At 32.7% G+C, this 125443-nt stretch overlaps 2 protein-coding genes across 2 annotated transcripts in view; both read right to left on the minus strand.

Annotated features, from left to right (window-relative positions):
- LOC139487531 (uncharacterized) overlaps nucleotides 1-9267 on the minus strand; it is a 17661-nt gene extending 8394 nt beyond the window's left edge. The window contains exon 1 of the mRNA XM_071272398.1: nucleotides 9148-9267. The gene's annotated coding sequence lies outside the window, so the exon portion shown is untranslated. The remainder of the gene's footprint in view (nucleotides 1-9147) is intronic.
- Nucleotides 9268-54813: 45546 nt separating this feature from the next.
- Nucleotides 54814-121679, minus strand: LOC139489398 (uncharacterized). The gene is made up of 25 exons (XM_071275714.1): nucleotides 121661-121679; nucleotides 112043-112228; nucleotides 110426-110590; nucleotides 105214-105387; nucleotides 102887-104519; nucleotides 101799-101980; nucleotides 95734-95907; nucleotides 94401-94544; nucleotides 90613-90737; nucleotides 87904-88053; nucleotides 87423-87587; nucleotides 85803-85940; nucleotides 82397-82499; nucleotides 81115-81335; nucleotides 74929-75159; nucleotides 73672-74128; nucleotides 72805-72944; nucleotides 70996-71229; nucleotides 69867-70055; nucleotides 68398-68558; nucleotides 61729-62431; nucleotides 59766-59895; nucleotides 57939-58192; nucleotides 57231-57405; nucleotides 54814-56467 (listed from the first exon to the last, which is right to left on the minus strand). Exons 1-25 carry the CDS (start codon nucleotides 121677-121679, stop codon nucleotides 55092-55094), a joined length of 7629 nt encoding a protein of 2542 aa, XP_071131815.1. The 3' UTR covers nucleotides 54814-55091.
- Between the last annotated feature and the right edge of the window lie 3764 nt (nucleotides 121680-125443).

Consider the following 125443-nt stretch of genomic DNA (forward strand, 5'->3'; position numbering starts at 1 on the left):
CATATACTTTTTACATTTCCATAATTGACTGTTGTTTTGCCAGTGGGTTTCTCCTTGACAAAAAAAAACAACCTAGACACGCACAAGAAACTTTCACAATGCTTAACACATTTTATACCTGTTCATAAATAACATTCAAAGATACTTATAATTTTTAGTAAAATAGTCCAAATGAATGCAACTGTTTTTTTTTGTATGACTTCATCATTCTTCAACAATAGCAAAAACAGACCGTGCATGAAAAAAACAACCTCCGCCAGTCAATTTTCTAATAAAATCAAATTAAGCAAAAAAATTCTTAAAACTAGATTGGACACTTATCATGCTTACCTCACTAAACCTCATTACTATACTAACAAAAAAACTGATAATTATTTCAAAATACGATAGTATGAATGTTCTTCCTGGTTTTGAAAGAACGATTCTTTTTATAGACATGAACGCGGCTGTCAAAGAGAGCACCCCTTTTCCATTATTATCGTAAGTCTACGTTACGTTTACGTTACGTTTGCGATCACCTTTGTGAAACACTCGCAGGTAAAATCTTACACTAAACGTAAGTTTAATCGTAAACGTAAGTCGTACGAATCTTTGTGAAACGATTCTTTAAATTTGAGCTTTTTGTTTTTATGTCCCAACTACGATAGTAGAGGGGCATTATGTCTTCTTGTCTGTGCGTCTGTTCGTACGTTCGTCCCGCTTCAGGTTTAAAGTTTTTGGTAAAGGTAGTTTTTGATGAAGTTGAAGTCCAATCAACTTTAAACTTTCTACACATGTTCCCCATGATATGATCTTTCTAGTTTTAATGCTAAATTAAAGTTTTGACCCCAATTTCACGGTCCACTGAACATAGAACATGTTAGTGCGAAGTTCAGGTTTAGGTTTTTGGTCAAGGTAGTTATTGATAAAATTGAAGTTCAATCAACTTGAAACTTAGTACACATGTTCCCTATGATATGATCTTTCTAATTTAAATGCCAAATTGATGTTTTGACTCCAATTTTACGGTCCACTGAACAAGGAAAATGGTACTGCGAGTTGGGCATTCGTGTACTATGGACACATTCTTGTTTCAAATAACTCATATTTATAAAATATTCATAAATGTAGAAACAACATAATTTTTTGCTGTATTATATCAAATTTAAAAAAAAAATGTATGATCATAGGTTTTTTTTTGGCCTATGTACTTTCGTAGACCACTTAAAAGAGGGACGAACGATACCAAAGGGACAGTCAAACTCATAAATCTAAAACAAACTGACAACGCAGTGGCTAAAAATGAAAAAGACAATCAAACAACAGCACACACGACACAACATAGAAAACTAAAGAATTAAATTGCATTGAAGTCTTTAATATAGATGATATATAACGTTTCTCTCTTCTGTGACCACTAATAATTTCAAAGTAATTCAAAAACAAAGTGCCCACATTTTCAAGATCTTTTTATAACACAAATCTTGGATCAAGTCAGGAGTCTGTAGTACAGCGGTTGTGGTTGGTTTATTTCGGCCATATTTGTTTTCTGTAAATTGTGTTGTTATAAATTAGGCAGTTAGTTTTTTCGTATGATTTGTTTCATAGTTTTCATGTTTAAATGTACGGCCTTTTATAGACGACTCGACGGTATGGGTTTTACTCATTTTCTCAAGGCCGTATATTTGCCTGTATATTCACTTATATGAACTTCTTTAATAGATGGTTGTCTCATTGGCAATTATAACATACCCTTGTATCCTGGGACTGTCCCAGGTTAGGCGTAGGGTTGGGATCCTGCTAATATGTTTAACCCCGCCATATTATGTATGTATGTGCCTGTCCCAAGTCAGTAGCCTGTAATTCAGTGGTTGTCGTTTGTTAAATGTGTTACATATTTGTTTTTCGTTCATTTTTTTTTAAATAAATAAGGCCGTTAGTTTTCTCGTTTGAATTGTTTTACATTTTCATTTCGGGGCCTTTTATAGCTGACTATGCGGTATGGGTTTTGCTCATTGTTGAAGGACGTACGGTGACCTATAGTTGTTAAGTACTGTGTCATGTTGGTCTCTAGTGGAGAGCTGTCTCATTGGCAATCATACCACATCTTTTTTATAAGTATGTCAACAGGTTGTGATATCAATCTATGCACGAGAGTTCAAATGAAGTAGATGTGCACAATTATAGGCAGCCGTACCGCTTTTAACAATGATAAAAACCCATACCGCAAAGGCAATAAAAGGCCACAACATGAATTATGAAAACAATTAAAATTGGAAGATTAAGTCCAATTATATAAAAAAATATATAAAAAATCCGAAAAACAAATATCACAGACACAAACCATCGAAAACCAATTCACTATAGGCCCATAAAGAATATGTCGGGGTTAAACATGTGTTAAGCACTTAACCTAGAACAGTAATGTAACCGCACAAAATAAAAACATAATGCCATTTTTTTTGGCGTATACGTTTCACTCCAGGTGTAAAACTCAGAAATTTGTTGAAAAATATCTTACAGAGTCCGAATTATAATACTCTCATAACAGTTGGCTCATGGTTCTTCTATATTTTGTCTATAATTGTTGCAGACTGAATAATACTCCTATATGTCGTTTGGTGGTTTTTTTCGTCAGTGAGTTGCTTGTTCATTATTAATATGAATAGGAATTGCACCCTATTATTTAAATCGATGGGATTATCTTTTTATTAAGATAAACATTAAAATATTTGTTACTTATTTCAGGCTGAAAATAAGATATGGGAATAAAATTGAGAATGGAAATGGGGAATGTGTCAAAGAGACAACAACCCGACCATAGAACAGACAACAGCAGATAGTCACCAACAGGTCTTCAATGCAGCGCAAAATTCCCGCACCCGGAGGCGTCTTTCAGCTGTCAACTTATCAAATGTATATACTAGTTCAGTGATAATGAACGCCATACTAAACTCCCAATTGTACACAAGAAACTAAAATCAAAGTAATACAAGACTAACAAAGGTCAGAGACTCCTGACGTGGGACAGGCGCAAAAATGCGGCGGGATTAAACATTTTTATGAGATCTCAACCCTCCCCCTATGTAGAAAAGTAAACGCATAACAATACGCACATTAAAATTCAGTTCAAGAGAAGTCCGAGTCTGATGTCAGAAGATGTAACCAAAGAAAATAAACAAAATGACAATAATACATAAATAACAACAGACTACTAGAAGTTAACTGACCAGCTCCAGACTTCAATCAAACTGATTGAAAGATTATGTCTTCATTATGAATATCAGGCAAAAAACTTCCAGTTAGGGTTTAGTATCATACCATCATATGTATAAATGTTGGAAAATTTAGTTGTTATAAGAACTCTACAAAACATGTATATGTATAAGTGTAAATTAAGTCCAGTAATTTATTATTTATTGATATTGGACGTCGATGAAAGACGACTACTGTACAATGAATCGGACGTCGATTAGAGGATTAAAATATTGGACGTCGATTTGAGAATGAGAAGTCAGATTTGGACGTCAATTAGTGAAACGGACGTCGATTTGATGAACGGACGTCGATTAGAGGCCGGACGTCGATCTGAGTCTCACATATATTAAAGTTATATCAACGAAAGATCGTTTTCAATATATAAAACGAATTTATATTACTTATGTTAACAGTTTGAAAATACTGGGTTAGACTTCCCAAGCAATGGTTTAAAAAATCAATTATTTATTCATGTATTCATTCATTCATATAATGCGCATTCAATATAAAAAGCTGAGTGTCCTGTTTAATACATATACTATTGTTGTCTAAACTTGTATTTCAATAAAGTTTAGGTGCAAATGTAAATTGTAGACATAAATTGGTTACCAAGGAGATTCATAGGCGGATCCAAGGGGGCTCTGAAGCATGCCTGGAGCGGCCCTTATGTCTGTCTGTGCCCCCCCCCCCTCCTTAGGAAAAGTTCTGTATCCGCCACTGAGATCTACGTATTTGGTGATAATTCTTATAAATTTTTAAACTTGTAAAGCTTGTTTAGGTCATACCGGTTGCTTCTATTCATTAGACCTTGAAATTCAAAAAATATTTTGTCTGTTTACAAAAAGATTCTTTAATAGCGTTGGTCTACTTTCGTCTATTTCCGAACAGGAATATGACAGTTGTTATCCATTCGTTTGATGTGTTTGTACATTGCCTTGTGCCATTTGATTAGGGATTTTCCGTTTTTAATTTTCTAACTCGGAGTTCAGTATTTTTGTGATTCTACTTTTTTCTTAGACATAATGAAACTCGTCGCCAATATAACCGGAATTACTCAGAGTACAAATACGATTTTCTTTATGAATATTTCCGCGGAATGTTTAACGTTCTAAATCTACAAAAAGAAGCAATATATTTTGCATCTTAATTATCAAAGAAGGTTTCGAAATTTATACTATTTTGAAATAATTATGCCCCACCTACGATAGTAGAGGGGCATTATGTTTTCTGGTCTGTGGCTCCGTTCGTGTGTTTGTCCGTTCGTCTGTGCGTCCGTTCAGGTTAAAGTGTTTGGTCAAGGTAGTTTTTGATGAAGCTGAAGTCTAATCAACTTGAAACTTAGTACACTTGTTGCTTATGATATGATCTTTCTAATTTTAGCGCCAAATTAGACTTTTGCCCCCAATTTCACGGTCCACTGAACATAGAAAATGAAAGTGGGAGTTTTAGGTTAAAGTTTTTGGTCAAGGTAGTTTTTGATGAAGCTGAAGTCCAATCAACTTGAAACTTAGTACACTTGTTGCTTATTGTATGATCTTTCTAATTTTTAAGCCAAATTAGACTTTTGATCCAAATTTCACGGTTCACTAAACATAGAAAATGAAAGTGGGAGTTTCAGGTTACAGTTTTTGGTCAAGGTAGTTTTTGATGAAATTGAAGTCCAATCAACTTGAAACTTAGTACATATGTTCCCTATAGTATAATCTTTCTAATTTTAATTAGATTAGATTAGATTATTACCCAATATTTACAGTCCATGGAACATGGAAAAGGATAGTGCAAGTGGGGCAGCCGTGTACTTTGGACACATTCTTGTTGAGATTAAAACATACCACAATATTCTGCTGCATACATTAAACTGTTATGATTTTGTATCTTAGGTTAGATCGTTTACATTAGTTACAGTGCGACGGAAGCTTCATTATAAATAGTTATACAAACTTGAGTAAGCATAGAAAAGAATAACCTTGTCCTTTGTTGCATTACAATCATGAATTCAATTCTATATTATAGAGTATTAAAAGAGGGACGAAAGATACCAGAGGGACAGTCAAACTCATAAATCGAAAATAAACTGACAACGCCATGGCTAAAAATGAAATAGACAAACAGACAAACAATAGTACACATGACATAAAATAAAAAACTGAAGATTAAGCAACACGAACCCCATCAAAACACTGGCGGTTATCTCAAGTGCTCCGGAAGGGTAAGCAGATCCTGCTCCACGTGTAGCACTCGTCGTGTTGCTTATGTGATAACAAATCCGGTAAATAATTCTATTAACAGGCACAAGCCTGTTTTTTATTACACTTAGTAGTAATACAAGCTTAAATCCTGTTCTGTGTACTTGTACAACTCTTTGTTTGTCAAGTAAGAAGTTTATACCGTACAAGACAAGTGTGTTCACTTGTAGGGTACCACAATGTACCATTAAGACAAGTCGTAGCTTGAAGGATACCAACATGTAAAGAACAAGTATGAGTCTCTGTGACCAACTTGTAAAGTACATAATTGTACCAAGATATCAATTTGACGTATTGGTTATTTCTTAGGGTACATTAGAAGGACAAGTTTGTTCCTGACCCAGGACAAATGTGTACCAGTTGTATGTAGAAATAATTACATTAGATGTATGTTTCATTATAATACTTTATTCTGATTGGTTAACTGCACATCACATGTTATTCCGTAAGCAATTGCAAAACTCAATAAAACTTTTCATTCATGTTAACACGTGGTCCCACAATAAAGTGCACAGGTGAATAAAATAAAAAAAATATAAAATTCGTGTTTTCATGATCATAGCTAAAAAATGTAATTATAAGTATTGAATGCTTCTTTTTGTAACTTCATAGGGTTGTAAAAGCGTTGACCGTGCGCACATCTTTAGAATGAAGCGCTCCCGCGCTTCATACAAAATGTACTTCAGTCAACGCTTTTACACCCCAATGAATTTACAAAAAGAAGCATTCAATTCTTAAGTAGAATAGGTATAGATAGTTTATTAGAGACCGCAAAGAGCAGTTGTACATATTTTGGTTCATTGACGTTAAGGATGTACTTAGGTGAGGTTAGGTGAAAATTAATAAATTAAGAAGTTAACATTGTTACTATAAGCTGGTAGAGCACTTTTTAAAGATAGAAATAAGCTAAAAATACCGATAGGTCATGGACCTCCTTTTCGAGATAAGTGCGATTTAAAATATGGCGGGAAAAGGCTGACTCGGACTTTTACCTTTATTTGCATTGATATTATTTTGGTCTCATAAAAAGAAAGAAAATCAAGAATCTTCTAAAATTTTGGTAAATGACCTTTCATGAGCTTATAAATATTATGTGAAAAAATTAATGGGTGGTATGGGGCAAAATATTTTACATTTGACACAAATTCCAAAACCTCACCTAAGTACATCCTTAAGTTATGAATAAAGATGATTTGTTAAATATTTGTAAGTAGAACATTTTGGATCCAGTATCAAACTGGTAACGGACTCATTCTAAAAGAGGTATAGACCCTGTGTACACGTTGCAAAACGAACCAAACCCTTTTCAATCAGAATTGTACAATTTATATTTCTAATAAATTAACGGACGGACTTTATCAAACATTTCGTGTAAACCGACTAAAGGGTCGTATTTGGTTTTGATTCTTATAAATATTAAGTCGAGACATAAAAATAATATATCTAGAATTTCCAAGTTTCTATCAGAGGACCAGTATGTTTATAAAGAGAAAAATGTCTCCTTGATAAAACTTTCCGATTTCAATTTTCCATGAGGCTCGGTATTTTGTCAATATGTCTTTTTGCTTTACAATAGACGTGACAACATTTGGTATAAATGTAAAATATCATTTCAAAGTAAAAAAAAAAAAGGGGGGGGGAAACCAAACGTACTTTAGACATTTTTCATGGCGGTCTACGGAGGTCGACAATAGATAATGCTTGCATGATATATTTGGAATGTATCAAGCCCAGTAGTCAGCACTTCAGTGTTGACATGAATATCAGTTACATGGTTATTTTATAAATTTCATGCTTACAAAACTATGAATTTTTCAAAATACTGAGGATTTTGTTTACTCCAGGCAAAGATTACCGTAGCCGTATTTTACACAACGGTTCATTCAACCTATGCCAACATTTTGTAATTTAAGTATAAAATTGTATGAAAAAATGTTGGCATAGGTTGAGTAATTTGTAATAGATTAAGTGTTATAAAAACATAAATTAATTAGGGGCTAATCAATTTACAACCAGTTTAAACCTACCGTTAAAGTGTACTCAGTATACAAAATCTTTTACAAGTACGTCAAGTGAAAATGTAGGTAAAATTGTGTGTGTTGATGATCTCTATTTCATATAGGAATTAGTTTAAAATTAATATAATGAAATACTGAGGGAGAAAAAATATTTTTTTGGATTTTTATTAAAAGAACAATCATCTAGTCATATTAAATATCTATCAGTGTCATTCTCATGAATGATCAAAATATTTAAATTTTATATAAAATAGTTATCTTCAAATACAATGACATATTACACTATTGAAACTCGTGTATTTAATAAATACTGAGTGACTCGTGTAAAATATCTATTATAAATGGTAACTATTACAAATGTAATTCCAACACATACATAGAAGTAGACAAATTTCACTAATATGATTGTCTCAAAAGTCATACTATATAATATGATATGATTCTGCATCTGCACAATCAACTGGTGTCATGTTATCCTTTGGTCTCTTGGGAAAGTTTTACAAAGATATCTCAGGAGTAAGACATGTCTTAGGATGGTTTACGGTAAATTCTAGTCCTTAGTGGGTTTCACAAAGTGGTCCTTTTTTACATTTTCTAAAGTTGGTCACAAAGTAAGGACTTTTTTTAGTAATTTTTAAATTATCTTATTAATATCTAAATTATCAATTCGGATGATTGAAGTTCCAAATAAGAGATACAAAATGTAACCATAAATCACACAACACAATATAATAAACAAAACCAAACACAGAGTACTTTAATATTGAAACAAAAAAAAAGTAAATTAAGGATGAACTGTCCAACTGGAAAGTCGCTGCCTTTAAATGAACCAAAAAATCATTCTATTTGATATTTATTTTAAATCTTATATTGCAAAATTTATTTGATTATAAAAAAAATCTGTTGAAGTATCATGGTATATTTGTATATTTTGTTGCTTGTTGAAGTATGTTACATCAGAGACATATAATACTGAATTGTATTATATGTCTCTGGTTACATATTGAATACAACAAAATAATGAACAAAAATTATCATAAAAATTTGCACCAATGAAATAGCTTTTTAACTCTTGTTTTCTTAAGTATTGTTATATTTTAAAAGTATTTAATTTCAGAAATTTAGTCTATTTTTTATTATGAATTTTATATTTTTTCAACAAAATTTTGCTTGTATCAAGGGTTCTATTTAACCGTTTTTGTCCTTTTAGAAATTTTTTAATTATTCATTTTTTACTGCAACACAATTTTGCAAATACTTTATTTTAGTTTCTGAATTTTCAAAGAGTAAAATTTTAATGCTTAAATATACTGACTGTATTTTACCTTTTATTAATTAATAATTGCTATAACAACACCTATTGTGTTCTGTTTGTAGGCATATGATAGGTTGAATATATTTTTATCAAATGTTGGCATAGGTTGAAGACACCGACACAACTTTTTGGAATTTTGGGTCCTCAATGCTGTTCAACTTTGTACTTGCTAGGCTTCATAACTAGTTTGATCTAAGCGTTACTGATGCGTCTTATGTAGACGAAATACGCGTCTGGCGTATAAAATTATGAACCTCTTACATTTGATAAACATTTACCTCATTGTTAAAAGGTTGGAGAAATTGTATATAAAATGAAAGAAAAAACTTACTTATTTTTTTTTTTACAGTTTTCGAAAAGTAATATCCATATTAAATAAATGACTAGGTAGTGTATTACTTTCTCTCCATCTCTTGTCACATTTGAATTTGATAAATTATGCTGATCTCACGAATCGATATAGATTTACCGAGATGATGATTTGATCTGTGAAGTTTTTGACGTTAAAACCAACTCACCGTATCAAATGAATACGATTTGATGTGTTATTTTGTATACTAATTTTAAAATAATATGTTTCCATTTTATATAGTATCCAAGTTACAGATTCATAGTCAAACGTGATGAAATAATCTTAAAGTTCAGTGTAATAAGCCGTTAAGGAATTCGTGTTAAAAAGGGATTAAAATCAGGAAATAAGAATTCTTCCTTCTGAATATTGGATTTTAATTTTAATTTTTTTTATTTATAAATGTGTAAAATTAGTATAATAACAGTTTTGAAGTTAAAGGTTTTTTATTAGAAGAAAAAATACAGTTTTGAAAAGATTATAATCATGATCAGTTACAAGTTAATGTAACACTGATTTTACCTTTAAGTTATCAGTCCAAATGACCTCTATCATACACATCTAAGCGAGCTGTACGTAGCAACTTTACCTGACCATATCGGAAAATCGGTATTTGGTCGGATCTTAACACGTACTTGTGATTTGGTTAAAACCCGTTTTGATCAAAATATATGAAGAAATGTCGAAATGCTCAGGACTTAATTAAATCCGTATTTCGGTAGGATGGTGCAAGCATACGATTTTTATTGCGTCTTACACTTTGAGAAGCGAATAATCTTCAACTACTTTATTCAAATATTGTGTAAAAACGTTAATTTTGAGCTATGAAAGTCAAGTGGCTCCAGCATTTTTCTGAGGAAGTTTTAGAAAATTGCAAAGAAATATTTTTACAGTGGGTTAGCTTTCATTAGTCTTAACTATCTATAGATTAACAACTTTTGGTTATGTTTATAATTTAGAATCATCATTGAAGGTGGGGGACGATTTCGCAGATAATTAATTATATTGATGTGGCATTTGTATGCAAGAGTGACATTCCGTTGTATTATGTGCCAATTCGAAAAAGTTATGCGAGTATTCTCTCCCCTTAACAGGTTCATTATTTTATAATTAAGTTTAGGTTTCTGATATAATTTGGAATAAATACAAAATGTATCAATTCAATATATTTCAGTTTTTGTTATTGGTGTATTAAAAACATTGATGTACGAATATAATTTCATAAATTTGAAACGTTGAAAATGATTACATACCAATATAAAGAACCGTTCATCATTTTTGAAAAAGACTATGAACGAGAATCAACTTTTTTTTATCTTCCCTTGGTGATAGATTGATTGGGAAATGAACCAGCGTAACATAATGGTAATCACAGAGAGGGACCAGCAAGCAATTTTTAATTGTAGCTTATTCAACGTTAAAACAATTTTCCACTATAAACGAATGTTACTTTATACAAATATAAGGATTTTGTTAGCTAAATCTACAAATTTTATTAGATATTATGATTTTTTATTGCAATAGATTAATATGCTACTGTACGTGATCTTTTATTATAACTATCCTAAACTGAGCGTTACCATCTGAAAGCCAAGTTCTGGAATATTACAGGTTCTAAATTCCATCCTATTTATTATAACTATCCTAAACTGAGCGTTACCATCTGAAGCCAAGTTCTGGAATATTACAGGTTCTAGATTCCGTCCTATTTATTATAACTATCCTAAACTGAGCGTTACCATCTGAAGCCAAGTTCTGGAATATTACAGGTTCTAGATTCCGTCCTATTTATTATAAATATCCTAAACTGAGCGATACCATCTGAAGCCAAGCTCTGGAGTATTACAGGTTCTAGATTCCATCCTATTTATTATAACTATCCTAAACTGAGCGTTACCATCTGAAGCCAAGATCTGGAATAATACAGGTTCTAGATTCCGTCCTATTTATTATAACTATCCTAAACTGAGCGTTACCATCTGAAGCCAAGTTTTGGAATATTACAGGTTCTAGATTCCATCCTATTTATTATAATTATCCTAAACTGAGCGTTACCATCTGAAGCCAAGTCTTGAAATATTACAGGTTCTAGATTCCATCCTATTTATTATAACTATCCTTAACTGAGCGTTACCATCTGAAACCAAGTTCTGGAGTATTACAGGTTCTAGATTCCATCCTATTTATTATAATTATCCTAAACTGAGCGTTACCATCTGAAGCCAAGTTCTGGAGTATTACAGGTTCTTGATTCCATCCTATTTATTATAACTATCCTAAACTGAGCGTTACCATCTGAAGCCAAGTTCTGGAATATTACAGGTTCTAGATTCCATCCTATTTATTATAACTATCCTTAACTGAGCGTTACCATCTGAAGCCAAGTTCTGAGATATTACAGGTTCTAGATTCCATCCTATTTATTATAACTATCCTTAACTGAGCGTTACCATCTAGAAGCAAGGTTCTGAGATATTACAGGTTCTAGATTCCATCCTATTTATTATAACTATCCTTAACTGAGCGTTACCATCTGAAGCCAAGTTCTGGAGTACTACAGGTTCTAGATTCCATCCTATTTATTATAACTATCCTAAACTGAGCGTTACCATCTGAAGCAAAGTTCTGGAATATTACAGGTTCTAGATTCCATCCTATTTATTATAACTATCCTTAACTGAGCGTTACCATCTGAAGCCAGGTTCTGGAATATTACAGGTTCTAGATTCCATCCTATTTATTATAATTATCCTAAACTGAGCGTTACCATCTGGAGCCAAGTTCTGGAATATTACAGGTTCTAGATTCCATCCTTTTTATTATAACTATCCTAAACTGAGCGTTACCATCTGAAGCCAAATTCTGAGATATTACAGGTTCTAGATTCCATCCTATTTATTATAATTGTCCTAAACTGAGCGTTATCATCTGAATCCAAGTTCTGGAGTATTACAGGTTCTAGATTCCATCCTATTTATTATAACTATCCTAAACTGAGCGTTACCATCTGAGGCCAAGTTCTGGAATATTACAGGTTCTAGATTCCATCCTATTTATTATAACTATCCTTAACTGAGCGTTACCATCTGAAGCCAAGTTCTGGAGTATTACAGGTTCTAGATTCCATCCTATTTATTATAACTATCCTAAACTGAGCGTTACCATCTGAAGCCAAGTTCTGGAATATTACAGGTTCTAGATTCCATCCTATTTATTATAACTATCCTTAACTGAGCGTTACCATCTGAAGCCAGGTTCTGGAATATTACAGGTTCTAGATTTCATCCTATTTATTATAATTATCCTAAACTGAGCGTTACCATCTGGAGCCAAGTTCTGGAATATTACAGGTTCTAGATTCCATCCTTTTTATTATAACTATCCTAAACTGAGCGTTACCATCTGAAGCCAAAGTCTGAGATATTACAGGTTCTAGATTCCATCCTATTTATTATAATTGTCCTAAACTGAGCGTTATCATCTGAATCCAAGTTCTGGAGTATTACAGGTTCTAGATTCCATCCTATTTATTATAATTATCCTAAACTGAGCGTTACCATCTGAAGCCAAGTTCTGGAATATTACAGGTTCTAGATTCCATTCTATTTATTATAACTATCCTTAACTGAGCGTTACCATCTGAAGCCAAGTTCTGGAATATTACAGGTTCTAGATTCCATCCTATTTATTATAACTATCCTAAACTGAGCGTTACCATCTGAAGCAAAGTTCTGGAATATTACAGGTTCTAGATTCCATCCTATTTATTATAATTATCCTAAACTGAGCGTTACCATCTGAAGCCAAGTTCTGGAATATTACAGGTTCTAGATTCCATCCTATTTATTATAACTATCCTAAACTGAGCGTTACCATCTGAAGCCAAGTTCTGGAGTATTACAGGTTCTAGATTCCATCCTACATTGTATTTCATTATTTGGCTCCAGGTTCAACATGAGTTCAACATGACTTGCTACGAGTTCCCGTGAACATTTTTGAAGGAACGGTGTCATTTTAACTGATAGATATGCGGATTTCAACAATAAGATGCCCACCTGCATTAATATGGCTCCGATCAGATGGTTCGTGGTTTCCCGGTAAACGGGTACGTGGTTTCCAGACTCTAGTTAAGATTTAAACCAGTGTTATGTACGCACCTATCCAAAGTCAGGAGTCTGTTGTTCAGTGATTTTCGTTTCTTAATGAGGTTAATAATTATTCGCGTTTCTTGATTTTTTATATAGATTAGACCATTGACATTCCTGTTTGAATTGTTTTACACTAATCATTTTGCAGCCTTTTATACTTCTTGTTCAGTGTTAGCCAAGACTCCGTTTTGAAGGCAATACTTTGACCTATGATAGATTACTCTTTAGCTCACCTGGCCCCAAAAGGCCAAATGAGCTTCTCTCAACACTCGACCTCCGTCGTCCGTTAAATTTTACAACAATTTTCTCCTCTGAAACTACTGGGCCAAATAAAAACAAAAACAAATTTGGCCTTAATCATCCTTCGGGTATCTAGTTAGAAAAATATATCCGCTGACCGAAAAACAAATTTGTAACACATAAACAAACAACAACCACTGAATTACAGGCTCCCTACTTAGGACAGGCACATACACACATAATATGGCGGGGTTTAACATGTCAGCGGGATCTCAACTCTTCCACTAACCCCAACAGTATAACATCAGAACGAACTATAAAAATCTGTTGAATAAGGTTTAACTCATCAGATGGATACACATACACATAAAGTCAATTTTCCCCCCAATTTTTGTAATCTTTTACAAAAATCTTTACCTATGAAACTACTGAGACAAATGTTTTCTAACTTGTCCAGAGTCATCGTGATTGTATCTTGTTTTAAAAATGTTCCCTTTGACTCTGCCTTTCAAGCAACATGGACGACAAGGCTAAAAATAGAACAACGGGATAAAATGCAATTTTTGCCTATTAGTTTTGAACCGTTAAAAAATAGAGAAAATCTGAATAGAGCAAATATGTTCAGATTAAAGAGCTAAATGTAAATTGGTCCCAGTAATATACAAGATCACCAAAATAGAGATTTTTGTCATGAAGGCTATTCTCATCTACAATGTTGGAGAGAGTCTTTTTTTATATGCACATAGACCAAGGTGAACACCACATGCTCTTTAGAGCCTTTAGTTATACATTGTGAATTGGATTGAGAGTTGTCTCATTGGCATTCATACCACATTTTCTTATTGTTCTTTATTTATGGGGATACAGGGAACATTTGTATATATGAAAATCAAATTTGAAAAAATATTAATACATGCATGACATGTATTACAAAAAGGAAAACATATGGCCATAATATTATATGATATCTCTATTGATATTTTTATCAACACAATTAGCCTGTGCAAAACACAAAAACATACATGATCACGGCCGACACTCGGCTAACCGAGAGATTGGTCGGTTAATCTATATTGAGTATGCGGCTATATCGGCGGTTGGTCTGTTAATCGGGTTGGCTAAAGTCTGTTAATCAGGTGTTATCGAGAAAATCATTGAAAGTTCAGCATATTTTCATCATAAAAAGTATTCATGTCTAACAAAACAATTCAATGTACTGAATTCAGTGGTGTAATTATTATTTTTCTAGCTTCGATGTACGATCTATAAAATGAAAAGGCGGGTTACTCATCAATAAATTTATACACATTTTACGCACATAAGATGTACACAAAATGACACATTGGTTAAATTTACTTGCATTCAATATTTTAAACATCGAAAAAAGAAAGGCATTATGTTTGTTCACCCTATTGATATCATTGTGTGAAAAATCTACACGAAAATCTGTATTTTAGTGACATAAATCAATCTTTATTTAAAACCTGGTCTGTTAATGGGTCGGATGTATAAAACCCGGTCTGTTAATTGGTCTGTTAAGAGTTATGAATGGCAATAAAAGTATAATTTTATTGCTATATGGGGTGTTATCGGATCAAATGAGTAGGCTCAAGACGAGCGGCTAAAATATACAAAAACAACACATGAGCAATGAAACATAACATATACGGAAACAACACATGTAATTGAAAATTGATAAAAATGGTTTTAAAAAAGTGTAATATTAAAGTAACATTAATTTCATCGAAGAATGATCGCATATATCATGTTGATTTTGTTTAATTGTATAATGGTATACACGAGAATCTGGATGGAAACGCAGAATATAGAATAATATAAAGACAGCAGAGAGTGATACATTGCTAAAAACGAGAGAAAAATAATACTTGTTTAAGAATACACACATGAAACACCGATGGCTGTTGAAACAGTAACGGATTGCGATGTACTTATATTGGTGACAAATTCTAGAAGTTTACATGCGGACAACTATGGTGGCAGGTTAATGCCATTTTGCGTTTTAGCACTTCAGCGTTTTCGCCTTACATATTCTATAGGGCGAAAACGCGAAATTGCGAAGTCGAAAACGCAAAAACACGAAACCGATTTCTCGTTTTCGACTTCGCGATTTCGCGTGCGCCCAATAGAATATGAAAGGCGAAATCGCGAAAACACGAAATGGACTTCACCGGCCACCATAGACAACTGTAGTTCTCCTCTGCACTTATGTAGAAAGGAACTAAACGGAACAAAATGAATTGAAACTTAAAATAACCAAATGTAGCTGCATTCGCTCCTTTCCGTTTACTTCTTTAGAGTGATTTGTAAACAACATATGATTAAGTAATAGAAGAAAAGAACAAATTGGATGATACTGACGAATTAGCTAAGGGTTTAACGTCCAGTGAAAAATATCATGTTCATATGTGAACAAGGAACACGTTATATGTATCCTGTGTTGTATTAGAAAGACACTTTCATTCGGAATTGATAACGTGATACTTCGAACACATAAAAATTATTGCTGATTGAAAACGTCAATAAAAAATTCATGCATATTCCAGAGACCAATCCATATCACGCTATATTGAAGTGACACACCCTTCAATAAAATGCAAAGAAATTCAAAATAAAAATGCTCTTTCTAGGATACTGTGGCACCGTATTGTCATTTTTGTTTACTTAGGAACATCTCATTCTTAAATTTTTCAAGGGGAAAATATAAAGGTAGCAAATTATTGTCGTGGCTAAATAACTCTTAACTGACACAATTTCAATTGTCCAACCCATTAACAGACTTTATTCCCATAATTTTCACTAAAAGTGGTATTATTCACGTTATTTTACAATTACGAAATATTTACTAATGTCAATTTATCTTTTAGAAACACAGTACTATTTTTTGTCCTTTAAATGATAGCTAAATTTGTTTGTTTCGCCTTTTATTAAAAAAAATTGCTATGCGTATAAGCATAAATACTACATACTTGCGCGACGCTTTTTAGTTTTACTGAAAACTGCGCAGATTAAGAAATGTTTTTACAAGTGCAAAAAGTACTATGATAGATATCATTTTGTCAGACACTTTTCTTTTTTTGATTTGGTTCTTATAACATGCCAAAAATCTGTATATTTAATAGAGTTTAACATTAAATTAAGCGTTTTACTCTTAACAGACGTATAACCAACCCGATTAACAGACCAATCGCCCATATAGCCGCATACTCAATATAGATTAACCGACCAATCTCTCGGTTAGCCGAGTGTTGGCCGTGATGATATAGGAAAGAAATAACAATTCTAGAAGAAATGAACACAAGGGAAAACATGTATAGCTATTAATAGATCTTGTGGCAACATCTCTGAGTTATCCTTTACAAATGGTCGAACTTCTTTATCAAAAACATTACTAGAAATTTCTATTGGGAGATTTACCAGTGAAACTACAAAAGATGACTTTTCTTGCTTTTTTGCTAGGTCTTCCAAACTAGAAATAAGTTTATCATTACTCTTTAAAGGAGTTCCTAGGAATCTGTTTTCTAATACATTCTTGTCGAGATTGCAACTTTTGTCGCAAAAGCAAGACATACTGATCCTAAATTCCGTCGTCGTCGGCCGCGGCATCGGCGTCCATAAATATTCACTCTGTGGTAAAAGTTTTTTGAAATTTTAATTACTTTCTTAAGCTGTCCTGGATGTTTTTTCTAAACTTGGACAGAAGCTTTTTTATGATCATAAAATAGAATCCAGAGGTAAATTTTGTAAAAATAAACTCAATGTTTATCCGTATTTTACTTAAAATTTGTTTTAGCTTTTCTGCCAGTGAACATAACATTCACTCTGTGGTTCAAGTTTTTTAAACTTTTAACAGCTTTCTTTGTTTATGATCATAAGATAGGCTCCAGAAGTAAAAGAAAATAACAAAAAAATCCTGTTTATCGATGTAAAAGATCCATACTGATGAAGGATATCTGTTATCCGAAATATTTATAGTTACATTTGTTCAATTCATTGTTATTTTGGTATTGTACCCTTTTCAATTTAAGACAGTGCAGTTGTTATTTTACAGTGTGTCTTTTTTATGTTGTAATAATACACTACTGTCTCTGGTTTATATGGTGAAGGCTGCAGATTAGACTGGTTGGTTTCCTGTGTGAGTTGCTTTACACTTTCGGGGGCCTGTATAGCATGCTGTTTGATGTGAGCCAAGGTTCTATGTTGAAGGTCGTATTTTTACCTATAAATGTTCAATTTTTAAAAATTGTGACACGGATGGAGAGTTTTCTTAATAGCACTCATACAACATCTTATTTATATTTATTTAAATTTCTTTATGGAACCTAATATGAATTAACCGTTGGTTCCTTGAACAAACAGAATACACAACCCTCCCACCATTTGTGATTAAAAGGTATAATTAGAAATGTTTCCTTCTTTTCAAAATTCCAATAGGCCGAAACGGCTCAAAAATTGGTTTATTGTTACAATAATAGAAATGTTTCCATAAATTAAAACTAATATAAAAGTAATGAAATGTGGTATAATGATTGTCAATGATACAACTATACAGCACCAAAGTTCAAATGAATGCGGATTTATAACTAGACTTACTGCATTTCCCTGATATTGATATCAAACACGCTTTTTCGAAAACATTGAAGGCTTAAGTACGAACAAACACAACATCCAATGCCATACCGTCTCTATTTTCACCATCTTCATTATTTAACTGAGAATGTTCCACATAACCTCCAATATTTTCAAAAAAATCTCGTAAATTCTTTAATTTCTGGAATGACTTGTTTATAATATTTTGTTTTCCATCCCATGTCCTATATTCAATAGACCAAATATTAACCACTATTTTTCCGGATATGAGTTCGTTTCTTATTGAATCCAAAACAATCAGTTCTGATCCTTCAACGTCCAAAGAAAAATAATCAATATGTTGCACGCCTATCTCATCCATGACTTCTATCATATTAAAACAAGGAACTGAAATTGTTTGATTAGTTTCTACCGTCTTCATCTGGTCATTATCTAATTCGGACGCCATGCCGCCTATTGCTCCGCTCTGGATGAATTCAGTTTGTTTAAATTTATTTGAAATACAAGCACACAGACGCCAAGCTTGCCGTTTTAGCAAATCTATTTGACGACAAAGATCAGGGTTAGCTTCTATTAACAGCCCAGTCCAGTTATGTTTTCGTTCTAACCACAAAGTGTTAGAAAACTCTTCGCCATTGTATGCTCCCATTTCAACAAAAAATCCATTTTTCTTTCGGGAGATTTGATACACCGTTTCATCCTGATGTGCTTGCGAGTAGTGTTTATCAATGTTGTCTGAAGGAAAATACGGATGTGGTTCTTTCAACCTGTAACGGTCAAGATGCCTTGTAAAATTTACATCGATTTTTGTAAAAGCATGCACGCGGTGTTCTCCATAGCCTCGATAATGCTGTTTCCAATTTGTTGTTAGATATGGATACCTTATCTTTCCATACCATCTACCGGCATTAAATTTGATATAATCCATTTCATAACTATATGGAACGCCAATGGTTAAAGACCCTCCTTTCTTAGTTACACACCATCCCCTGGCAATGGCAATGATATCTCCCCAGGGATTTAGTCCGTCACCATACCTCCCTAAACCGGAATGTTCTATTGAACTAAAAGTAACAACAGCATCAAAACTCCCTAAAGTTTTGTTTAAGTAACTTTTCCGATATTGATCGGGAATCATTGTCTTTATTTTAGGGTGTTTTGAAACAATTTTACCATATTCTAACGTAACAACCTCGCGTGCTCCTGCTTCCAAAGCGCATGCTTCTACCCAGGGCAGTTCTGAACCTATAACTAAAACTCTACCATTCATAATGCCAGGTGCATGCTTTAAACCATCTCGTAAAGCATTTGTTTCTGATACTCCATACGTTCCTTTTAACTTGTTGTCTTTTGCCAAAGAAATGTAGTCCTCGATTAGTTGTTCTGTCCACACTGCCAGTTTTGCAGTCTTACCCAAATATTCTTCATCATTAAAATACCATGATGACACCTTTAGTCTGTTGTTCATTGTAAAGTCCATATGTAGATCTTTAGGTATTGTTTTGGGGGCATGAGATAAGCCATGGCCGCGATCTATGTATTCATTTTTAAAGAGCGCTTGACAATCTATTGGAACAGTTATATGATCAAAGTAAGGTCCGGGTATTCCTTTAACATTTGTTTCACAAAGTTTTCCACAATCCATTCCGATAAAAGCTACAGCATCTAATGTTTCCTGTAGGGGCTGTGTCTTTGTTTTGGTATCAGCTTTTTCATATATGGATGCTTTCAAAGTGTCATATTCCCGCGCATTTTTACCTTGCATCCATGATGAGTTTTCATAGATGACTTTATAAATGCACACAAACAGAATGACAAGAAAAACTGGCACCATTTTTGTGAATTTTCTGTAGCACAACATTTCTGACAGGTCTTCTTCTGAAATGGACAACAAAATAAAGATGAAGTTTACAAGAAAAGGCCGTTGTATCAGTAAAATCATAGCAGTTATATGTTTGCGCATCTGGCCAGAAAGGTCTGTGTGACTAATTATTACCACCACATGACGTCCGTCCGCAATAATGCTAAAATCTACGAATTCAACCAAACTACCATCCTAAAAGAAGGGTGAGCAACCTGAGACATCCAAACTACTTAAGGTTAATGCATTGCCTGTCATTTGGGTCTCAAAGAAAGAATGTATTACTTGTCATGTGTGTCTCTTACACAGAAATGTATTACTTGTCATTTGTGTCCCTTACACAGAGAATGTATTACTTGTCATGTGTATCTCTTACATAGAGAACGTATAACTTGTCATTTGTATCTCTTACACAGAGAATGTATTACTTGTCATTTGTATCACTAGTAGCCAGATTAAAGTCTGAAACGGTCATTTTGGTCTGATCAAGTCTTGATCGACTTAATTTACCGCTAGAGAAAAACGTTAAGACTTTTTAGATTTTAAGACACTGTTCAGATATGTTGTGTTTAGTCCGTTCAGTCATGTCAAGTTAATTAAGATGGAAGGCTCTAGCGTTAAATCAAGTCTGTTAAGACTGTTTTGGACAAATTTAGACCAGTCATAAAAAGGAACATTCAAAACTTTCAGATCGGGTTAAGATCCGTTTAGTGTGTCAGAATGATATTAGGAGTTACGCCCCTTCATGTGAAAAATACATCGTATTATAAATGCTAGAATAAAAAAACGTATATCATTTTTAATTATTAAACATAAAATCATTCGTTTACCTTTTATTTCTGTTGGTCTTTTTTTAAGGGATTAGAGAATTAATAATATATACATACAGTTTTGTCAGTTTGTTTTGTTGGGGAAATAAATTATTCGCCAATTACTGTTTCTGATTTTATTTATTTTTTTTATTTTCTGGTGTTAATATATGTATTTATCTACTAATTCTTTGAAAAAAGTAATTGCAAATTTCAAACGTATCACTAACAAAAGAGTGATAACAACATCTTATAAATTTCATACGTCCAAATCACGTTTCTGGATTTTACTTCATCAGGAACGATCAACGCAAAATACAAATATTTTATATGTAAGATCATCTATATCGTTAATTTTGTTATCATCTTAATGCCGCATCAGGGACCCATGTCTCCGTTTGAACTTAGCTTCTGAAACTGCTCTTAGGCCGTGAAGTGAGAGTGTTAAAACTATAAATAACATATCATCGGAAAGAGAAGGATGTCGATGGGGTTTTACAGAGAATGATCGGTTATAAATATGAATAATAGAGAAAATGGAACAAAAAAATGAAGAATAGAGAATAATAAGGTGCCTGCATATAAAGAATTGATAATAATAGACAAAAAATAGAAAGAATAGAAAAAACGGCCTAAACATTAAAGAATACAGAAATGAAGGACCCCCCTCCAGATCCTCATAGATTAAAACAATATAACCTAATTTTAAGTTCAGCATCGAGTATATGTCTTAGTACATCTCTTTGTAAATGCGCTTATTCTTTCTTTCATTTGAATAAAAAAACTTATTTAATATAAAATATATATTTATTTGTTTGTTCAGATTGAACTATGATAAATAATTCTTCTTCGTCTTCTTCCTCTAAACTATAAAAGTAACGTATGTATGCGTTAATATTCGGTCTATAAAGATTAAGTTCGATGATACGTGCCAATAGCAATTACAATGGCTATTTCACAGTTATATCATACGTTCACCCGTCATGGTATCATACATGTACTTCCGTATGTGTAGTATAAGGTTCTAAATCATTTGTTGATAGCTTCTTTCTAACACTATCACCGTGTAGAACACCACTTGCGGGGTGTCGGCTATGTTTGACATGGGGTGGCAATTTTGAAGCGACGAAAAAGTAAGAAGGTAACTTCAAGCATCAAAATTTCTTATTTCTAGAACTCTCAGTACCATATAATGTATTGCACGGAAGGAACCGCAACATAATCTTTTTCCTGAAAGCAGAAGCAGTCGTTTTCAGTGCTCAGTTTTCTCAAACACCTCGCCCTAGTTTTCCGTGTTGCAGATTTTGAGGCTTTATATGCAAATTTCTGAATGGACCGTTTTCGATTTTGTATAATAGAAGTAGGTGAACTATACAACAGACACATATATGAAGAAGAAAAAAAAGAGGAGGTACACGTATGAGTGCCAAATACGATATATTTCCACGCAAGGCACAATCTTTTAAGTAAGAAGTCATAATTTAAAAGCTGAAAAGTAAGCTATAAAGGGACCACAATTTCCTAGAGTAAACAATTCAAACCAAATCAGAAGAAAAATATCTAATAAATAAAAGAAATATAATAGATTTAGATCCAACGCTGCAATTTTCGCTAAACATATTAGAGTTCACGTCCTTGTCGCGCATACAGATATTAACATCTGTATGATTTTATGGGGGTTGACAATTGTCCGAGTCCTTTAAATTTTATAAAAAAAAATTCAATATCTCCATCAGAACGAAAAACAAAACGAACTCTTCAAAGACGAAAACAAAATGAAACTACAACTGCTTGCTTCATGACCTTCAGAACAAAGTGAACAGTTTAAAAAAAAAAGTCCAATATACTAAAATATGCTTAAATCAATACTTATAGATTTTGTTAACATTGTCAGAAAAGAATTAAAAAAAAGCCTAGAGCAGTTTTGATGGAATATGATGGATGATATAGCTTCATGCATGTTCTGTACCGGTCAAATAGTTAAAATGAAAATATTACTCAGTATTCTACAGTTAATATCTTATTAAGAAAAACGATCTTTCAGAAAGATGTTTGTATACAAAATAAGGAGATGTGGTATGATTGCCAATTGTACAACTTTCAACTCAAGTTCAAATGAAATAAATTATACGTTGTTGTTTCCTATAGAGAAATAAATAATCGATTTAAATTATATTTTACATCATAAAAAAGGTACAATATCATAAAATCAATTTTGTGAAAAACGATGAAATTTTAGTGACCCCAATATAAGTTTGAACCACTCTAAATCTTTCCCGTTTTTACGAGCACAAAATTCAAGGATCCCTATTTTTTTTTAACTGTCAGTTGCTGCCCTCGTAAATATTAGCACCGACGGTTAGCTTTTCACTAGTAAGTTTGTCTTAAATGTAATTGACTTTGTGTTAAAACTGTCGTTTCGTTGCTGTCTTGCGGACGAATACCCGAAATCTCCGTGTCATCATCAATCATATACTTCATATCACAAACTATAAAGATGGATACACAAAGAAAATGAAAATCTTAAGCCTCGGTCACACCTTACCGGATAGCACGAACGGACGACTAACGGATGAACATAAAAGTTGTCCGTTGACAAAATTGTTATCCGTTGGGAGTCCGTTGATGTACTGACCGAATAAAACGGACGTGTAACGAATGACTAACGGACAAACACCGGATATGCAACGTACGAGAAACGGAAACGTACCGGACAGAACGGATGTCGAACGTACACCCAACGGACGAGAACCGCATAAAACGGACACCTAATGGAAGCGTACAGTATAAAACGGATGAACAAGATATACGGAAAATTTAAAGACGACAATAATGATACATGTTAATCGCATATATATTCAAAATGTTTCTGTGTACATGTAAATGGTTTTGGTTTGTTCTTCAAAATGCCACCAAAGGGCAGTGTCTGGCCTGAATAAGAGCTGCTTGATTGTGAGGACGTGCCCTTACTCTAAGACCCGATTATGAATAATAAGAATTCATGAACCTTAAGACGTCTGACATACCAATAACTGTCATTTCTGACGCGAAATTTTCAATCGGCATTTATCCGTTTCAGATCCGTTCATCATCCGTTTTAAAAAAATGGAAACGAAACGGACGAGTACCGTACAAAACGGACGCCTAACGGACGTTCAACGGACATTTCATCCGTTGGACGTCCGTTTAAAGTTTTGAACATGCTCAAAATTGTCAACCGGACGAGAACGGACGTCTAACGGACATAAACGGATTGAAAAAAAGATATCCGTAAGACGTCCGTTCGAGCTACCCGGTAAGGTGTGACCAAGGCTTAAGCGATATTGATAATACCGCAAAGCATGACAAAATGTGTTGTATTTCAGTAAATAATACGTGTTTTCGTTTGATTGTAAACATGTTGTATCCCATCATGCATTGTTTCTTGTTAAGTGGATTGATAAAAAAAAGAGGCCAAATAAATTACGTCACACGTAAAATTTAATACACTATAACAAATGCGCGGACATACGTATGCTAATTCATGCCTATCCCTAAAAGGTAGTGTTCTCGACCTGTTCAACTATTTTATTACTTCAAATAACAAACGTGTGCATAAATATGAGCAAGAGACAAAATTCATATTATACCGATGCAAATCTACACATTCACATGAAGATAGAGTAAACATTATACTTTCATTTTAGCCCTGTCGTAGAGTTTTCCCACGGTGCAGTTTTTTGTAAAATCGTGTAAAAGTGAGATTTTCTGATTTTTTTGATTTTGATTTTCAAACACGAGAACGCTTATAATTAATTCCCGATTGAAGATATCATAAACAAATTTGGTATCATATGAAAGAGTGATGTATCAGCTTTTATTTGACATCAAACTTTAATATCATATGAACATATAAATTGAGTGAATTGGACGATTTTCAAATGTATGTAACATTTTTGTCAATCTTACCGTCTATCAAAGTCTATTACATTTCTTATGTATATTACCAATAGTAAATTTTCACAAAATATAGTGAAACAACCAATACTTTTAAAAAGTTTTGAAAAGTTTGATAGAAATTAAAAATAAACTTTTACAAGCATTTTTATAAAACTCATCACATTGCATTATTACTACTCAATTTTCACCTCAATGATTCATGTACACAACGTTCCCCTTTCCTATTTATCCCTATCATATGAAATGCAATGACTTTAATATGCATTTTCATAAGTTTTATAAAAAAGAATATAACTTTGTATCAATAGTTGTGTCGATGTGCTTGAATAGGTACAGATGCTAAGGTTTAATAACTTTTGAGGTGCTTTTATTCTTGTTTTTCGAAAATACTAATTTTAAACCACATTGAAACACATCCGAACAATTCCGGAAAATTATTGTCGGTGTTAATTCCATTCAATAGTGGGTCTCATTCGGGTCTAAGCGCGACACGGGATTGCGTATTTTAAGTAAGCGTGAAACGTGAAAGTCAAATTGTTGTGCCGTGAAAACGGGAAAATCTATCGGGACACGGGAATTTACAAACAAAAAGAGAATTGCTTAGAATACGTATATAGTGTAATTAAGCGGGATACAGGAATCTGACACACCAGTAAGTGGGATCCGGGATCAGAACCCCCCAATGAGACCCCCTTAATAAGAACAAATAGAGTAGCTTAGACCATGTTATTAAGCCTTTACATGTCCAAGAAGAAAACATGATCATGCAGTTGAATTAGTGAGAGGGAAAAACCATGCGTGTAACGATGAATCAACTTTCGTTAAAACACGCTTCATGGCATTACAATGACTGGTATAAAATGTCTATTCTGGAGACAAAAGTTGTACAACAAGCTAAGCAATTAAGGTATGTTGAGTTATTTGAGTGTGCCAATATTGTTTTAAATCAGTGACGCAAATTATCAGGCAGGCCATCTTGTGGTGATTTTACTCGTAATAAATAACTTCAAGGACAAGCCGCTTAAACATTCAGCTTGCACTTATTTGCAACTATTTGATGAAATAAAAAATCATTTGCTTCTGATGTTTAAATTAATCGGGACATGATGTTGCTTTTCAAATACTACAGTGCAGCATGTCTTCATTCATAAAGTCTACAGGATGATATGTTAGCAAAAGAAAGATAAAAACATTTTCGTTGTCGTATAGTTTGTGCCATTTACATTTGTTTACAGATATTGCATTTTGTGAAAAAAAAATGTAAAAAGATGTTTATGATCGTTCGAGATTTCAAATCATTTCTATCTTTACAATGAATTCCAACCTCTCTGGTAAATATTTTGCCTGGTTAGCAGATGACATTATTTTTTCAAATGGATAATAATTACAATGCACTCTTATTTGATACTGAACGGAAATGTATGCTCAGGCTGAGTGTGTGATATTCCTTTATGAAGAACCAGTACACCTCTGATCAAAAATATGGTATTGGTACTGTCCAAAGTCTTTATGTAAAATGGTACAGCAGAAACTGATATTGAGATTTGGCCAATGACTGCTTTAAAACCATAAAAAAAAATGATTGTGGTATAATTACCAATTCGAAAAATTGCCACAAAAGACAAAAAATTACACATACATTTACTACTATAGGTCACCGGAAGGCCTTCAACAATAAACAAAGCCCTTACCGCATAGTCGGCAATAAAGGGCCCGAATTGACAAAAATAAAACAATTCAAACGAGAATGTGGCGATGTTGTACATGTCAGCGGGAGCCCACCCCTTTCTTTACATCGGACATTGGTGTATATAAAAAGAAGATGTGGTATGATTGTCAATGGAATAACTCTTCACAAGAGATTAAAATGACACAAATATTAACAACTATAGGTTACCGCACGACCTTCAACAATGAGCATATCCCATACCACATAGCCAGCTATTAAATAAGACAATAAGGTTTATTTCAAATAGTGGTAGGATGTCTGGCTCATCAACAGAAACTCGCGGCGCTCTTACAGAATTTAATACGTCTTCTACAATCGAAATTGGCAAAAGAAGACAATAACAAGGGTGGGGAAAAACATGCATGTATCAAAATTTGGCATTCTAGCTGTTTCATATATTGACACATATTTTGCAGTGAAAATCACTTCACCGCGGATCAAATGATCCCAGAAGCAATGGTCAATCAGTACATGGTGATCTGAATAAACTCATGAGTATTGTCGACGCCATACAAAGACATCCTCTTTTTTCTCTCTAGTATAACGTTACCTTTTCAAATTGATGTGCATATTGATGTCTAGTGATAGTGTATTATAATTATACATTGACAGCAACTTCTGAAGAGTAATATCCATGTGAATCTTTATTTACATATATATCGGGCTTTCAAGTATACATTCCATTGTTTATAGATATAAGAAGATATGGTATGAGTTCCAATGAGACATCAAGGTCATTTAACCATTAAAGGTCAAAGTACCGTCTTCAAAACGTACATGTAGCCTTGGCTCGCACCGAACAGTAAGCTCTCCAAAAATTGACTAGTGTTAATCCAATGCAATGGTATAATCTATATGAAAACTAGAAACGAGAAACATTTATGAACCACATCAACAAACGACAACCTTGTCTGTTGTTGTTTTATATAAAATTAAAAAAAAGGGGTGACACATCTTCTCAATGTGCAATTGGTCTAGTACCGATTTATTATTTAAAATAAAAACAAACTTCATGTACTATAGTTTCATGAACATGAGGACTCATTTTTATAGTTCTTACATCCTTTTAAGTTTAAATAATAAGAAAAGAATTTCATCATTTTTTTCCCATAACACCATGGACAGAGTGTAAACTTTACAGTTCTTATTTCTCCTCTGTTCTTTATGGCATTTTAACAAAACTTTCTCAAAAATATCTTTATATGTGGCCATATATTATTGCATAGCTAAATCTTAATTATGAATATTTTTTGTCGATAATTTCCATATATAAAGATATTTATTTCATTTTCGTACATGTTGCAAGCGAGGGTACGTATCACTTATATCTGGTAATCAGACATAAATATGACTAGCTGTATTTGTGGAGCATGCGTACCGCATGCTTCCATCGAAAAAAATCTCAGTTAACATGAGAGACTACCGAGAAATTGTCCAAAATGTCTAAAATTTGCAATTTTTTAAAATCCCCCCTTTTGACCTTTGAACGCAGTTTTCAAAAATCTGCACCACTTTGGCACTCTACGACATGCCTTAATCAAAGGATATTATATTTATGTACAAAATAAGACCAAAATCAGCCATGAGGTATTTCGGTCCATTAAATTTTCTAATTTACCTTATTTGTCACCGTACTATGGGTGACGTGGAAAAGTGTAAAACTTTGCTTTTTGGAAAATTGTCATATGTTGCAACCAATAACATACAAATTATCTGTCAGAAATATTAAAGAATTGAATAACTCAAGGATTTGTATAGTAAATCCTTGATGTACCCTATAATCTGTATTGCTTTTGGAAGACGTTTTATATTATTGAAGTTTTATTTTTTTGGCGCAAATAAACGATTGGATTTTTTTCAAAATTAGTGCATATGCAATGCATCCCCTCTTTGAAGTCCTCAAAAATATAAAATTCACCTGTATTGGTATGTCTGGTGTATGTATATCACACGTTCCATCTACAATAAACGGAAATGACACAGCCGGTAGCCTGGCATCCGGCCCAATCTAGCTGCGCGTCGCAACTGACAAGATTAGCCAGGACCCCAGGCTACACAGCCGGGTATTGTAAAGCTTTTGAGGAACTTTTAATGTCAAATTCATATCCCTGGGCGACGAAATTATCGGTTTGTAAAAAACACCGTGTGTAAACCGGTACGTCTAAACACCGCTCAGGACCTCCTGAATGCACTCAGGACATACAAAGTGCACTCAGGACATACAAAGTGCACTCAGGACATACAAAGTGCACTCAGGACATGAAATATATGTTTAAGTGAGTGGTGAAGGTATGCATTTGATAGATGATTAAATTCTTCATCTAATAATATTTGTTTTGATAAAAATTTAATCATCTCAATATTTTAAGGAGTTATTGCAGTTTTCATCGGCACGCGCCGTTTTTGTGAAATATGTCAGGCATGTGTGACAACGATGTTGTTACTGGAATGTTTGATACCGTGCAACAGGTTCTGTTGCTGAAACTGGCGAAGATGCCGAAACGAATGACAGTGACCGAAGACTGGTCCCCTGCCTATTGAACATAAATCCACTGGCGGAACTAACTCACTTTAATGAACGGATGATGTCAGTTCAAAAGGCTGACTCCGACTGAAGAATTAACTTCAGTCGAAACATTATAAAGATAGACAATGTTTACAGGTTGCCAAAGAATTAAGATTACATAATAATACAGTTGACAAATTTTACTTAGCACATACTTACAACTTCTCGTCCAATCAAATTGCTTGAATTTGCCTTCTAATTTTCATAGTACATACTTTTTCCATGTACTAAGTAACTACGCGTGAATGACCACAAGGGTAAGATTTCATTGTATTGTAATCAAGATATTAGAACAAAAATTGCTACTGGCTATTTTGAAATAAATGATGTGTTCCAAATTTAACTAAATAGTTTGTAATTAGTTTTCAAACAGATTTTTAACATCCTACTAATCAATCTTTTGATCTAAATTTTGTTTTGACAATTAAAAAGGTTTCTTTCATTTAAATAAAGAGTAATAATGGTGCTTTATACCTTGATTAAAGTACAACTCAATCTAAAATGTGTAATCCTTTATCTTCCATGCAATTACTTTGTACACAAAAAGAGTCAACCATGAATCTTTTGAAGGGAAATTATTAATAAAGCAATTAGATATATTTAGTCATAAATTGGTCGATAATTGGTTGCCTAATGTCCAGTGACAAATATTTCATGCATATAAACTATCTACTAGACTACCTTTGGGTACATACCAGGGGCAGATCCAGCCATTTTTAAAAGGTGTTTCAACCAAAGATGTGGGAGGGGGATCCAACTGTTTGTACTCATTCAAAAGCTAGTTTTAGGTTTTATGTGAAATTAAAAAAAAAATCAAGAATGTAAAGCTTTCACTGCAATTTAAGAAATGTCTGCTCTTGGTCAATTCATTTTGTCATCTTACCGTAAATAAGTACATGTATAGTAAAACAACGCTTCGTTCATATCAATAAACATACTTACACCAGCAGCTACCTTCTTTACATTCTAAAGTCAAGGGCCTTTTGAAATCCCATTTTTACAATGATATTATAGTGAGTAGATTTACAAAACTACGTAAATGAGCTACATCCAGTCAGCCAAAACATATCAATAGACTAATTACAGGATTACTCAAGTTGTAAATATGTGCTAAATTGGATATTGTAAAGAAAGGTATATACTATGAAAATAAGAGCTTGGGGCAATGAATACATTACTGTAGGCTATTGTGTAGACTTCTTCGCACCGAACAAACTAGAACATCATATAAAATATTGAAATGGACATCTAGGAAGAAAAAGGGCTGGGCTTTTGAAGTTGACAAAATTGTAAATAGTTTAAACATTAGAGATATTGTGTATGACTTGTCTTATTCCATAAAAACTGTTATGAAAACTGTTATTGAAAAATTGGTAGAACTCGACAATACAGAGTGGCACAGAGAACTTTTCAATGATAGGCGCAATATACAAAATGGTAATAAATTACGCACATATAGACTGTTTAAAAACAATGTAAAAACTGAACCGTATGTTTGCCTAAATATGGCCAGGCCGGAAAGACGAACTATGGCTCTGTTTCGGTCCAGTGCACTACCCCTTGACTATGAGATCGGCAGGTACTCCAGGCCGCCTATTCCGATAGAAGAAAGACTCTGTGTGTTTTGTAACCTTGGTTATGTAGAAAATGAAAAACACTTCCTTCTTGAATGTGAACTTTATAGTGACTTACGGTATAATTTATTTTCCGAATGCTCCAAATATATTGATCACTATAGCAATCTTGATATGGACGATAAATTTATACAAATCATGAACTGTTCAAGTATCCAACACTATTTGTGTAAAATGTTACATAAGTTTTTTATTCGAAGAAAATTATTTTCATAACAAATTTATTTTAATCAGAATTTACAACTGTTCCTTAACGTAAATATTTTTACCAGTAGAAAATTTTAATACAGGCAATAATTTTTAAGCTTTATATTACATTGTTTACGTCAATTTTAATCATAGTCAAGAAATTATTATATATTCAGATTTTTAATTTGTTTTTAAAAACTTTGATATAAGAAAATTTTACAAGTATAAGAACTACGATATAGGAAAATTTTATAAGTATAAGAAACAATTTTAATAAGTAATGTTTAGTTGTTTTAACTATTGATCAGTAATTGTATAAAGTTTTATAATGTTAGTGTCTCATAAGTCAGTATTTATGGCTGGATATTGATTGTTTTATGTGTAAATATTATAATTGTTGTATATGTTTTATGGCAATCAATATGTGACACTTTAATAAACAAATTTATATATATACCTTTCTATACAATAACCGAGACAAACATAAGATTAACACTTTAAAGTAACAATGGACCGTAATTGAAAAACGGATTAATGTCATTGTTATCATAGAATAGAATAAAATTGTTTATTATAGTGTCACATATTGATTGAAACAAGACATTCACACAATATTCATATACATACATACTACAATCAATATCCAGCCAAAAAATGACTTATGAGACACTGATCCTTAAAACCAAAATATATACAAAAATATACTATTTAAACTTGTAAGTAATCACATAAAAGTTTTATCTAAATGGAACAAGTAGCTTAAAATATAAATAATTCTTAGTTTAAAAAAAAAAAAAGAAGATATGTATTAACTATGAAATATGAAATACTATAAAATTGGGTAAAAATCTTATAAATAAATGCATTAAAAATTGATTAATGAAAAATATTACTGTAAAAATAGTTTTCTACGTAAATAAAATTTATGTAAACATTTGCAAAAATAATACTGGATATTGGTACAATTCATAATTTCAATAAATTTTCTGTTTGTATTAAAATCTTGAAAGTTTTCAATAAGTTTTGAGCATTCATTAAACAAATTGTATCGAAGATCGTCATATAATGAGCATTCCGTTAGAAAATGTTTTTCTGTTTCTATGCTGTTGGTTTCGCAAAGCACACATATTCGGTCTTCAATGGGTGTAGGCGGCCTGGAGTATCTTCCCGTCTCACACGCAAGTGGAAGTGAACCGGAGCGAAACAGAGCCATTGTACGTCGCTCAGTTTTGAAAATGTTCAAACGGACATATTGTTCGGTTTTCACACTTTGTTTGTATTGCCTATAAGTTCGTAATTTGTTTCCGTTCTGTGAGTTATGTCGATCATTAAAGACTTCCTCGTTCCATTCCGTGTTATCTAATACAGTTATTTTTTCGCTAATTGTACGCATTACAGTTTTTGTAGATACAGATAAATCGTACACAAGATCTCTCACATTTAGCAAATCAACAGTTTTGTGCACTTGGAAAGCCCAACCCTTTCTATACCTTGAAGTCCATTTAAGTATTTTAGTACAGTTTCTATGTTGATCGGAGCGTAAAAGTCTACACAAAAGCCTACAGAAGTTAATTCGCTGTTTTGTAAAGCACGACGTCCAGCCCATATCGCCGCGTGATGCTAAATTAGACGTTCGTTTTCCTACGGACAAAAAGAATTTACAGGCCCGGTTCTGAATTGTCGATATGGCACTAAACGCTTTAGTGCCCCAAATACCACTACCATAGAGAAGAACAGGCTCTACATGTCCTGGACAAGAACTGGTAAAACAAATATTGAAAAGAATTATCAATGTACGACATTAACGGATTAAAATAATTATGAAAAGAAATAGTTGTGTAACATAAATTAACACAAATTGAATCCCTTGTATAGTTTTTCTCACAGTTTTAGATTAGAAAGTGACACACATGAAAGATCTTAAAGAATGCAAATCAAAGTACATCGTCTGTTGAATTAGAATGAAATTGTCCGAAAGATTAAACAGAAACTATAAATAATATAAGAAACAAGTCCAAATGTCCGAAATAAGAAATACATTAATTAGTCCGACTTTTTCCACGTTCACACATGACCGAGGATTATATTGAATACCAATTATCATGTTGATTATGGCGTTTGATCTTTAATAATTAGAAGTGATTAGTGATTGTACTAACATCACACAAGTAAGCTTGGCAAACAAACAAAATCAAGATGTCTTTTGAAAAATAAAGAAAAATGAAGATATATTGTTTTAGAAAAAAAGAGTTAAATAAACGTTTTTCTTTTTATTTGTAATAATTGAGGCCAGTCGAGAAATATGAGAAATCTAAATATATAGTTGGTTAATTTTCATTCAATTCATTTCATGTCATTAACTTAATCAGGGATTTGACGTATAGTTAGTCTTACTATACAAATCCTTGACTTAATATATTATTTTCTTTGTATAGATTTTCGTATTTTATTAAAATTTATTCTTAGTTCAAAAAATAAGAAGATTAATTATTTCGTGTTTTCCTATCACTTGATATATTACAATAGACCTTTTAAAATTGCATTGTTCCATAGTAAAAAATAGAATCGGTGAAACACCATCTATAATTTATTATCAAGCTAACAGTTAATCTAATCACTCACTAAAAATAGCGTTGAATTAAAACAAAAATATTGGTATCATTGCGTTCTAATTCTTATTTTTATAATCGTGTGTGTGTGTATTTTGTTCTATTTCCTTGTCTTTGAGATTCATTCAAATAATTAACACTTTTTGACCAATAAGAGGCTGTGTATGTTTAATCAAGGAGGTTATATCAATCAAAAATTCAATTAGGTAGATTTATTCCCCTATTGAAATTTGTTCTTGTCCAGTAATAAAGGAGTAGGTCCGGTAAAACCCTTTTTGGCTCCAAAATATAACAGTTTTACAAAATTGTTAAAATGTAAACTTTTAGATATTTATTGGACAGTTGAATGCTTCTGCTACATAAATATGGGCTGTTTTTGACAATACAATGCACATATTTCGGGTTGTAGCACCATTAAGTCATGCTAAATTACTGAAATCTTCAAAATTCTATCATTTTAGTTAAATTTTAGACGGTTTCCTTGTAAAACGAAAGTGGCCGCATTCGTGTTCATCCTTAATATTGAAATGTAAGTTGTATTTTATGATAATACATAACATAGAATGAAATTCATAACGGTGTAGCTATGGCCATTCATTGACTGGGGAAAATTAGGTGAACGTTCGTCTGTAATGCCCACTGCTCACGACGTACTTATCATAGAAATTTAAACTGTGAGGTCACCAAAGGTTCTAAACGCCTAAATAAAATAATTAAAAATTCTTATCAGGAATAACCTTTGTAATTTGAAAATAAATAAAAATGGCCTTCAACACGGAGTCTTGGCTCACACCGAACAGCAAGCTATAAAGGTTGAAACTTAAAATTCTTTACTTGATTTTTTGTTATGGTTTGACCATCAATTTTCCTAATATGATATCGCACGTTCTTTCAGATTATTTTTTTTACTTAATTGGCTTTAAAAGTTACAATGCATGATGTCGTCTGTTTATGTAGTTCATATGTGTTTTTCGTTTCTCGTTGGTTTTCCCGTTTAAATGGTTTTACACTAGTAGTTTTGGGGCCCTCTATAACTTGCTGTTCGGTTTGAGCCAAGGCTCCGTGTTGCAGGTCGTACCTTGACCTATAATGGTTTACTTTTATGAATTATTACTTGGGAGGAGAGTTGTCTCATTGGCACTCATACCACATCTTCCTATATCTATCTATATCTATACATTTTTTTTTCAACAAAAGAATACATCACAAGAATATAAGTTTTGTTACTAGAAACGTGAGAAATTGTGTTGGACTTGAAGATAAAGCAAAGTGACAAATATCTGAAAGAATGAATCGTTTTATGGTATTAAACAAAGAAATCAAATGATTTTTTAATTATCAAGAGCTCTTCTCAAACAAAACCCACATGTATACGCATTGAATAAATAGTAGGCCATTCTTAAATGATCACACCGTAGTTGTAGAAGTAGAAGTAGTTGTGCTCTTAATTAATGAGATATTTTGTGAATTAACCCCATCAACTTAATAGTTTTTTTTACAATGGATAAACCTTTTTTTTTATTCTTATTAAATAATATCATCTCTGAACATTATTATTCTTATAAATGACACGGTTGTATGTGATGATTATAATAAATATTTAAAACAAATTCCTTTCAAGCTTTGTAAAAAGAAAGTTTCATTTTATGTATCGGAATGTGTAACAAGTGAATATTTCAATCCCCACTGGAAGGCCTCTGACAGACTGGGTGAGCATAAAATCATAGCCGTTGACAAACAAGTTACAACCTACAAACGTTTTACTGTCGACCACACTGTTATGCAATTAATTCTATATAAAGGTTGTGGATGAACACGGATGCGGCCACTTTCATATTTGACAAAAATCATCTGAAAAGTGACGTTTTTTTGGCATATTTGAGAGATTTTTCATATTTGAGCTTGAATCGGATCGTTTTTAATGACTAAATCAGTTAAAATCTTTCACTTATACTTATTAAATCAAGTAAAATAGACACTTAAGTCTTTTAAAAGTGGTCAAAATCTTTCGTCAGATGAAACTGAAATTTGAGGCAATACTCCTTTGTCATACTTTTCATGATTTAAGATTTAGTTTTGTAAATGGAACCCATTCTTAACTGTAGAAGCCGTACTTACCAAAATATGCTTTTCAAATAATTAAATCTCACATAGTTAGGGACGACATCAAACGTTCAATGTATAATAAAAACTTAATTCGCATGGATTAAAATGATTGACCAATACGGATATATGTAAAATCGATTTTGGATAAACAAAACTTTAACCCCACCCCAAAACTATTTGATTTAAGTGTTTTATTCTACATCGATCTTTTGATGTCGTATCTTAGTGTTCTTTCTTATTTTTATCGTTCTTCTCTAGTAATTTCATTCTTGAGTAATACGAATGTTTTAACAAATCTGCGTTTAGTAAGATTTATTTTCTCATTAAAGTTGTTCTTGTTTAGTTGAAATACAAGCCTTGAACGAATTCCTATATGAAAAAAAAAATCTAAAAAAATAATTTGTCTCCGTTTTCTGAAAATTATCATATTTGGGTATTATTTCTAAATAATTTGCGTTCAAACTACTACTAAGTCTTCGCGCACAGAGTTTGAAGTGCCAAAACCCCAGAAACTTGCTCGTAAATCAAACCAAAGGAAAAGACAAAGAACAGCACGTACGCAGCCAAGAAATCATATAAATAAATACTGATCTGTCTTATTAAGTTTAAATTTTAAATATTGTCATTGAAAATATAGGATCAGTTCATAATTTTAATAAGTTTGTTATTTATATCAATCCTGTGAAAATCTTGAATAAATTGGACTCTGAAGTTGACGGAATTTTATGATTTAAAATGAGATCTAAAACAGATTTTTTAAGTTTATGCATTGCGATATGTTACCTACCCCCAGCCGAGTCGTGCAGAGCACTGGACCATCATGTATTTTTTCAAACTTTATTAGAACAAGTGTATACATACCAAAACATGGGAAGAATTGTTATTTGTTGTGACTTCAACTCTCGAGTAGGACGAAATTTAGATTATATCGAAGGTGTTGATAACATTAAACCCCGAAGTGTGGTAGACTTTACAGAAAATCATCAAGGTGATGCTTTTATAAATTTTCTTAGTGACGCTAATTTTGCGATGTTAAATGGTCGCTTCGGTGACAATGATTTTACTTATATTTCACCAACTGGACGTTCAGTGGTCGATTATGTCTGCGTTCCATATGAAGATATGGAATGTATTTTAGATTTTAAAATAATGCCGATGTAACGAACTAAATGTCATGCCTGACAGGATCCCAGATCATTCTTTAATGTATTGTGACATTTTATTGCCGAAGGCAGTTAGCAAGGCGAGTTATGGTGATCGTAATACAATAGGATTAAAACGAAAATTTAAAGTGTCTGCATTACCGAATGATTTAAATTTCTTAACAATGAGGAGATAACTCAATTGATCAACGATACTATTAGCAATATAGAAAATTCAATTCAAATAAACGAAAACATTCAAATGGACTTTGACCAGTTCCAATCTTTGATAAAAAGCGAAATGGAAAATAAATTACCTGTGTATGAAACAGATTATAACAGAAGTAATAAGCGTAAAAAGTCCATGTTTAAACCGTATTGGAACGATATTCTTCGTGACCAATGGAATAAAGTATGTATGTCTGAAAGAAAATGGCTAAAACATTCCGGTTCAAACAGTGAAAAGCGCAAATTAAAAGATTGGTATTGTACAGAACGAAAACAATTTGATCGGATGAACCGTAAATTTAAAAGACGATACCAGAATAACGAACGACAAAAACTAGAAGATAAACTCTACTCAATTAACCAACGTGATTTCTGTCGATCAATCGGGAAAGTAGAGCTTTCTTACAAATTGACGAAAGTTACGTACGCCTGACGAATCATACGTAAGACTCGTTTTAGGGATCCTTTATTTTGACATATTTAAATAAAAGTCATGGAACCTTGAACCTTTAGTCTACATGCAACGACACTTATTAAAATTTTTTTTTGATGTATAGGATTTCGGGACGTTCGATAGATTAAATTATTATACAACGAGGTGGAAGTAGATAAGTCTACAAGGTATCTTAAATATAGTTTAGTCAGAAGAAAAAAAAATGTCCCTAAAAATTGAAAAAAAGTGCTCCAACCTCCCTCCCCACTCTTCAAAATTACAATGTTGCATTTAACCTCAGAAAATATCAAAGCAAATACATAGCCTTCTTCCCTTTAAACCGAAAAATAAGAAAAAAAAAAAAATAAATAAAAAAATACTTCCTTGATTCAATATTTGCAAATGTCAAAATAATAGAATGAAGAAAAAAAGATGATCTTAATGTTATGCCATATGCTGCTATATGATACACCGGAGTTAGGTTCTCCTATGGAACCGTTTTTTAGCGTAAAATTGCGTTTTGCTTACAGTACTGAACATTCATGAAATATATGCCACTGGACGTTGAGTGACAACTTAGCGTCTATCTTTCAAGCATGTGTACTGTTAAATCGTCATTATAAAATCCACAATACATATGATGCAAATTTGTAGATTTATTTTCTTGATATACATTTAGGTGTTTAAATGTGTATGTAAATGAACCAAACAATCAACATGTATATAATTAGCTGACCTATAAATAAAGCTCAAGTGCAGATGTAGGAGGGATTCGCACACGAGTACCTCTACTCAACCGACACATTCCTAGCCTCCAATTCTAAATCTTTGTCTAAATTTATTATATACAATTAAGTCACAGAGAGAGAGAGAGAGAGACGGTTTAATTTTCCAAACACCAAAGTTTTTCGTTTTTGCTTTGAGTGTAAGTGAACAATTCACTTCCGAAGAGTGTTATAATTGTTTCCTTTAAAAATATTCTGATTCCCTTTTTGACCAAATAAAATATTGTGGTCATGCAGATTACAAACAAAAATTCTGAATCCAGATTTTCTCTTTATCCTAAAATGTTAAAATGTTGAAGAAAACAAAATTGATTAATAGCGTCGAAAAACAAAGAAAAGATCAAAAACATAACCCCTCCTCTTTTGAAGTTCAATGGTTGCTCCCATAACTTGTTTGTTTTTATTCTTTTTTCGTTTTTATTCTTTTTTCCCACCCATTTTATACTTGTTTAACAGTGTGAACTTTGTAACGTTCATATTAAACTAAATTTGCAATTAAAGTTATAGTTTCACATTTGTTACATTAACTTTTCTAACTGACATAAAATTAATAGAAAAAAGGTTGATCTTTTTTTTCTAGATTATTTGATCATGGACTTTTCCACAGTGTAGATACTATTCTGTACGCTTTCCGGAAGTCGCGATTTTCGAAGCGAGAACCTTTAGGATCACATTTTAAATTTATCAGATATACTATATCAAACGGTAAGATGTTCATCTGTACATTGCTTAATGATTAATTCAGCTGACATCGATATTCACAAATGGTTTATAATTAAATTTAGCACATTCATTATTCGTATCTTTGCCTTTATCAAGAGATTTTCAAGTGCATCACTAAGGAAAATCAGTCGGTGAACCTAAAAACAATCTTTTTGCACCCTTACTGTACAAATTAACGTAAAATCCAGACTTAATTTACTAAATAAAGTATATTTAAAGTGGTGGTAAAAGTTTCAGCAAGATCTTGGAAGCCAGAAATAAGAAAATTACACTTGTTCGAATTTCGCACTGTACGATCAGTCTCGCTTGTATATTTTGAAACTGTATGATCAGTCTTTATTTCACTGTATTCTAGTAGTGATTTCAGATTATTTACGATACATTAGAAGATGGCATTTTTCTAAATAACACAAATGTATTTTAATAAATTCACATCCTGTAAACTTTTCAAACATGTTTTAGCTTGATAGGGTGTACTCGACTTACTACATTAAGTATAAGGATGTTTGAATGTGGCTGAAATAAGAAGAAGGTTTGTTTGTTTATATAAGTTTCAGAAATGTCCTCCGTTATACTTAAAATTGTACAAACACACAGATTTAATTGTTATATAAAAATGCATGTATTTACAAACATTCGAGGCCGTACTGTAGCCTATAATTGATCACAGTTCCTTCACTTTGTTTTGGATGTAGATCTGTCTCTTTCACACTCAATTGTACACCACTTTGTAAAGCGATGGTTTATATTGATAATGAAGTCCGTCTTTCCGTTCGTCCGTTGGACCGGTACAACATGTTTCGCCGGTTTTGCAAGCGCATCTCCTCATAAACCACTTAATATACATTGGGGTTTCCAGACATTTTTAAATGGAGAGGGGGTCCAATCCAGGAGAAAAGAGGATTCTAAATATATGTTCCCATACAAATGCATTGAAAGTTAAAAAAGAGTTTCAAACCGCCGGATCCCAATTTTCTTGAATCCTTCACTGGTACAACTGTTAATTTATTTTTTTCTCGGATTCCGTATCATAAATTATAATATAAAAAAGAAGATGCGGTATGATTGCCAATAAGACAACCGTCCACAAGAAATAAAAATGACACAGACATTAACAAATATAGGTCACCGCATGGCCTTCAACAATAAGCAAAGCCAATACCACAAAGTCAGCTATAAAAGCCCCCGAAATGACAATGTAAAACAATTCAAACGAGAAAATTAACGGCCTTATTTATTAAAAAAAAGGAATTTTATTAAAAATCTTTTATGGGGTTTCTTTATATAAGATACGGACTTGAACATTGCATTATATGGGGGCACCCATCAGGTATTTCCAACCGTGACCCTCAAAACCAATTGTTAAACTTTTCTAAAATTGCTCCATTTTTAATCAATTAATGTATTATGGAGCTTCTATTTCGAATTTTTGGTAATTTTTTTTTGATGTTTCTATATCTTAAATACGGACTTTGTCATAACCTTAAATTGGGCGTACCTATTTTATATTCACAACTTCCTTCAGACAAGTGTCATAACTTAATGAATCTTTTTCAGATTCCTTATCATTTAATTCAATTGTGTACCTCTTATTTGGTTTTTCGAAAAATCATCAGTTTTTTATTTCCATGATAAGGACTTTTCCACTACCTTATTGGGTGGTACCCGTTTACTATACGCAACTTTCAAAAACTTACCATATACTAGTATTAATAAAACTTCCTCGTATTCGTTATTAAATGATGCCCCTGTGCACCTATAATTTAGTTTTTCTGGTGGTTTATTTTATTCCAAAACATGGACTATAGAAGTGGCGGGGTATAATTTCGTGAATTCTTTCCTCAATACCTAAAGTTTTTAAACAAAGTTTTCTCTATCTATTTTTTGTCATTTTAAAAGAGACAGGCTTGATGTATGTTATCACCAATTGGTCAACGGCAGACGGTGTAAATAGTCTTTAAAAATGTAATAGTTAAACAATAGTTGTATTGTATTGTAAACAGATAACTGCAACGACACACTAGTACAAAGTCCACAAGCAAATCATGTATTGCTTTTTAGGCATTTGATTATAAGTAAGACTGATGGAACAAAAATATGATTATTTTGCCGTCTACAAAAATCATCAGAAATATATTTGTATTGTCTGATGAAAGAAATTACACGTTATAGTTCCAGGGACACAATCATAATTTCACATAGACACGTATACACCTTCAAATTGCCGTTGTTTGTCAGTCAATGTCGTTAAAAACTTCCATTTGTTGTTGTTTTTTTCTTCAAAATCACGACTGGTCATACAGACAAAAAATCTGAAATCGCTACTAGAATACAGTCAGTTTTAGACTGATCGTACAGTAATTTATTTTGGGATCCTCAAGGAAAGCATATTTTTTATTTGAAATACGAACATTCTACTTTAATACGATAGGAATATTGAAACAGTATATATTTAACTGTAAACTGGTGTAAATATTTGCAATAAAAGATAATTTGCTTTGTACTACGAGAGCAAAATTGTCAATCGATTTCACTTTTTTCTATGAAGTTGGTGTGATGCACACGTATATTTTATATTCTACTGCATGTTTTTGTTACAGTTACTCATATTTATGATGCTATACATACATTTAAGATGTGCAAAGCACTTTATAGATATAGGAGTAAACAAATGATGAGAAAAAGCACCAAAACAAAACCGTTCTGTTAGCCAGTTTGAAATCCTCGCTTCGAAAATCGCGACTTCCGGATAGCGTACAGAATAGTATCTACACTGTGTTTTCGAATTGATTTTCGTTTAAGTTCAGTATTTTTGTGATTTTACTTTTCACATTACCTTTTTCAAAATAATGTAGCATCATTGTTCAAGTTGAAAATCTCGATATTCCACGTTGACAATTTGCTGATAGTGCAATATAAAAAAAAATGTGAATATTGTCTTAAATAGAGACTAACGTGCGTACTTCAATAACAATGAATAATGCATTTTAAAATTTAAAACGTGAAACTCGTGCTTAAACTATTTCCGCGGAAATGAGTGTACGTAAGTAATGTATCGGACGTAAGTGTATTTGACACTAGTATTCTTTGTTTTCTTATATTAAAGGCTTGTATTATTTGCGATATGATTATTCATGAAAGATAAATTTGATCTAGAAAAGAACGCTGTTTTACCGGATAAAACAAAGACTTTAAATTGTTATTGTGGAAATGTAATACGTGCTCCACTTACGTTCGTTCGTATCTTTCGTCAATTTGTAAGAAAGCTCTATTAATAGGAATATGCAACGAACGGAAATCTTGTATACCTAGCGCTGTCGTAAATGAAGATGGAACTATAGAAACGGACAAAGTTAATGTTTTAGATCGTTGGAAGAAAGACTTTAGACAACTATTTAACTCCGATAAAAACAACGAAGAAACGATTCCACAATCAACGGAAAGTCAAAATGTCAATCGGGATATAACGGAATTAAATGAACCGATCACTAGAGAGGAAGTGATAACGGCCGTAACCAGAGCAAATGTCAGAAAAGCTACAGGTATCGTTGATATTCCCGCGGAAGTACTTAAAAATGACACAGCAATAGAACTTCTGTACCAAATAATAAGTGGATGTTTTCAGCTCGGAAAAGTCCCATTAGAATGGACAAGAGGAATAATCAACCCAATATGGAAACCGAACGCAGACGATGAACGTATACCACTTAACTACCGAGAAATAACATTGATATCAGTGCCATGTAAAATATACTGTATTATTCTCAATCAACGTCTTAGTAAGTGGTTAGAAGATAACGATCATTTATGCGAAGAACAAAATGGCTTCCGCAAGGGTAGAAGTTGTGAAGAACACATCCAAACTTTATACCTGACTTTGAACGATAGAAAAATATCTCGACTGTCCACACATGTATGCTTTATCGATATGCAAAAAGCGTTTGATACCGTTAATAGAACACTACTATGGCATAAACTACGAGCCTTGGGAATACATGGAAGCTTTCTTAATGCGATACAGTCACTTTACACTGACGTCAAATGCACTGTCCGATTAAATGATGACTTAACCCCTTGGTTTAACGTAGCGAACAGAGTAAAACAAGGATGTATTCTGTCACCAACTCTTTTTTCCGTTTATATAAACGACTTAGCAGAACATATCAACGCGCTGAACTGTGGTGTACGTATAGACGATACTATGTTGAGCATTTTACTATATGCTGATGATATAGCATTGATAGCACCGGATGAAAACAGTCTACAGCAAATGCTAAACGTTGTTACGGAATGGTGTGAAACATGGAAACTCTCCGTTAATGCAGATAAAACAAAAGTTGTTCATTTTCGTCCTCAATCAATAGCGATCTCCGAGTATAGTTTTGAATGTAGTGGACACAAAATAATGAAAATAGATTCATACAAGTATCTTGGAATATGGTTAGACGAGCATCTAACATTTCGGAAGAACGCGAGAGAATTGTCAAAATCAGCCAGTAGAGCATTAGGTGCATTGTGCGGTAAAGTTGTGGCTGCTGGTGGAATGACACATGGCGTTTATACGAAGCTTTATTCAACAGTTGTTTAGCCGATACTTTTGTATGGAAGTGGAATATGGGGAACAAAGACTTTCAGTGAAATAACATCTGTACAGAACCGTGCGTGTAAATATTTTCTATCCGTCGGTAAAAACACTTCAAATTTATCCTCTCGAGGGGATATGGGTTGGACATCTTGTGAAACCAAAACAGAGGAAGTCCTGCACACGTCTATTGTGCAAATTATATAGATTGGACGAAACGAGAATGTTGAGCAAAATTTGGAAATATTCGGCCCGTCGACGCAAAGGATGGACATTCATGGTAAACAAACTGATAGACAAGATTGATATGGACTTATTGGTACAAGACACTACGCTATCTACTAAATTAGTGATGAAAATTGCAAATGAAAAAACTCTTAGAATTGGACAATCAGGAGTGGAAAAAAGATTTATTCAAAGACAAAGCCAATGAGATAAACGGCAATAAACTGCGCACATACAGACTCTAAAAATCCCTAGAGGGGTATACGACCTCAATAGTAATATGGCTTCAAAATTACCATAATGATGGTTAAAAGGGTCGGCAAAGATAATTTTTATTATCTTTCAAATCGAATGTCTGTCTGGCCTAGCTAGTAACCAAAACAAAAGTCAGATTGCAAAAGTGGAAGGTCGCAGACCTCGGAACACCGCTAATTTGAACCTCCGAATATTATTTTCAATAGAATTTGACATCGTCTGTCATTCCCATGTGCTTTTCATTAAGGGGAAGTGACTCTTGCACTTCCGGGACTGGTACCATAGGTAGATTCCTACTGCTGCATAAGTCGCGGGAACAGTTATGTTTTTCAAAATATCACAATAGGAGCAGGAGACAAAAACAATTGGTTATATAAGTCCTTGCTAAAACAAATAATAATAACGAAAAATAACACAATGAAATCGACAGTCAAGAAAAAAGAAGACCAACAACCAACAATACTTATTTTCCCTAAACACTAAGGGCCACTGGCCATAAACACCAACGGGATTTTTATAATTGCCGTCCGACCCTGGTACATTCATCGTCGCTTGCCAAGGGTTACGATCAACTACCATTCTCTCCACACTTGGCGGATTGAGCCAATATTTGTGAAAATTTAAACAATGTTGCGCCATCTATTGCAAGATTACAGTCACGCCCATTCCGAATACATTATTCTTGACCAATGGTAGCACTTGAACTCTTCAATTTGGAGGTAAAAACATGGCAGTGTCTAGATTCTACACACTTGGTAAAGCGAAAATATACGTCAACATTGATGCATTTGTGCATGAAACATACACAGAAACTTCTTTTACTTGATTAAAAACATTCAAGTTGTCACTTAATATAGTCGTATGTTAAGGGATGTAAAGACTTGTTGCATAAATCCAGGATAGTTTAAGAAAGTTATCAAAATTTAAAAACTTTAAACCACAGAGTAATGTAATGTTTCCTGGCAGAAAAACTATGTCCATTTTATAAGTAAAATACAGAAAAATCGGAATTCTATTTTTACAAAATTTACTTCTGGATACTATCTTATGATCATAAACAAGCTTTTGTCCAGGTTTGGTACAAATCCAGGATAGTTTAAAAAGTTGTTAAAATTTTAAAAACGTTAACCACAGAGTGAATGTAATGTTTCCTGGCAGAAACACTAAGTCCATTTATAAGTCAAATACGGAAAAAATGGAATTTTATTTTTACAACTTCTGGATGCTATCTTATGAAAATAAACAAGCTTCTGTCCAAGTTTGGCATAAATCCAAGAAAGTTCAAGAAGGTTATTAACATTTCAAAAACTTTAACCACAGGGTGAATATTTGTGGACGCCGCCAACGCCGACGGAATGTAGGATCGCTGGCTCGCTTTTTTTGGATCTTTAAATTGTGTCAATTGTAGAAATTATGTATACTTAGATAAGCTGTAAGATTTGTTGTTCCATTGTACAAAACTATTGGGTTTTTTTTCAGAATATACTATTTTCACATAGATTAGACAGTTGGTTTCTCGTGTGAATGGTTTTACACTAGTAATTTTTGGGGCCCTTTATAGCTTGCTGTTCAGTGTGAGTCAATGCTCCATGTTGAAGGCCGTACATTGACCTATAATGGTTTACTTTTATAAATTGTTACTTGGATGGAGAGTTGTCTCATTAGCACTCATACCACATCTTCCAATACCTATGAATAATATATTATTCTGAAAATACTGTCATCATTCTGCTTAGGTCACATACATTTTAAATGTCATGTTTATTTTTTTTTTTTTTTTTTTTTTTTAATATTAAACATATTTTATTAACAATCACCTGTTACATCATGTTTATTTAATTAAAGGATTTGACAAATATCTATGTGTGGTTCTATGTTATGACAAATATCTATGTGTGGTTCTATGTTATAACAAATATCTATGTGTGGTTCTATGTTATGACAAATATCTATGTGTGGTTCTATGTTATGACAAATATCTATGTGTGGTTCTATGTTATGACAAATATCTATGTGTGGTTCTATGTTATGAGAAATATCTATGTGTGGTTCTATGTTATGACAAATATCTATGTGTGGTTCTATGTTATGACAAATATCTATGTGTGGTTCTATGTTATGACAAATATCTATGTGTGGTTCTATGTTATGACAAAAAAATGTGTAGGAGAAACCGGACGATATTTCTCTAAACGCACTCAAGAACATCTGTATCGTTTTAAAAGACCCAATAAATTCAAAAGTATCAATTACCAACACCTTAAGAAGCACAATCATCCTTTTAAATATTTAGCAGTTCAACCTTTAGAAGTAGTAAATAAGCAGCCTGGTGAATCTCATTCAAAGTTTGTACGATCACGGAAAATAATTGAATTAAATTGGATTAAAAAATTACAGACAGTCTACCCTCTCGGTCTTCATGATAATATCATGGGAATTGGTAATATATCTAGAACCGATTCCGTAAACATTTTGGATATAGTTTCTAAAACTGTTCGTAAAAACCGTTCTCACGGTCGTAGGACAAATCGCAATCAAAGAAAATTTCGGACCAATCATACCAATATTTCGGACTAATTTCTATTTCAAAAAACAACGGCAGACATTATCTGTTAACAAAACTCTGTTCATTACCGGTTAATAAGTTAAATAAAAATTTGAAGGATTGCAACACAATTTCATATAGCAGTCCTAAGTATGAAATTGTTCAAATTATTATGGCATATTGTTATTCTAAACTATTTCCCAAAATTGATCGCCCTGAAGATCATAAAAAAACATTTTATTAAAATAAAGTATGTCAATAAAGGTTTTGATTTTGTAAATATTGCCGGTATATTTAACGACCATTCTGTTGAAGAACAAATTCCTGGATATTTTGACAATACTGAGATTCCTCTTATTTGTTATATTTACAAGAAATCTACCCGGAAATTTGTGTTTAATTATAGTCAACTGTGTAAAGATGTTAATATCAGTGAAAATACACCTACTTCATGTAATTGTAGTACCTCCGAATATATTTATGGACCCATTTCCCATGTTATAACAGGAGATCTTAACATCGTTCAAGACCGAGAGTTAAAATCATTCCTCAGTAAAGGAGATAAATATCGTCCCCCGTCAATAATTAATTGGAATGAGTATCGTAATATCATCCACGACTCACTCCATACTTACTGTATGAAATGGATAAAACGGGAAAAAGCTGACAAAAAATCTTTGGACTCTTTTTTAAATTCAGTAATGAAGATAGTTGATATACGTATTCAACATTTTAAAGAACATTTTACTATTAACAATAACCACAAAAAACCTATTTCTCGTATCAAACATAAACTAAAAGACCTAGCCAAGAAATTTGCTTTTGTCCCGGCCGATAAAGCTGCTAATAATATTATTATTGTTTGACGTAAATTTTACATTTAGGTTCTATAAAAAGAAATCACCAATTCACCAACATTCCAACTGACTCCATTTTCAGAAAACGACATCTGTAACAAACATAAACTTTTAGCTACCGCTTTACAAGCAAAGCCAAATACAATGAAAGTCCCAACTATGTACTGGCTTCCGAAGCTACACAAAACACCTTACAAATATAGATTTATTTCGTCTTCAAGCCATTGTTCCACTACTAAATTGTCTCTTTTTCTTACCAGCACACTTGGTACAATTAAAAACCTTATAATAAATTGTTCAAATAAGGCCTTCGAAAATAGTGGAATTAATTACTTTTGGAGTGTCAAGAACTCGTTGGAAGTACTTGATAAATTGCATGCTTATATTGGTGATTTTAAATCTGTTCAAAGATTTGATTTTTCTACCCTGTATACCACATAGCCTCACATTCTCATTAAGAAAAAATTCACACACCTAATTAAATGGGCATTTAAAAAGTCAGACTGTGAATATATATGTTCAAACTCTTTTAGGTCATTTTTTAGTAGCAATAAACAAAAAAACTATGTCAATTGGACATGCTTTGAAACTATATATGCCCTTGAGGTTTTACTAGATAACATTTTTGTTCGCTTTGGGGATTCCGTATATCGTCAGATTATCGGAATTCCAATGGGGACTAACTGTGCACCACTTATTGCGGACCTGTTTTTGTATTGCTATGAGTTACAATTTATGACAAAAATAAGCAAAGACCCATCGAAACAACATCTGATAAACAAATTTAATAATACTTTTAGATATTTGGATGATATTTTGGCTCTCAATAATGACGACTTCAGTATGTATATTAAAGAAATTTATCCTGTTGAACTTACTTTAAATAAAACTAATACTAACAATGACCACTGCCCTTTCCTCGATCTTGATATCTTCATTTGTATATCACTAACGGAAAGCTGAATACTAAAATTTATGATAAAAGAGATGACTTTTCATTTCCTATCGTTAATTATCCATTTTTAGATGGTGACGTACCCTTGTCACCATCTTACGGTGTTTACATATCTCAACTTGCACGATTCGCTCGTGTATGTAACAATGTTTTAGATTTTAACGAGAGAACTTTATGTATTACTGAAAAATTATTACACCAGGGTTTTCGATATCACAAACTAGTTCAAACATTTACTAAATTTTATCATCGGTATAAGGACATCATTCGTAAATATAGCTCAACATTCAGACTTCTTATACGTTCAGGTGTTTCACATCCATTTTTTTATGGAAATATTCTTTATAAAGAACAAAGGTGTCAGTATTCACCCCAAAAACTAACAAAACCTTTGAATAGACTTATTAAGAAGGGATATAGTTACGATACTGTTGTCAGGTCATTAAAGATTGCATATTTTGGCGTTAATATTGATTCACTTATAGGGTCTTTGCATCGGAACTAAACACATTTATTCAAAAACCAGTTGTTGGCATGACACAGGTTATATTCTTCTCATATATGTTATGATGGTATGATACTAAACCCCTAACGGGAAGGTTGTGCCTGATGTTCATATGATTAAATCATAATCTTTGAGTCAGTTTAATTGAAGTCTGGAGCTGGCATGTCAGTTAACTGCTAGTAGTCTGTTGTTATTTATGTATTATTGTCATTTTGTTTATTTTCATTGGTTACATCTTCTGATATCAGACTCGGACTTCTCTTGAACTGAATTTTAATGTGCGTATTGTTATGCGTTTACTTTTCTACATTGGCTAGAGGTATATGGGGAGGGTTGAGATCTCACAAACATGTTTAACCCCGCCGCATTTTTGCGCCTGTCCCAAGTCAGGAACCTCTGGCCTTTGTTAGTCTTGTATTATTTTAATATTAGTTTCTTGTGTACAATTTGGAAATTAGTATGGCGTTCATTATCACTGAACTAGTATATATTTGTTTAGGGGCCAGTTGAAGGACGCCTCCGGGTGCGGGAATTTCTCGCTACATTGAAGACCTGTTGGTGACCTTCTGCTGTTGTTTTTTTCTATGGTCGGGTTGTTGTCTCTTTGGCACATTCCCCATTTCCATTCTCAATTTTATATTCAAAAAGGAATTTAGAAAGTTGAACATTGAAAATATTCAATCCAACATATACACAATTTATTTAATACTGAAAACAATATAACGAAGGAAAAAACAAAGGCAGATTTGGTATTGTATGTCTCAGATAACTTTAAGCGAAGTTATCTAGCGCGCATTGAAATAAGATTATTCAATTTAATGACATGTTTAAAGAAAAAAAAACAATCATAACCTTTTATTTATTAAACATTTCTCAGACAAAACGAGATTATGAAACGAATTGTGCACTAGTTTATTGTTGCACAGAAAAAAAGTGATTGCAGAAAACGATTTCAATGTACCATTTAATGTTCGATAGCATCATCTGTTTAATTTTTCGTGTAAATTATTGTCCCGTTTTAGTCAAAGTCAAACGTAATTTTCGCATTCGTTATGTTAAAAAGTAACTTTAAGATCAACTATTTACCATGAACAATATATATTCTACTGATAAATACGTCTTGGACGTATTTTCTTCTTCGTTAAATCGACTGTCGGTTTTACCATTTCGATTTGTTTTGCAGCTTCTTGTCGTATGATTTCTATTTGTTTTGGAACTTCCTTGCTTAATATGTAGTCTGGTGACAACTTCATCTTGTCTTTTGTTGTGGTATTATTTTTAGATGGTGACGTACCCTTGTCACCATCTTACGGTGTTTACATATCTCAACTTGCACGATTCGCTCGTGTATGTAACAATGTTTTAGATTTTAACGAGAGAACTTTATGTATTACTGAAAAATTATTACACCAGGGTTTTCGATATCACAAACTAGTTCAAACATTTACTAAATTTTATCATCGGTATAAGGACATCATTCGTAAATATAGCTCAACATTCAGACTTCTTATACGTTCAGGTGTTTCACATCCATTTTTTTATGGAAATATTCTTTATAAAAGAACAAAGGTGTCAGTATTCACCTCAAAAACTAACAAAACCTTTGAATAGACTCATTAAGAAGGGATATAGTTACGATACTGTTGTCAGGTCATTAAAGATTGCATATTTTGGCGTTAATATTGATTCACTTATAGGGTCTTTGCATCGGAACTAAACACATTTATTCAAAAACCAGTTGTTGGCATGACACAGGTTATATTCTTCTCATATATGTTATGATGGTATGATACTAAACCCCTAACGGGAAGGTTGTGCCTGATGTTCATATGATTAAATCATAATCTTTGAGTCAGTTTAATTGAAGTCTGGAGCTGGCATGTCAGTTAACTGCTAGTAGTCTGTTGTTATTTATGTATTATTGTCATTTTGTTTATTTTCATTGGTTACATCTTCTGATATCAGACTCGGACTTCTCTTGAACTGAATTTTAATGTGCGTATTGTTATGCGTTTACTTTTCTACATTGGCTAGAGGTATATGGGGAGGGTTGAGATCTCACAAACATGTTTAACCCCGCCGCATTTTTGCGCCTGTCCCAAGTCAGGAACCTCTGGCCTTTGTTAGTCTTGTATTATTTTAATATTAGTTTCTTGTGTACAATTTGGAAATTAGTATGGCGTTCATTATCACTGAACTAGTATATATTTGTTTAGGGGCCAGTTGAAGGACGCCTCCGGGTGCGGGAATTTCTCGCTACATTGAAGACCTGTTGGTGACCTTCTGCTGTTGTTTTTTTCTATGGTCGGGTTGTTGTCTCTTTGGCACATTCCCCATTTCCATTCTCAATTTTATATTCAAAAAGGAATTTAGAAAGTTGAACATTGAAAATATTCAATCCAACATATACACAATTTATTTAATACTGAAAACAATATAACGAAGGAAAAAACAAAGGCAGATTTGGTATTGTATGTCTCAGATAACTTTAAGCGAAGTTATCTAGCGCGCATTGAAATAAGATTATTCAATTTAATGACATGTTTAAAGAAAAAAAAACAATCATAACCTTTTATTTATTAAACATTTCTCAGACAAAACGAGATTATGAAACGAATTGTGCACTAGTTTATTGTTGCACAGAAAAAAAGTGATTGCAGAAAACGATTTCAATGTACCATTTAATGTTCGATAGCATCATCTGTTTAATTTTTCGTGTAAATTATTGTCCCGTTTTAGTCAAAGTCAAACGTAATTTTCGCATTCGTTATGTTAAAAAGTAACTTTAAGATCAACTATTTACCATGAACAATATATATTCTACTGATAAATACGTCTTGGACGTATTTTCTTCTTCGTTAAATCGACTGTCGGTTTTACCATTTCGATTTGTTTTGCAGCTTCTTGTCGTATGATTTCTATTTGTTTTGGAACTTCCTTGCTTAATATGTAGTCTGGTGACAACTTCATCTTGTCTTTTGTTGTGGTATTATTTTTAGATGGTGACGTACCCTTGTCACCATCTTACGGTGTTTACATATCTCAACTTGCACGATTCGCTCGTGTATGTAACAATGTTTTAGATTTTAACGAGAGAACTTTATGTATTACTGAAAAATTATTACACCAGGGTTTTCGATATCACAAACTAGTTCAAACATTTACTAAATTTTATCATCGGTATAAGGACATCATTCGTAAATATAGCTCAACATTCAGACTTCTTATACGTTCAGGTGTTTCACATCCATTTTTTTATGGAAATATTCTTTATAAAGAACAAAGGTGTCAGTATTCACCTCAAAAACTAACAAAACCTTTGAATAGACTCATTAAGAAGGGATATAGTTACGATACTGTTGTCAGGTCATTAAAGATTGCATATTTTGGCGTTAATATTGATTCACTTATAGGGTCTTTGCATCGGAACTAAACACATTTATTCAAAAACCAGTTGTTGGCATGACACAGGTTATATTCTTCTCATATATGTTATGATGGTATGATACTAAACCCCTAACGGGAAGGTTGTGCCTGATGTTCATATGATTAAATCATAATCTTTGAGTCAGTTTAATTGAAGTCTGGAGCTGGCATGTCAGTTAACTGCTAGTAGTCTGTTGTTATTTATGTATTATTGTCATTTTGTTTATTTTCATTGGTTACATCTTCTGATATCAGACTCGGACTTCTCTTGAACTGAATTTTAATGTGCGTATTGTTATGCGTTTACTTTTCTACATTGGCTAGAGGTATATGGGGAGGGTTGAGATCTCACAAACATGTTTAACCCCGCCGCATTTTTGCGCCTGTCCCAAGTCAGGAACCTCTGGCCTTTGTTAGTCTTGTATTATTTTAATATTAGTTTCTTGTGTACAATTTGGAAATTAGTATGGCGTTCATTATCACTGAACTAGTATATATTTGTTTAGGGGCCAGTTGAAGGACGCCTCCGGGTGCGGGAATTTCTCGCTACATTGAAGACCTGTTGGTGACCTTCTGCTGTTGTTTTTTTCTATGGTCGGGTTGTTGTCTCTTTGGCACATTCCCCATTTCCATTCTCAATTTTATATTCAAAAAGGAATTTAGAAAGTTGAACATTGAAAATATTCAATCCAACATATACACAATTTATTTAATACTGAAAACAATATAACGAAGGAAAAAACAAAGGCAGATTTGGTATTGTATGTCTCAGATAACTTTAAGCGAAGTTATCTAGCGCGCATTGAAATAAGATTATTCAATTTAATGACATGTTTAAAGAAAAAAAAACAATCATAACCTTTTATTTATTAAACATTTCTCAGACAAAACGAGATTATGAAACGAATTGTGCACTAGTTTATTGTTGCACAGAAAAAAAGTGATTGCAGAAAACGATTTCAATGTACCATTTAATGTTCGATAGCATCATCTGTTTAATTTTTCGTGTAAATTATTGTCCCGTTTTAGTCAAAGTCAAACGTAATTTTCGCATTCGTTATGTTAAAAAGTAACTTTAAGATCAACTATTTACCATGAACAATATATATTCTACTGATAAATACGTCTTGGACGTATTTTCTTCTTCGTTAAATCGACTGTCGGTTTTACCATTTCGATTTGTTTTGCAGCTTCTTGTCGTATGATTTCTATTTGTTTTGGAACTTCCTTGCTTAATATGTAGTCTGGTGACAACTTCATCTTGTCTTTTGTTGTGGTATTATTTTTAGATGGTGACGTACCCTTGTCACCATCTTACGGTGTTTACATATCTCAACTTGCACGATTCGCTCGTGTATGTAACAATGTTTTAGATTTTAACGAGAGAACTTTATGTATTACTGAAAAATTATTACACCAGGGTTTTCGATATCACAAACTAGTTCAAACATTTACTAAATTTTATCATCGGTATAAGGACATCATTCGTAAATATAGCTCAACATTCAGACTTCTTATACGTTCAGGTGTTTCACATCCATTTTTTTATGGAAATATTCTTTATAAAGAACAAAGGTGTCAGTATTCACCTCAAAAACTAACAAAACCTTTGAATAGACTCATTAAGAAGGGATATAGTTACGATACTGTTGTCAGGTCATTAAAGATTGCATATTTTGGCGTTAATATTGATTCACTTATAGGGTCTTTGCATCGGAACTAAACACATTTATTCAAAAACCAGTTGTTGGCATGACACAGGTTATATTCTTCTCATATATGTTATGATGGTATGATACTAAACCCCTAACGGGAAGGTTGTGCCTGATGTTCATATGATTAAATCATAATCTTTGAGTCAGTTTAATTGAAGTCTGGAGCTGGCATGTCAGTTAACTGCTAGTAGTCTGTTGTTATTTATGTATTATTGTCATTTTGTTTATTTTCATTGGTTACATCTTCTGATATCAGACTCGGACTTCTCTTGAACTGAATTTTAATGTGCGTATTGTTATGCGTTTACTTTTCTACATTGGCTAGAGGTATATGGGGAGGGTTGAGATCTCACAAACATGTTTAACCCCGCCGCATTTTTGCGCCTGTCCCAAGTCAGGAACCTCTGGCCTTTGTTAGTCTTGTATTATTTTAATATTAGTTTCTTGTGTACAATTTGGAAATTAGTATGGCGTTCATTATCACTGAACTAGTATATATTTGTTTAGGGGCCAGTTGAAGGACGCCTCCGGGTGCGGGAATTTCTCGCTACATTGAAGACCTGTTGGTGACCTTCTGCTGTTGTTTTTTTCTATGGTCGGGTTGTTGTCTCTTTGGCACATTCCCCATTTCCATTCTCAATTTTATATTCAAAAAGGAATTTAGAAAGTTGAACATTGAAAATATTCAATCCAACATATACACAATTTATTTAATACTGAAAACAATATAACGAAGGAAAAAACAAAGGCAGATTTGGTATTGTATGTCTCAGATAACTTTAAGCGAAGTTATCTAGCGCGCATTGAAATAAGATTATTCAATATAATGACATGTTTAAAGAAAAAAAAACCAATCATAACCTTTTATTTATTAAACATTTCTCAGACAAAACGAGATTATGAAACGAATTGTGCACTAGTTTATTGTTGCACAGAAAAAAAGTGATTGCAGAAAACGATTTCAATGTACCATTTAATGTTCGATAGCATCATCTGTTTAATTTTTCGTGTAAATTATTGTCCCGTTTTAGTCAAAGTCAAACGTAATTTTCGCATTCGTTATGTTAAAAAGTAACTTTAAGATCAACTATTTACCATGAACAATATATATTCTACTGATAAATACGTCTTGGACGTATTTTCTTCTTCGTTAAATCGACTGTCGGTTTTACCATTTCGATTTGTTTTGCAGCTTCTTGTCGTATGATTTCTATTTGTTTTGGAACTTCCTTGCTTAATATGTAGTCTGGTGACAACTTCATCTTGTCTTTTGTTGTGGTATTATTTGATGCAATTATCAGACCGATAGCCGCTTTCCAGAAACCTGCTACAATGTTTGTGATGCCGAATGAAGACCTAACAGGTTTGTTCCTGACAGTTGTAATACCTACATTTAATGTTGCATTCATCATTGTCATTAAAATCCACAACAAAAACAAAACAAAGAAGAAGTAATAGGCTCTTCCCAGAACTGGCTCCACAGAAAACAGATCTTTGATGTTATTTTTACCGATAATAGCATTGACCAATGTCGTTGAAGATACGAATAAATTTTTGTATGTTTCTAAATACCTGCCAAATATCAAATGTCCAAAAGTAAAAAACGCTACATATACGATAAAAAACATTACAAAACATCCACAAAGATCACGGCTCACGTGACCTAGTATCTTTCCGAATTGATTTATCCTTTCATTGTAGCTGAGAACTCGCATGATTCGGAATGTGGTCAGAAATATAATGAATGCCAAGAAAATGTTAAACAGCTCGTCCCATGACGCAATATGACTGAAGTTGACGAATTTATCCTTATGATTTTCCCATTCTTTCATTGCCATATTAATCATTATCCATCTTCCAATATACATTACGGTACAAATAAAGAATAAAATTATGATAAACATGTCAAGAATATGCCATAATTCCTTAAACAACTTCTTTCCGTTTCTCCGAATCAAAATACATTTATTAACAGAAAATATAAGTATTCCAATTAGTACAATAGTTTCACAAATTAAGATGAACATACCAAGGCTTCCGACATGTTGATAAGGCCGAAACGGTTTAATCAATGTACTTGTTATGACCCCACCTGATTCCGGAAACTCGGTCAAAAAGGAAATGAAAACAAAAACATTGTCATCTACGTTATACAAAGTGAATTCTGTAAATATGGCTCTCGTTTTACGATCTATCCATGTGTATTTATACAAATCATTGAGAACTAGACGTGATATGTTGTAGTTGACAACAAATTCTGCTATGTATCCACCACCGCCATAGGTAGAATGTAGTCCTGTGGCCGGAAGTCCCCAAATATCAACAGACGACACAAAATTCCAGGCAGCATATGTCATATTATAAACAGCTTGACCTCTAACACAAGGGCGAGACTCCCAGGCTACACAATAATTTCCATCCTCCTCTCCGTAAATAGAGTATTCATCATAACATATAAAATGACCCCACAAATCTGTTCTACATGGCTCTGAAAAAGTTAATACCTACATTTATATCAAGTGACTTTTAATAATAAATTTCACCTTGATGTGAAAAAGACAACGACCAATTGAGTTGTAGAATTTCAGTTAAACTCCTTTGATGGCTTGCTTATTATACAAGTTTTGTCCTCTCGGATTCAAGTTGCGTTTTACTTTTAGTTGTAATCAGATATTTACTTTTATATGTTAATACTGTCAATCTGAATGTTCATGACTTGTTTTTTTCATATTCTTGAGAATATGTTTATGTATGTACTTGTTATGGCTTTCGAATATCCAGGTTAAAGCATTCCTGATAAAGGTATATCTAGAAAAAGACTTTAGATGTAACCAACTTATGTCATTAGTTTCATTAATCAGTTTGCCAATACGAATATTGTTTGATTGAAATTAGCCAAAACAATAAGGAACAGAAAAAAAGTAAAAACACAAAAATACTGAACTCCGAGCAAAATTCATAAAGGAAAGACCCAAATCAAATGGCAAAATCAAAAGTTCAAACACATCAAACGAATGGATAACAATTGTCATATTCCTGACTTGGTACAGTTATCAAAGGTATCAGGATTATAATTTAGTACGCCAGACGCGCGTGTCGTCGCATTTTCTTATGTAGAAAATGGTGGATTTCCACTACTAACTGAAAATAATCGTTGCCAGACTAAGCTGCAAACTTCAATTTCATAAGTTTGAACGGGTAGTTAAATTCATCACAGTAGTAATATAAATAAAGATGCTTCTATTATTTACCTTGAACTGCTCTTAGTTGTCTCAGTCTCATTGGACCAACACGAAAATTGACTTGGTCGTGTACATATAATCTTCTATTGGCTTGCAGTTGATCTCCATTGGAATGGTATTGTGGAAACAGAAACGTAATAAGCGTCTCATCGATCCATGTATATAAATTAGATGCAGTTGTAACCTGTAAAACATTCTGATAGTTCAAGACATATGACAACAGAAGTTATCAGATGATTTTCATATTTTGTGTCTAAGTTACACATACTGAATTATTGATAAATAACATAACCTACCGATGTATTTGGTTATAAACTAAAACATTGACTATTCTTAATTAAATTCTGGATAAAACAAAGATTATAAGATGACTATCCCTCTTGTATATTTCGTCCCTCTTTTAGCAAATGGCAAGATAAGATCCTAAAATTTGTTTTCAATTCTGACATATTTTGTACAACATTTGAGAAGCTTTCAATTTATCAACAAACAAAGTCCTATAACTCTGGCATTATTAAATTCAAATTTGTAAAATTGAGAATTATGAGACCAGGAAAAACATGTTTTGAGTTAAAATATAGTCTTTTTGTTTATTCCTTACATTTATTTGGAAATATACCCGAAGTGATATATGGCTGTTTCTATCTCGTATCATTTTCTTCACATTTTCAACATTTAAATAAAACATCGGTATATAAATCAGTAAAGACAACTAACCTGATCATATTTCAACGTTGAACCTCCAACTGAGATGCTATTCGATGTAACAAGCTGCTGTTCTAGATGATTTTTGACGTTATACCATCTCGGATCCCTGTTACTAAAACTGACACAATACAAAACAGCAAGGAATATCATATATAAAACTAGCTCTATGAATATCTCTTGCATTTTAAGGCGCTGCTGTCTTTTTTCTTTCAATCTAGCAAGTTTCTTTGGTTTCAATGGAGCTTGCTTCTTTTGGTACACATCTATAGAAAATTAAGATAAACAGAACTTAGGAAAGTTATGAATAGCAATAAAAAGGTCACTACACGCAATAACCTCTTTATGGACTGTAAATTATAGCCATATTGACATACTTACAGATTCCCTCTTGCTGAAGGTTTTGCTTGATGATGTTTCGGTCCATTTACTATATTCTACCTAATAATGTCATGTTGACAAATAAGAAACTATGGTCCCAACTTCGCGAGGCACAGTGTTCTTAGATGAGTTTATATTTAGCAAATATTTCAAAGTTTAAGGGTCCTTAATTTTGCCTTCAATCTGTGCCAATTTTACTATGACGTGTCGTACACAATCATTCTCTACATCGGAAAAAATACACGCACTCCGTTTTTTGTAAAGGTCAAACATAAACGGTAGTGTGGCATATGAACCTATATGCCTCGGACTCTTTAGAGTTTAAACTTATAATAAAGTGCTGTACTACCAACAGATTGTTTAATTGATCAGTCAGACATAATTATTACAATAAAATCACGTGACAAAATGACGATAAGATCAATAATAAGAACATCGTACCAAAAGAGAGGTGAAAGATATCAAAAGCGACATTCAAAATCAAAAATCGGGAATGAACTGAATACCCGGTGAAAACTTTTTATTCGTTAAGTTATATTCTCGAAAAAAGGGTTGGATTGTAGATACCACAATTGACATTTCCGTGGTCTTAATAGAAAAACAGATATTCCATAAGTTTCAATAAACTCATCATAAATACCAGGATTAAATTTAGTATATACGCCAGACGCGCGTTTCGTCTACAAAAGACTCATCAGTGACGCTCGAATCCCAAAAAGTTAAAAAGGCCAAATAAAGTACGAAGTTAAAGAGCATTGAGAACCAAAATTCCTAAAAGTTTTGCCAAATACAGCTAAGGTAATCTATGCCTGAGGTAGAAAAGCCTTAGTATTTCAAAAAATTCAAATATTTTGTAAACAGTAATTTATAAATATAACCATATCAATGACAATTCATGTCAGCTCAAAAAGTGCTGACTACTGGGCTTGTGATACCCTCGGGGAAATAAATCTCCACCAGCAGTGGCATCGACCCAGTGGTTGTAAATAAACTCATCATACATACCAGGACTAAAATTTGTATATACGCCAGACGCGCGTTTCGTCTACAAAAGACTCATCAGTGACGCTCGAATCCAAAAAAGTTAAAAAGGCCAAATAAAGTACGAAGTTGAAGAGCATTGAGAACCAAAATTCCTAAAAGTTTTGCCAAATACAGCTAAGATAATCTATGCCTGAGGTAGAAAAGCCTTAGTATTTCAATGATGATCAATTTTATATTTTTTTTTATTGATGACCGGAATGATTACTAGTTTTCAACCAAAAGCTGAACAATCAAATCAAATTTTTAAAAATGTAATTCTATGGGATTTTTTTTATTGAATATATGATCTTCTATAATGATGTCATACAAGCGTATTACTTCATAAGTTTAAATGAAAACGGGAAAAGGGGAAATAATGAGGTTGCACAATAAATAAGACTATGGAATTTATAGTTCAATTTAGACAAACTTTACCTAAAAGATATAAAAATGGACTTGTTGTACGTCTTTTCGTCTCCATAAGAAGTTTCTCTCTGTCGTATTTTCCAGTTTTTTCTTTATAACTTTTTACCATCCAGGAGAATACAAGCGACAGCAGTATGATCTAAAACCAAAGTGAAGTTTCAAAATAAAGGTAACTACATTTACTTTTTATCATGAGTTATATTTGTCCTTTAGTTCATATAAAATAATAGAAGTACTATACCCCATATCCTTATTTTATATATAACATGATAAATTAACATGTACACATTGAGTAAAATTTTTATTTCTGTTTAACTAAAAAGAAATATTAGATTAACTTTATAATGAAAAGATCCCAAATATTGTCAATTTACCAATTACATAGCGCTAACAATTCTCGTCCATAGTAAGACGTTTATATATCACAATTTATGCATTACGCTCGTTCATGTTCAACTGTACGGACTTTATTTGCACGATTGTGATCCTTACATTAAAACTACCCCACCAAAGTAACAAGGAAGAACGAATAAAAACGACGCTATATGAGTAGTTACGGGCACCAGCAGGAATTGGTTGACTTATACGAAATGTCTATGTCTAACACACTAGCGACATGTTTACGACGTCTTAGATCGATTGTCAACAATTTCTTGTCTGATCTATAATTTTATCGATTTTGAAATTCTGATTAAGTATGAATTACAATGATGTGTGATACACAGAGAGCAGTAGACTTTTAATCTCTCTGGGGAACCCAATAAATAAAGGCAACAGTAGTATACAGCTGTTCAAAACTCATAAATCCACGGACAAAAAACAAAATCGGGGTAACAAACTAAAACCGAGGGAAACGCATCAAATACAAGAGGAGAACAACGACACAACACCAAAATGTAACACACATAGTCAAAATCCCACGAGAATAACAAACATAACATATATATATATATAACATCAAAACCAAATACATGAATTTGGGATAGACAAGTACCGTGACACGTCTTATCGCAATGTGAATTTACACTAAAAAATGAGAGAAAACAAACGAAACTACGTTATAATGCAATACACACAGAAACGAACTATTATATAACAATGGCCATATTCCTGACTTGGTACAGGGCATTTTTAAAGGGAAAAAATGGTGGATTGAACCTGGTTTTGTGGCATGCCAAACCTCGCACTTTTATGGCCATGTGAAATATAACATCAAAATGACAACACAGGACTACAATATAAATAAATTGGAGAACACAATTGACAAAGAATCACACGAACAACAGCCAACAAAAGGCAACAAGTTCAAGTAAAACTCTTTTTATTTATATGATATGTTTCTCTGCTTCTTTGTTTGATCTTGAACTGTCTTATTCATCAGTTGATAAAAATCTGAAGATTGATAAAGATCGGTAAACAGCTGATGTCTTTATTATAATTTGCGCCATGCATGATGTGCCGATCTCAAGGCAAGGGTTTATTATTCAGTAGTAGTTACTGATTTGCGCCTGTCACATATTTTGCAATTTGAAGTTTCATAATGAATCTGATTATACATTTTGTCCCCTTCTGTGGCCTTTTTGAGCTAGATTAGAGTGTTTTCGAATTTGTAAATAGTGCTATAAAATTAGATTCAAGCTCAGAAGCGCAGTGCCATAAATATTTGACTGAGACATTAAAAGTTTAATATTTAGGTACGAATGTCAAATAGGGTTTTTAATGGACTTGAAACTTCGATATATTTTCGCAATCAATTTTCGTAAGATGTAACACTACAAACGCTAATATTTTAGAAACTATAATCTGTGTCAGATGGATATGTTATATATCTAAAATATATATCAATGTTGATTATTGTATTCAATATATGTTGATTTTAATTTGTGTTTCTGGAATCACTACGCATATATCATTTAATAGCTAAACACTGATGTACGATTCTACGTGTACAGCGAAACCTGGAATATTTTACCTTAAGTGGATCAACGAGAAGCATCGATTCGATGAATGACACAAAGAAACATAGCAGCCATTCCTCTGACTTCGTCTTTCCCCATTCCATGCTATACAGAATTAGAAAAAATCCGGATACAAAGACGGTTAATGTAACTATTCCCCATGCTACATATCTACACCAAAACGGAAGTGAAAATTGAGTGTCGTCTGTAAAATCTGCTTTAGGATGGGTTTCCGCATCGGTCTTGTCAGAGGTTTGAAGTGTCATGTCCTGGACTACGTCAGTATTTGGTAGAGGCTTCTTCTCGCTTGTTTTACGATGTCTCGAACTTCTAAACATATATGATACTAAGAATATTGGAGGTGCCGCAATTATGGCACTTATAAGTGAAATGTATATCCCAGAAAGTGATAATTTGATCGGTCCAATTGAAAAGTAACTGCTGGTATTTTGTCCATAAAACATTGCGTTTGAGATCATAGTAAGAAACAACAATGACAAACAACAAGCCAATCTTTCTATCCTTGTAAAGTTACTTTCTTCGGGTCGAATAGCAACCGATAGCCATAAGTGATTGTCTGTAGTGTTTTGTCTGGTTTCTTCGTGAAATAAAAATGAGAATTTATGTTTATCCAACTTATCTGAAACAGGAATAGCACAATCAATGCAGCCATCATCGTGGTCCAAAGACAACCATTGATCACATATAAACAGATACCTGTCAAATAAACGAAAATATGTATTTATTGATATTACGGAAGCAGATGTATTTGAATTGTTTTTGGTAAAACATTTGTGTCTGTTTAAATCAACACGTGTTTAAGATTACCTTAAATGTGTATAAAGGTTTTTATTGGATGTTATTTGTCGTATTGTTGGTATAATCTCCGAACATGTTCTTTAGGTACCGAAAGACTTATCTATAAAGGAATTTTTTGTTCTTGTATAAAAAGAAAAGGCTATTTATAATTCTTAAATACACATAATATTTTCTGTTTTGTAGATCGATGTATGTTCATGTTGACTACATGGTTGTGTTTGACCCTGTATATGAATGATTGTTTTATATAATGTCTGAGAATAAGTCGTAATGTGTTTAAGCAGATCATGGAGAAATTTGAACCGATTTTTTCAGAGTTTTACACGTTTGGTTTTTAGGGTATATTTCTCTCAAAAAGAGCTCATTTCTGGTATATGTATAGAGTTTTGTAGAAATATTTCATGCTCAGTAAAGCCTGACGAATTAGCACACGAAGAGGAAGAATGATAAGGTAAATTGTAAGCACCTTTAATTTAATAAATTTAATAATTTACTTTTAATAAAAAGTATTATCAATCTACCAAAATCCGTCAGATTTACACAAGGCATTAATCTGTGTATTACCACTGGGTCGATGCCACTGCTGGTGGAGATTTATTTCCCCGAGGGTATCACCAGCCCAGTAGTCAGCACTTTTGTGCTGACATGAATTATCATTGATATGGTATATTTATAAATTTACTGTTCACAAAATTTTGAATTTGTGAAACACTAAGGCTTTTCTAACTCAGGCATAGATTAACTTAGCTGTATTTAGCAAAACTTTTAGGAATTTTGGTCCTCAATGCTCTTCAACTTCGTACTTTATTTGGCCCTTTTAAACTTTTTTGGATTCGAGCGTCACTGATGAGTCTTTTGTAGACGAAACGCGCGTCTGGCGTATATACAACATTTAGTCTTGGTATCTATGATGAGTTTATTTTCAAAATCCATAGTTGGTCTGAAATATGCGGTTGGCGTATAAAATTATAATCCTGGTACTTTTGATAACTATTTACACCACTGGGTCGATGCGACTGCTGGTGGACGTTTCGTCTCCGAGGGTATCACCAGCCCAGTAGTCAGCACTTCGGTGTTGACATGAATATCAATTATATGGTCATTTTTATAAATTTTCTGTTTACAAAACTTTTGAATTTTTCGAAAAAAAAACCAAGGATTTTCTTACCCCAGGAGTAGATTACCTTAGCCGTATTTGGCACAACTTTTGGAAATTTTGGGTCCTCAATGCTCTTCAACTTTGTATTTGTTTGGCTCTTTAACTATTTTGATCTGAGCGTCACTGATGAGTCTTATGTAGACGAAACGCGCGTCTGGCGTATAAAATTATAATCCTGGTACTTTTGATAACTATTTATACCACTGGGTCGATGCCACTGCTGGTGGACGTTTTGTCCCCGAGGGTATCACCAGCCCAGTAGTCAGCACTTCGGTGTTGACATGAATATCAATTATATGGTCATTTTTATAAATTTTCTGTTTACAAAACTTTTGAATTTTTCGAAAAACTAAGGATTTTCTTACCCCAGGAGTTAATTACCTTAGCCGTATTTGGCACAACGTTTTGGAATTTTTGGTCCTCAATGCTCTTCAACTTTGTATTTGTTTGGCTTTTTAACTATTTTGATCTGAGCGTCACTGATGAGTCTTATGTAGACGAAACGCGCGTCTGGCGTATAAAACTATAATCCTGGTACTTTTGATAACTATTTACACCACTGGGTCGATGCCACTGCTGGTGGACGTTTCGTCCCCGAGGGTATCACCAGCCCAGTAGTCAGCACTTCGGTGTTGACATGAATATCAATTATATGGTCATTTTTATAAATTTTCTGTTTACAAAACTTTTGAATTTTTCGAAAAACTAAGGATTTTCTTACCCCAGGAGTAAATTACCTTAGCCGTATTTGGCACAACTTTTTGGAATTATGGGTCCTCAGTGCTCTTCAACTTTGTATTTGTTTGGCTTTTTAACTATTTTGATCTGAGCGTCACTGATCAGTCTTATGTAGACGAAACGCGCGTCTGGCGTATAAAATTATAATTCTGGTACTTTTGATAACTATTTACACCACTGGGTCGATGCCACTGGTGGTGGACGTTTCGTCCCCGAGGGTATCACAACCCCAGTAGTCAGCACTTCGGTGTTGACATGAATATCAATTATATGGTCATTTTAATAAATTTTCTGTTTACAAAACTTTTGAATTTTATCGAAAAACTAAGGATTTTCTTACCCCAGGAGTAGATTACCTTAGCCGTATTTGGCACCACTTTTTGGAATTTTGCGTCCTCAATGCTCTTTAACTTTATTTTTTGTTTGGCTTTTTAACTATTTTGATCTGAGCGTCACTGATGAGTTTTATGTAGACGAAACGTTCGTCTGGCGTATAAAATTATAATCCTGGTACTTTTGATAACTATTTACACCACTGGGTCGATGCGACTGCTGGTGGACGTTTCGTCTCCGAGGGTATCACCAGCCCAGTAGTCAGCACTTCGGTGTTGACATGAGTATCAATTATATGGTCATTTTTATAAATTTTCTGTTTACAAAACTTTTGAATTTTTCGAAAAAAAACCAAGGATTTTCTTACCCCAGGAGTAGATTACCTTAGCCGTATTTGGCACAACTTTTGGAAATTTTGGGTCCTCAATGCTCTTCAACTTTGTATTTGTTTGGCTCTTTAACTATTTTGATCTGAGCGTCACTGATGAGTCTTATGTAGACGAAACGCGCGTCTGGCGTATAAAATTATAATCCTGGTACTTTTGATAGCTATTTATACCACTGGGTCGATGCCACTGCTGGTGGACGTTTTGTCCCCGAGGGTATCACCAGCCCAGTAGTCAGCACTTCGGTGTTGACATGAATATCAATTATATGGTCATTTTTATAAATTTTCTGTTTATAAAACTTTTGAATTTTTCGAAAAACTAAGGATTTTCTTACCCCAGGAGTAAATTACCTTAGCCGTATTTGGCACAACTTTTTGGAATTTTTGGTCCTCAATGCTCTTCAATTTGTATTTGTTTGGCTTTTTAACTATTTTGATCTGAGCGTCACTGATGAGTCTTATGTAGACGAAACGCGCGTCTGGCGTATAAAACTATAATCCTGGTACTTTTGATAACTATTTACACCACTGGGTCGATGCCACTGCTGGTGGACGTTTCGTCCCCGAGGGTATCACCAGCCCAGTAGTCAGCACTTCGGTGTTGACATGAATATCAATTATATGGTCATTTTTATAAATTTTCTGTTTACAAAACTTTTGAATTTTTCGAAAAACTAAGGATTTTCTTACCCCAGGAGTAAATTACCTTAGCCGTATTTGGCACAACTTTTTGGAATTTTGGGTCCTCAATGCTCTTAAACTTTGTATTTGTTTGGCTTTTTAACTATTTTGATCTGAGCGTCACTGATGAGTCTTATGTAGACGAAACGCGCGTCTGGCGTATAAAATTATAATCCTGGTACTTTTGATAACTATTTACACCACTGGGTCGATGCCACTGCTGGTGGACGTTTCGTCCCCGAGGGTATCACCAGCCCAGTAGTCAGCACTTCGGTGTTGACATGAATATCAATTATATGGTCATTTTAATAAATTTTCTGTTTACAAAACTTTTGAATTTTATCGAAAAACTAAGGATTTTCTTACCCCAGGAGTAGATTACCATAGCCGTATTTGGCACCACTTTTTGGAATTTTGCGTCCTCAATGCTCTTTAACTTTGTTTTTTGTTTGGCTTTTTAACTATTTTGATCTGAGCGTCACTGATGAGTCTTATGTAGACGAAACGTTCGTCTGGCGTATAAAATTATAATCCTGGTACTTTTGATAACTATTTACACCACTGGGTCGATGCCACTGCTGGTGGACGTTTCGTCCCCGAGGGTATCACCAGCCCAGTAGTCAGCACTTCGGTGTTGACATGAATATCAAATATATGGTCATTTTTATAAATATTCTGTTTATAAAACTTTTGAATTTTTCGAAAAACTAAGGATTTTCTTACCCCAGGAGTACATTACCTTAGCCGTATTTGGCACAACTTTTGGGAATTTTGCGTCCTCAATGCTCTTTAACTTTGTTTTTTGTTTGGCTTTTTAACTATTTTGATCTGAGCGTCACTGATGAGTCTTATGTAGACGAAACGCGCGTCTGGCGTATAAAATTATGATCCTGGTACTTTTGATAACTATTTACACCACTGGGTCGATGCGACTGCTGGTGGACGTTTCGTCTCCGAGGGTATCACCAGCCCAGTAGTCAGCACTTCGGTGTTGACATGAATATCAATTATATGGTCATTTTTATAAATTTTCTGTTTACAAAACTTTTGAATTTTTCGAAAAACTAAGGATTTTCTCACCCCAGGAGTAGATAACCTTAGCCGTATTTGGCACAACTTTTGGGAATTTTGGGTCCTCAGTGCTCTTCAACTTTGTATTTGTTTGGCTTTTTAACTATTTTGATCTGAGCGTCACTGATGAGTCTTATGTAGACGAAACGCGCGTCTGGCGTATAAAACTATAATCCTGGTACTTTTGATAACTATTTACACCACTGGGTCGATGCCACTGCTGGTGGACGTTTCGTCCCCGAGGGTATCACCAGCCCAGTAGTCAGCACTTCGGTGTTGACATGAATATCAATTATATGGTCATTTTTATAAATTTTCTGTTTACAAAACTTTTGAATTTTTCGAAAAACTAAGGATTTTCTTACCCCAGGGGTAAATGACCTTAGCCGTATTTGGCACAACTTTTTGGAATTTTGGGTCCTCAATGCTCTTCAACTTTGTATTTGTTTGACTTTTTAACTATTTTGATCTGAGTGTCACTGATGAGTCTTATGTAGACGAAACCCGCGTCTGGCGTATAAAATTATAATCCTGGTACTTTTGATAACTATTTACACCACTGGGTCGATGCCACTGCTGGTGAACATTTAGTCCCCGAGGGTATCACCAGCCCAATAGTCAGCACTTCGGTGTTGACATGAATATCAATTATATGGTCATTTTTATAAATTTTCTGTTTACAAAACTTTTGAATTTTTAAAAAACTAAGGATTTGTTTTTAACCAAGGAGTAGATAACCTTAGCCGTATTTGGCACAACCTTTGGGAATTTTGGGTCCTCAGTGCTCTTAAACTTTGTATTTGTTTGGCTTTTTAACTATTTTGATCTGAGCGTCACTGATGAGTCTTATGTAGACGAAACGCGCGTCTGGTGTATAAAATTATAATCCTGGTACTTTTGATAACTATTTACACCACTGGGTCGATGCCACTGCTGGTGGACGTTTCGTCCCCGAGGGTATCACCAGCCCAGGAGTCAGCACTTCGGTGTTGACATGAATATCAATTATATGGTCATTTTTATAAATTTTCTGTTTACAAAACTTTTGAGTTTTTCGAAAAACTAAGGATTTTTTTTACCCCAGGAGTAGATTACCTTAGCCGTATTTGGCACAACTTTTTTGAATTTTGGGTCCTCAATTCTCTTCAACTTTGTATTTGTTTGACTTTTTAACTATTTTGATCTGAGCGTCACTGATGAGTCCTATGTAGACGAAACGCGCGTCTGGCGTATCAAATTATAATCCTGGTACTTAAATTAACAAAAGTTTGTAAGGTTTAAATAAGTTGACCATTTTGGAATGTTCATGAACTACATATTGTCTCTTGTCATTCCTGCTGAAAAAAAGCAGTACAAAATTAAAACAAAAATTCATTTTATTTACTCTTATCAATATACGGTTGAAAACTCTCATTGATACATACATAGATGTATAGTTCTGTATAGGATCTTATTCATTAAAGGTAAACAATTAATTAGGTTTGTTAGCTTTACCTTTCACTAGTTTGTACATCCTCCAGTATTATCTTATTAAGATACCATGATGCCGAATTTCCTTGTCCACTATTATCATGCCAAATTTTTAACACCGACGGATCATTTATTGGTCCAGATACACTCATGACAAATTTCCGGATACTACCAACACCAAAACCCTATATCATAAATAAAACAACTTTGTTATGCCCGCTAAATAGTCATTTTCCTGTCCGATTTCAGTTGTCTTTTATTATATCTAATTTTATCTGTCATTTGAAGAATTTGTGGTGGGCAGATATATTGCTCCCTTTTAATTTTTAAATTGTTTTATTTTATTTTATAGACTATGGACGGCTAAAGTCTAGCTACATTTTATAGACATCTGCCCATTGTTCATAATTGTTTGATGCCCTTTAGATTTATTATTTTATTGTGGTTGGGTTTGAAATATAACCAGCATTTAATATTCATAACAAAAAAGAGGAGGAATGTACCAAGGTCCATTAAACATCAAAGTTGATGTATTTAAAACAAACAACGCCGTTGCAACCCTCCCCAAATAATGAACACACATCAGTCTAAAGCTTACGACCGAGAAACACAAACAAAATTTGTGAGTGATCACAGGTGTTCCGATTTGGTTAGCAGACCCTGCTCGCAAAATGAATTATTTAACTACAGGTTGACCCGATCTTTGGTGGTCATAAACAAATCACATCTGCATGATCATTGTTGTGAGGACTAAAAGGGAATGTCATACGTGAAATTGTCTTGCAACAACACGGTCACTGTTTCCTGTCTGTAACATTCTTATTGCATATAATTCAGATGTTCATTGCTAAGTCTAGACAATATTGAAACGCAACAATGTTTTTAAATGATTTTTGATTTACATCCTATGTCGTTTTCATATTCCAGTCAATACATTTCACTTATGAATGTTCACTATACAGAATTCCTTTACAGGCGTTACATGAATAAAATCGGCGCGACACACGTTTTTATGGTCACCATCACGAATTGGTGACCGATACGATGTGTTTTTGTTTGTTGTATGTTTGTCGTATATTTGAACATAGGTTTTTAATCTGTTTTACCAAAGTCAGGAGCCTTTAATTCAGTGGTTGTCGTTTGTTCATGTGTTACATATTTGTTTTTCGTTCATATTTTTACATAAATAAGGCCGTTAGTTTTCTCGTTTGAATTGTTTTACATTGTCTTATCGGGGCCTATTATAGCTGATTATGCGGTATGGGCTTTGCTCATTGTTGAAGGCCGTACGGTGACCTATAGTTGCTAATGTCTGTGTCATTGTGGTCTTTTGTGGATAGTTGTCTCATTGGCAATCATACCACATCTTCTTTTTTATATTACCACACAAATGTATGTAACTACAATTTTCCACATGCAAAGTTCACGTGTTTTATCATAAATTTAAATCATAAACGATTTTATTTCACTACATTTATAAACAGAAAACTCACTCGATGTGTTTCGTCATCTAATAGTCGTATATCTGGTTCATAAAAATGGCTTTTCGTTGGTTTGCCATCAATTATCATGAAACCTATTCTTGATTTTGTTCCAGCATGTCTGTGTAGTCCTGTGAACACCGTTAGAATGTACAAGTAATCGTCGTAAGGTCCGTTGTCACTTAGGTATGATAAGGCCCACTGTAATAGTTACATTAAAACGTCAGTCATAATAAGAGAAATGTTTAATTGTTTTTCAGTTTTAATACAGAAGTCTCCTTTCATTGACAATGTTAAAATCGAAGCCCATCGTTTATTTCTTTTCAATAAAAGGATAGCTATTGATGTCTGTTTGGATCTATTTATTTCTCAGTAAATGTCTCTGACGTATTAGCTACAGATGTTTTATGTATTCATATGTATGTATAAAGAAAATACTTATGCTCAAGTGTTCTCATTTGTACTTCCAATTTTTCCCTTTGGTTAGAATGAATGTTGTTTTTTGTATGCATGCTATCATAATCGAATGTACTACCTTAAACACTATACCTTAATGTATATCATGATGTATGTACATGGGATATGCATTGGGTTGATGGTATAGCTTGTTATTGTATACACATCCGACTTTATTATACTTTTCCAGAAGGAATCAGAACTTACGTTGTTACTTTTGTTGTACTTGTGTTGTAATTAATAAAAGACAATATTGATACACATCAGTTATAATTGTTTCTAGTAATTTAAAGTTAAGCTTTTTTATCTAGGGTTATATGTTTTGCTATCCGCTGACTTTATTTCGTTGAAACCATGGGTGTTATTCAACTTGTCATGAACTCCATATGCTATCATTTATTATATATCTTTAGTACTGCCGGTTACATAATTATAACGTTCAGTTTTGGGGAAAATATACATACCGTGTAATTTTTTTATAAATCAGCCATCAACATAACCCTTGTTGATCCTGTTTGTTCTGTCTAAATAGCAACATACTTAAATAAATATACATTATGTGTCAAGTATAATTAGTCAATTACATTATCCTTGTTTGATCCGTTCTGTCCCGTCTAAATGTCCATATACATAACAAAGTATAAATTATATGTTAAATGTTTTGTAAATTATCCAAAAACATTACCCTTGTATGATCCTGTCTGTCTTGTCTAAATGCCCATACACATAACAAAATAAACAACAGTACCAGTGATACAACTGTTGCAAACACCGCTGCATTGTTTTTTAAATCAAACTTTTCAAAGACACTTCCAAAATCGATCGTGTTTGGAGGCACGTAGAAAGTTGTGGCAAAACTGTTTCCGGGTGGACTGGAACATTCACAAACAGTCTCAGTGATTGTTGATGAGACAGAAAGCTAAATAATAGAAAAATGGGTGTAGAAAGCATCATTTATATACAATACAATTATAGGCTAGTCAAGAGCAACTGGTATCACACCTGGCTTTTTATGGGGTTGATACTGCTCTTTCATTTTCTATGTACTGTTGTGAAGACTTTTGCTCGCCTTTTCATCGATTTACGTTGTTTGTCTTTTTTATTGGTTTGATCTCGACCTCTGAAGTTTGTTTATACCTTTTGTTTTCTTTTACTTCTTTTTACATTACATTAAATAAAAAAGCTACTTTATAAATTTGCATGATGCCTCTTAGCATTTTTGTATTAACCTCCATCTGGAACGCTGAAAACCATAAAATTTAAAGCAGTGCTTTCGGTATAATCCAGGAACTATATAACCAAAAAGGGACCTAAGTAGATACATATTACCAAAACTATCATGACGTCAACTTTGCCTAAAGGAGGAAAATCCTTAGATTCATAATCATTCTTAATTCATCAACGTATATTCGTCAGTGGCGAATATATGACTAATTATTCCACAAACAATGGTTTTCTGTGCTGGATAATGAATATAACACTAATAAATCTGCTTCGTCCGAAAGGTTGGATGTTTCTATAATTCTTGGGTGCGAACTTTAGGAATACTATTAAAAGAACATGCCATTATTCTGCAACAAGAAATAATTGCAATTGTTTTCTTGTCAATATTTGAAAGTGATGATGCAATGATATACGTGAACGTTAAAGGAAATAATATAAAATGATATTACGTTATCTGTCTGAATTTAGGACAAAGAATATTAATACATTTTTTTGTATATAAAACAGTTATGAAATGGGCTGAAAGAAAGGGTATATTAGTAAAGATATGTAGGTATTATTGAATTATATGATGTGTTAGTAATATGAACTGTGTGAATTAATCGATTCGTTATTTAATATTGCGTATATACTAAACAAGGATATAATCTATATATCTTTTCAGTTACACTATGACTATCAATCTTTCAAATTATAAGTGACCTAAAAAATAAGAAGATGTGGTATAATTGCTACATGAAAATTATTCTAGATATGGTATTGCTCATGTACAATCTATTTCAAAATCGGTTAATTGGAAACATGGAAATTAAAAATAGGTTATAAACAAGGAGCCAAATCTCGGATGAGTTATGAAATTCCGATTGTCTTTTGCTTTTTATCGTCAGATAATATAAATACATTGACCTTATGACAGAATTGAAACAGGGACTAGTATCACTGAAATAGCCGTATCAGAGGAGTAATTGTTATCAACGTGTTCAATATTGTTTTTGAATAAACAACAAAAAACTTAAATATTATTACTCGAAAGAGACGACATGCGTGCTAAAGTTAGAGTTCCTTCTCTGTCATAGAATATTACGTTTAGATTAAAAACGAACATGTTCCTTCGATGCACATTTTTCAATGGGCTCTACAAGGAGCGGCAAGGTTATAAGGTTGTTGGTGCAACGTTACCCATAGGGAGTATTTGTATGATGGTCTTGAATACCAAATTGAAATAGGACTACATTAATCATAAAAGACAAAATGTTAACCAGAATCATACCTGACATGACGTTTTGTTCCATTTCTGCTTTACAGTATCCCATACTCTACAACCAACCGTAGCACCAATAATTTCATATTCAACAATGGTAGTACTTAATGACCTTCTTCTTCTTGGTAATGTTGGTGCGGAAGCTTTTTCTGTTATTTTATAAACAACACAACGAAAAACAAACCGTATAATGGATATGAATTTGATAACACATAAAAAGTAAAATCACAAAAATACTGAACTTAGAGGAAAATCAATTCGGAAAGTCCATAATCACATGGCAAAATCAAATAACAAAACGTCTGAAAAACGAATGGATAAGAATTGTCATATTACTGACTTGGTACAGGCATTTTCAAATGCAGTTTACTAAACTCATATTTTCAAAACGCAGTTTACTAAACTCATATTTTTACTTATACTAAAAAGACACGGTCTTGTACATATTATGTTATTTTCGAGTTTTTAAATACAGTATTAGTTTTTAAATACAGTTATTACTTAAAACATAATAAGATATGGTATGATTGCCGAGGAGAAAACTATACATCAAAGACAACGTGACGTAGACGAGCATAGTTAAATAGCCACAAAACACATACCGTATGGAAAGCTATAAAAATTGTATTAATTTTTGTAATTTATTTTACGGTAGAAGTTTTGTTACATTATTGTTTTGAAGCACTTTTAATTTTAATAGATGTATTCGTTGATTTGTTTATTTTTGTGTTTTTCACTTTTTTTTAATTGGAATGACAAATGCTGTAATAACGTTCATAGTAGTCTTAGGAACACCTCAATGATAATCAATAAATGAAAACTTTCCGTTTGTGTATTAGTTTATATTTATTTGTTAACGTTTTAAAATTAATATACCGTTTTGAATAAGGATTCCAATATACACGTTTGTTGGGTCGGCGTATATTCCCCGGTCCAGTATCACTGTTATTTCGCTGCTGCTCAACCAGTCGCTGGAATCTGTGATTTTCTTCAAGTCATACTCGTCTTCCGTTGGCGGTTCTTTCTTCCGAATGTAAATAGTGTGATTAAGGTGGTCCATGGCGTTATTTATACTGATTATCAAACTGTCTGCAGGAGTCTTCCAGTACATTTTATACATCAGCATCTGTGAAGTGGTTTCATTTTTATCTACTGGAATGGCTACATTGATAGTTTTTCTTGGTGGTACTAAATCAGTATTTTGTAGTTTAATTTTAGATGGTATTGCTGAGTTTGTTGTATTGCCTTCTCCCACTGACACAGTTACCGTCTTAGATGATATGAACTTAGACTCTTCATCCCAAGAAAATGGTGTGTGATCATATAATGTTACCTTTAAAGAAAAATTACCATCATTAATTATATCGAAAAGTAGGTAAGACACTTAAATATTAATTCTACGTATACATAAAAAGGAAATAACTTTATCTACTGCAATTCAATTGGTACCGTTATTAATACAAACACCGAATAACAGTAAAAGATCACTCAACAATGTTTCATACATAAGACATATATCTTTACCAAGCATTAATATTTATATCTATTCCAGTTTAGACAAGTTGTAAACGTCTTTAAGGATGTTTGCTCCTCCATTTTTTATATTTTTTGCCAGATGTTCAATATCCTCTGGTTTTATCCATGTATTGTCATTACAAAAATTTGCCCACTAACCCCTACTTTTCTTTTCATAATTTTATTACATAAAGTTTAAAAAGCCATATTTCAAAATTGTATAAAATTCTTGTTTTTTTTCGTAGTTTTTGAAACAAATAAGGTGCCAATGTTAAATATATGAAAAATCTAGAGAGAATTATTTCCCGCCATATTTTCAATGGCTTATATCTCGAAAATGAGCACACGGACCCTCCATTTTTTTTCTACTTTTTGAGTCTCTTTATTAATATACTATCAATTCATAATAGGCTTTTAAAAAGCTTAAAAGTTATTTTTTAACAGAGTAGCGAACATCCTTAACAGAATTAACAGATCATTAGAAGAACAAAAATTTAAACACAATACAAATGAATATTTTCAACACGTTTTCTTTTCCTTTGTTTTAAGTTTTGATCTTTAGTATATATTGACTTATGATAACAATCCATGTTTAGAATCTGTTATCATTGCATGTACCTGTACGGCTTGCTCTTGTAGCGACTGGGAATCAGATTCTACAAAACTCAAATCTACTTCATTGTTCTGAAACCCATTCTGAATCAGCTCCCCTATCAGTTTCTGGTCTTCTGTGGAATTAATGTGTCCATTCTGAACGTAGACAGGCATCTGTTTACGATAGTTCAACCTCTGAAGCACGTGGCCTATATTTGAAATACTGTCCAATAGTACTTGGACTTCATTTTTAACCTACATGTAGAAATTGTTCAGAAAATATTAATAAAATAAAACGAAATTTAAAAAGTTAATTTGTGAAAGATCCTGCGAATAAACTTTCCAGACATTTGTAAATATTCCTATAGAGATAAAAAAAAAGAAAGAAAAAAAAGAAAAAAAAAGAAGAAACAAATGTAACAATATGACAAAAATAAAAAAGATAGTAAAGCAAAACATCGCCACACAACTGTAAAGAGAAAACGATGATTGAGTTACGCGAAATTCAACATAAAAACGAAGGTAGACACATGTGTTGGAAGGTTGACATCATGTCTTATCCTTGATAAACTCCGTTCGGCACTCGTTGGTTGTATGTTTTGTTTAGTCAAAGGAGACAAACAGCTCGATGATTAAGGGCAAAATCTTTTTTAACTTATATGTTTTCGATTATTTTATTTATATTATGAACACAATAACTATGATTATTTTTTTTTTATCTTATTGAAGCAAAATTCAATTAAATTCTCTTCACCTGTTACATCGTCTTCCTACTCTGAATGCTGGTAAATTAATGTATAGAAGTTTTACCCCAATGGAAACTTTAGACTTTTGACTGTCCAGACTATGTATTTTGACCGTGCCTAATCAAAGAAGTTACAGAAAGACAAGTTCTGTGAATAGAAACTTGTTTTATTCTTTTGAATTGCTTTTTTTTGGGGGGCGGGGGGGGGGGGGGGTATTTTAATAATTAAGGTTCAGAGATAACCCTTGTTTCAAGTCTCTAGTATCTTTCCTATACGAAATGCAATTGGAAATTGAAAACCCTCACTGAATAATTTATGTAATTTTGAAGGCAGAAAGCTGACAACCTTCCTCAATGTTGTTGCTTATGCAACGTCACTAGTGCAAAAGAAACCGATTACCATTCTAGAGCATGAGAATTTATATTAGTTTATAGTGCGATTTGTTTTGCCAAATTTGTATCATACTGTGTAGTGTTTTTATTGTCTGTTGATCGTTTTTATTTTCCTGGTTTTTTTTTTGGTTTTTTTTTATCTTTTTTTTATCATGGTGTTGTCTGTTGTCTTTGAGCTTGGTTTTTGATTGACTTCTTTGCATTTTGGTTCTCTCTCCTTTTAAATGGAAAACAATGTTAAGGACGTTTAAAAAACAGAAAGGAGTTTGAACTTAATAAAGTTTGAGGTGGGACTTTTTCCTTATCTTTCTTTTTAGATTGAAACTTTTTAATGAAAGAAATACGCTTCTCCATATTTCACATTCTAAAATAAAAAAAATAAAAAAAATCTTATGTATTTAGTATTGCAATTCGTATTTTACGAGACCTGGTGTTAAAATATTTTAGAAACGATGAATAGCTGATATGCACAATTGTTTTTCTTGAATTAAATTTAATTGCTGGACAGATTTGTTATAGTAAAAGTGCAATGATAAGTTAATATTGATATTGAAAGACCTTCGAACAAAACGGGATGTTAAGATCACAGAGCCCGAAGAACGAGGGATTTGAAGCGCCCGTTTTGTGAGGATGTCTTATAATAGCAATGTAAACTTATCATTGAATATTTTCTTACTTGCAATCCGTCAAAAACGTAAGAAAAGTCCACATAAAAAGTACTTGAAGAAGCCTTACTCCTCTTAATTTGACGAGTCTAAATATATATTCAACTTAAATGATAGTAAACAGAAGTCAGACTGATATATACAAATAACAGTTACCTAATTGCATTGAAAACAGACCGATTAAATGACAGTACATCATTTAATTATTTAATTATTATCAAGTTTGTAGCTTTAAATTAACACCATAGAATAGTTTATAAATTTAAGGGATAGATTTATATTTGTGAATTCCAACGTTTCAAATGAACGATTTTTTTTCTTATAAAAGAGTAAATCAAAATCCTTTACAACTAGCTAATGGATGATCAGTGCAAGAACTATTTGATGTTTTTAACCTGTCAGTTATGATGAAATAGATTCGGCAAAGTCCAGACCATATGAAAACAGTAAGTAAACCTCTTCCAACAATTAGTTATTTTTAAAAACAGCTTGTTAAACAATTTTGAATCGAACAGACCTAAATAATCATAAATGCATAAGGTCCTTCATACTATTCAGGTAGATGTTTTTTTTTTTTTTTTTTTTGGGGGGGCGAGGGGGGATTGACTCTGAAACTCGCCTACACTATTTATTAAAAAAACTATGCCTTTGGACTTAAATGAATAATAGTTATCAAAGTTACCAGGCTTATAATTTGATACGCCAGACGCGCCTTTCGCCTACATAAGACTCATCAGTGACGCTCAGATCAAAAATAATAGCAATTGCTTTGAAATAGTCTAAATGTAACATCTTTAGAATCATGTAATGTGGGTTTGAGTGGCTCCATCAAAACGTGTATAAATAACATATTTTGGCAAGGTTGATCATCATTCTTAAAATGAAATACAATGTATTACATGAAAACACACACTTTTATTTTAGTCATCCGTCATTCCCTTTACACGTCTAAATGAAGCATAAACCCCTTGAAAAACAATCCCTTTTTTTAGTTGTATAACTGTCTGACATAATGATATATAATAGATCATAATAAAACAGAAGTTCAAACAGTTGTTAGAAAATATTTAAAAAAAAATTAGATATTAATGTTCAGTCATGTATAGTTAATAACAAAAACGTAACTAAAAAATGAAAAAAAAAGTTTGCACTATTATTGAGTGATAAAAATGGTAATTTTACATTATAACATTGTACAATATCTTGTCTTTGTGTACTGTTTACATGGAATAATTTATGAAGTTGATTGATTGTTGTTTGCCTAACTTCCGGTGGCATGTTAACGACGAGAACACATAAATTTGAAATACAATATACGTCTTGCAATAGGAGGTTGGACGGGAAACTTGGAATGCCACTGGAAAATGAGTAAAATTGAGAATGGAAATGGGGAATGTGTCAAAGAGACAACAACCCGACCAAATAAAAAACAACAGCAGAGGGTCACCAACAGGTCTTCAATGTAGCGAGAAATTCTCGCACCCGGAGCCGTCCTTAAGCTGGCCCCTCAACAAATATATACTAGTCCAGTGATAATGAACGCCATACTAATTTCCAAATTGTACACAAGAAACTAAAATTAAAATAATACAAGACTAACAAAGGCCAGAGGCTCCTGACATGGGACAGGCGCAAAAATGCGGCGGGGTTAAACATGTTTGTGAGATCTCGACCCTCCCCCTATACCTCTAACCAATGTAGAAAAGTAAACGCATAACAGTATATACTGGATAAGGACAGAAATATAGCCTTGCAACAGCTGGCCACATTCGGACCCCTAAAATAATTGGTGCAAGAATTTTTAATTTGCAGAGAGCGTTGGTGCATGGAATCTACTCTGAAGTCGGTCATCGATATCTACGTGTAGTTTCCAATATCATTTAACGTATCCAATTATGGTTAGATATATTTAGTTCGCTTTAGTAACTGTGAGAATTCTATGAAACTGTATTATTTATTGTACTTGAGTTTTGGTATGTCATTCTATTTTACCGACCGCCAGGATGGTCTCGTTGGAGCGTGTTTCTCGAGAGCGACCAGGTCAAACAAAGATGTTGAAATTGGTATTTTCTGTTTCAACGTTTAACATGCGGCATTTACGAGTAAGATAAAAGACTGGTCGGCTCGGAGTCAGAGTAGGGTGACTTTTCATCATTTATTTTTCCGTTACTATATAGTGAAGTGATTTTCTTGTACTAGTTTATATAACACCTTCTTTGATTTCCACTGATCGAAATTAAAAAGGGCAGGTGATATTTTTCAACCACACAAAATGAGCTTGTGTCTGTTGGGATATCTTTGACGGTAAATAATATTATATTAAATGTGCCTGTTGGGATATCACTGACGGTAATAATATTAAATTAACTCCGCATTTTTTAGTCATGGGGTGGTTTTGGGCTTATTATTATGTATAGACATTTTCTATTACAACACTGTATGTTAACTCTTAATGTTTTGATGTGTCTGTGTCATTTTGTGGCTGCCGAATTAATGTATACCCTTATCCCCTTTTATTCAAACACAAAGGATTGACTTGGGTTTAAATATATTGACATCTCTGGACTTCTCCCGTCCCACAGTAAACCATTGATAAAGGGTGCGTCTGTTTGGCTGTGTGGATGAATAGATACGCAGCTACGTCCGGTCGAAAAAGAAATGTCGTATATCCGATGCTTCGTGTAGTGATAGTTTCACACTATCTATACGTTAAGGAACCATTTGAATAACTCTTTGAGGGGGAAAAGAACTACACACAAGTTAAATGATTGAAATTTTTAAAAAGCAACAAAGGTCAGCTAAATCGTAAAATATATCTCATGGCGGATTTTAACACATGTTTTGCGCCGTTTTCAAAGACAATTGTTGATGAAGAAAAACTTTATATAAATTGTTGCCCTTAAAAACATTTTCTGTTATCCATTTTTGCCTCTTTGACAACTATACATGTACCAGATTAACAAAAACACACCAAATTTTGTCACCAAGACACTGTCATTGTTGTTCGCTTCAACTATACGAGTAATTGCCACTTGATGATGATTTTTTTTCTATTATACTCGCCTCTTCTTAGTTAGACTGGATGGGATACGATGTAACCCCTGGTATGGACAACGTTATTAATTTGTTTTTTTAAATGGAAAGAGACAAACGAGGAAGGAAATGCTTTATTGCAGATCTTCTTGCTGTTTGTGAAAAAAATCTAAAATAAATAAATAAAAAAATACAAAACATCAAAAGTCCTTACACTATTTAATTATGATTCCATTCTTGGTCTTCAAACGGCATATGATAAATCAATCATGTTGTCGGTCGCCCTTTTGCCATTCGACATTTGTTTTTAGCATTGGCATAATTAAAAATCCGAACTCAAATAACGGTTAAGTTAGTTTAATGTAATATTCAACTGAATGTTTGGTTACCATCATAAAACTTTTATTTCAGGTAAAACTGAGAACTATTTACAAAAAATATCAAACGTATGTAGGATCCACTATTATTGACGTCTTTAATCCGATCCATGTAAATGCAAATTCAAAGATGTCATGTCCACTGAAACCCTCGCTTAGAAAGCAAATATAAAATCAAATATCTAAAAATTGAAAAATGTTTGAGACAAATATCAACTGCAGACTAATGATCATATATCACTAAATGAAGCTGATTAATTGGATGTTCCCTTTACGTTCAGTGGCAAACATGTCATGCATATTCATGACGAGATGTAAAGTTTGTCAATCTGAAACAAATGTTAACAATTTTAGAGTGACGCTTTAATTAGATAGAGCGTTGGCTAGAGATAAAACGAATGTTGTACTAGAATAAATTTAAACCATGATCAAAATCGTAAGTTAAGATATTAGCCCCCACCCCTTCTTTTTTTCTCCACGATTGACGAATGCCAAAAACAAAACGACACGAATGTACAACAAATACCGGTCACTAAAAGTAGATGCACTTATTTTGCATATAAATTCCTATTGCAGCTAAAATTTTCCGGTTTCGGACAGGTTTCTATTTCCAATCAAATACCGTCTGAATATTAATCGGAGATAATAAACCAAAAGCACTTTAATTCTTTGAAATTATAAATTATGGTATTACGATGACTGTTTTATCCGATCCTATTTTTGATCCCCTGATTCTAAGCGGGTGTGTACATGCCCGATTAACTTTTGGTAAATAGAACCTCAATTTAGAGACCTACACAGGGTTAATAAGTTTCGTGGTACAATAAGTAAACCGAAGAACCTTTATTAAATGAGATCGTCCCAGGTATCTTAGACTATTTGTTTTGCGTTTAATAACAAAACAATGAAAAATGCACGAGCAGGTTTGTAATTAAATTAACTGTATTAAATCTTAACTGTGTAAGATAACTCGGCTATGGTTGTGAACTTTACTTACAACATCATTTTTAAAATCAGCATCCAGTTCATTTTTCATAGCGACCTGTGAAGCAATAAATGCTCTTTCTGCAGGCGTCAGATCAGCATTGTTTGGTTCCGATAACTCCTGTCTGCTGTAGATATATGTCATTATGGTATATATATCTAATGTTGCTGGTGTGTCCACTGATGTTTTGGGTAAGATGGCTTCCAAAGCATTGTTCAGGACTCTTAACATACCTAAAACAGAATTCTTCTATTCACAACTTGCTGAAGAAATTAAGATAATTGTGTATAATGAAAACGTGTTTGCTACCAGACTTTAAAAATAACAATAAAGAATAAACATTTACATGTTGGATATTTGTACTGTAATTTGATGGTTTATTGTGTATAGCACAATACAAAGATTTATCATCCCCAATCAGACATCTAAAAACTGATGTAATTCCACTCATCTTTCTTTAAATGTTATAAATGAGGTACGAAAAGAAAGAAGAAGATTATTCTTTCAAATTGTGATAATTTCATTATGACATAATTATTACATAATTAATTGTTATGGAATTAGTTGCCGTATTGTGATGTTCATACTTAAAATGAATTTAGCTTCTTTGTTATTCATAGCATCCCAAAATATTTTATAGATTCTTGCACAACACAGTTTGACCTCCAAAACCGTGTCTCATATTTTTCCTATTGTATTTCATTCTCTCATTAATCTTAAAGTTTACAACATCAATTCATAAGAGACCACTAAATTCAATTGGGTATAAAATTTGTTCTATTGATGATTTTGGAAATCTGAGACACAGTTTTGGAGGTCTAGCTGTGTTGTACAAGAATCTATAAAATATTTTGGGATGCTATGAAGAACAAGGACACTAAATTCATTTAAGTGTGGACATCACAATATAGCAACTAATTACATAATAATTATGTCATAATGATATTATCACAATTTGAAAGATTAATCTTTCTTCTTTCTTTTGGTACCTCATTTATAAAATATAAAGAAGGATGAAATGAATTACTTCAGTTTAAAGTTGTCTGATTGTGCTACCTTAATACTGGTAACGTACGATATAAATTGTTCGAAGGATATGGATTATCAGATAATTGAATCAGAAATTTAATAAAAAAACTTTTTTTAAACCCTTTCTTATTTTCCAAAGAAAGAAAATCAAACAAACGAACAAATTAATTTTCTTCCTTTGACGATAAGAAAACTTTGTTTTGTAAGCATATGTACAATGTTACGCTGTTTACAAACTTTGTAAACTAATTATTTAAGACATTACCTTGACACGTAGAAATGTAGTCTTCATACTTTGGATAGGTCTCATTATCTGTTAATATTAAAAGTTTTTCCAATAGACCTTTATTTCCTTCGAATGCCTTTGACTACAAAAATGTAAAAATAAAAACATACTACCATTATTATTTAGAATTATTAAATTATCAACAATTATTTATTAATTTATTAGATATTTAAAAAAAATCACGTAGTGTAGTTAGTTAATGGCAAAAGACATTTATTATTCATTACTTCATGAATCACCTTCCTGAATACTTAAAATAAACACTTTTCAATATAAAAATGAGTGCTATAAATTTGTTACTTTTGGGATACCATACGGCATATTTTGTTAAAAGTGATCAAAAAGGTAAAATATACGACACAAGCTAAGGAAACAAGTGATCCATATGCTGGAGTTTCTTATTGACAACATATTTGTCGAATTTAGAGGTAGACTTTTTCAACAAATTGTCGCATTCTTATGGGAACAAACTGTGCGCCTTTCCTTGTCGACCTTTTCTTATTTTCACATGAGTCGGAGTTCCTTCATACACTTATCAAAAACAAGAATATCAAAGAAGCCAGATCATTTAATTTTACATTCAGATATATTGATGATGTTCTTTCCATAAACAATCCAAACTTTTCTGATTGGGTTCCATAAATATATTTGCCAGAACTAGAAATTAAAGAAACAACAGACACGGCTTCCTCCGACTAATTTTTCTAATTATACCTCGAATTTGACAATAAGCGTTCATCTAAGTACCAGAATCTATGACAAAATAGACGATTTTAATTTTGAAATTATAATTCCCCCCACCTTAGTAGCAATTAATATACCATCTTCACTTCCATATGGGAAATGTATTTCAAAACTCAGTCGGTATCCAAGATATTGCAGCTGCTACTCATATTTTGTAAAACGTCACTAGTGTCTGAGCAGAAAGTTGATGAACCAGGGTAATGTCAAAAAAACGTCTCGCTTCTTTTTCTGAAAAGGTTCACCGAAAGATACCCAGACCTTGCTGATAAACAGTTCGTACCAACTTTGCAAAAAATACATGATGGTGTTGATGTATAGATTCTAGGTACTGACGTCGTTTATCATCTTAAATACGTGTTATAGTTCTTTTATTTGTCTTTGTAAATTATTAAAGTTTACTTTTTGGTCCATTTTTTGGTAATATTCTTTAGGCGTGGCTCGTCCTTTATTGCCATATTTTTTTGTTTTTATAGTGATTGAGATAATAACAAAATGTTGACAGCTGTACCCCTATTTTTGCCATTTTTACTTTTTATGTCTGTTTGTTCTGTTCACACATTGTTGTCAATATAAAGGAATTTAATGCGACTGTCATACATGTGGGAGGTTTAGCTAGCTTTAAAACCAGGTTTAATGCACCATTTTCTACATAAGGAAATGCATGTACCAAGTCAGGAATATGACAGTTGTTTTCCATTCGTTTGATGTGTTTGAGTTTTGGATTTTGACCATTGTTAAGGGACTTTCCGTTTTGACTTTTCATTGAAGTTCAGTATTTTTGTTGTTGCTCTTTTTCTGGAAGCGCGTCTTGTAAAAAATGTCATTTTTACTTGCTTTCATTTCGTATAGATTTTTAAAAAACCCATTCAATTCTAATAGTTACAGATCGTCTTATTAAACTAAATTTTCTTCAAAAATGAGAATCGTAGATACAAATTCCTTATTTCAGGTCATGACAAATCTAACTTTTTGAAGAACCGCACTTATTCAAACAACAAATACACCGAAGATGACTTTTGATCGTCAACATACTTGTTGAGTTTAATGGATTGATGTTTAAACAGCTATTATTCCTATGGGTACTAATTAAGCATCCTACTAGCCGACATGTATGTGTATTGATATGAAGCAGTATTCATACACAACCTTATCGAGGAAAAAAATATCTTGCTAAGGTCTTTAACGTCACCTTCAGATATATTGATGATTTACCCCCTATTTCAGTGAGTGCTCGCATATCATATATCCCAGTGAATTTGAGATACGGAATACTACCGAAACAAAAAAAAAATAGACTGTTTATATATAATTAATAACTTGATCTGTTCCTTTATATTGACAAAGATGGATAACTTCAAACTAAAATCTATAACAAACGTAATGATTACAGCTATCAAATTGTCAACACCTAATTTCGCGTAGTATACACTCTGTCCCATCGTACGGCCTTTACATATCTTAATCAATACATTACGCTCGTACAGGTTCATACTATATCAATTCTTTAACAGGAGTTGGTACGTTCCTTGCGCAAAAACTGCTCCAACACAGTTTTAAAGAAATACGACTGAAATTGACTTTACATCAGTTTTACGGTCACCTTCACGAAAAGGTTAACCTATACGATGTGTCTCAACAGACAAGAAATATCGATTTGCGTTGTATATCTTTATATAGCAGAATAGTTGTATAATGTTGTTCTATTTCCGACTGTTACTTTCCCATCAATTGTGGGTTCGCGTGGCAGGTGATGCACGCATAGCAGGAGACGCTTGCACTGACAAGGAATACGGTCGCGCTCCTTTTGAAGTTCATTCGATTGCATCACTTGTTTTTTTTCCTTGGATTGGATCTTCTCAATCATCTTCGCTAGCCCAGGGTTACGATCCACTCCCGCTCTCTTCACCCTTGGCGGATTGAGATAAAATTTCGGAGACACAAGGTAAGGATTTTTATTGGTTGAAGTCAAAACTCGCTGCATCCAATCAAAATGCGCCTATAACATGATCACGTGTAAATGTAGAAAGTGTTTGTAAACAATTGCCACATGTTTTTTTGTGCAACAAGTCTTTACATCCCTAAACATACGACTATATTTAGTGAAAACTTAAATGTTTTTAATCAACAAATAGAAGTTCCTGTGTATGTTTCATGCACAAATGCATGAATGTTGACGTATGTTTTCATTTCCGGCTTTACCAAGTGTGTAGAATCTAGACGCTACCGTGTTTTACCTCCAAATTGAAGAGTTCAAGTGCTACCATTGGTCAAGAATGATTTATTTGGAATTGGCGTGATTTTTATCTTCCGATAGATGGCGCAACATTGTTATCAAAAATTTTGGCTCAATCCGCCAAGGGTGAAGAGAGCGGGAGTGGATCGTAACCCTTGGCTAGCGAAGATGCTTCTTAATAGACTTTTGAACATTTTTTTATATAAGCAAACAACTGTTGCCTCGAATCTTATTCTCTCTGATTATTTTTCTGAATAAGTGGACGTAATTCGTACATTGAATTTCGAGCTTTTCATCCTCCTTCGGCCTTAAGGATTAGAGTAAGAGTGGGACATATTGATATCCAGATCTTAGATGAGCTTCCATAGTGGTATAATAACAGAATAAAGAACAATACATAACACATACGGCTGAGGAATTTGCGGTGAATAGCTTGTTTCCGATAACTGTACCAATACTGTTAGCAACCTGGTCTAAATTCACAGTGGATGTTCCATCAACCACATTAGATGTTTCAACCAGTATCGTGGAAAAGTATGTCAATTGCTAAAATATATCAGAACATCTCTCAGTTATTTATAAACCGTTTATATGTAAGTAAAATCTTTAAATATTACATATATTTTGGATATATATTTCAACACAAAGACAAATAAAGATTTATTCATATCATATACTACTTTGATATTGTATTCAAGTTACAATGCCTGTTGACAAAATTTTTCCTTAATGTTTTTATCATCAACTCTTATACGCAGATAATTTTCTATGTAATTATTTTTGTAAAATTGTTGGGTGTTTTTTCTCTCAAAAAAGTCATACACACATAGCCATAGTATATACATGAAATGAACTACACACATTTTGTTTTGATTAGAGATTCAAGCTCGTAAAAATGGTTCCTTTTCCTTTTTTTTGGGAAGTGACAAATATTCAAGTAATGTGACATCGGAGGAACGATGACACCCAACTATGAACCCCATAGTTTTTTTTTTGGCTCAACTAATGTTTGGATTATTCGGTAATTTGTAAGTATATACATTTCCAATTTCTGGTCCTTTTGATTGTGATGGGTAATTGTCGTATTGGAATGTAATATATCTTACATCGTCTGTGATGGGTAATTGTCGTATTGGAATGTAATATATCTTACATCGTTCTTTTCAGATAATAAATGTTTTGGTCAGTTTTTAGAGACAACAGCTATTTTTTATACCCCACCTAGGAGCATTATGTGTTTTGGTCTGTGCGTCCGTTCTTTCGTTCGTTCGTCCGTCCGTTCGTCCGTTCGTCCGTCTGTACCGCTTCAGGTTAAAGATTTTTTGTCAAGGTAGTTTTTGATGAAGTTGAATTTCAATCAACTTGAAACTTAGTACACATATAAAAAAGAAGATGTGGTATGATTGCCAATGAGACAACTATCCACAAAAGATCAAAATGACACAGACATTAACAACTATAGGTCACCGTACAACAATGAGCAAAGCTCATACCGCATAGTCAGCTATAAAAGGCCCCGATAAGACAATGCAAAACATTTCAAACGAAAAAACTAACGGCCTTATTTATGTAAAAGAAATGAACGAAAAAAAAAATATGTAACACATAAACAAACGACAACCACTGAATTACAGGCTCCTGACTTGAGACAGACACATACATCAATAATGTGGCGGGGTTAAACATGTTAGCAGGATCCCAACGTTCCCTATGAGATGATCTTTCTAATTGTAATGCCCCAATTTAACAGTCCACTGAACATAGATAATGATAGTGCGAGTGGGGCATCCTTGTACTATAGACACATTCTTGTTTATATAATATATTTTAAACAGTTGATTTAGAAATAGTTTCGAAACAGTTTATCTGACCTATATATATTATATATATATATTTCATTTTAATAAGAAATTGTTGTGAAATACAACAATTTTCTATCTTATTGAGTAGCTGATATACAAACTTTTTTAGAGCTAGTTTAACAGAAAGTCATTAAAAAAAAACTTAAAACCAGCTCAATATATTTACCTCTATTATATCATTTTGAGTTGTTACATCTCCGTAATCAGGATGTTCATACATATCCCACAGTTCATCAAATGTTTTTGTTACATTTGTTCCATCAGACAGTATTTCTACCCCAATATTCACCCATTGTGCAGGTTCTGTATCAAATAGTGTTGTTGTTGTATTCTACAGAAATAAATTCCAACTGTAGAAACTGACAATTATTTTGAATTTAGAATTGAGTCTTTTTGTGATATATTATTCTTGCATAATTCTATACTTTTTCTTATTGTGGTATCTTTCCATATTGTTTTTGCTAGTAACTAGCTCTGAATGTTAATGTTCATGTGAACATATACAACAAATGACAAACACAATGACAAACATTTCAGTAAACAGCGAAATTTGATACGGAAGGAAATTTAAAGTTTTATATAAAATCTTAACATAAAGTAATAAAAACGCAATCAAATTGCTCACTGACGTTAGAAAAATAACATACCAAATCTGTGACGGGTGTTCCGGCTACCTCTGCATTCATGGCCACTTGTTTTACATTCCCTGTTTGCCAGTAATAATCCGTGCTGTCAGTCGCAGAATGTAAGAAGGATGATACACTATTTTGGTCGGATGTGGTATAATTAGGTAAAACCTGAAACATGTCTCAGTATTATTTTTGTGTAGGTTAGAACTTTTCTGAGTGGATAAACATGCGATATCACAAACTGATGAAGAATCAGAAAGTGAAAGAAGAAAATAACAGATATACTTTTATGTAAATGTAACTCAAACATATAATAGGTTAATTGGGGGAAAAATAGTTCAATACTAATGGTGCAGGATTTCTGAGGATCTAGGCTAAATACTATCTTTATTGGCGGGTTAGTATTGCTCAGTCTTTATTTTTCTGTTATGTGTATTGTAAACTGCTGGGGTTTTTTTCGTCGGTTTTCACTTTTTGCTATAGCGTTCCTAATTTCTCTGCGAGTTATTAGTTTAAATGTGTCCCCCATATCCTCCGCCTATTTTGGTATTTTTCTCCTTTCTGTTAAAATAGTTATGATTTGATGATTTGAGAGAGATTAGTATCTACCTAAACAATATGAAACTTATATGTGACATGCGACTGATATTTTATTTTATTGGCAATTTGTACATTCTCCCTTTGATCTTACTGCCTAATATTTTAAGATCATGGACAGGACTTGATACTCAAAAATATTAGGCACTGACTTCATTAACCAGTGTAGCAACGTCGCTGGTTCAGGTCCATCCGCATCAATTTATCAATGAAATGCACGCGACTTCATTCATACAACCGAAAAACAATCCCAACGTTTTGTACGAGTAAAAGTAGTTTTATGAACTATCCCATTTTACTTCATATTCTCAACAACAAATATGTACAATTAATATCAAATTGCCGATAAACAGAATAATGGCATTTTATTTTTTGATACTGACTTCATCAGCTCGAATATCAGCTTGCCCTAGCTGATAAAGTCAGTATCAAAAACAAAAATGCCATTAGTCTGTATGTCTTCGAATAAAACGATTAATATACAATATGTAGTCGTGCTATTGTCATACATACATAATTGTCGACTATATGTATAGTTGACAATTATTTAAGTATGCCATGGCAGTCGGCAGGGTTTAAGAACATCCGTTGTTCGACCTGCTAGTTAAATGCGTTGTTTAAAATATACATTTTGGTCTTTTGGAAAATGTTGTTTGTGCTGTATTTGGGCCCCTCTACCTAGAAATTTGTTTATCATGCACACATATAAAAATTGCGGAAGAACAGAAAATTAGCAGATTTAACGTTGTTGTGCTAATATTTAGAGTAGTTATGAATATAAAATGTGTTTTCGGCCGTGTATCATCTTCACTGGTGATCCAAGGCATGGATCTGTCGTAGCGTCGTCACTTGTTTATACGAACTTATCAATATATACATATATATATTTCCTAATTTGTAAAGACAATGACTTCTACCCACCAAAGTCCAATATTCTTTCAAACGAGCATTAACTATGATTTTGACAAAAATTTAAATTCGATTTTCTTTGTTTCAAACGGAATTGTGAAAATAATATTTCGCAATTTGTAGTTAGTTTGATTTAATTTCGTAAAGATAAGCTAACAAACATCATTATAAATTAATGGCTTGCAAGTCAATAATTCAACTCATTAGAATATGTATTCAACCGATCTTTAGTTTAACTATCGTTTATGTTTATGTCGATTCGATTGACAATCAGTATTCATCGGAGGTCATCTCGATGGTTAATACGATGGCGCTAGTCTAGAATAGCCACGAAATGCTCATCCTTTCTAAAGGTGAAATGCTTGGAAATTATTTCTTTTGGAGTTTTTGTAATTTGAATATACGTTTTAATATGTCACAAATCAATTATAATGAATAAAAGTCAAATCAGTGAACATGAATTTGACAACTAATGCCTCTTTAATCATTTTGTAAGCTAAAACATATAATAAACCTGTCCGATATATTATCTGTATTTCTATTTTGCAAATGATTTCGTGTAAATACCAATTTTTGTAAATTGGTATATACAAATATCTCTTGTTTGCTAAAAGCTGTCCAATACTATGTTTATTACTATGTGTCCATACCTGTTCGATGTTTTCGGTAATTGTAACGTGTTCTTTTTGTTTATTACTATGTGTTCATACCTGTCCGATATTATGTTTAATACTATGTAACCATACCTGTCCGATATTATGTTTATTGCTATGTGTTCATACCTGTCTGTTATTATGTTTATTACTATGTGTCCATACCTGTCCGATACGTTTATTACTATGTATCCATACCTGTCCGATATTATGTTTATTACTATGTATCCATACCTGTCCGATATTATGTTTATTGCTATGTGTTCATACCTGTCTGGTATTATGTTTATTACTATGTGTCCATACCTGTCCGATACGTTTATTACTATGTATCCATACCTGTCCGATATTATGTTTATTACTATGTGTTCATACCTGTCTGTTATTATGTTTATTACTATGTGTCCATACCTGTCCGATATTATGTTTATTACTATGTATCCATACCTGTCCGATATTATGTTTATTACTATGTGTCCATACCTGACTGATAGTTTTGATACATTCTGCACAATCGATAGCATACCTGTCCGATATTTTTGGTACATTCTGTATAATCGATACATACCTGTCCAATATGTTTGGTACATTCTGTATAATCGATAAAAATATCATAGATTTGTATCTTTATTGTAACATCATAACCATCTGTCTCAATACCAGGCTTTATTTTGATGTAATTCTCTTCCTCTGCTGTAATCAAATATTAAAGTTGCATTAGCTAAGAGTATGGCAATAAATATATAATATATAAATTAACAACAATGAGCAAAACCAATACCACATAGTCAGCTATAAAGGCCCCGAAATAGTAAATGTAAAACAATTCAAAGGAGAAAACTAACGGCATAATTTATGTAAAAAACAATGAATGAAATGTGGCGGGGTTAAACATGTTAGCTAGTGACTAATCCCTACCCCAAACTGGGATAGTGGTGTAATAGTTCACCATATAAAAAAACTATTAAAAGTCAGTTGAAAAGGGCTTAACTCGTCAGATTGATACACAACACAGAACGGACATGGCATGGTATTTATACATCCCTACAGCACAAACACACTAATTACTTTCATGTTCTTCTTCGCTTTAATCATACGAATATAAAAAGTGTCTTAATAATACATAAATAAAACAAAAAGCAATTTGGGATGAGAAATTGTACTGATCAGTAAATTTTTCTCCACAAGAGAAAAGGCGCGAAATCTGGATATATATGTGTGAAAACCGAATTACTGATTTCATATGCGAATATTTATACGCCAAATTAAGAAATGAATACCTGAGAGTATCCGCAGTCATTGACAGCTAATTATAACTAATAAAAAAAATGTATCTAAGACTACAGTATTTATCAGTATACATCCAACACTCATACTATTTGGTCTAAAGATGGCATTAACAGTCAGAGAAAAACATGACCTTGTGCCATGCCAAAATACAGGTATCGACAGATTATAGGACCATGAATGTACATATAGATGATATATATATATATGTATATAACAATGATATTTGTTTGGTTTTAATTTATTGATCACATAATCAAAATTTATTCCAATACAATAATGTTTAAAGATCTAATTACACTGTTGAATTGGTAACCTTTAAGAATAAGTTTATTTAAAGGATCGATTAGTTTACCCGGGTCGCATTTTAATTTCCGGGCTCGGTTAACCACGTCCCCGTATTATGTTGATATGTGATGAATCAGAAAGCTGTAATTTGTCGTTGCTGATAAATATGTAAAGGAAATTCAATGGAAAGACGGACGGACAGATTGACGGACTGATTGACATGGGTAACACAGATTATATTAAACTCTTCCAAGAAGGGAATATTATCTCGACCAGTTTGGTTCACTTTGGCCAAAATAAGCTAATCAATATCGTAGATATGGTTTTGTAGGCAACAATTCGACCTTATTTGGGTCTGAAAAGTTTACGCTTAATTGATATTTGTTTTGCATGGGCTCAGTAGTGATATTTCGATAATTCAGCTGTTAAGGGAATCATCAGTTGAACTATTTTGCTGACTATTGGTGCACGAACAAAAATCATTTTTATTTAGATAAATGATTATTTACATATTACTAGAACACACCCGCGAAATCGCGGGCATTCAGGGCGTAGTTTATAATAGTATGTAAAGTGTTGTTGGAAGAATTATGTAAAATATTGAATGACTGGAGAATTTCAGCAAAAGTATCATAAGTCAAAGGTTATGGGGGACAGGAAAATGTTTTTTTTTTTTTTTTTATCCCTCCTCCTTTATTTCCAAAATTCCCAATTTTGGTTTTCTATCAATTTCAATATGAACATAATACATTTAGTGGGGAATTTCAGCAAAAGTATCATAAGTCATAGGTTATTGGGGAATGTTTTTTTGTATCCCTCCTCCTTTATTTCCAAAATACCCAATTTTTGGTTTTCTATCAATTTCAATATGACCATAATACATTGAGTATGTTATGAACATTTAAGTAAGGAGCCTGTAATTCAGTGGTTGTCGTTTGTTTATGTGTTACATATTTGTAATTCGTTCATTTTTTGTACATCAATAAGGCCGCTAGTTTTCTGGTTTGGATTGTGTTACCTTGTCAGTTCAGGGCATTTAAAGCTGATTATGCGGTATGGGCTTTGCTCATTGTTGTCTTGAAGGTCGTACGGTGAACTATAGTTGTTAATTTCTGTATCATTTTGGTCTCTTGTGGAGAGTTGTCTCAACATGGCTATCATACCACATCTTCTTTTTTTGTAATCAATGAATTTTGTAAAAGATTTAATAACTGGAGAATTTCAGAAAAGGTATCAAAAGTTTACATGAATAATTTTAGCGCTTATATAAATCTGTATATTATGAACATTCATTACTATATAAATATAGTGTATTTACTTTCAATTTTAAGTTTACTAATCGATCCATGGTGGTCATTGATATAGTATATAGACCCTCTCTATTAAATAAACTATGTGACCGCCGTGGATAGTAAACTTGAAAATGATAGCAGATAGAATTCTTAAAATACAGTATACAGAAAAACGCAAACCGGAAGTCTAATCAGACTTAAAATTTCGTCCAATGACGGGACAATATCCGGTTGCCTTTTTTCTCGTTTTTCTCCCAAAATAACTCAATCTGAATAATCATATGAATGGATGACAAATGCGACTATGCACTGTACCTATAGGACACAGAGGCGTGTTGATTAATTTATTGTGGAAAGAAGAGAAGCGACACCAAAAATGAGGTCTTCTCGTTTAATAGTACAGTCAAACCTGATTAAACCGGACCCTGAATAAACCGGTTTCCTGTCCATTCCGGCCGAAAATGAAAGTCCCATATTTTTCCATTCAAAGTCTTTGTTAAAATACCCTTTGTAAACCGGACCCTGTGTATTCCGAATTCCGGTCTAATTATGAAGTCCCAATACTTTTAATTACATTAATTATTACCTGTCAAAACCGGTTTGTCTAATTAATTTTAATGATCGATATGCAATCAAATCATATTTGTTTATACAATATGGCTTTTCGTGATAATCAATTAGTCAAGTGTCAAACTGTGAACCTTCAATCGTACAGTAGTGAGCTGTATTATTTATTAAAAACATTATAAACGTGTCAATTAAACGAAAAGACACACCGAATATATCTCGGATTGAACTTACGTTTTAACTTGGATAAACAAATTAAAATCGCGGAGTAAGAAGTTCACATCATGATTTCGAAATCCTGGGTTCCCTATTGTGAACCCCTAAACAAATGACCTTGCTAATGAAAAACACCCGGATGACAACAATCAATGTATATTGTACACTGTACGACAACGTTTCGAAAGTGATGAAATTACGTTTGATAATATTCTGTCTTTTTAATCGGCCATTCCAACATTTCAAATTATTGATCATGAGAGTAAATCGAAACTCTCGTCTTACAATCCAAACAACGCGAGCATTATGATGCAAATGCAAACGATGAAAAACGAAGTGAAAGTATTTTAATTTATCAGATATAATTTACAATCAGAGAAAACTTTTCCATGCAAAATGTCGGACGTCACAAGTCATTAACTTCCGGTCAATACGGAAACCTGAATAAACCGTTTCACTGTCCAAATCGGCCCTTTTTCATAGTCCCGTAGCCGGCCGGTATTTACAGGTTTTACTGTATAGATTTGTTAAATCTAAGAAACTATAACCACCGTTAGGTAAAAATGAAACTGTATTTTTTTTTATCGACAACTTTGAAACTAGCAATCGTGTTTATTTGAAATGACATTTTTCACTGAGCAGAACCTAAACAACTTACTTTTAAGTTGATTTTATTCGAAATTAACTTTAGGGTTATACAACTTACAACCATAATATAGGAGAGTCTCTTTTCCTTCGGAATTCGTCTGCACTATTCGATAATTCAGCTGTTCTTTCCAGTCATAACTGATGTCAGTTGATGTTCGGAATCCTTCGTCATTCCATCCGTTTGTTGTTACTTTCTTTTCCCCTAAAATGGAAAAGATAAAATATTGTCCGCTGGAATGAATTTTTTGACAATAGATTAGGAGTTGTGGTGAGGGGTTGGGGTGAGTCTATTTGATACAAAATTATGTTATAAATTTAAGAATTATATGTCAAATATCAAATTAAAAAAAAACGATCTACTGATCGCTGACTCTAGTAGTAAGCTGGTGGGCTCGGGTCAAATCAAAGTATTGAACATTGATAATTTCTACTTCGCCTCAAGCATGCGACATTTTGAATTACTACCATAGTCATTATACCGTATCAGAGTATAACTAAATGTATTCTGAAGGACTGCAACCTTATGAACTAGGATGTTAATGAAACGGCTCGGGATGTCGCTCTAGTACAAACAGGGATCATATTTAAATAACATTAACATTAACATGCTAACGTCCAGTATGTGCATTCAGCTTGCCACTAAACATAACACATTCATCTTCCATCTATCTTATACAAAATAAGCGGAAATTACAATTATAGATTATAGTTAAATTAGAATTATATAGGAAACAGAGTTCTTATTTTTTCCCAAAATAGAGTTAAATGAATATATATTCCGATAAAACAATATAAATTCGTTTTCCATGTTTGTAGCAATAGCTCTAAAAGATAGCATTATCACATTTTCGTCTAGCATTCTAAATCAACTTTTAGAAAATTACTTCAAACTGAATTATAAGCCATGAATACCTTACTAAAACACATTCATTCATGATACTATGGGTCCGCTTTTCGAACTTATTCGTATAGTATGAGAAACTTTAGAACTAGCATATAGACCATCGTCAGAAATGTCTCAGACTGAACATTAAAACTGTTTTAAGATAGTCCTCATCGAAAAGTTACCAAAGGGTCATATAAGCTCATAATCGGTGATAAGTCCATTTTGGGGATGTCACATTCGGGGGAAAGAGAACGGAAATGATGGTTAGGACAACCGCCATTTTTGAAACAGACATTCCATAACGCTCAACAATCTCGTGATGGTGTCCCTAAAATTTTCTAAAGGATGATCTCAACATCTTGCTTTGTTAGAAAGTATGGTATCATTGATGTTAAAATTGCTGTTAATAGTTTAGAAACATTCGGGAAGTTTAGCCAAATCTGCCAAAAATCAAAAGTATTAAAACGAATTCAGTAAGCAACAAAGCCCATCTCAGACAACTTACCCCAGATTGCATCCTCAATCTCACAAGACCCTCCATACGGTAGTATATTAGTATTAACAATCCAAATACTAATGCTCGTCTCTCCTGTTTCAAGCTGCATGTGAGCCTCTATGAGGTATCCTGCTTTAGCATTTAAAACATTGGCTTTCATAACAAATGCATTGGTTGTCGTTTCTGAGAATACAATAATATAAAGCATTTACATTTGATCAGTTTATGATAGATTTATAAATGATTTGTTAATAAGAAGATATAAATATCGTTATGAATTTCACGTTATTGCTAGTATATATTTAATTAAGCATAGAGTTAGGTTGCAATAAAAGTAAAATAGCAAAAATACCAAGAAAATTCAAAATGGAAAGTTCTTTATCAAATGGCAAAATTAAAAGCTCAAACACATTTACAAATGGAAAACAACTGTCATATTCCTGACTTGGTACTTCAAAGACAAGAATACCAAAAATAACTATGGCATAATACAACAAAGGTGGAATGGACAACTACCGCGTCAAGCCAAAATTATATTACAAAAAAATGGATTAAACAGTAAAAGTTAAAAAAAGAATGAAAGACAAATAAAAAGACTACTTTAAAACGTAGTTAAGATGATAAACAACGTCAGTACCTAGAATCTATACTTCAAGATCATCATGTATTATTAGTGAAGTTGACACGGAATAGTTATCAACAAGGTCTTTGTATCTTCCGGTGAACTTTTTTAGAGAAAGGACGAGACGCGTTCTTTGACATACTACTGGTTCATACAATTTCTGCTCAGATATTGATGACGTTTTATAGTCTGAGTAGCAGGTGAAAGCTCTTGAATACCGAATCAGTTGGGACATGTATATCCCATATGATGTGAAGTTGATAGATTGCTGCTAAGGTGAAGGTGGGGAAAATTTATATCTTCAAAATTAACGTCGTCTCGTTATTCATAGATTATGGAACTTATAAAACCGCGGAATCCATTTCCCATGTGTGTTTAATGACATTTAAGCAAAAAAAAATATTGCGATAAGTTATAGAGGAAACTCTAACTGACTTATTCATTGCACTCGAACTGCAGATATTCCTTAAGTATTGTTTTATCACATTTGTTCTCATCTTCAATATAAACGAAATATATGTAAATTGGTGTTCCTCAATCTTGGCTTCTTTTTTTACGGCTGAGTTTAGCAATGACGAAGATAGAAGCCAAGGGCGACACCAACGTGCGCTTAATTGATTCGTATTATGTCGACAACCATAGGTGCTGATAAACATTATTCTATCAACATTGGTCTAGTACTAGCAATGAATGAGAAATAACATTTGACTACCATTGAGTATAATTTATTATTAGACTACAACTGAGCATGTAGACTAATTGGAACTGCGAGAGAAAAGGTACCATGGGAACAATAAAAACAAAACTTAAGGACAACAGTCAAACCCTTGAAAAAAACGACAAAAAAAAAACGACCAAGTAAACTTTTTACTAAAGATTAATCAGCATGCCCACAGAACAACTCATGCCCACAAATACACTCAACAGGAAAGAATTCTTTCCTGCGCTACTGACAACCGTCATTCCTTGATGTATCAATCAATAACAAGCTATATGCCAAACCATGGGCCATCGAAACGTATTATTAAAATAAGCTCAGACATAAATAAGGCCGTTAGTTTTCTCGTTTGAACTGTTTTACATTGTCTTATCGGGGCCTATTATACCTGACTATGCGGTATGGGCTTTGCTCATTGTTGAAGGCCGTACGGTGACCTATAGTTGTTAATGTCTGTGTCATTTTGGTCTTTTGTGGATAGTTGTCTTATTGGCAATCATACCACATCTTCTTTTTTATATTTATATATCAATTAAAAACACTTATAAATGTATTGGATTTAAATCAAATTAAATGCCTAACTATAGAAATTAGGAGATAACTGTATTGTATTTTAAGCTTGGTCTTCATAAAACGTAGATTTTTCTATCGCAAATTGAATTTAACTAGCGACACGCAGCGGAGCTAGGTAAACAGACATTTGCGACAGTAAAATCAAGTTTTACGATGGCCAAGCTTAAAATACAATATAGTTATCTCCATTATAATGCCACATATAAATTAAATTCCATTTAATGAATATTTTGACTCAAAATTGCCATGAATGAAAAACTGCGAAACTGTTGCATCACCTTTAGCATTTAGACAATGTGACGTCATATGTATAATCCGGATGTCAAACATAAACACTAGATGTATTTATACTTTTCGTACGCTTCCGAATGGTTTCAATATTGACAAAAAGAAGATTTTAAGGCGTAAAATGTGACTTTCTTGTTCAAAATTCAAAAGGGGGCTTTCTTAGTTACGGACTGGTGAAACTTAGAATATAACCCCACAAAATATTTATCAACGTCTAATGAAAATTATTAGAATATAGGATTGTCCAACAGGCTTAATCAAAATGTATTTAAAGTGTTTATCTAGCAGATGTTACTGCCCCATAGTTTTAATCAAAGTAGCATGTGTGGAAAAGTACCTGTCCGACAGATTAATTCAAATTGTCATCAGAAAGTCAATGTCTAACAGTTTTAATAAAAGTGTCATCTAACAGAAAGTGAATGTCTAACAGTTTTAATCAAATTGTCATCTAACAGAAAGTGAATGTCTAACAGTTTTAATCAAATTGTCATCTAACAGAAAAAGAATGATTAACAGTTTTAATCAAATTGTCATCAGAAAGTGAATGTCTAACAGTTTTAATTCAAAGTGTCAACTAACAGAAAGTGAATGTCTAACAGTTTTAATCAAATTGTCATCTAACAGAAAGTGAATGTCTAACCGTTTTAATCAAATTGTCATCTAACAGAAAGTGAATGTCTAACAGTTTTAATCAAATTGTCATCAGAAAGTGAATGTCTAACAGTTTTAATTCAAAGTGTCATCTAACAGAAAGTGAATGTCTAACAGTTTTAATCAAATTGTCATCTAACAGAAAGTTAATGTCTAACAGTTTTAATCAAAGTGTCATCTAACAGAAAGTGAATGTCTAACAGTTTTAATCAAATTGTCATCTAACAGAAAGTGAATGTCTAACAGTTTTAATCAAATTGTCATCTAACAGAAAGTGAATGTCTAACAGTTTTAATCAAATTGTCATCAGAAAGTGAATGTCTAACAGTTTTAATTCAATGTGTCATCTAACAGAAAGTGAATGTCTAACAGTTTTAATCAAATTGTCATCTAACAGAAAGTGAATGTCTAACAGTTTTAATCAAATTGTCATCTAACAGAAAGTGAATGTCTAACAGTTTTAATCAAATTGTCATCTAACAGAAAGTGAATGTCTAACAGTTTTAATCAAATTGTCATCTAACAGAAAGTGAATGTCTAACAGTTTTAATCAAATTGTCATCTAACAGAAAGTGAATGTCTAACAGTTTTAATCAAATTGTCATCTAACAGAAAGAAAGTGAATGTCTAACAGTTTTAATCAAAGTGTCATCTAACAGAAAGTGAATGTCTAACAGTTTTAATCAAAGTGTCATCTAACAAAAAGTGAATGTCTAACAGTTTTAATCAAATTGTCATCTAACAGAAAGTGAATGTCTAACAGTTTTAATCAAAGTGTCATCTAACAAAAATTTATTGCCTAAAAGATTTTATCAAAGTTGAATCCTATAAAAAGTCACTATCGGACAGTTTTTTTGTTATCTGTTATCTAACAGAAAATGACGATGAGACGGGTTTAATCAAAGTGTTATCTAACAAAAAATGACTGCTGACAGATTTTATCAAGTGTCATCCAACTCGAAGTTATTGTTGACAGTTTCAATCAAAATGTCATCAATTAAAAATTGATTATTTAACAGATTTAATTAAAAGTGTTATTTAACATGAAATGACCAGCTGACAGATTTAAACAAAGTATCATTGAACAGTAATTGACTGTCCGACAGTTTTTATGTATGTGGCATTGAATAAGATGTCACTGCCCGAAAGATTTTTTGAAATTGTAATCTAACAGAAAGTAACCGTCCAACTTATTTAATCAAAGTCTCATTTTTTACAAGAATGGACTGCCCGACAAATTTGATTAAAGTGGCACACTGTTCAAAGTCACTGCCTGATATATTTATTGAAATTGTTATCTAAAAGAAAGTGACTGTCCAACGGTGTAATCAACATGTCATCTATCTAGACGTGACTGCTGACACATTTAATCAAAGTTTCGTCTATCACGAATTTACTGTCCGACAGATTTGAAAAAAAGTAATATCTTGCAAGAAGGGAGTGTCCGACAGATTTATTCAAAGTGTCATCTTCATTTACTAAGAAGTGTCTGCTGACAGATTTTATCAAGTGTCATATAACTAGAAGTGTATGCTGACAGATTTAATCAAAGTGTCATCTAAGAAGAAATTAATGTCTAGCAGATTTGATGGAAGTGTTATCTTGCAAGAAGGGACTGACCGATCAATTTTTACAAAGTGTCTTTTAATGGGAAGTGACTGCCAAAAAAATATATTCAAAGTGTCATTTAAACAAATTGTGAATGCCCGTCGGCTTTAATCAAAATGTCAACTTACGAGAAGAGACTACTCTTTAGATTTGTTTTATCAAAGTGTCATTTAACAAGAAGTCACTATCCGACGGATATAATCAAAGTGGTAACCTATATAAAGTTGTTGCCAGACAGATTTATTCAAACTGTTAAGTGACTGTTCGACGGATGTGTTATAAGTGTTATCTAACAGGAAGTGATTGCTGACAGATGTAGCCATGTATCATTTAACAAGAATTGACTGTCTGGCAGATATAATCGAAATGTAAACGTTATCTTACAAAAAGGGACAGCCCGACTTATCCAAAGTGTAATTTAACAAGATGTGGCCTCCGATGTCGTTTATCAAAGTTTCAACTTACGAGTGGTGCCCGCCCAACAGCTTTCATCAAAATGTCATCTAACAATAAGTGACTTTCCGATGCATTTAATCAAGTATCACCTAACAAGAAGTAATGCTCAACAGATTTAATCACAGTGTCATTTTCACCAATAATACACGATGGTCTTGAAGTATAGATTCTAAGTACTGACGTTGTTTATCATCTAAATTGCGTGTTATAGTGGGTTTTTTATTTGTCTTTGCAAATTATTACTTTTACTGTTTACTTTATTTCTGGTAATATCTATTTGACGTGTCTCGGTAATTATACATTGCGTTATTGTGCTATAATATTTTTTGTGTTCTTGTATTTCGTTTTTGCTTATGATTTTTGTCTATATAAAATTGAGAAAGGAAATGGTGAATATGTCAAAGCGACAACCACCCGACCATAGAGCAAACAACAGCCGAAGGCAACCAATGGGTCTTCAATGTAGCGAGAATTCCCGCACCCGTAGGTGTCCTTCAGCTGGCCCCTAAAATATGCATAATAGTACAGTGATAATGGACGTCATACTAAACTCCGAATTATACACAAGAAACTAAAATTTAAAATCATACAAGACTAACAAAGGCCAGAGGCTCCTGACTTGGGACAGGCGCAAAATTGCGGCGGGGTTAAACATGTTTATGAGATCTCAACCCTCCCCCTATACCTCTAGCCAATGTAGAAAAGTAAAAGAATAACAATATGCCTTTTTGTTTTTTGTTGTTGACATATTTGTTTGTTTGTATAGTGATTAAGATTAAAACACAATGTTGACTGCTGTACCCCAATTTTTGACATTTTTACTTGTTATGTCTTTTTGTTTTGTTCACACATTGTTGTCAATATAATGAAATTTGTTGCGATTGTAATACAAGTGAGAGGCTGAGCTAGCTATAAAACCAGGTTTAATCCACCATTTTCTACATCAGGAAATATCTGTGACAGTTATTATGCATATTTTTGATGTGTTTCAGCGTTTGATTTTGCCATTTGATTAGGAACTTTTCGTTTTGTGAATTTTTCTCGGAGTTCGGTATTTTTGTTATTTTATTTCCAGATAGTGACAGATTCAATCACAGTTGCATCTTGTTATAAGTGACTATGTTGCGTATAAATATTTTTTTCTGCTTTAAATATTACCAGATAACATCCAAGATTGCCAATCATCATTTGTTGTTGATTTTCTACTGAATAAATCGAAATCTTTGACTTTCCACCAAAATTTTAATCCTTTTTGCTGTTGAAACGTACAAAAAGAACACGAAGCCTTTAACGACATTATGGAAGTCAAAGCAGTCTTCTTCATGCAATTCAATCTGCATCTACAAAAGAATATATTTGAAGTCGGAGATAGTAACATTAGGTCAGAATTCAAAGTATCAGTTCATGTTTGGTAATATTTAAATCATGTCTGATTTGGTAAGATGTTAAACGATTTAATTAGGTTTTTTATGTTCAAATATTTTGGCCTCGAGCATCACTGAAGGCTCATTATTTGTCAGAATGCGCATCTAGTGCAGTAAAATTGGTACTGATTTGTTATAAACCTGCACCTGAATGTAAAATAAAAATACCAAAATATGCACAATGTTCTCTTCAGAAAGGGATTGCTAAAAACATTTAAACAGAAACGATTTTTAAGGAGGAAATGATATTTTTATAAACAGTTCCGTTTTGGATTATAAAAAAGTCCAGATGGTGACACCGATTTTAATCCGAGCGCCACTAATGAGTCCTTCGTAGACAAAATAGTGTATTTGATAACACATAGATTAATGTCAAGTTAGAACATATGACGAAAATTATCCAAAGGTAAGTTTAACACTGAAGATGTAGCTATATTCTAATTAAAATATTTATCCTAATAAAGACAATCTTTGCACACACGTGCTGTACTGACAATACTAATACAAGAACAAATACAACATCCTTTTTGGTATTATATATCAATACATGAATTATGAATTATGATGTTTGGTGCGTTCGAATCGATAATTTGGATTAACGTTAAAGGAGAAATATTCCAAAGTAAGGAGTAAGTAAAGTACGTAAATGCATGAAGAGCCATATGACCAAAAGGGACCTGAAAGAATAGCCAAAATCATCACTTTGCTTGAAACATTTTTTGTAATGAAAACTACTGGGATAAAAGCACATTCGTCTGTTGTAATATGATTGTTATTTTCTGGCAATAATTGATTCAAAATGGAACTGAAAACTATACTTACTCTATTTCCAGTACTTGAGGATTCCCAGGAACTGATTGCGCATGTTGTATAAAGTAACTAACAGACTCCTCAAATTCTACTCTTAAATACACTAAAAATCCCATTCCCTCTGAGACATCTTGAGAGGTAACAGTCAGACTTCCGGTTCCATCATCGGTTCCGTTGAACAATTTACAAGCACTAGAGTGGAACAGATCATCCTCTAGCCAGTTCAAGTAATATTTTTCTTGATTTTTCATTTTATGCCAATCAATTGAGCTAATCTTAGCAAATCCGTTAAAAATGTTTACCAAATATTCCATCAAACATTGATCAGAGTCGTCAATGACAAGTTTAAGGAATCCTTCGATTCCGATTAGTTCTACTAACTGTGTTGCATTTTTTATGTAAGATTTAACATATTTAAAGCTATCCAACAAATCCTGCAGGTCATATGCAAATTGTTTCGATACATTTGCGTTTTGCAGCCATTCAAGTAGATTATCAAAAAAAGTAGCATTAGCACTTGCAGGCAACCCAGAAAGTTCACGTAATTTATACAAACTATCAAGAGTCAACGAGCTGTCAGATAACCTTTCAAAAAAGTCGTCTGTATCCCGTAGAAAGGCTTCAGATTCTTCATTATATAAATCATTAAGAAATGCTAACATTTCATTTAAAACCAGTGTGTTATTATCTGGAAAAGGTAGGACATACTGTGTGTCTTTCAATTCGGATTTAGGTTTTGACTCCATTTCATACATAAAGTCAATATAAAAAAATCGCGTAAGAGCAATCAGATCATAAAGAGGCGCTGGTGTAGTTTTGTCCGGTGTAGTTGTCTCCAGTGCAGTTGTGTCCATTGCAGTTGTCATTGTTACAAATGATGTCGCTGGAGAAGTGTTGCTTGCTTTTGTTTTCACTTGGGGGTATTTGTCATGTTCAGCCTGGACGTAAAACTTACTTCCAAGCATGCATTGGGAATTAGAATTCTTTAAGCTATTTACAACGGTGTAAAGTGTAGAACCATCGATGAACGCGACTTTGTTTTCTATATACGGAATAAAGTTAGTTTCGTACCACTTCTTTTTATAGTCACGTATATCCTTAAACGCTGATACTGGTTCAATATTAAATTGCAGTAGATTATAGATACTATTTGTGACAAAATTAAGACATATCCAAGTAAAAATAAGCCCAGATGGATCACCAGGGCCTTTAGTTAAACTAAACGACACAGAACGAGCATCAAATTCTACGAGTCCTTGACCAATAGTCCTTCCGGCTCCACCTTTTATAAATGCATGTGGTGGTGGTTGTTCTATTTTCACATACATTGATTCTTCCATCCATTCTGTCATGCTTGCAGGATATCCTACTCTTGCATACAAACGATAATATCCTATTTCATGTTGTCCTGGGTTAAACTTGAACATAGCACTGTAATCATTCCCCCACACCTGAACTTCGTTATTAGGAGTTATGTTAGTTATCTTGTATAATGCAAAATAGGTATGCATTATAGTTGCTGTTGTACAATTGTTTTTCGTCAGCAGGTATATATCCACTTGTGAAGAGGTATAAATTGACATAGCATTTTCTATTTTAAGAAATTTGTCGCTAAACATTTGGTATGTAAGACATGGAGGAACAACTGCAAAATACAATAAGTTTATCATCAAAAGGCATTAAAAGAAAAAACCCAAATTGAATAGAGTATAAAAGTATGGCAAAAAAGTAAACTAAAGTATCGAACGTCAAGGTAAATTCATAAAGTAAAAAAAAAAACTGACACAATTAGTAATAAGTTTTAGCTATCTAAATATTGCGGCCTTGGGCATCATTGACGAGACGTTAATATCTAAATGCGCATGAGAGAGAGAGATAGATAGAGAGAGAGAGAGAGAGAGAGAGAGAGAGAGAGAGAGAGAGAGAGAGAGAGAGAGAGAGAGAGAGAGAGAGAGAGAGAGAGAGAGAGAGAGAGAGAGAGATGAGGAGATTTATATTTGCTGACCTTCACCACGATAGACTCACCTTGTAAAATTTCATTTTTAATAATTTTTTTCGTCCTGGATCCACATGACATATCTGTCACGGGCCGTTAATAACAAAAAACCAGACAAATAACATTCGAAGGCATTCGTCGGGAATTCGGGTAGTGTTAATAATAAACACTTTAATTAGGTATTTTTTTTTATAAAACTATTCATTTCTAACGCTTGTCTTCTTTTTTTAATATGTTTAAGGAACCTACATTATAGTCTAATAATCAGTTGCGATCAATTAATATTAATTGACATAGAAGCCTTATTTTGAGTTCAATATCTCTTAGTACTATTATTCCTTACCTCTGCAATTTCCTTCAGTCTGATCTACTCCTATGCAGTATTCGCCTCCACAAATATTAACTGGATTATCACATTTTCGTGATCGTAGATAAGTACCAGTTCCGTAAATGCCAGAATTAGTCTTAATGCAGTTCCCCAAAGCTCCCCATTCTCCCCATTGTCCTGCTACAGGTCCTAGTGAAATAACATAAACTGCGTTATATATTTTACTTTATTGTTTTATCTATGTTAATGTTGTCTTCTAATGGAGAATGTCGAATTTCCTTTTAATTTTTTTTACATGTTCCGATGTTTTATGTATTTTGCGATGTCTTTGGGTTATAAAAAAGACCCAAATCAATCAACTATTACATGATGCGTAATCATATATTAAGATGCATCATTATGTTTTACTAAATTAATAGTGGCATACCAAACTACTCATAGGTAAAGGGACTATTGGTAATTTTAGAACAACTTCAGTACAACTGTGATTTTAATGATTAATCTTTAACAGTAGTTTTCTCTGTTTTTTTAACTGTTGTTTGCCATTTTGTCTTGTTATTTAGCAATGATATTGTCTATTTTGTCAAATTATGTTTTTTTTTTTGCAATCTTAGATTTACTCCCCTGTTTATGTAAAGAAACTTATTGAAATGTCAAAATATTATTACTCGATTGAACTTGAACGACCAAATTTGGCTATGGTGTTATTTGCTATTTGTTTTTGTTTTGTTTTGTATTTCTTTAATTTACATATGACTGACACTCTTTCATAAAATGAGCAATTCTGCAAGAATCTTTTCACGCTTTTTTTTCAATTCCAGAGCTCTTACCTAACTGCTTTGTATTTACACATCAGTCATTTCTAATACCTACCAGTATTACATCACTATTAACCGTAGTCTCTATCGCTATACTTTCAGAATGGAGGTATATACCAACGACTAAGCAACACGAACACCACCAAAAACTAGGGGTTATCTAAGGTGCTCCAGAAGGGTAAGCAGATCCTAATAGCTTTCAACTTTACAAAATTACGTTGTTCCTCATCTTTGGAAGTAGTTGATACGGATTTGAAAAGTTTATGGTTAGCAATGTCCATGATTATAACAACTAATCTATACAAAATATAATTAGAATCAATAACAGAAGTATTTTGGGCCTCTTAAAATGGTATATGAAGTTTAGATAATGGAATGGAGTATAATTTAGTTCTGATATACTGAATTCCTAAAGGTTTTTGAACAGATGATAACAGACTATAAATTGTCAGGGTGTGAACATGTACAGCAGGTGATGTATAATTTCTGTGACCATGACTTATATTTCGTCGAGCAGAGTGTTAAGATCATTAACATTATACCGATGGTCATTCATTCTAGAATTGAGTCTTTGTCGAGTTTCCCCGACGTAGTTCAGTCCACAAAGAGCACATTCAATACCGTACACAATTATGGATGTAGTACAAATTAAATCCTCATGACTGTGTGGTCAAGTTACAAATTGATGTTAATAATTTAGAAAGTGGTTAGTGGAGCATTTTGAAGACCCAGCAATATAACGTTGTTTGTAAGGAAACTTATGAAGTTAAGGTATTTAATACAATGAAGTAAGATCCTCTTCTTCGTCTTTGGTTGAAATTAAAGGAAACAAAGAACAAACCTTTGATTATCCAGGATTTCTTTCTTGGTAAGTGTCGTTGGAGTATATGTTGAATAATACAATTATATTCAAGGACTGGATTAAGAGTGATCTGATTTACATACATGATGTCTTAGATGATACAATGTCATTATTGGAAATATACATACTCATATTAAAGGTCAAGACAAACTAGATTGACGAATTTCATAAATTAAAAAATCTACCCCAGAAGAATGAATCCAAGTTGTTCGAAAAGAAAATTCGGTTAAAAGTACAGTTTATGTTCAGATAAATAAGATTATATGGAAAAACAAATATACCGCGACTTTATTATTAACAAGTAAAATGTTATATAACTCTTTAATAAGTACAAAAATAAAGCAAGCAATTAGGGTAAACAGATGGCTTAGATACCTAGATATACAAGAAACCCTAAATATGAATTCATTTACCAATTTCTTTTTCAATATCTCACTAAAAAGAAATTAATAATATTTAGATGGAAATTATTACAATATATTGTTCTAACGAAAAACACTTTTATCGCTGTGGAAAATAACGAAGGCTGATATGTATAATCTTGGGGATCATGAAGAAAATTATCCACACCATTTTCTATATTGTTTATATTTGACTAGATTTTACCAAAACACGTAAGATCTCTTCAAAAGAAATAGTATTTATTTGTTTTATTAAATTAAAACATCAAATATTTGGATATACAGTTACAGATAGTAAACATTACTTTTTTCAATTATTTAATAACGATACTTATTTTATTTTATCTACAAATCATATAATGTATCCGAGCAGAGAACACACATTATTGATGTCTATAGTATATTTGAAAATTATTTAATAAGAGAGTAGACACAAATAGATATATACTATATGTTCAATGTAATGGTTAAGTAAAAAGAATATATTCAAAAATAGTCTTATTATGAGACACTTATGGATTTGTATAAGTCTTTAAGTTGAATCGGACGATAATTTCTCTTGATAATCAGAGGAGTGTCACATGGTATATCAAGAGAAGCTTGGACTCTTAGACATATAGAATAAAGGACTTTTTGTTTTTGATACTGACTTTATCACAGTAAAATATCAGGTGAGCCCGAAGGGCGAGCCTGATATTTTCTGTGATAAAGTCAGTATCAAAAACAAAAAGTCCTTTATTCTGTTTATCGGTAATTCAAAAAAAATCAAAATTACTACAATAATAGAGAAAATAACAAACGAACTTCTTTTTCGCGTCGAATCACGGCGAATCACATTTGACGTCACAGGCTGCATTACGTCATTTCAAATTTTGTCACAGTGCAGTAAACATGGCGTTTTCTTGCACAAAGTATTGAAAAGGAATTATTGCATGTGTTTCATTAATACTCTGCTTTGGACATGACTCTAACAATGGCAAATATAATGGTAGCATATCGGTAAGTCAGATTTCTTTATTTTTCACAAAGCATCAACATAGAGGGGGGATAGGAGGGTCCTGATCCCGATCCCCGGGTTTAAAAACGAAATCACGAGGTCCCGAATTTAAATCACAGGAGTTTGTAATCCTATCAATAAAGGGTTAAAAATATACCAAAGTCGACTATCACAGTAGAGCTTCTCTCGAAGAGCTCTCTTCGAGAAAAGCTCCTCTTCGAGAGAAGCTCTACAGTGCATGGAGCGTCCTAGAAAAAAAAATAGCCTTGCCAGACGTCATAATTATTTGGACTAGGAGCATAGTAAGTCAGAACATTAGAATGATACGGGGATACGATATGAATCTGCAGATTTTTCATCGATGACCACCGATCATCATTTTTAAGTTCAACAACGTCAAGTTACATAAATTATATTTTACTGAAACAGTGAAAGGCTGACTGTAATTTGTAAATTATCTGAACAAGCTCGAGCTCATTTCTTGTCTACTTCATAATTATTTCAAACATTTTAATAGATGGTGCCCCGGTTACCCCCTTTTTAAAATTTATCCCAGATCCGCATATATGAATCAGTTCACTTTTTTGTTCTTTGTTCTACGTTTTAAATTGACAATGAAACCACATCTTTTAAAATTGTATATGATGGTCCCACATTAGACAAAAATGTCGAAAATGAGTAAATTTCATTTTTTCTAGCTTCTCTCATGCGATAGCGGTACCTTTTTGGTCACTATTTATGTGTTGCGTTTAAATATGAATTGTAACACTTTATAGTGACTGAACAGGTAAAACAAATACTTCTCAAGAAACAGAAAAGAAAACTACTAGGCTAATTGGAACGGCACCAGGCTAGGTATTAGTATTGTATGAATAAAAACTCGAATTGGAAGTCTGTCGGCTTTTTCATGCATTTTCTGTTCACATTTTCACAACAAAAAAGGCTAAATAACTTTGTGAAAGTTCAAGTGTTTCATTCGCCAAAAATCTCGTGCGTTTCTGCGATAAAAATCACGCGCAATTTTGTGAATGAAAGGGGAAAGTAGATCCTTACGCGTTGCATTCGCGCATGTCATTTGCGTACTAACCCAATAATTTTTATATCACGGCCAGTCCACTGATACTGACATTATCAGCGAGTACACATCAAAGGAAAAATGTACAAATTACCGATAAAGCTTTATAACTAGCAAGCTTTGATGAATAGATATAATTTTGTTGTTAAAAATATCTGACAACTAAATGAAGTAAGCGAGTAAAATGCAGAATAATGGAACGTTCATCTGTAAACAATAGTTATAAAATTATCAAATTTTCATAATCAAAACCATTAAAGTTAACTGAAATCAGATAATTCAAGGTGACGGAATATACATGTTTTATGTGTGATCTGATGACAAGAAAATTTAAGGGGGAATCTTTAAAAATCAGGTGATAAATAAAAATACGATTTTTTTAGGTGAGTTCGTCGAGTTACATACGTATATCATTTTATCTGAAATATCTAATGGGTACGTTAGATCCGATGCTACATGAATCTTGTTGACAGTGTATGTTTTCCCCTTTCGCACATACCATTCATACCCTTCTGAAAGAAAACTTCGTCAACGACCTGTTATGCAAAATGATACTAGTACAATTTATGAGAGGAAATTTGGTAAGTTTACTATTCCCCGTTAATTTTCTCCTACCTTTAGTTGCAAATTTTTCTGTATCTCTTCTAAGCTATCATCAGTCATAACAGCTGATACTCATAATAATAAACCTTTGTCTATTTTTTTTGTGAAACTCTTCTAAATATTCTAAAGTCATGACAAATATTACTTCTTTATTCTTTTATTGTGTATCTCGTTCTAATTCTTTACAGTTATACACATTTTTATTTACCACAACCTTATTGTTTTGTAAATGTTAACTATCTAATTACAATAGTTCGGCACCTCCATAATTTATGACATAACTCTCTTAAATTCACCGTTATTAAAACAAGATTTTTAATAAAGAATAAGGTTTATACATTTTCAGAGTTAACCTTTGTCGGATTTAGAAAATCAAAAAAAAAGTCTCTTTTGATCAGATATATCCTCGCAGCATTTGTGGATAAACGTTTTCAATATCCGACTACAAATCTATTTTCTATAAATACTTACCGCATCCTTTTTCGAGTGTGTTTGTTCCAATATAACTAATACAATCTTTACCGCCATTGCATGGTGTGGGGTTATGACACTTTCGACTTCTAGTTGTTTTTTCTGTACATTTTTGGGAGCAATCATCCCATTCACCCCATAATGTGTAACCGCCATCAATTATTTCTAATTACATTAATGAATCATTATTTGTAAAGAGAACCATTCTATTGTATTCAAGATAATAATATAAGTATAGCTGACGTGCGTATTGCTACAATATGTATACATTAGAAATCTAAGTCAGAGAGGTAGACAACTTTCATTACCAAAAATGTACGAATGATCTTGTTTCAATTCTTATGTAGATCGTAGATTTTGTTAAGTCGTTTGAGGGTCGTTCTGTAGAATAGTGAAAACAAATTTGTTTTCTGGACTATTTGTATAAAACAATTCGCTTATCAAGAAAAGAGATCGGTCTCCTCACACACCTTAATGAAAGACGAAAAATATAGAACATTTTGAAATATGAAAACTTTAAGTTACAAAATAAACTACTACTCCAAACAATCCATATGTTACTTATAAGTCTTTTAAAAGATTCACAATAGGGCAAAAACCATACATGTACTTGTCTTGGCTTTTCAGACATAAACTGTTGACTAATTACCTTAATTTTTGGATATGATATTGATATGTTTTTGCTTATACACATGTAAAAAAAGCAGAAAACATTTTCAATTGTTTGTTATTATGTTTTATATCATTACAAAGTAAAAGCACTTTTAACAATGTATTTATATGTTCCCAGATCCAATACAATTTGAATCAACTATTTATAGTGGTAAACAGTTAATCTCCGAGATTGTTTTCAGCCGAGAAATCAGTGTTTCAACACTAACATAATTTATGTATTTTAAGTATTCGCTTTTATTCTGTGGTTAACATGTCGAAATGCACTATAATTGTATTATTTATTTATGTATTTCTCTGTCCCTAGTGTTATTGCATTTATTTGTACTGTATTCCTGTCTTGTAATGATGTCATTTTGGCGGTATATTTAACATTGCCATAAAACTGCGAGGTTTTGGCTAGCCACAAAACCAGGTTCAACCCACCATTTTTTTCTTAGAATGTCCTGTACCAAGTGAAGAATATTGCAGTTGTTATCAATAGTTCGTCATATATATGTTGCATTGTCGTTTGTTTTTTGTTGCACTACTGTGTTTCTGTTGTTTCGTTGTTTTCCTCTAATAGTTGATGTGTTTCCCTCGGTTTTAGTTTGTAACCCGGATTTGTTTTCTCTCAATCGATCGATTTATGACTTTTGAACAGCGGTATACTACAGTTGCCTTTATTTGAAGAATATTTTGTTAATTTGTACCACTCGTAACAACACGGCAGTTCCAAATTGTGGATCAGAATCTATTTATCTTACAGGAGCACATAGAATCATCGCGAGTTTTGGTATGATTTGTGTTGTTCAGATTTTAGTTTTTTTTTTTAATGCAGTGTTTTGATACACTTTTGGTTGTTCTTTTTTTATGTATTGTTTCCATTGTGTTGACAACCCCTCTCCACCTGATGTGTTTTAATTGTTCCTTTTGTATCGTATACAACTTTTGTCAACGACTTACCGTTTGTGAGATAACAATCTCTTGTCTCTGGATAGTAACTTTGAGTGTAATTTACAGTGTCCTCTATTACATTTAATCTTGTCTGTGTTCCTATGCAGTTTTGATCCGGACTTGAAATAGTTTTATCACATGATCCCCAAGAGGTCCATGTACTTGTTACTATAGCTTCAGAGATAACTATTTGATCTAGAAATAAAAGCCGAATATATAGTTGCTTTCTTGTGAGTGTCCGTTCTATATGCTACTGTTGTAATTTTTACCATAGAAATAGAAAAGCAGAATTACCAACAAATAACAAAAACTCAAGTGTAAAAACGATAGACGACAACACCATGGACAAAAGCAAACAGATGAAAAGACTAAAAGAGTCCACACAATACTACACAGTAACTAACGATAGACGACAACATCATGGCCAAAGTAAACAGATGAATAGACTAAAAGAGTCCACACAATACTACACAGAAACTTACGATAGACGACAACACCATGGACAAATGCAAACAGAAGAAAAGACGAAAAGAGTCCACACAATACTACACAGAAACTTACGATAGACGACAATATCATGGACAACAGCAAACCGATGAAAAGACTAAAAGAGTCCACACAATTCTACACAGAAACTTACGATAGACGACAACACCATGGACAAATGCAAACAGATGAAAAGACTAAAAGAGTTCACACAATACTACACAGAAACTTACGATAGACGACAACACCATGGACAAAATTAAACAGAAGAAAAGACTGGAAGAGTCCACACAATACTACACAGAAACTTACAATAGACGACAACACCATGGACAAAAGTAAACAGATGAAAAGACTAAAAGAGTCCACACAATACTACACAGAAACTTACAATAGACGACAATATCATGGACAAAATTAAACAGAAGAAAAGACTGGAAGAGTCCACACAATACTACACAGAAACTTACAATAGACGACAACATCATGGACAAAAGCAAACCGATGAAAAGACTAAAAGAGTCCACACAATACTACACAGAAACTTACGATAGACGACAACACCATGGACAAAAGTAAACAGATGAAAAGACTAAAAGAGTCCACACAATACTACACAGTAACTAAAAGAGTCCACACAATACTACATAGAAGTTAAAAGAGTCCACACAATATTACACAGAAACTAAATGAGTCCACACAATACTATACAGAAACTAACGATTGAGCAACACAAGCCAAAGTTCTATTATGTAGTTGTTGAAGATATATCAAAGTCAATCACGACCAATACAAAATCATTACATGGATATAAGCAATTATATATCACCATACGGCATTTATCAATTAGAAAAAAAATCATACCGTATACTCGTTAATTTATATTTATATTTTGGAATTTGTATACTTTAGAATTTCAGCCGTGTTTTAAGTATATCAACATAAAATTAGTCTTAAATATTTCCACAATTATATTTTTGTGATATCATAATGTTATGCCGGCTCCCCGTAGTTATTCAGTGTTATTTTTAATATACATGTTCGTTGTTGTTATCATCCATGATCAGAAGTTGGTTATCGAATGTGTTTGATAAGTCAGGAAAGGCTTATTTTTGTACATATAAAACTATTAATTTGTATGATTTAAACCTGTGTATTTTTGTTTTTGAGACAGATAACGTTTATGCTCGTACTGTTGGAAAATGAACGTAGGCCATAAATTTTTATTTACCGCTGTAAATAATAATAATATGGTGATTCTTGTTGGCTCAATTTTACATCTGATAATTTTTTATGTTTGGGTTTCTTTTGTGTATGATTGCTAATTTCTCGGAACAGTTAGAGACTGTAAATAACTCTCGTTCCGATTTTTAATGTTTGTCACCGATTTAGGTGACAGTTACATGTTTGATGTGTAGTTAGAATGCTCGTTTCTTGTTGACTATCGATTGCTATATACAGTAGTTTGTATCTGTTTGTATCCATTACAAACGTTTTCCAAGCTTTTAGTTTCATTTTAAATACATAAATTATATTTATTTGTGAAGAACATGTCATTGTTTACTAGTTTGTCACCGTTAAGGGAATTTCCCTAAGAAGAAAGATGGCTCGTGATTGGGCGTCTCTATATAAGCTCAATTCTCATTAGTCAATTTAGAATATAAATACGTGTGGTTGGCTGCGTCAAGGGAGATAGCTCAAACTTGTGGAAAGAGTCGTATCAAATAGATAGATAAACTAAATACAAATATGTCGGATGTAATGAATTTAAAAGTTAGTATTGTGAAATATATTATAGGATTATAATTATATAAAAGGTGACGGTGACAAATATAAGTTCCGATGATTAATTCCCGGTGACGGTGACGGTGACCATAGCTGTAGGTGACGGTGACTAAATATGCCGGTGACGGTGACTAAACTTGTGGGTGACGGTGACTTAATACTTTTGTCACCAGATTCGGAGATTCAGATGTGTATATTATAAATTAATGAAAATATAACCGTGGCTATTGAGATAGTATTAAATATAAATAATTATAATTGAAAAACATATATGTTATGTTTTTAATATAACAGTTTGAGGAAGATCAAGCCTTTTGATCTTGTTTAGTAAAAGTAATTATAACTATGATTGAAACGTTTGTATAAAGGATTTGTGTTAAAGAAAAGCTATACATATATAGCTTATGAGTAGTATTCTCCCACGTGAATAGTTGTAAGACCAACCATACCCGGGGGCACTGACCAGTGACAGCACCGAGATTCCAGACTTGTTCCAGTATTTTATCTCATTAATAAAATGTTGAACTTCATAAATATTCTAGTTCATTTTAATAATACTCATGACAACAGGACTGCAATAGTACATTAATACACCTCTATTGGTATATAATTCCTTCGTCCTATTTCGGGTTTAGATTGGTGGTTTAAATTAAGATACGTTTCCCGACCTCTAATATATTCCTTTTTGTGTAACCCTGTTATCTCTGGTGACCGACTCTAACGCCAGAGAGGCAGCGTAACAATATTTCCTTAACCACCAATTGGCTCTCGTATTCCAGTAATTGTTTTCCGACAACTTGAATGCGCGCCATAGACAATTGGTTGTCTATATAAACTATTACAAATAGCTCTTCATTCAAATCCATGAATCATTTTTCCATAAAACTTGTTAGTTTATGTTTTATTTATTTTTTTACTCAAAACGAAGTCATGCTGACTTAAAAAACAATTACAATTTTCTATATCATGTCGTTGGTGTCTTTTTTAAGTATCTACGTAAAAGATTTTTAAAATTCTATATACTTGTATGCAATCATTTTCATCAGTTGTGATAAGTGTAATTGTTTTAATTGTTAATTACCTAAAAAAAGAAACAGAACAAAACCACACAGACGTGCATTATTTTTGTTATTCAATTAGCCAATTGTATTTATTTGGTAAAAAGTAAAATAACAAAAATACCGATCTCCGATGAAAATTCAAAACGGAAAGTCCCTAATTAAACGGCAAAATCAAAAGTTTAAACACATCAAAAATATGGATAACAACTAAAAGTACCGAGCCACGTCAAATGAACATTACCAAAAATAGACTAAACAGTAAAAATGATAATTTACAGACAAATAAAAGAATATATAACACGTTAATAGACATTTGCGAAAACTCGCATACACCTACGATTAGGATTACGATTACACTTACAGGTAACATTTAAACTTTGGTCGTCTCAAAGTGTAAATACAAACTTTCGTTCAAAACCAATGCTATCTCATTTATGATGATTTTAAATGTTGAACAATTGAGTTTTCAAGCAAAATATGTAACTATAATTAACATATTTAATATTGGTCGTTGTGTTAAACTATAGTTTAAGTATGCCACTCTAAAGTATGCATATGTTGAAGGCCGTACATTGACCTATAATGATTTAATGATGAACTACATGTAGCGACATAAAGAATTTCGTTGATAACAAGCAACCGATATTCTTTCTTTGAAGTAACAGATGAAACTCCTGAAACTTCGCTCCAAATTGTAGCCGATGTGAACGTTCTTTTCAGACACCGGTCGAAATCATACGCTTTCTCCAAGAAACAGAATACTTCTTTTTATGCTCTAGTTACGATCGTATCCGTCATATCACATGCTTTCTGTAATATTTGACGTTAGTGTTTCGACTATTAAAGATGAAATGCATGCATGTATACCTATTTTTGAAGAAACATATAGTCGTCTCATTCATTGGCCTTCTTTGGATGAATGGCAGGACTTACAAGGTGGGTAAGGGAAAAGTTCCGTTTGCAGTAGGGGCTATTGACGGAAATTCAACTGAAATTTATAGGCCGATAACAGAACCACAGGAACAATATTATTCGGGACACAGACAATATTACTGCATTCATACTCAAGGTGTTACATCGAACGAAGGCAGGATATATGCTATGTCGAATGTGGATTTCTGGGACATCAAAACGATGCTCAGCAATATATATTCATGCGAAATATTGGACAACAACTTCCTGTCCCGGATGAGCTATTTCTGCTGGGCGACAAAATTTTTCAAAACAGACATCCAGTACTGACAGCTTATACTAGACAACAAATTATTTGAAAACCCCGGAATATGCAGAGAAAATGTAGAAAGTTAAATAGACTGATAACCCACTTTAGAGTTAACTTAAAGGTTGAACACGCAATCGGAGAATTAAAAAAATATAAAGTTATGGGGACTTTGTGGAGACATCCACGACAGCGATTAACACCTGTTGTGACCATATGCGCTGACTTCGTTTGTCGCCGTAAAGACGTATTTACATAATGAAAAAAATCAATTTACTATGTATCTTTATTTGTTTTTGTTTTTTTTCATTTTGAGATGACCCTTTGTTTTTTTTAACTGTAATCGTAAGTCTAAGGTGTAATCCTAAGTGTAGACCTAGTTTCCGCAAATGTCTATTAAGATGACAAACAACGCCAGTACCTAGAATTTACACTTGACGACCATCGTGTATTATTTGTGAAGTTGATATAGAATAATTAAAATTATTATTCAAATGCAGAAAATTAGTACAGTTTATATTATTATCTCTCTTTATCGGTTGAATTACAGAACAAACCGTAGATACTAATAAGTACATAACGGTTATTCCCTGTACATAACCCTAATCTTTGAAAGCTGACTGTTTTGCGGTACCTCCTAAAATCAATCCTGGAACAGGATACAAGTTAATTATAAATGCAGACTTTATCCTAGGTCAGGTCTTAAAAACAAAGCCTTGCCTTAAATTAATGTTTTGTGACCAGGGGTTGAAGTCATAAAACTTTGTTCAGTGCTCGGAGCATAAAAATCATGCTCGACATGAAATCCAACATTTTGATTGATTGATTTTCGAGTACGAGTACAACAAACTGACTCGAAAGTTTTATGACCGCAAGGCCAGATGTTTTGTGGGTTATTTGGATCGTTTGGTTTTCTGTCTCATTGATGTATACCCAACACCCCTATCATTCATATATGAAGGAATATAAATGATAATGTAGTGCCCTTTAGTCAATACTGAACAATCGAGGCTAAAAAAAGATGTGGTATGATTGCCAATGAGACAACTCTCAACCAGAGACCAACTGACATAGAAGTTAACCCCTGTGGCCTGCAACGATGAGCAAAACCCATACCGCATAGTCACCTTTGAAAGGTCTCGAAATGACAATAACAGATTCATAAAGCAGTAACAAGAATTCTAATAAAAATTATATTGAAAAGTCTATAGATTGTAACTCAAAATAAGGACACTTTTATATTAAGGGATTCCATATTACAGTTTGACAGCTTCAGACATACTTATTTTTGACCTTTATAAACTAGACAAAATCATTACTTTACCTAAAAATTCATACTCATACATTTGGAACATAACACTTCACTACAAACACGGGCCTAACGAATCAGTCGGGAAAAATATAAACCTTTATGAACTCATCATACATACCTAGATAAAAAAGATGTGTACGCCACACGTGCGTTTCTTCTACAAAAGCTTATTAGTGACGCTCAAGTCAAAAAAGTTACAAAGGTCATATTAAGTAGGAAGTTGAAGAGCATTGAGGACCTACAATTTAGAATGGTTCTGGGAAATACAAGTAAGATATTTTATTCCTAGAAGAAGGTACAGAAAGAACATCAGCATTTAAAAAAATAATATGAAGAATAGGGAACCAAAAATCGTCTTTTTCCGTTAAGTCATAAAACAAATTTTGAAAACAAATCGTAATTCTAATAAAAAACTAAGACAACATTCATCAACGCTAATGATATATAGGTGAAAAGTGAAACTAGTAAACCTAAAAAAATTATCCGAAATGGCCATTTTGGTATGGACAGCTCTTTAAAGATTGAATAAATCGATGAGACACTTTGAGTCTTTCCGTCCATTTTCAGATTTATACACTGCGGTAAACTCATGACTGTTCAGACACTTGTTTTTCTTTGTTGACATATTTGTTTGTTTTTATAGTGATTAAGATTATAACACAATGTTGACTGCTGTATCCCATTTTTGACATTTTTACTAATTATGTCCGCTTGTTTTGTTCACACATTGTTGTCAACATAATGGAATTTTATGCGATTGTCATACAATTGAGAGCTAGCTATAGAACCAAGTTTAATCCACCATTTTCTACATAAGGAAATGTGCGTATCAAGTCAGGAATTTACAGTTGTTTTCCATTTGTTTGATGTGTTTGACCTTTCAATTTTGCATTTTGATTATGGACTTTCCGTTTGAATTTTCCTTGGAGTTCGTTATTTTTGTTATTTTACTTTTTACTTGTTCGCTTGCTGTTAATTAAGATCTGTTAAGTCTACTTTCCGACTGTGAAGTAGATGTTATTTAACTGTACACATAAACATCATACTAACAAAGAAGGTACCAAAGAATCATTCAAACTCATACATGTCATAAGTCGAAAATAAACGGACAATGATATTGCAACAACAAAACAAACGAGAAAAAAAAACAACAAGAGACATGAATTGTCTGCAAAGTGCAAATGTATAAATAGCAGTGAATTAATCGTATTGCATAAGTCTGAACATTGACGGGAAAATTTGACACGACTTAATGATAAATTTTTCGGTCTTTTCAGATGTTGGTAACATCAAAATGAACATTTAAGACTAAAATGCATTTTACTGGTTACTGGTGTAACATACATGTTTCCATTAGGGTTTAAAATTTTACAAACAAATAAAAAAGACAGGAGGAACAAACAAAAAACCTTAATATAATAAATCAAAAGACAGGAGGAACAAACAAAAAACCTTAATATAATAAATCAAAAGCAATCTACATTAAATAGGCGTGTTTTGAACACATTTTTGGTCAACGGAAGTGAAGGATTTTAAAATGGTTGAACCTTGATAAGAAAGAACATCTATTCTAAGCGATTAATAAAAGTTTCATATATATTCAATCATTTATTTAATCGTTAAAACTACGATTTGTATATACTGTCTATGTAAGTGTTATATAAAGGAAAACCATCATCTATATCATTTTTGTAACATAAATTGGATTTTTTCCTTTGATGTTTTTATGAAATAATTTGCTTAAAAAGTGTGGTGAGGGAAAACCATGGTATATCATATGCAAATTTATGTTGTACCATAGTTTGCTAATTAAATATACAACTCGACTAGAATCTAAAGGAAAAAAGGCGGAGCTTCAGCCATGGTATAACATATTCATTTTCATGTTATTCCATGGCTGAAGCTCCTCCTTTTTTTTTTTTTTAAATGTATCCGCCTCTAAAATATTAAGGAAACTGTAAGACGTACTAAAAGGTCAAGATCTTCATTTGTTTTCATTTTATAAGAAAAAGCAATAAATTATGTGTACCACATTTCAAGAAACCCTTTTCAAACTACATAGAATTGTTACGAATTCCCTTAATTTTGGAAACAATTACTAAATGTTTCTTCTTTCAGTTTTGAAAAAAATAAAATGTAAAACTATCATTTCCTTTGCGAAAATTCAATTTAAATTCGATTTAAAAAGGGGGTACCTATACAAAAAGGAATAAATATCGGCTACAAATATCTGTGAAAAAACATGATTATAGGGGACATACACTATCTACGCCCTGGATCCGCCACTGTTAAAATATTGTTTTATCATTAAAATTGTGTTTTAATAAATACTCTAATAAAATAACGGAAGAGAAGCATTTTTCAATTAGATGAAAATTCTGTAAAATATGATTAACTTGTATGATACATTAAAAAAAAATGAAAACAATTCTTACTGGAATCCGACATTTTTGTTTACCTCAGTCTGATGACATTATGAAATTACCTGCGCCTACAATCATACACGGGGCGCAAAACTAAAAACCAATCGGGGAAAATCCGACATTTTCTTTACTTTCTGCAAATTCAGGGGTTCTATTACATGAAGTACAAAGACGACCATACACGAAGCGCAAAAGTGACTTGCGCGAGCTTCCATTTCATTGGATAAAACTGTAACGTGATCAATTTCCAATATTAGTTGAAGGTCTTGAAGCTGTAAATCATTTTATCTATATTACAAATTTCATATACCATGTGTCTTACTCATTAACATATTTAAACAAACTCATCCTTCGGATTCGTTTGTTTAAATAAGTTAACTCGTAAAAACCATGGTATATATAGTACTTATAATATAAAAAAGAAATTTGGTATGATTGCCAATAAGACAACTCTCCACAAAAGACCAAATTACTCAGAAATAAACAAAGGAGTAAGTCCGGTAAGGGCCGATTTTGGCCTCAAATTTCAGGTTCATCTAACGAACGTTTTTGGACACTTTTTAAACACTTAAGTGTCTATTTCAATTGATTCGATTAGTTTATGTGAAAGATTTTAACTGATTTAGTCATTAAAAACGCTTTGATTCAAGCTTAAATATGAAAAATCTATCAAATATGCCAAAAAACGTAACTTTTTAGATGGTTTTTGTCAAAAATGAATGTGGCCGCATCTGTGTTCATCCTCAACCTTTATATATGTTTTGTATTATCATCAAATACAACTTACATTTCAATATTATGAATGAACACGTATGCGGCCACTTTCATTTTAGACGGAAACCGTCTAAAAATAAACCAAAATGCTAACATTTTGAAGATTTCAGTAATTTAGCATGACTTAATGATGCTAGAACGCGATATTTGTGCATTTTATCGTCAAAAACAGCTCATATTTATGTAGCAGAAGCATTTTACTTTCCAAAATATAGCTTAAAGATTACATTTTCACAATTTTCTAAAACTGCTATATTTTGGGGCCAAAAAGGGGTCTTAGTGAACCTTCTCCTTTAGGTCACAGTACGACCTTCAACAATAAGAAAAGCCCATACCGCATTAGTCAGCTTTAAGTTTACTTAATCGACACGCCTTTGTGTCGTAGTGTTAGCATATGAAAGAAATTTCACATCGATATAATCTTGATACAAAAATGCATAATTACAAGATTACACCCGTTTATTGAAGGAAGATATTTTGTATTACGATAATGGCTTTTTATGTACAAATGGAATGCTAATATTTGTTTTGACAGAATTTTCATCTTGCAAAAATGCACAAACTTACCTGAATTGTATGTAGACATTCATTCCAATATTGACATATCGCTCTAAACATAGTATCGAGGATTTATGTTATACATGTAGTAGAGACTTTGTTCAGACTCAGATCAAGGATGTTATAATCGTATAATGTCTTTTTTATTCTATCTAATAACAATGTTACTCAACTTTGGCCCAATCTCTTATTTCGTCTAAATAATGATAATTATACAGCTTTTAGTAGGGCAGAATTTGTTTCGATGTCTAACTATTTGAAATATAACAAGTATATTTCTTCAAAATACATATACAATATTTTTATTTTATATCATGTTGAAATAAAGTATTAATTTGAACGAGTTTTCGAATAAGTACTAAAAGTAAGGGTAGACAACATTTCCTCCTGTTTGTAGCGAGTATAATTTGTTTTTGTCATTCTCTCCTTCATTGTACAAATATTTTGTTTATTCTACGAATTTGTCCTTTTTGTACTTTATAAATGTGACATTAAAAAATCCAAACTGTTGCATATAATTTTACGGCAAATCGATATGGCGTTATATTTGGATCGCATATTAAGGGACCACAAAATGAACTGTAAATACTGAACAGTTATTTTTTTTTATTAATGTCTCCTCAAAACACAGAAAATATATTGATTGAATTTATGTGTTTCCTTCACAAATGATGCAAATATTTGTATGCAGAAAACTAGCCGATTGCAGGATAACAATTGCATTATGTTTATATATTCTAATAAAACAATTTTAATCGTGAAATAATGGACCCTTACACAAACTTTGCCTAACTAATGAAACAGTCCCCATGTCCGTGTAAGGGTTTAATCGTGTGCAGTAAAGTCAAATCTATATAAATATAAGAAGACCTGCTAAGATTGACTCTCCACCATAGACCATAGGTCTTTTTTTCATTATTTTTAAATCATATAACTTGACATTTACTCTGGTCAAATTAAATATATAGTTTAGAATATGATAAGATGAAACTGTATCATGTTGCTTAGTATTTCGTTTTTGCAAGCAGTAATATTTTCTCAAGTATTCAAAATTGACATCAAGTAAAAAAAAAACTGTTTTTTTAGTTGTCAAAGGAGCTGGCATGACCAAATGACAAAAAAAAATATTAGCCTAATGTATGCTCTAAATTACTACCAAAACTCAATTAAGGCAGACAGCAACGAACGAAAACTGCTTAATTACAATCACTAACTTGGTTAGCAAATACTTTGATAGATTCTAGGCTTTACCAGATTGTTAATTAACAAAAGTTAACGTTCGACGGAAACACTGTTTGAGAAAAGAACTGTTTGAATGTTTGAAACCTGAGATGACAGCAATTACTGTACAATTATAAGAGATTGCAAAATCTAATACAAATTTAATTCAAATAGACTGAATATATGCATATATACATAATATAAACAGTAAAGGGTGTATATGTAATCTAACTGTTGTTATCACTGTACCAACTTGAAACCAGAAATATGGCAGCTGTTTTTTTCACTTGTTATTTTGATTTCATTTTTCTTCATTATGATTGCAGAATGTTATCCGTAATTCAATTGAATAGTTGGAATGATGTGACGAGTGCTGTATAATTATCAAAAATGACAAATACAAGTTTTAATTTAAATAGACCGAATATTCCCGAATATATAATTAACAGTGATGTGATTACTTGTTATTTTATTATTACTAATTTTGTTGTTCCTCAATATTTATTTAAATGCCGTAAAATATAGATATTTGGCTATCAAAATAAAAACGTAAATTAGATGAAATGTTATAAAATTGAAACTATTAGTGAAAATATGAATATATATCGATATTTAGCATTACTAATGCATTCGATCAATTTTAGCATTTTAGAAATTGAAAATATTTGTCAAATATCTTGTATTAAATTAAAGTCTTGATAAAATGCAAATAACAGCAGAAAGCATACTCAAATTTATCTTTATTATCTAAATTGTTTCTGTTTGTCATTTTTGTTTTTTGTTAATTATTTTGCTTTAAATCAGGCTATTGGTTTTCTCGTATAAATTGTTTAACAAATTTTCAAATCTTACTTTACATTATAGGTTTTCATTATCACTGGACTAGTATATATTTGTTTAGGGGCCAGCTGAAGGACGCCTCCGGGTGCGGGAATTTCTCGCTACATTGAAGACCTGTTGGTGACCCTCTGCTTTGTTTTTTATTTGGGCGGGTTGTTGTCTCTTTGACACATTCCCCATTTCCATTCTCAATTTTATTTGTTCATATTAAAGGCTGAACAGTGACCTATAGCTTCTGACACCCGCGTCATTTGGTTAATATTTTTCTCATTTTATGTTATACCATATATCATTATTTTTATATCAAATAGGCTGAACTAGACTTGACTACTAAGGAACCTGTGGTTCAACGGTTGTCGTTTGTTGATGTTGTTCATAAGTGTTTCTCGTTTCTCTTTTTTTATAGAGATTATACTGTTGGTTTTCCTGTTTGAATGGTTTTACACTATTCATTTTTGGGGCCCTTTATAGCTTTATAGCCAAGGTTCCGTGATGAAGGCCGTACTTTGACCTATAATAGTGTACTTTTTACAAATTGTGACTTGGATGGAGAGTTGTCTCATTGGCACTCATTACACATATCTTATATCTATTGACTAGGCTTAACTAAAACGCTATCAAAAAAAGTAAAATAAAATAAATTAATATGAATAGATTAGATTTGTTAAGACCTTTTTTCCTTAAATAAGAGACAGACAAAAAACTTTAAAATAAATCAAAATTCACACGTAGAAGAAAGACCGACAAACCATATCAAAGAACAAAAAATGGAGGAAAGGAAACAACAACAGTCTACAAAGCAATAGATTAAAAACAAAAGACTAAAATACGGCTTAAAATATTATAAATTTGTATATTTTGAACGCATAAAAAATACTAGCTACTTTTCTTTGTTGGTGTTAAGTTTGAATACATAATATTTCACAGTTAGTTTACAGAACATGACACCATTAACGATATTTCATGCCAACAACTCATAATTTCAGATACAAGAGGACGTATTAATCCATATCAAATCCACCTTCTGCGCTTGAAGTGAAACAATTGGAAGGCATAATTAAGAAAACCAAAAATCTATTTATTTTTGCAAGATATTAAAAATCTAAATAGTCGACAAAATCAGCAAGATGTTTGATAATGGTGAGGTTGATTGGATAACTCTTGATTTTCTCCGTGGCTCTTCGAAAGAGGGACCCAGATTGGGTCGTCTTTTTCTCCTTCCTAAACTTCACAAATTAAGTGAACTTGTTATTCAAGGGATAAAAAAACAAACGATGACAGTAAATGAATTACTGCCATGCAGACCAATTATTTCTCAATGTAACTCTGTCACCGAAAGGGTTATCAAATTTATTGATTACTATTTGATACCTATAGTTAAAAGACAGAACAATTACATTAGAGATAGTGAGGATTTCATAAATAAAATAGAAAATTTAAGGCCTGATCGGGATTCCCTCTGTTGAACGGGCTTATAACAGTGCAGTAAAAGAAGATTATCCAGTGTTGAAAAAACAATTGTTTTGAATTTAATGACCGATTCTTTGTACAGAAAATAAGCGCTAGTATGGGAAGTAAATGCAGCCCAGAAATTTGTGATATTAGAACATTCGAAGTTATCAATGAAATTACTGAAAAATATAAGTATAAAAATAAGATCATATTTAACGGAAGGTATAGAGATGATACGTTTATAATAGCTCATTCATCACGAAAAGAGGTTGAGGAGTT

This window comes from Mytilus edulis, chromosome 9 (genome assembly GCF_963676685.1).
Source record: "Mytilus edulis chromosome 9, xbMytEdul2.2, whole genome shotgun sequence".
NCBI classification, from domain to species: Eukaryota; Metazoa; Mollusca; class Bivalvia; order Mytilida; family Mytilidae; genus Mytilus; species Mytilus edulis.

Excerpts from the sequence above, each read along its gene's own strand:
- LOC139489398 (XM_071275714.1), bottom strand. Across the intron at positions 104,520-105,213 it reads GACTGAAGGAAATTGCAGAG|TTGTTCCTCCATGTCTTACA; the intron begins GTAAGGAATAAT and ends TGTATTTTGCAG. Across the intron at positions 70,056-70,995 it reads ACAGACAGGATCATACAAGG|TGGGCCTTATCATACCTAAG; the intron begins GTAATGTTTTTG and ends TAACTATTACAG.